The sequence below is a fragment of the Calidris pugnax genome, unplaced genomic scaffold, assembly GCF_001431845.1.
Source record: "Calidris pugnax isolate Ruff unplaced genomic scaffold, ASM143184v1 scaffold225, whole genome shotgun sequence".
NCBI lineage: Eukaryota > Metazoa > Chordata > Aves > Charadriiformes > Scolopacidae > Calidris > Calidris pugnax.
In genome coordinates this window covers 6445160-6585232 of record NW_015091072.1, presented here as the reverse complement: position 1 = coordinate 6585232, position 140073 = coordinate 6445160, and the positions used below count along the sequence as shown (strand labels likewise).

The 140073-nt window shown below is 45.2% G+C and overlaps 6 protein-coding genes across 15 annotated transcripts in view; 3 read left to right on the top strand and 3 right to left on the bottom strand.

Moving 5' to 3' along the window:
* GRAMD1C (GRAM domain containing 1C) overlaps positions 1–38338 on the top strand; it is a 64075-nt gene extending 25737 nt beyond the window's left edge. For 3 of the 7 annotated variants that reach the window (XM_014957136.1, XM_014957139.1, XM_014957138.1), the window contains 16 exons: positions 1740–1824; positions 5855–5958; positions 7727–7822; positions 8886–8966; positions 15711–15829; positions 16979–17099; positions 20954–21116; positions 27952–28098; positions 28893–29011; positions 30505–30647; positions 32332–32435; positions 33163–33342; positions 34884–34941; positions 35440–35550; positions 36389–36494; positions 38112–38338. In XM_014957136.1, coding sequence (XP_014812622.1) covers positions 1740–1824; positions 5855–5958; positions 7727–7822; positions 8886–8966; positions 15711–15829; positions 16979–17099; positions 20954–21116; positions 27952–28098; positions 28893–29011; positions 30505–30647; positions 32332–32435; positions 33163–33342; positions 34884–34941; positions 35440–35550; positions 36389–36494; positions 38112–38189 — 1815 coding nt within the window. In that variant the 3' untranslated portion in view covers positions 38190–38338. Of the gene's footprint in view, positions 1–1739; positions 1825–5854; positions 5959–7726; positions 7823–8885; positions 8967–15710; positions 15830–16978; positions 17100–20953; positions 21117–27951; positions 28099–28892; positions 29012–30504; positions 30648–32331; positions 32436–33162; positions 33343–34772; positions 34942–35439; positions 35551–36388; positions 36495–38111 lie in introns of those variants that run through there. The other 4 variants (XR_001413680.1, XM_014957137.1, XR_001413681.1 and 1 more) reach the window with 4 other exon arrangements.
* A 1084-nt stretch (positions 38339–39422) lies between these two features.
* Positions 39423–46924, top strand: ZDHHC23 (zinc finger, DHHC-type containing 23). Of its 3 annotated transcripts, XM_014957281.1 has the most exons (5): positions 39423–39558; positions 39822–40523; positions 41232–41399; positions 42250–42404; positions 42494–46924. In XM_014957281.1, exons 1-5 carry the CDS (start codon positions 39452–39454, stop codon positions 42502–42504), a joined length of 1143 nt encoding a protein of 380 aa, XP_014812767.1. In that variant the 5' UTR covers positions 39423–39451; the 3' UTR covers positions 42505–46924. The 3 variants fall into 3 exon arrangements, with proteins under 3 accessions (XP_014812767.1, XP_014812768.1, XP_014812766.1); XM_014957282.1 differs by lacking the exon at positions 42250–42404; XM_014957280.1 differs by having other exon boundaries at positions 42250–46924.
* A 2637-nt stretch (positions 46925–49561) lies between these two features.
* On the bottom strand, positions 49562–69677 carry LOC106896815 (coiled-coil domain-containing protein KIAA1407 homolog). Of its 2 annotated transcripts, none has more exons than XM_014957068.1 (15): positions 69536–69677; positions 66463–66594; positions 65756–65934; positions 65022–65245; positions 64077–64233; positions 62013–62203; positions 60981–61230; positions 59196–59665; positions 58594–58685; positions 56894–56976; positions 55509–55610; positions 54204–54347; positions 52811–52963; positions 52286–52440; positions 49562–50798 (listed from the first exon to the last, which is right to left on the bottom strand). In XM_014957068.1, the coding sequence occupies exons 1-15, from the start codon at positions 69573–69575 to the stop codon at positions 50666–50668; spliced, it is 2505 nt and encodes an 834-aa protein (XP_014812554.1). In that variant the 5' UTR covers positions 69576–69677; the 3' UTR covers positions 49562–50665. The 2 variants fall into 2 exon arrangements, with proteins under 2 accessions (XP_014812554.1, XP_014812553.1); XM_014957067.1 differs by having other exon boundaries at positions 59220–59665; positions 69536–69668.
* A 1042-nt stretch (positions 69678–70719) lies between these two features.
* LOC106896859 (coiled-coil domain-containing protein KIAA1407-like) lies at positions 70720–81387 on the bottom strand. The gene is made up of 8 exons (XM_014957128.1): positions 81233–81387; positions 79408–79549; positions 76335–76466; positions 75628–75806; positions 74894–75117; positions 73949–74105; positions 71885–72075; positions 70720–71102 (listed from the first exon to the last, which is right to left on the bottom strand). Exons 1-8 carry the CDS (start codon positions 81374–81376, stop codon positions 70790–70792), a joined length of 1482 nt encoding a protein of 493 aa, XP_014812614.1. The 5' UTR covers positions 81377–81387; the 3' UTR covers positions 70720–70789.
* A 119-nt stretch (positions 81388–81506) lies between these two features.
* On the top strand, positions 81507–97727 carry QTRTD1 (queuine tRNA-ribosyltransferase domain containing 1). Its single transcript, XM_014957283.1, has 8 exons — positions 81507–81728; positions 82460–82515; positions 84716–84792; positions 87514–87723; positions 88676–88875; positions 91489–91640; positions 93185–93302; positions 94292–97727. Exons 1-8 carry the CDS (start codon positions 81532–81534, stop codon positions 94551–94553), a joined length of 1272 nt encoding a protein of 423 aa, XP_014812769.1. The 5' UTR covers positions 81507–81531; the 3' UTR covers positions 94554–97727.
* A 9165-nt stretch (positions 97728–106892) lies between these two features.
* On the bottom strand, positions 106893–122157 carry DRD3 (dopamine receptor D3). Its single transcript, XM_014957113.1, has 7 exons — positions 122066–122157; positions 118878–119169; positions 112307–112419; positions 110976–111118; positions 109661–109857; positions 108430–108778; positions 106893–107569 (listed from the first exon to the last, which is right to left on the bottom strand). Exons 2-7 carry the CDS (start codon positions 119157–119159, stop codon positions 107373–107375), a joined length of 1281 nt encoding a protein of 426 aa, XP_014812599.1. The 5' UTR covers positions 119160–119169; positions 122066–122157; the 3' UTR covers positions 106893–107372.
* Positions 122158–140073: the final 17916 nt, after the last annotated feature.

The following is a 140073-nucleotide window of genomic DNA, read 5'->3' as shown; positions in this document are numbered from 1 at the left end:
CTTGATGAGATGGGGACACTATTGGCACTTGTTTATTAGAAGACCCTCAAGCTGAAGATTGTCTTTGTTCTGGGATTGTTTTGACAACAAGCACACATGTAATGAAAGGATAGTGACCAACTAACACACTGCAGGAGTGTGCTAAAACTGTGGGTTTTCTTAGTAACCATGCTGCAAGGTCATACAGTCAAAAGCGGTTCTTTGCCTCCTTTCTTCTTTCTTCCCCCACCCTAAACATAAATAGCCACTGATCTTATAGTAGAGATGGTTGTAGTGGTGAATGTCAAGTTTTGGAGTAATACAGGTACTCAAGGAGCAAACAGCAGCCACATACTTAAGATCTTTAGAAAGGTTAAAAGGAAAAGGTGTAAAATAAGCTTTTATAGTATATTTATACCTGGTTTTTGTAACGCTTGAAAGTGACTTCTTCCTGTCTTAACTATAGTCCAGATGAGTCACTGCCTTCTACAGTATTTACTTAGAATGGCCCTTAAAATAAGTGACCAAGATCTGTTAGGAAAAAAATATGACCTTGTTATTAACGAAAAATGAAAAACATAGCTTTTACAGGAGAATTGTTTCTGGAGAACATGCTGAAGCTCTTCATTTGAATGGGAGCAGGAGCATTTGTTTATAAGAACAAAGAGTTAAAGTCCATCAAGATTGATATTCTTTGCTGTGAGTTTACCACCTAATTTGAATCTTAATTGAACCTTAGACAGTGATCTTCTTAAATATGGGGTGAAATGTAGAACAGATCAGTAAATCAAGAGGTGATGGTGGTGCTGCTGTTTGTGTTTACGGAAAGAAATTTGGCCTTTATTCCTACATATCTAATTATAGCAACTGGCAAAAAATCCACTGCATTGTAGTATTCCCAAAGTGGTGTTCCAGCTTGTGTCCTTGTGTCCAGCTGTTGGCCTGCATGAGGACTTGATCTACTCTGTCACCTCCTGTGTAGTGGCCTTGCTGTCTCTTCGTTTACTCTGTGCTAGAATACTTAGCCCTGGAAGGGTTCTTAAGTCCTTATAAGCAGAACAGGTTGCCCATCACAGAATCATAGAATGGTTAGAGTTGGAAGGGACCCTAAAGATCATTGAGTTTCAGCCCCACTGCCATGGGCAGGGACACCTTCCACTAGAGCAGGTTGCTCAAAGCCCCATCCAGCCTGGCCTTGAACACTTCCAGGGATGGGGCATCCACAACTTCCCTGGGCAACCTGTTCCAGTGTCTCACCACCCTCACAGTAAAGAATTTCTTCCTAATATCTCACCTAAATCTACTCGCTTTTAGTTTAACACAGTTACCCCTCATCCTATGGCTTGGCTCTCTGATAAAGAGTCCCTCCCCATCTCTTTTGTAGGCCATGTTCAGGTACTGGAAGGCTGCTATGAGGTATCCCCAGAGCCTTCTTTTCTCCAGGCTGAACAACCCCAACTCAGCCTGTTTTGATAGGAGAGGTGCTCCAGCCCTCTGGTCATCATACAACTGTAATGGCTTTTAATTGGCACCTGGCCTCGTACAGGGAACAGTTTAGTCCATCATATCCTAAATGCTGGAAGAACACTCTTATATAAGCAAGCATAAAGTTACAGTGATGATTATATTTAGACACCACCTATTCTTTATTTCTCTTTTGATGTTCATTTGTTCAAGATAAAATTACACATCCAGTATGAAGGCAGTTGATGGATGAAAATAAATCTGTTTGTCTAACCTTTTGCCATTCTTTGTTGCAGCTCTCAAGTTCCACTTACAAATATAGGAGTGAGGAATTCAAGAGACAATTTTCGCATCTGCCAGACTCAGAGAGACTCATAGTAGGTAAGACATAATCGCACCAAAAGTGCTTGTCTTCTGACTGATAACTCCAGATTGCAGTAGTGCCCAGGTGTTGTTTTGGGGTTTTTTTATGGCAAATTTGAGCTACAGCTGATAAGTTTCCTATTCTCCTCTCTCTGAACTAGCATCAAATGCCTTCAGGGAAAGTCAGGTCCATACTCCTCTCCTATACTGCCTGCTTTGTGAAAAAAGACAGATTCCTTTTTGGGGTTGAGAAGTGAAGGAGAGGATACAGAATTATCCTGTTCATCTAGATATGGGATGGGAGCCTCAGTGTCTTTTCCTGCCACTACTTTTTTAGTGGGTTTTTAGACAAAACCCTTCCTGACAGCAGTGGAAATTTGACTGTCTGACAGCTGTTAGCTGACAAGCTGGAAAGAAAGGTCACAATGCAGGGTCAGTGTGAGCACTGAGCATATAAACTCAACAAATGTGCATTGATGGGCTTGTGCAATGCAAGTGTGCGAAGAACAGAGGTAGAGTTAAATCCTGAGAGCAGTGAATTTGTTTTATGTTTTTTCCAGTATGGACAACCTACTTGGTGCCTCTTGCAGTGGCATAACTTCTATTTCCTATATTGTGAGTGTCTGAGTCCTCTCTTTCACTTTCAAGAGGCAACTAGTTATGACTGAGTCAGTTGCCATAGGTATTGTGAGAGGAGGGAATGATTCCAGTGTTGTAATAGCTTAGTACTTGGATACAAAGGTAAAGGATGTTGCTTCAGTGACTCTGTTAAGTAGGTAGATTATCCTTAGCGGAAGCTTTTCCTTTGTGCCCTGGAACTAATCCTGCACCTAGCCCCTAGGCATCTTGATTAATGTGACTTCTGGGACTAATACAGTGGGTGCTTGTAATTGAAAAGGCTCTTTTCAGAGGCAAATATCAGCTATGTGGTATGAGGACACAAAATTCAGTATTTAAGTGTGTAATTCCCATCAGCCATCGTAGGAGATCATTGGAAAACACAAACCAACCTTCATTTTATCCTGACTTTCATCCAAGTGCACAGCATTCTATTTGTCAACATGGTATATTGAGGGCAGACAAAAATGTTTTATGCCCTGTGCTGGTCTGTGCAGTTGTAGTTACTGCTCAGTCTAGGGCTGAGCATGAAGTACACTATCTGGGCCTAACACTATCTGTTAGTTCTAGGTTGTCTCATGCCTTGAGCAGAGGTTTTTCACAGCCCAGTGTACTAGGTTAGCTTACCCATATGCTGATGACTTGGGTGCAAGTGTAGAAGTAACACTCAGCTGAAAGAGTAGAGGTGGTGAGACGTGCATGTGGTGAGAGGAGACAGAAGCAGGTGGTAGAGAATATCAGGCTATGGTGCATAAGGAAAACATAAAGAAAGACATCTTTACTTTGAGGGTGACAGAGCACTGGAACAGCTGCCCAAAGAGATTGTGGAGTCTCCTTCTCTGGAGATACTCAAAACCTACCCGGACATGATCCCGCACAACTTGCTTTAGGTGAACCTGCTTTAGCAGGGGGGCTGGACTGCAGATGATGTCTAGAGGTCCCTTCCAGCCTCTGCCATTCTATGACAGATTCTTGGCACTGAAATGTTCCTTTTGAGCTCTGACTCCCTGTTTTGCTCCACTGCAAAATCCGAAGAAGGCAAGCATATGACCCTACCTCCTTTGCATGTGGTGATGCACCTTATTCCCTCTTTATCACTTGCCTTGCAGCTGTGCAAACATTATATAACAAATACACTGTCCAAGAATTGGGTGTTGTTTTTATACAAAAGTGCCATCGTGACTATTTAAAGGTCATCTCATCTTATGCAACCTGTAAGGAAGTGTGTACTGAGAGGCTGTCAGTATATGCTTGCAGCATGCTGAGTTCCTTCCGGTTTAATGGAAGAGAAATTAGAGCTTTCACTTGCACAGAAACAGTTAAATCCCTGTGTCCTTTTCCAGGCTCAGAAGGAGGCAGTTATCCTTTGAAATGCCTTCTGGATTTTTAAAATACTTGAGTTCATTACAGAAGTAAAACAGAAGAAAAGGATGTTACTTCAAAGCGTTGTTTTGATGATTCTCCTCATCACAGGATTGATAAAGCTGTGGAGCAAACTCTGAAGCAGTTTCAATGAAGGGACTGCTTAGGACTTGGAGAAAGATGTAGCATTGGGTTAATCTCAACAGTGTAGCACCTGCTCCATCACAAGCAAAGTCATTGCTTTATACAGTTTTTATTTTAACCCCATAAAAAGCAGTGCTCCTTTGGAATGACATTTTGCATCCTCCAAGCAAAGAGCTCTTCCTTTGCTTGATGCAGAGAAATTTATCACAGGCTTTACAGTGCTCAAAGAAGCAATTACTTGCTGCTGATGATTAAAAGAACTGTAACTGCTGTTACAGTAACTGTTCTTCACTTGAAAGTGAAGAAAAGTTAAAAAAGAAGTGACTATTCCACTGTAATGAGCCCTGTATATAAAGATTATATGAAATATAATTCTTTTTTTATAATGAAACAGAAGTGACTTAGACTTTCAAAGTGGGAGTTTAAAGGAGTGCCGCTAACTTGTCTGAAAATGTTGTTTATAGGCAGCATCTTAAGTTACTGGGTCTGAAAACTTAGAAGGAGAAATGCTAATCTCTCCCCTTTGTTTTGATATTCTCTCTTGTGTAAGTAGCTCATGGTGGTATTACTCATCACTTGCCCAGTGCTCTGGTATTTATAGGTCTGAATCCTTCTCCTTCCCCCAAACATAGAATTTGGATGCAAATGTTTTCCTCAAGTTCTTAACACCACAATCCTGCTGCCTTCCCTCTCCCTGCTCTCCCAGCATTCTGGTATCTGGTTAGTCTTTAAATGTGCACTTTAAGTTTATTGGTTTGGATTTCTTTAAGCTTATGTAATTCTGTTTGCAGTTGTGTCTCCAAGGGCTTGTATACATGCCTCATGCTTGTTGCAAGAAGGTTTATTTCTACTTGATTATTTGAGGGAGAAACCTAAGAGACTTTAAAGAATCATAATAAAAGTCTCTGTAGATGTAGGCTTATCTTGAAGTTAGGATGGTAGGGGACTCCTGAACATCTTGGTACTTGAACAAAAACTGTTTTCATCATCTTGTTGTACACAAAATCAAAATTCTGGCTCAGACAATACCAGATACAATGCTTTTCAAAATAACAAAACTTGCTGATACCTCTAAAGTTAAAATCATCAACATCCTGCATGAATAGGTACATTTCAGGTATTTTCTATACATAAGGTAATCTTATTTAGATTGGACCTTCCAAAAAGGATCCATCTTAACTTTCCAGCAGTAGTACTTCTGAAAATACCTTTTGTTTGAATCTTCAGGCTCTGAAATTATGAAAGTTCTTTGAGAGGCTTTTTAAAAGTGCAACCAAATTCTTTGCTGTTGTTCTTAATTAGCAGGTATCTGATGATGGGTAATTGCCTTCTAGATGAAATCTGTTTCTCAATAGGGATGTTTCAGCCAGAGGCAGTATCATAATAAAAATGACAGTCAGCTTCTGAAAATATCCCCTGCCTGAAGAACTGGATAGCTTCAAGCTGCCTTTTAGTGTCTTGCTCTGCAGATAGCTTTAGCTAGTGATAGGATCTGCTTAGTGGGAAATTATCTTACTCCAAGGTATGAACTACTGTTATGTAGGAGTTGACAGTATAATCTGTTATACTGTAAAATGTTTCTCTATTTTCTTGTTCAGGTGCTATAAAGTTTGACTTAGGAATACTTATTTCATGTATTCCTGGTCTTGCCTGAAACCCCTTCCCTGAAAATACAGGTTAATACACAGGGGGTCGATACATGGAGCGCTGTAGTCACACAGTTACTTCCTTCAGCTCTGGCTCTGGAGTGTTCCCAGACACTCTGGATGCAGCCTAGTACAAGTCTGTCTTCAAAGGCTTTTGAAGAGTGAACAAATGGGTTTTTATTTGTGTTATAATACTCTTATCTCATTTTAAGTTAACAGGTTTGGGTCAACTGAGCCTGCAATAAGTGAGTAAACTTGCTCTTGCTCTCTACACATAGATTATGCCTGTGCACTCCAGAAGGATATCCTGCTGCAAGGACGCTTGTATCTCTCTGAAAACTGGCTCTGTTTCCACAGCAACATTTTCCGATGGGAGACCACAGTAAGCTCTCTTAGCTCGCGCGAATCCCACCTCTTTTTTCGTCTTGGGCTGTTGGAAAATTGTCCCTCAAATATTACCTTGTCAATCTCATGCTAGTTACTGTGCGCTGAAAAGAAAGAGCCTGCATCTCTGAGTGGAAATGCAGGTCCGTTGCTCTGTGAAATGAAAATAGCATTGGAGATATCTGATTGCTGAAGTAAGCCTGCTCAGTCAATCACTCAGCCTAGCAAGGAGTTCAGGAGTTATGCTGAAGCTGATCTTTTACATTTCTGGATGATGCCTTGCCTCTCCTTCCCAAGGAGAGTTGCTCTGTAAAGGGATGTAACACACAATGTTCTCCTGCAAGACCAGGAGCAGGATACAGTACATGGTGTTGCCCTGTTCAAAAACTCTCTAGCATTGAACATTGCTTAGTTTGGTCTCACATGTAAATGCCAGCATCCAAGAACAGCTGAAGAAATCTATAAATGATCTCTACAAGTTCTCATGTTGTGGTCTGTAGCTTTTGAACAGTATGAACAAAAGTATGTATTTGTGATATGTTATCCTTCTATTTCAATTAAGTTAATGAGTTAAAATTTTCAAGTAGTTTTTGCATCTGCTGTAGAAATAGCATGAGACAGTGAATGAGAAAGGGAAGGTAACCTAGTTAATAGGTGATAGAAATGTATCAAAATGTTCTGTGGTTGTGAGTCTGCTCATACCTTAAGTTAATCTCTTGAATTCTACTATATATGCTCTGAAATACACAGGACAGACAACAAAATAGCTTGTGTATTTGAGACAAAGAGGGTGCATAGAAATGCTTACTTGGAAACCAAGCTTAATTTCATCAGATGGTTTTGATGATTGCATGTTTCTTATTGTAGACTTGAGATTTTATTTTTTTAAAATATTTTTGAAATGACATCCTTGAATATATAAACTTACTCAATGACTGATTTTTCAGCCAAAACAGCATACATCCTGGTAACCTCTGCCTGCCTATGTGGCAGAGCAGTATCTTAAGTCAATCTGAGCTCATCAGCTGCGATGCTTAGAGCCAGGCTTTGGGATCTCCTTAGCAGGCTGTGTAGATGCAGAGGGAGTGGAGGACTTTCTACACACAGGAAAAAGCAAAAAAAAAACCACAACCCTGTATGTTCTTCCTTTCTCTAAGCTAAATGGCAGCACAGCCTTGTCTTCAAGGGAAGGCTGTAGGCTGAATAGAAGTGGCTTGTTGCAGCCAGTCAGACCATATTCTTCCAAACATTTCAAGTACTACTATGCAAGGCAAACACACCCAAGCAGGAAGATTTCTTTGCAGTGTCTGGATGGCAAATAAAACTCTGAAAATGGACTGGATCGCAAACTTCTGTAAGATAAAGACATAAACAAGATAGTATGTTATCTGATCTATGTTCTACCTTACGTATAGTGTACTGATTGGGATTGGATATCAGATCTGTGGTTTGTATGTGGTTGGGCTTGTGCCCCTAATCCTTAAGTGTCGTTAGAGGAGCAGAAGGAAAGAGAGAATTACTTGCTTCCTTAGTCCTACTATGAAAAGAAGAAGAAATTACTCTTCAGTCATCTTAACTTGCTTCTACTTTGGAATGCTTGCTGTTAAGGTTAGCAAGTGGGGACAGTAATTCCCTTTTATCTCAACTGGTTTGCATCCCAGGGTTTGGGGTTGGTTTGAGTTCCTCTTGCATGTTCTGTGGCTTTGTAAATTTCTTAGTCTTAACAATCATTTTAAATATGTCTTACTAACTCTGCTTCTGCTTAGATTTCTATAGCCTTGAAGGATATCACCTTCATGACAAAGGAGAAGACTGCTCGGCTCATTCCAAATGCCATACAAATAGCAACAAAAGGAGAGAAGGTGAAAACCTGTATTTAAATACAGTTGTTGGCTTTTTTTAAATGATCATGTCCAGGGCAGAGCACTTGTAGTTTTAAATTAGCATAAGTAACTTCTTTGTCAAATCTTTGAATGTAGTTAGGATTAGAAGACAGACTTGGTCTTTTGGTCCTTGGGCATATTGGCTTTAGAATTCAACTTTAGTTTGACTGCAGACTAATGCTGGTGCAGTTACCAGAAGGTAGGGATTGTCCCACTAATTCTCAAAGGAAAGCCATCTGAAAACTAAAAGTTCAGGGCCTGAATACACACTGTATGTCCTTGAGTTTGCCATCTCACTGGATTTAAAGTGCTGCTTGAAGAAAATTGCTGAAAACAAAAACTGACAAGCATGATGGGCAATGTTCTTATGTGCAGTGCACTTCATGATACTTCTCTGTCAGTGCCTTGAAAACAATAGTTCTTGGCTGCATACAGACAATAGTGTTTCAAGGTGAATCTGGAGCTGTTCTTTGTGAACAGACTGCGATTCTTCATATTTAGGTGTTCCTTCTCAATTTATTAAATACTAAGCCTCTTTCTCTACTAAACGAACTTTTGGATAGGAAAAACTTTAATACTGCAAATGATGCACCTAATGTGATCTCCTACTTCAATTATTTTTATTTCCCATCTTCTCATGTGAAAAGATTACTGAAAGTAATATGTGGTGGCAGGGCTGTGACCTGTAAGAAATAGGCATATGCATCCCTGATTTGTTCCACCTCTGATTTGGAAGTGGGAGAAAGATTTAACAGTGTGGTTAGCTGAGGGGGAGCTCTTCCTTTATACCAGAGGTACAAAGATTCCAATTGACTCTCCAGAAAAGCGAGTGTCTTTATATACTATGTGGAGATTGGGGAACTAACTCTCACTTACTAAGTGATAAAAAGCGTGGAGTGTGAGAAATATGAGCCTATGTTTGTTGGATGTGAGAGGAGTATGCCATTGATGAAAATCTTAAGATATTCAAGATACAAGGAGACATCCTGGGTTTCTTGAAACTACCTATAAGTGAGCTTTCTGTACGTTGTTTTTCTTGCAGTTTTTCTTTACGTCATTCAGTGCAAGAGACAGAAGCTACCTCAGTATCTTCCGCTTATGGCAGAATGTGTTGCTGGATAAGGTAAGCTTCTAAGTGTCACTACCTGTGGTTAAGTAACAAAGTTACTTTTTCTAACGTAAGCAGATGAGTGTTTGAAGGATAAGAGACTTTCCTTAATAAACTAGCTTTTCTTTCTGACACAGAAATCTAATCTGATTTCTTCAGCTGCGTGTACTTTAGATCCCAGATATACTTCCCATCCTTCTCATGCTGCCACCTACAACTTTGCTGTTGATGGAGCATTTTGCCTTTGAGGAGAAGTTGCCTGCTTCTCTTCACTACCAACTCAAGCAGATGTTAGTAAATTGGCATGCATTTGCTCGACGTTTTCTATGGCTAATTTGTGATCAAAAAGGCAAGAGGCTTTCTCAGTGAAAGCTTTTTTCATTTTAAGGAAAAAGCCAAAAGTCACCTTCTCAGATAAGTAAGCTGAACCTTTGCCAACCAACTCATTACAACTCCTCTGACCTTGAATAAATGCAACAAAGGCAGGCTGTATGATATGGAAGTGTGTTTTGGCAACTTCTGCTAGTTAGCTTGATTTATATTGCAATTTGTGAACACTTAAGCTAATTTTCTTTCTAAAAAAGTACTGACACTTTTGCAGAACATCACTGTAATGATGCAATTTTTGTAAACCAATTCCTTCCTGTTTATGGCTCTCGTTGTTTAAATATTTCAACACAGTTGCAATTGAACACTGAAATATCCATATATAACTCTGCAGTACAATGGTCCCCAAAGGCTTACAGCTGTTGTACTACTTATATGTAGTGCACACGGGTTTTTTGTTAGATAAATTTTAAGATGGACCAGAGGCGCTTTTGTCAAGCAAAGCTGAAAATAAAGGGAAGTGCCAATTAAAGCAAAAATAAAGTTTCCTGCAAATCTCTTATCACTCATATCAAATACCAGTTAACCATATCATCATACCCATCCTGCCTTAAATCCAGCAGTAGCACTGCAAAACCCACAATGTACTGTGTCATCTTTGGACTGGAATGTGCAACCGGAATTAACCTTGTTTTCTTTTGTTAGGCAAAGTTTGTCATGAATGGTAACTAATGTATTCAGTTAGTTTGTGGTTTTGGAGGGTGGATGTATGGGCATTCAGGTATACAAACCTGTCCATGGGGCTGGAACAGAAGCAACAAGCTTTGTGCTGTTCAGCATTAGTTTTTTCTGTGTGTTTCTATTCTTTGCCACTGAAATAAGTGTCACATCAGGAAAAGTTTTTCACTTCAGTAACTAAAGGATGGATAGATACAACAGTAGAATCCATGGACTGCATGTAAGATGGAATTAAGCCAGCAGGTTTCAGGGACCAGTGCATCAGAGTAGTGTGGGAACTCTCCTTATTCTTTCTGTCTGACCTTGCTATTAGCTTTCCTGTGTCCTCACTGAAGTGTGTTGAAAGATAAGTCTGTGTGTGAATTTCTGCTTGGAGCTCTCGGTTGTAGAAGGGAGCGTTACCATGAGGTGTATGTAGGTTTTCTTAATGCGTTACGTTTGTAGCTGCTTCTTGAAACGGGATTTCTTGATTGAGCACCTGCTTCTGCAATGTAGTAGTGAAATCTGATTCTCTGCTAGAATGTGTTTTGAGCCGCCTGTCGTCCTGCTTTATGAATCTCTACTGTTTAACCAAACTAGATCAAACTGTAGAAGGGCACTGAGGAGGTGAAAGTAGAAACTGCAGTTGCTAGAGCTGGGTCCACTGACTCTGCAACGAAGACAGCTGTCCACGGACCTGTTGGCTAAAAGAAAACCAGAGTGCATCCAAGCAGTCTTGCTGCTTTCTCCCCTCCCCTGCAACGTGGCAAGGGACAGCATACATTTGAAAGAGATTTTGTACATCTGAGGCTCTAGCATGATATCCAGTGCCATATGAGTATATGAAGCCTGGTGTTTCTGGGCTCCAGTGATCAAAGGGATCCTGTCAGAATTTTTTAGGCTTTAGGCTGACAAAAAACCCAAATCTCGCCCTGGAAGCAATTCCAAAAGGAGCTGATTTTAATTTTTGGTGTCTGCAAACAGCTAAATACTTTGAAGTCTGTGGGTAATTTAGTTATCTGGACTACATCTGCTGGACCTGGAGATTGCATCCAAATGTTAAATAAAGGCCTTCTTCTGGTGTCGTCAGAAGTATAACACTGAATGCAGCTGTCACAGGGCTGGTTTGCGCCACCTGATGGTGGATAACCCCCAATTTGCAGGATTTGGATCCAGAGAAGTAGAGTTGCAACTGCTTCAAGTCACATTTAGACAGAGGTTGTTTTCAGTCACTGGCTCTGCCCTCTTCAACACTTCCTGGGCATAGATTTCATGTTACAAGGTCTAACCTCTGAAGAGTGACCTGTCTGCTTTACTTGATATACCTTAAGCTTTCACCACCTGTGGAACTTCTCGGTAGGGTCAGCATGCCCTTTCCCAGATCTCCATCTTGTGGCCGTTCTGCCATGCACTTCTTAAATATTGCATGTCCTAGACAGTTGAATAAGTTGTCCTCTGTGAAGTCTGCCTTTCTATTAGAAATGACTTGCATTATGTAAGAAAAACAGTAAATGGCTATGTGCATTTCCATGCCTAGGCTTACTTTGGCCATCAAGGTGCTCTCCCCCAACTTTGTGTCACTGTTCTGACAAGACTCCTTGTCCCCTTAGCTGAGTTGTAATTCTCTAGCTCACAACTTCTCCTTCAAATCTTGCTCAGAGTACAATATTGTGCATTTGGTGCCCTTCAACTTTGGTTCCTCTGGGAATCAGCAAGTACCTTCCTCTTAAGATGGTCCAGTCTTAGGCTGTTTTTAAAAAATGTCTGTGTAAAGACTTTTTTTTTCTTTCAAGGAAAATTCCACCTTTTTTTTTTTTTCCCCATTCCTATTGCAAAATGTGTTTGGAGTAAGTCTCTTAGGCTTCTGCTTTGCCATTGTGTTTAAATGCTCCTCGTCAAAGGAGGAAGCATCATGGAAAATAAGGAATCATTAATGTAGGTCTGGAAGAGACATGACACCGGTCTTGATAAAACGGATAGCTGCGTCCACATCCACTGAGGCTTTCAATAATACATCAGTTTATAAAATCATCCAAAATTCCTGTTTTGCAACAGGCTTTGCAGATTGGTAAACCAAGTTTAAGTAATGACTGCTGTTGACAATAAGAGCAATGCCATGTATGCTTTTGCTTTATTTTCCTGAGGTTTATGGGTGTCAAATATCCTTCCAGTTTAAGGGAGAAGGAACAAATTAAAATCTAATTAGGCAGGTCATTCAAATCCCAAACAAACACAGTGCTCCTTATTTCTAATGGAACAAGATCTTAACTTAATCGGTCTCAATTCCCATGAGTCCTCTTCCTTAGAGTTGGATTTATTTTCCTATTGTTCTTCTTATGCTTTGCTGGGTAGAGATTTGCACCTGTCTCCGGAGTCATTGTAGCAGGTAAGTCTAGAGGTGTGAGAAGGGACCAGAATTTCTGATGAGCTGGGCTTCTTGTGGCAAATGTCTATCAGGACAGCAGTTTTGCCTTCCCTGGCAGCTTCTCAGGGAAGGTTGTAAAAAAGATGTTTATTTACACCTTTGTGTGCAGCAAGGGTGTTTAAAAGATCAAAGAGGGCTTGGTTTGATTCTGACCTTCATGTTTGGGTGGTTAGAGGGGAAGTTTGCTGTTTCCCTTGCAAACAATTGATCAGACAGAATTCAACATCAGAGTTGCTTGGTGGGAGCGCAGTGTGTGGTGGGGGGGTTGTCTCGGGGGTAAATCTGTACGGAGTGTCTTGTTCTTATTTCTGAATCTGTCCATAGGGGGCAAAAATCAGCAGCTTCACTTCATGTCAGCGGCATTCGGTAGTATTGTGCCATGCCACTGCTTTGTCTAGCCGTGAAACAAAGTATTGATGTTTTATGCTCCCAGTTAAAAAGACAAAGACATCTCCCAGCTGCTTCTTGTAGCCTTTGTTTCTGTACACAAAGAGAACCGAGGGGGGAAAAAAAAAAGGCAAAGAACGTCACCTTGAGTGGGCAAAGCAATTCATATTTAGGTTCAGCCTTTCAAGCTTCAGAGCTTCTCAAACCATCCCCTCAGAAGCAGAAGTCTGACCCAGAAAATTTGTGCCCTTCTTTGCCTTCACAACTAATCCTTTCTGATACAATCAAGCGAGTCTGGTTTGATCTTGGGCTGTGACCATTAACAACTTATTATATCTCGCTGAGCTAAGAATAATTGAGCAGAGCGCAGGAATCCTTTTTTAGAAGCAGAAGTTGGTAACATTGACTTCACAAAACCACAGGAAACTTCTTTATAGATTCCTAAAATGCGCAGCTGAAGGTTTCTCTGCTTTCCTCAAACCATTGAGCTCTCTGTACAGGGGCAGTCCCATTTTCCCACAGACTGGTGCAGAATGTGCTGGTGAATTTAATTACCTACATTAGCTGTTTCCCAGTTTGGGTTTTTTTTTTTAATGGCTGGAAATAAAGGCACTGGCAATATCAGGCAACAGAAGTGAAAGCGGTTTTGTTTGTCCTTTAATTTCTGGCTGAAAGGCGTATGAGGAGCGGCTGAGGGAGTTGGGACTGTTTAGTATGAGGAAGAGGAGGCTGAGGGGAGACCTTATCACTCTCTACAACTACTTGAAAGGACACTGTAGAGAGGTTGGTGCTGGTCTCTTCTTGCAGGTAATTAGTGACAGAACGAGAGGGAATGGCTTCAAGCTCCAACAGGGTAGGTTTAGATTGAACATTAGGAAAGAATTTTTCACCAAAAGAGTGATAGGGCATTGGAACAGGCTGCCCAGGGAGGTGGTGGAGTCACCATCCCTGGCTGTGTTTAAGGGCCATTTAGATGCAGTGCTAAGGGACATGGTGTAGGGGATGACTTTGTAGAGTAGGGGAGATGGTTGGACTCAATGATCCCAAGGGTCTCTTCCAACCTAGACGATTCTGTGATTCTATGAAAAGATACATCTTGGTTGTCTTTTGAAACCAGTGTTAATGCTTACTCCTGGTTTTTGCCATTTAATGAAGACATCTGCAGGTGGGGGTTCGTGGTGATGAGTTTACTTCTTCGAAGTACAGCCTGCCTGGGGAAAACAAGGCAGCTGTACGTTGATGCCTGTGGTTTTTTTTTAGCGCTGTGTTGCTTTGCCACTGGAACAGGCTGCTCAGGGAGGTCGTGGAGTCCTCTTCTCTGGAGATCTTCAAGACCTTCCTGGATGCAATGATGTGCTCTGGGCAATCGTGCTTTAGCAGGGGAGTTGGACTAGATGATCTCTAGAGGTCCCTTCCAACTCTGATTCCCTAGAACCAACCCTGGTGGCAGAGGGAGGTTGGGGATTAGCTCTGAGGACGTGGGTGGGTCGGGTTTTTTTTTAATGTGTCTTTTAAGGCTTGGGTTTGGATTTAATTTTGGATTAAACACCTTGAAACCGAGCGACCTCTGCTTGGTGTGGGGTAGGCCTCGGCGGCGGGGCCCGGTCGGGGCCGCCCCCCGCGGTAGGGCCGAGGCAGCGCCTTCCCCGCCCGGAGCGGCCGCTCCGGGCGGGGAAGGCGCTGCCTCGGCCCTACCGCGGGGGGCGGCCCCGACCGGGCCGGGGGCTGTATCGCCGAGGGGTGTATAAGTTGCGGGTATTTACATTCCCGCTTGTGGGTCAGCTGGTTTTTTTGGACGCGGGTGTAAAGTTGCGGGTGGTGTAAGGCGCCCCAGGTGGAGAGGGGATCATCTAAAAGCCCTTTTAAATAATGCACGGGTGTTTAACGTGATCGTTTCATGCAAATGGGAAGCGGTTACTCGCGTTACTGCTTCATTAGCACAGTTCTGATCAATATGGATTGTGGCTCAGGCACATTTTCCAGTGTGGCATCTCCCTTTTTAAGCTCTCTGAGGCTCTCTTAAATCCTAGAACTTTATTTCCTTTCTCTTTCTTTCCTTTTTGTTTGCTCTTTTTCTTTTCTCTTTTTTTTTTCTTTTGAACCCTTTACAGCTGAAGTGGACTTTGAAACTAGTTGCTTACATTGCTGATAGGAGTTTGTCGTACTGCTTTCGCTTCCTGACTTTCCTGATGATCTGAGGGAGTTTAAATACATCCCAGTAGCTGTGAGACTTCCTGGAGCAGGGCAAGAGAGATCATAAAGAAAGCAAAGAGTAGCCAGTGATGTTTCGAGGTAATGCTGTTACTGAGCAAAAAAGCAACTCTCTTGTATAAAGGGAGTTCTGATGTCGTTCCAAAGTGAGGACCTCCTGTCCCACCGTGGCAGAGCAGACAGTTGGCTGACCTAGACCCCGCTGTCTGTCGTGACCAAAACACTAGCCTCTCACCATTTGTAAAGCTCTCTGAGCATCCCGAGGAAACAGGCATGTATCTGTTAAACAGTTTGTCCAAGATCAAAGAGGGAGTCCCTGGCTCTCTACTAGTTACTGGTATTGTGCCGTGTCGAGTGAAATTCAAGAGGGAGCTAACTTCAAGATATCTGTGAAAACACTAGCGACACGTGAAGAAGCAAGTAGTGGCTGCAAGTGTGTGTTTTCTTGAAATAACAATTTTTCTCACGTCTGGTGTTACTGGTTGAACAATGATGGGTTGGGAATATATAATAGACAGGACTACAGTTCCCCAAAATGCTGAAATCTAATCTCGAAATGTGATACCTAAATGCTTTCAGTCCTTGTCAGAATTGAGGTTAGAGGCTGTGGCGTAACTCAAACTTCTTACTGTTTTACCTCCTGTGTCTTACTGTCCCATACTATAGTTCTTGACTAGCTCGCTTTCTTTCAGAGGCTGACCAAGCAGGAATTCTGGCAGCTGGTGCACCAGAGCTATGGCTCTGAGCTGGGCCTGAACAGCGAGGAGATGGAGAGCTTCCACTCATCGTCTGAGGACAACGGCCAGTCTCGGTAAGGACGGGTTATAAAACTTACTGAAATACGCAGGGAGAAGCACTTTTCCAAAGTGTTTCTGTAGCCTTAACAGAAGGGTTTAGCCTGTAGTGAAAGGATGCAAAGAACCAAACTGAGCATGCATAAAAACTTAATTGTGTTTATCGCCTAAAATAGTAGGAGCACAGCTGAGGCCCCTTAGAGGAGGGAGATAAGAAGACCTTGTTCTCCCTAGATCTGCTTGAGGGATATCAACAGGGTATCTTAAACAGCAGCCTTTTCTCATGACAGTATCTAGTCAGGATTTGTATATACCCTTCAACAGTATGGAAGGGCTGAATGGAATGGAACTATAGATGATGTTCAGGTATTTTTCCTCTCCTCTGTGGAGGCTGAACACTTGCTTTACTGTGTTCTCCTGATGTCTGAGGTCTTAACTTATTTTTGTGTTGTGCTCGGCTTGAATTAGGAACCTGGAATAATCTGTATGTGGATTTTTTTTAACACCATTGCCTTGATTTCATGGAACAAATGTGAACTAATATATGAACTACCAGTGTCAGTCTAATAGAAGGATTTTAATTTTGTAGCTGTACGTAAATAAGCATGGTTCTGCAAAACTGAACAATGTGATTTATGTCTGTTTTCAATCCTGTGTTATCTGAATATGCTTGCTAGAAAAGAAAACATCTTACATTCACTGTAACCTTCAAAAGATGTCCTATTAAACATTTCCTGTTTTTTCTTTTTTTTCTCCTGTTAAAAAAACCAAATGCACTACTTTACAACTCTAGAGTAAGGGATGCTGGAAACTTTTTGTCCCAAGCTTTCTTAAAACATTTTCTTTCCAAATTTGTTCTAACCTACCTCTCTTTCCTCTCTTCCTGCACCACTCACTTTCTTGCTGATTCACAGGTGCTTGGTTTTGGTAACCTTATGATCAGAAGCTGAAGCATTCTGAAAGGTGGCTAGGGTGAGGGAAAATGGCTTGAGAGATTAGTGAATGGGATGTGGGAAGAATGAGTTGGCAGTTCTTTAATATTAGCAGAACAGCTGATGAAACATATGAACAGCTATGGTTTGAATGCAAAAATCACACATGAGAAGCTTTCTCAGATTTTTCAGTACTTACATCTCCAAAGATATCTTCCTTTTTGCTTTGGACAGATCCAGCATTTGTGATGATTCTGGAGAAAGGGATGAAAAACTACCTAAAATGATTGGTTTAGTTCGGGAACCCACGCTTCAAACAGAAGGAGAGTCACTCAATAGACATGTGTTGCCAGGAGTAAGTGCTGACACAGACTTTTTTGTTATTTGTAACTGATAAGCATATATGCTTAACTTGTATATCTGTAAAAATCGGATGTGTGGGGATTGTAACTTCTATAAAAGCCTCTGAGAATTTGTAATAATCTGGGATGGTTTCATATCAGAAATTTCATATGTATGTCTTCAGGTTTCAAGACTATTTCTTGAATTTGGAAATGAACAAGCTTCTGTATAAGAGAATATTGTTGGTGTGAATTTCAACAGTGTCCTTGCACTAATTCACTGCATAGCCTGGTTAGAACACCGAGGATTATTCCCTGGTCCTTTTTTTAAAAAAAAACCAAAATTAACTCTGTTTTATCCACCTTCCTAGGGACCATGTGCATCTTTATGTAAGTGCTTTATGAAAGTCATGCCTTCCAGTGCTTTCGTGCCTGCTCTATTCATTGTGTAAAAGCATCTCTTCTTATACTGATGTTTCTCCTATACATGAGGTTTATTAGAGGGTAGTTATGCTGTGTTATCCTTGCTCTCAAAGGTCAGTTAGTCTGCTGTTGTGAATCTATGGAACTTTTTTTTATTTAAATTTGTGGAAATGTTTCAGAAGGGGGAATAAAATCCCCCACCCTTGATATAATAGTCGTGTTTTCCCTAAATGCTTTGGGTTAACACAGCTGAACAAGCATGGGTGCTTCACTCATGATGTTATATGAATTTCTGAATGTATTTGGCTGGTTGGGGGGGCAGGCACATTAGAAGCAGTATCTGAGTTGTGCACAGTGTCTCACACGGTTGCTGAGACTCTGGTGTATAGTTGTAGTCCTGAAAGGTTACAAGTGTTTTCTCTTGGTGAATAGATACCTCAAGGGAAAGATCTCAGAAAAGCAAATAAATCACTAAAGCGTTTCTTATAAACTTCACTAGGGTTGGGTACCCAATTGCTGTTTCTGCTTTGGGAAATGTGGGGAGAGAAGAAAGGAGTTGCTTATAGTAGTTTTTACTACCGTATTAAACTTCTGGCTTCTATTGCTTGCTAAAACTGATCAGAAGGTTAAGCAGGCTTTAGATAGTTTTGCTGAAATCCAAGTTAATGGCTAGGAACTTATGCCCAGCAAACAATACTGGTATTTGTTTGTCAGATGTTAAAAGCTTAGTTAATCAGATGATGGGTATCCCTCATGGAAATCCTAGCAGTATAAAACAAGATTTTTGGAGAGCTGTAAGAGAGGCTTGTGGATGCTGCTGGATTTTGGGCTCTTTAGGATAACTCAAAATCTACCCAGGTAGCCTTCGTTTGGACTTGTAAGTCTTGCACAAGAACAAGCTGTTTAAAAATAATTGCTCTGCCTAGAAAAGTGTTTTGTTTACCTACTGGGTGCCACTCCCAGAGATGTCTCTTGCAGGTGCTAAATATAATTGGGCATGTTGGTAAGCAGTAATGCCTGGGGATTTGGTCTATATGCAGGGAAAAACACTAGGATTCTCCCTTGAATAAACTGCTTTTTAAAAGTCCTTTAATTATAGCATAAAAGTGCAGTCTTGATAAATGCTTAGCTAAACTGTGTAGCTCACTGTTGCAGTGTAACTAAAATACATAATGATTGTGTTCAGCCTATATGTGTCACTTGGCACTTCTTGAGAATGTCAACATACTCTCCACGGCCCCAGGATTACAGCATATGTTGTAGAAACACAGGGGCAATAGGAGGAGACAGTAGTTCTTAGAGTGTATTTATCAAAAACCATGGCACTGATGACACAAAACACATTTAATCACCTTAGGAAGACTGGAGAGAAACAGACTTAACCCCTTCTTTCCTCCTCTGAGAAGAAAAGTCCTAAAGCTCTCTTCAGAGGGAGATCTGAATTGATAGAGGTGTTGGCTATAGTACTTGGGCTGTCTTGGAAAAAATATTGTCAATAGCTTAAAGAAAGTCTGTGTGTAACACCAGTCATGGCACGTGTCCTTCTGAGGTACAGTTCATCACTATGTGGGGACAACCTTATTGCCTGTCTGAATCAACCCTCTTTTTCCCTCTGCCCCTCACAGGGAGACCTCAGACCCTTCTAGTCCCAAAGCCTGCTGTTCACAGGTTAAAAAACTGAAGAGCCTTGGCACAAAGCCTTTGCAGTACTGGAGTAGCTTAGGAGATAAGTGTACATAAGGGTGAAATTGTATGTCTTTAATTCCAGCTGACAATCTTAAAATCATTACTCTTTAGGGGGAAAAAAAAATTTAAAAAATATAAACAAGAAAACTGTGTGTGAGTTAATCAGTTACTGCAAAAGCCCTATTGTGAATCTTGTCTTGCCTGACATCACTAAAGGCTTTTTTGTAGGAGCTGTTCTCTAGTCTTCTGACTTGAACTGGACATGGCATAGCGCATGGCAGAGCAGGGGCTGCTCTTTGGGTTCCTGGTGAGAGCTCCACCTGTTCACCAAATCCCTGATCTTCATCAAAATGCTACGAGAGTTCTTTAGATTTGTGCTGGATCTGTGTCAATTTTTGGACTGTTAGCCACAACTAGCTCCTTTCTGGCTTCCATCTGCCTTGATAGAGTATTTTGACATGGAAATGTTAGTTCTGTCCTGGTTCCTGTTGTGTGACTGAGCACAAGTTCAGTCATGGTAGCTCCTTTCGGTAGGAGCACTTGTTAACTGATTTGCTTTTCTGATGTAGTCGTCTTTTTTTTTTTTATGACCTTGGAAGAGTATTTTTGCCTGCTTATACTGCAGTCAAATTCATGCCTGTCTCTGTTTTCCTGCCACCCACCTTCTGCTAATGGCCCTCAGTTGCACAAAAAAAAGTAGATGGTCTTTATTTTCATAAAAGCGAAGAAGTATGGGAAGTACATGGTAATTATTCAAGTAGTGGATGCTCTTAGTTTTTTTGAGTCAATGCTGAATAATCTTTAGGGATGATGGTATTGGAGTTGAATCGGAACTGCTCAGTTCAGGAGGCTTAATCATACGTATTATGGTCAGTGTACTACTGCATATGGGGGGCTGTGCTGCTGTTGATCCCAGCTGTTCCACTGGAGGCAGTGGGAACTTTGAGGAGAGGTATAGACTGAAAGTTATGATTTGTATCTAGTAGGTAAGCTTTTTCAGTGGCATTTTGAGATGTAAAAACCTTGTGCATACAGTTTCAGTAGAAATTACTTCTTGAAGCGTGCAATGGCATGTAAGCTTAGCTGCCAGTTATTATAGTTTAGGGTTAAGAGCTGCATCGTTTCAGTGACTGATGTTTTGGGGGATATCCTGCTAATATATTGGACATGACAAATGCTACTCCATTGCTTTGTTTCTGAGAAGTAGTGTTTTGTAGGTAGGATGACTCTAGGCTCTGTTTTAAAACATTTTTTTTGTCAAAGAATAATGAAGCCCTATAAAATAAGAACACCTTTCAGTTGTATAACTGGGATATCTAAATCTTGCTGAAAAAGGGAGACCCTGCCTGTTTTGTTGTGCTTCCCCCTCACGATCCTTTGCTAAAATGAAACTTGATCAATAAAAAGTAAATAATCTGTGTCAGGTTAATGAATTTATAAACACTAGTATTGATGCAGGGGAGGGGATCAAACTGTGCAGGTGGGTGCGAGGGACCTGGATAGGGAGTAAACTGTTCCATTTAAGGCCACTCCAGGTATGAGAAGATGGATAAATAAATCTGCCCCTTGTTACTGGGGTTAAGTGGAATAGAGAGGAAGAGAAGTTGGCTGGGGTAGGGGAGCTAAGTGTCTATATGGTAATTGAGCAGATAGAACTTGTGGCTTCCTTTATATGGCTTTCCTCTTTGAAAGTAACTTTCTCTTTTTCAAATAGTCTGTAATTACTGATGCTTTTTTTTTTTTCTCTTGGTTGTTACAGGTGGAGGAGTCCCCAACTGAGAAGCAAATAAAGAAGAGCCCTCTTCCAACCTCAGAAAGAAAACCTGTTAAGCTAGTCAGGAGCAGGTCTTTAGAAAAGTCCTTGGACCTGAATGAGAATGAAAATTTTCCAGAGAAGAGCAGTGCCTCAGATAGTGAAGAAGGTAAATCTGTTAACGGTTGGGACCTGTAAGATGACCTGACTCCAGTGTGCCATCTCACTTGTGGAGCAAGTTAGAGAATTTTCTGATCTTACGAAACTTGTTTGTTCATTTGTTTCACAGAACAGCAGCAAGACCTTATTTGTATCTTACTTAGTTTCTAGGGAGTTAAAAAAAAGTTGTTGTTGGGGTTGTTTAAGACAACAGCAGATTGTGGTTTTGCTTTTTCCTTTGGGTGGGTAAATTGTTGCTAACAGCTTAAACTTAAAAAAAAAAAAAGGTTTTTTGACAATGTGGTGGTGTTTGTTCACTTTCCATGCTCTCGCAGGTATTTAAAATATTTTTCTTTGTTTTCACTTTTTGGGAGCTGAGGAGAAACATTTCAGACTGTTCTGCAGTTTCTGAAAGATTTCCCCACCCTCTCCACTGCCTCTTATTTATACTTCTACTTGAGGAAAATGGGTTTGAATGTTATTGATGGAGTAAACTGAAAAACTCGCTGAAAGTCCAGGCAAGACAACTTCCCAGCTTCCAGGACTGTTTTGTGCATATTCTGAGTCTGGTCCGAAGATGATAAACCTTAACGTGTATTTTGGTGCAGCTTAAACTTTGTGTGGCAACAGAGTTAGTATCTTAATAGATCCTAATATACCATCCTTATAACTCATACCTCATTACGCAGCTCAAGGTGAGAAGAAACCTGGATACCATGGTAGTGTAGAGATTGTTAACTCGGCTCTTATGTATTTCCTCTCCTCACTGTGGGAGAAAAGCATAGCTGTGTGTCTTACTGTGGTTTTGGTATGAGGTTTTTTGCTACGTCCTGGGGGAGAGAATAAGGCCAGAGTGTGTTTTCTGCCCAGGCTGGATGACAGTGAGGCTTGTGCTGAGGTCTGTGGGTGCTTGTTCTTGTGGTCCCACGGTAGCCCCTGGCTAGCTCTCAGTCTCTAAGGTGAGCATTTCACTTATCATGGGGAGCTTGTCTGTGCCCGAGGGCTGTAGTTCAAACAGCTCACTGAAGTTGTGGTGGTTGTTCCATTAAATATCCCAATCGTGGACTCTGTAAATGCTTTTAAAATTAGATGTGTACAACCTGTATTGGTTCTAAAGTAGTATGATAGTGCGAAGGACAGAAAAGTTCAGCAAGTAGCAGTGTGCTCAGTAGCAGCTGAATGTTTCTTTCATACACAAAGAGAGAACTTGCTTTCATCACCTGTTGGCAGGAATAAAACAGTTCAGTTAGAGGCCAGTTCTTAGTTCTTAATCTGTCTGAGAAACCTTGTGTCTCATCCTTTCAGAGTTGGCAACTGAAGTCGCTTGCAGGTGTCATTACATTGGGATCACTCAGGTGTCTAGGAAAGCTTCCAAAGTTATGGATTGAATTGGCTGCCCTGAAAGTTGTGATTGTTGCCTGAGGATATACTTCATATTCAAGTAACTTTTCTTTTGCTCACCTATGCTGCTGCTGTGTTTGCTGGAGTTCAGGTTCAACTTGATGCAAGTCAGGTTGTATCATTTTTGTGACTATACCTACTTGAACAGGCTGATGTTTCTGCCATACTGTACACACTTAACAAGCTTCACAAATTAATTGTTTATCCATCACAGGTGTATCCTTTAGAGCGGCAGAAAGTTTTGGCCTTAGGATGTTTTAGATATCTTGCAATTTTCCTGTACTCTTAGTGCCACATGTTCTGTCCCTGGATTTTTTCTTAAGGTAAAGGTCTTCAGTGAAACTGATTTAAAGTTGTCCTGTTGTCTTTCATGCTGCTGTTTGCCTAAGCAATAGCAGTAAATACTCCCTGTCATCCCTACATTGATTATGTTGAGTAAATAGAGCATATTAAACTGGAGGTGTCTCTAAGAGAGATCTGACTTCATGCTGCTTTTCTTATTTCTTCTCCCTTTCTTCTCCCTCCCCCAAGACTAGTCTTTTCTCTTTTTTTTTTTTTTTTTTTTTTTTTTTTATTCAGAGCAGGATTCTCTAGTCCCACAACATTAATCTTTTTTCTTCATGCTTAGAATTCTTTATTCTTCTGTTTCTTTGTCTGTTTTCTGTTGCAGTTGCCCCATACTCTTGCAAGGTGAATTCCTTCATGCAAATGAAACTAGCTTTCCCACGTGGCAAAGGTTTACCCATGCGATTAATCTCTCTTGTGTCCTCTGGCTCATACTCAGGCTGCCTATGGAGGTGTCCTGGCAAATAAGGTGAGGGGCAAACTCAAGACTGTTGTTCTCCCTACTCTGGGTCCACCTGACACCCAAAGCTGGAATGCCAAAGCCTTAGCAACACTAGTTCCCTTGCCCTAAGCAATTCTCACATTGTTTACTGGGCAATGGGGGGTATGAGTCTCACTGGGCACCACTGGCCTATTGACCTGCGTCTTGGTGCTTTTGTTCTGCTTCATATATTGGAGTATAAATGTCAAACCGTGACAAACTTCTGGCTAAACTTAAAATTAATACCTGTGATCTTGATTCTAAATTTCAGAAAACAAATCTTAATTCAAGCACAGAATACATATTTCCAAAATAGAGCCAGGAGGTTCTGTATTTCCTCAGGTGAATATTTTGCATGTAGGGTTTCTATATGCAATGACAATGTTCAGCAGCATAAAATACTTCAAAGAAGGAAGCAGGAAACTGGGAAACAGTCTTTTCTGTTAAAAAGCTTTACTGTATATGGAGACAGCGTAAATTCCTGATCTCCTTGCATAACTTGACAAACTTACTGTATTGTTTCCATTTTTATGGATAACCACCTTAAATGTGTGGTCTGCAGGAGAGCATACCGCTTGCACTGCAGTGCTGTGGGATAGGTACAGTGGTGCCTTGACTTTTCTCGCAGATAGGAATATATATGGCAGGAAGTGATTGAGATGCAGGGTGGCTGAAATTAGTTCAGCCCTGGTTTAGGGTATTTTTTTTCCCTAAGACAGGAAATCTTGGTTATACAATGTATCTAAGGAGGAGTAGCCCTGTTACCTTGTTCGCATTTTAGTCAAAATACCAAAAGCCTGTATTTTGTTGACTATAATTGCCAATTACTTGGTTTGGGATTTGGAGGATATATGTTTGAGTTGCTAAAGGCAAAAGGCATAATTTCTATTTTTTTTATCTTGTGAGCTGGAAAAAGCTAGTATTGTCATAGTATTTATTGGGTACCTCCCCAAGTTAATTTTGTACTTAGCCTTTTAAAGTGTAGGAGAGCTCTCTGATAATGGTTAATATTGCTGATACAGTCTTTAAATAGGTGGTGTCTGGAACATGTTCACTCTAGGAAATGGTTTTATTGACTCATTTCAGGTATATCTGGCTAAAGGCTCCTACCTGCATATTCTTCATGCAGTGTACAATTTTCCCCTATCCCCAGTGGCATAGAAATCCTGAACAGTGCCAAGATTTGCATAGATACTTGTTTTTTTTTCTCCTGATCCTCCCCTAACGCCATGGAGTGGATAAATCAGCCATCTTATTAATTTCGTTGATAACCTCTGCTCTTAACAGTTCAGCTTTCTTAATTTACTTGTGGTATGTGTTCAGCTCTGAGCTGTTGGTGGTTAACAGGAATTTTAAGAACTCTTTTTTTTTTTTTCTGCCTCCTTTCCACCCTTCCAGTTTTCTGTCTCTTTCTTTTCTTGCACTGCAGATGTTTTCAGACCTCTGCAGTCACTGGTGTATAATGGTATTACATTTAAACAGTATTTCACAGCTTGCCTTGCAGTGATGAAAATGACCTTATGGAAGTGCAAGGCAATAGGGAACAGATTTGCCATCTTCATGGCAAACCAGGACACTCTGGGTAATACATTTGCTTCTGGAATTTTTTGGGGTCCCTAGGGATCCTGACCTAAAGTCAGAATAATCTCACATTCTCTTACCAGACAGTAGCTCCAATTCATCTGTAAATGTATTCAGGCTGAGAGAGTTGGTGGTTGATAACTGCATACTGCTGAGGAGTTAGAACAGCATTAAAAGTTAAGGAGTTAAAGTGATATCTAGATACTTGCACAAAACATTTTGTTCATAAACAGTATTTCTAAGCCAGTCCTAGGTAAAATGCTTGATGTTGTTCTAGTATTGAGATAAATAAAAGGCAGGTAGGTTTATCTGTGTGAGTTAAACAGAAGAAAACAGTAGACAAACATGCATATTCATTTGTAGCAGAGATGGGTTGTTAAAGCTTTCTGTTTTGTTCAAATTGCAAGTGTGTATACTGTACACATATACTTTGCTGTGTTACTGTTTCTGCTCGCTGCTTCCTCTAGGATTTGTAAAGATAAAATGGGAAGCCCAGATGGAAGTGACTTGAAGCTTGTCAAGTTCTCGGTGTATGCAATGACTTACTTCCACAGATGTGGAACTGGCAGCAGCATTCATACATGCAGCTTCCAGACCTATAATATGAAAGGTTTCTAGGCTTTCCGGAAAACAGCTTTTTGAATCCTAGTGGCTGATGGGCCTGATGTATCAATGCCACTTCAGCTTGGATTTTCTGAAAATGCTACATTATATGATAATGTCACTTTAAAAAAAAAAAAAAGAACAAATGTTTGTTTGAAGAGCTGAGAGGATTGTAAATAAAAGCACATTTCTCAATAGATGCTCTTATGTGCTTGGGACTTCATTGACTGTTCCTTATTAGAGACATGACTAGATAAAAATAGTGAAGGCAAATCAAGTAACAGGAAATTTTGTATAGACCCACAGATGCTCTTGCTTAAGACTCAGTACAAGGAGGACAGACTTCACACTTGAAGAGTAAAATGTTTCAGTAGCAAGGTCTGTACCTGAAGGTAATAATGCATGAGCTTTGTGCATATCATAAGTTGCTGTGGCTTACTAAATTACCTCACGTCAGCAGAAACGTAGTAGCTGTCCTCACCCATTTTGGGTGAACATAAAATGTTTAGCTAAGCCTCACTGGGGCAAAGGTAACTTTTATTATCTTGTATTTACTAAGACATATAAAAATAGGTTTTGGTTTTGTGTGGTGTTTTTTTTTTTTTTTTAAGTAGTAGCAGATTCCTTGGGCATGTCAAGGTCCAACTGAGTAAGACTCATCGAGAGTAACTAGGTTTGAATTGCCAGGTGTCTGACTCCGTGCCCATTAGCTGATGTGCAGTAGGCAAAGGGGATGTCAACACCAATATCTGAAGCTTCCTGTCTCTTAGTGAAAGAGGAAGTGGGGAGTGTGCTCTGAAGGGAGAGGTCTGTGATGTTGAGGCCTTGGTAGCTGAGGTCAAACTGACGGTTCACTCAGACTGTATTTGATGGAATTGGGTTCAGCTCTGAGAGAAAATACTGTGAACATTAGCTGTGAATACCCAGGCTGAATTTCTGGCTTCCTGCAGCATGTTTCAGCACAGCAGAATCAGTATTCTAGCAAGTAATGACTGCATATTGGCTGGTTAAATAGGTCTCTTAAAATGCGTGCTTGTTTTCTGTCCCACCTCGCAATTGTACAGACTTAAAATTGCATAAGCAGAACGTGACACGGGAAAGAAAGTCCACCTCTTGCACAAGCACAAAAATACGGCACTCAGGCACTCATGCTTCACTTCTGGGGTCCTACGTTGAAGCCTGATTAGGACGAAGAACTTTTTTGGAGGCAGATGTGTAATGGGGACTTCTAGCAGGCCAGAAGCAGCGCTGGAGCGGGAGTCTGCTTAGTCAGAACTGGATTTCAGTGGGGACTGTTGTGGTGTTTAGTTGCTGCATTTGCATTTATCAATACTGACTGCTACCAAGCAGTAATGTTTTAAGTGCTGTAACCTTAGCCTATAGGCAGGTTGTGAACTATAGCTTGATATTCAAGCTACCTTTGCGTTGGTGGCTGGTGCTGACCTATGCTAGCTCTGAGCATTGATTTGTATCAGTTGAAAGGTTAGACGTCCTGACTTCTGTCTTGCTTCCACAGGGTTTGCTTTCAGGCTTTTTGTTTTGTTTTAGCGATGTGTGTGTGTGGGGGGGTTGTTTGGTTTTTTGGTAATTATAATTTAGGATGGACTTGTTTCTAAAGTGTACACGGATTGATTTGGGATTGACACGGGAAACTGCTTGCCCTCCAGGATTATAATTCTGTCGCTTATCTCTTGCAAGAGTGGCTGAGACAGCCACAAAGCTGAGTCATGCCAGCAACCAACAGGAAATAGAAATAGCAAAGATCAGTGCTGCAGCCACAGAACGCTGCCGAGGCACTTGGTGGTGGTTTTTAAATAGGGGATGGCAATTAAGCATGTTGGTGCGCTCTTCAAGACTGCAAAACAGAGCAGGGTACCTCTTGCATTTCTCTTATAAATGGGAATGGAGGGAGGAACAGTTTGAGGAACTGCTTGGTAGTCTGTACATGCTGTCTTAAACTGTGGATGCTACTAGCTTTACAGATGTTAAAAGCAGAATTCTGAAATTAGCCACAAGTAAGAAGAAAGCTAGTATGGTTTCACTGTCCTGCTTGCTTTGCGTGTGTCCCTTGCACAATAGGCACACTTATTAATGAAGACTATGCTAACTTTTTGTTTCCCCCAACGTTTTCTGTAGTATTAGTAGAATACTGATGACAAAACTAAAGGAATGGGACCTTGTGATGTTGATTTGTCCATTTATGTTTGCACAGGGAAATTGGGGGAGGTCACTGGAAAATCAGCTCTGGACTTTGCTTCTGAAGACAACCTGCCTCCCAAATCATGTGCTGCTATCATTATTGGGTTTCTGAGAATGAGAAACAAATGCTGATGCAAGCTTGGGAAGGATTTGAGCTGTAATAAAGCTTAGAATGTTACAAAGTTTCTTCATAATACTGCCCTTTTCTTAACCTAATCTCTCTGCCTTTTCTTAGCAGTGAAGGAGACTGTCTCTGAGAATGATCTCTATGGGAGACTTTTTATAAATAGAGTTTTCCATATCACTGCAGACAAGATGTTTGAAATCCTTTTCACCAATTCTCACTTCATGCAGAGGTTTCTGAATTCCAGGAGTATAGTAGGTAATATACTCTTCTTGCTTCTGTTCGTGTTGCAAACTATCCTGAAAATTTCAGCCTCTGAGAAGTGTTAAATAGGGCTAAGTTACATTTTAGGTTTCTTCTTGTTTTAAAAGAATTTTGAAGCTTTAAAGTTCCACTATGAGAGAGGATATTTAAAGCTAGCCTGTTGTCTCTAGATCAGTCACATCTTGGAGTAAAAGCCTCATTTCAGTGCACCACAAAAACTGCACCTTAATGTCTGAATTTTGGGGAGGTTATTAAGTTCATGCATTCTGTGGGGTATTTCTGATTACATTGTGTCCCAGAAACAGTGAAATGTGTATGGCTGGCACACAGGCAAAATCACTGCATCCTGCTAAACGATACTCACAGGCTTTAATTTTCTGGATGAGTAAATTTTATTCACTGAGATCGTAAGAACAGAAAATTAAGTAAAAAAGGATAATATTTATTCAGCGTCAGCTTGGGAGGGAAAGTGGCAAAAGCTTTTGATAACACTAAGTGAATCTATTAAACTTTAAGTAGATGGGAAATGACATATTTTCATTTAATTGCTTATTCTTCTCCCCACCCTCAAGTCTCTTTCAGTAGGCTCAGGTTCAGCTACTTAGTGCCTCACCCTTGTTCATCAGTGAACTACAGTTTCCCTTCTTCCTGCAAAACCCACAACCATTTGGAATCAGCTTTCTGTCTCTCTCCCCACCACTGTTCTTAAACTGTTAAGATATGAGAGGGCAGAGATAATGCCTTTTAGGTATTCTGCGTGCTCTGATTTTGCATAATTTCTCGTCTAGATGCTGTATCGACCCCTTGGAATAGAGATTCCAATGGCAATCAGTTGAGGACTTTGACGTACACTGTAACGATTAACAATCCACTTTGTGGGAAGTTCACTACTGCAACTGAAAAGCAGGTACTGTGTGCATGTGTGTGTTTGGTGCCCTTTATTCAGTGCACCACATCAACTCTGGTCTGTCAGGGATCTGACAGTGGATTAGAGTTCAGTGAGCTGAATGTGGATCTGCAGTTTAAACGTAGCGTCTGTAAGGGTGTAGGCATCTGCTGTGCTCCTCTCCCATTAGAGAGCAAATGCTGATGAGATCAGAGAGGCTTTCTACCTTTACAGATGACTAAACTTGTCCTACAGTCTGTGGGGAAAAGTGTTAACATCTCTTATGAATTGGGGGTGAAAAAATGCAATGAAATGCTTTCAGCGTCCACTTCTGGGGTCCCCAGCGAGAGAGAGGTAGAAAGAGTCTAGCAAAGGGCCACTGAGATGAGTAAGGGACTGGAGCATCTCATACAAAAAACAGCTAAAGCAAGGGAGAGGTCAACTCTGGTCTGTCAGGGATCTGACAGTGGATTAGAGTTCAGTGAGCTGAATGTGGATCTGCAGTTTAAACGTAGCGTCTGTAAGGGTGTAGGCATCTGCTGTGCTCCTCTCACATTAGAGAGCAAATGCTGATGAGATCAGAGAGGCTTTCTACCTTTACAGATGACTAAACTTGTCCTACAGTCTGTGGGGAAAAGTGTTAACATCTCTTATGAATTGGGGGTGAAAAAATGCAATGAAATGCTTTCAGCGTCCACTTCTGGGGTCCCCAGCGAGAGAGAGGTAGAAAGAGTCTAGCAAAGGGCCACTGAGATGAGTAAGGGACTGGAGCATCTCATACAAAAAACAGCTGAGAGCTGGGACTGATCAGCCTGGAGAAGAGAAAGCTCAGGGGGGATCTTGCAATGTATGTAGATATCTGAAGAGAGGGTTTAAAGAAGACCAAGCCAGGCCTCTGCACCAAAGGCCGCACCTTTCAGTCATGCCTGGTGACAGGACCAGAGGCAGTAGCGCAAACTGAAACGCAGGTGGTTCCCTCTGAACATCAGGAAAACACTTTCTTACTGTTAGGGTGATGGAGCACCGAACAGGTTGTCCATAGAGGTTGTGGTGTCTCCTTCCTTGGAGATACTGGAAAGCCATCTGGATACGGTCCCAGGCAACCAATTCTAGATGGCCCTCCTTCAGCTGGGTTCTTGGATAAGATGACCACCAGAGGTGCCTTCCAATCTCAGCTATTATGTAATTCTGCTTTGGGAAAGTTCTCATATCAGTCTCAAAGAGGAGCTGTGGTCAAGAGTCAGTGGCCAGCCTTGCATCTGGTACTTGAAATGGCAGTGGGGAAGTACTGCTGTTGCCTATGTTGGCTCTAGCAGGAGGCATCTTCTCTTTCCCCACCTCATCTATACTTGCCATTCTTATCTGGTTTTTGTTGTGATTGTTCAGGCTTTTTCCATACTCTAGTTCACTTGGAGTTGGTGGATCTAGTCTAGGGAATTCAGGCTGAAAGGAGGCAGGGGGCGAAATTTGATACCATGAATGTACCTTCTTATTTTTATTTTCTTTTATGGTAGATCCTGCATAAGCAGAGTCAGAAAGGTCAGTCCTATCAGGTGGATGCTGAGGTACTCACCCATGATGTCCCCTACCATGATTATTTCTACACTGTGAACAGATATTACATCAGCCGCACATCCAGTCACAAGTGTCGATTACGGTGAGCCTGGGTGGTGCACAGTGGGAGGGGAAGCACGTATGTGACAGGTTGATAAAGTGTGTTTATCAAAAGATCTGCCAACAGCATAGAGAAGATCAGTTTCTCTTGAAGCTGGGTTTTTTTTTTTCTGAAAAATAAACTTGGTTTATCTCGTTGCACGAATGCTGTATTTGAATCTCATTGATTCCGTAAGAAACAAACTCTTGTGTTAAGTCTACAAGGTACAGAACTCCTCTCCAAGACTGAACTGGGTTCTGACCAGCCCTGTGTTTTTCAGTGCAGGTGTGTGAGTGGGATAAATTGAAACTATCAGAGATATTTTATTACAGAGTTTCCCAGATATGCTCTACAGAGGAGGATGGTTCACAGGAAGGTGCAGGGAAGATGCAACATACTTTTGCAGGGAGGGTACTCCAGTTAATCAGGCCTCATTATTAAACTCTACCTTGATAGGGAAGTCTTAAAAGGTACTTCCCTTTTCTCTCTTGTTTGTTGAAAACACCTGAAGTGACCAAGTTCCATATTCAGTGCATTTGTATCGCTTTCTGATTATGTACTCCTTGGTAGTTTTTCTGCTGTCTTCAGTAAAGCCTTTTATCTCAAACTTCACCATTACCGAGGAAAGGTAAGCAGGCCTGGATTTTATTCTGCCTTATCTCAGGCTATCAAAGTGCTGAAGGCTCCCTCTCTACTGGGAGGAGAAGGGAAGAAAGGTCCTTGAATGACTGTTCTGGATGAATTTTGAGTGAGTCATTCTTCCTCTTTGAGGGCTATATTTGTTTTATCTGAGACACATGGCAACCCTAGGGTAAGAGCAGAAAACCTAGGTTTCAATATGGTGCACAGAGCATGCATGTATAGAACAGAAGGTGAATGGTGGTGTTACAGTTGGCTTTATTATATTGCATTTAAAATGGCTCAAAAACTCTCTGAAAGATGCTGGCTTTTTAGACTAGGAACACAATGGGCTTACATTGATAATTTGAAAATGTTGAAAAAAGGGTATTCTAGGACAGTCAGTGTGCTTGACTTAAACAAATCAAAATCATAGGCTATCCTTTTGTCCTTTATGAAGAGCTTTGGGATTCATGCAGTAATTAGAAGCAGGCCTCTGAAGGATTCTGCTCCAATTCATTTATATTCTGGAAGCATTATTGATTAGCTTGACCTGGGGAATGTAAGGCAGGAACACCACTTCCCCTCTGTCATGTTCACAAAGACAGATTTTAATTTCTATCTGCTCAGGGTAGGATCTGAGCACTTGGTGCATGAGTGGTGATACTCCGTTTCACCTGCTGCCATTGCAGTGCCCGTGTAGCACATCATGTGTACACATACAGAGTAAAAAGAAGGACTTCATGATCTGAAAGCCTGAAGCATATTTTAAGTGTGTGTTAAAATGACAACACTTCAGAGGACAGAAATTCTCTGGTAGTTTGAGTGTGAAGGGAAACACTTTAAAATGTTTCCCCTAATTTGGACACCCAGATCTCCTGAGGCTTTAACTAGATACGTTGTTTTTGCTACTGTCTGTCTCTTGTCTTACTGCCCAGGTAGAAACCCAAGGCAGTTCCAGTATTTCAGATTATGGACATAAACTAGAGGCCTGCTTCTGCTAAGAGACTTCTGCTATCACCGTGCTACCTAGAAGAGTACTCTTTTACTATTGCATTCTCTTTATTAGGGTTTCTGCAGAAGTGAAGTACAAAAAACAGCCTTGGGGCCTTGTCAAGTCTGTAATCGAGAAGAATACCTGGGGAGGAATACAGGAAAACTTCAAACAACTTGGTGAGGCATTTTCTTCTTTGTGCTGGAGTAAGGAGGCTGCCTTTCCTATGTGTGTGTTCATGTCTGTCAAACTTGATTCCTTGAAGGATGGTTTGAAAAGGAGGAGGTTCCTTGGTGTTGACAATTCAGAAGTTCTTGTCATCAATGTATCTGCCAATTCCAGGGTGTAAAAAAAAAAAAAAAAAAAAAAAAAAATCTGGTAGCTTAATGCTAACAAGGAGCTCTTGTACACCTCCTCAGTAATTTCCTTTGAAGGAAATGTGAGGAGCAGCAGGAAAGCTGTTACTCTCAACTGCATGTACCTACCTTTAAGTATTTCCTTGATTGTGGGTATGAGAAAAGCAGCAGTAGCACCTGGCAGGTTCTCCTGGCTGTGTCTGTCAACAGCCTGGCCAGCCACGGCTGTGGACTCAATTTAACACAGTTCCTAGTCTCAGTCTAACAGTCTTCAAGTGCTCCTTCAGCTGCTGCCTAACGCCATTAGACAATCCTGCCTAGGCTGAATGTACATGGTATCTGCAAAGTGTACTAAATGGTACCTAGCAAACAGGGCAGGTGGTATAGGTTAAGGTGTAGTTCGTGTTGATTACCTGTTCTAAGTTCATTTACTAGAAAGTGCACTTAACTCTTTCACTGCCACCCTCCATATCTCACAACTTCATTCTTCAGTGCTAGGCTTCTCGGCTTTCCTTTTGAAAGTTCAGTAATGTTATTTTTTCCACCGCAGAATCGGATCTCCTAATGGAGGAATATGCAATTAATCAGTCTATAGAAGACTCTGGAAAATTAGTTGCTCTTAGACGAAGACGACGCACTTTACACCGGAGTCTAGCAGAATCGCTTCCCAAACGTTCTTCCCAACACTCCTCTGGTGACATGGGAGTAGAGTCCCAGGGCAGTATAATAGGTAGGAATTTTTATATAAATTGTTTTCCAAAAAGATCTGTTGAAGAAAACTTAACTTTGAAAACAGTGCAAGAATAACCCTTGTGTGTATATTGCTCTCATTGTCTTTAATTGGTGTGATAGCAAATGCTTTGTGTTCAGGTTTGCATAAAATACACTTGGAGCGTGCATAGTCACATTTTATGATGAGTATCTCATGAAATTAAACCTAATCTCACCCTCTCTTAAACAGAAAAGACAAAAAACAACTCATACCTAAAATGCTGCACTGTACCTGCATAGGATTGAAAATAAGATAGGATAAGAAAGAAATTTAACCTGACTTTTGTGAAGTTGCTGAAAAACTGGTTTGTTTCTTCCAATAACTGCACACACAACTCATGAGTTGATTTATCTTTAGCTGTCACTTGGCTCTTGGCCCTGTGATCTCTTATTTGATATTTTTTTTAATATTTAAGAGTCCATTTCCTGTCTGCTTCTGTAATTTCTATGTCACTGAAGCATTTCTTGCAGTTCCACTGCCACTAGGCATGGCAGGCTTGGACACTAGCATATACAATATTAGCTACACCTACAGGGATGAGGAGCATCTGTGCACTAATGTGTGCCAGAGAATGGTGGATCTCATGACACAAGTTGAATTGTAAACCCTGAAGTAGGAGCAAGTGCCCTTTCCTAAAGGGGGAGACAACACTTGAGTATAGTGCTGAGAGTGCACTTGGATCAACAGCATGTGTAATGGACTCTTTACCCAGCTGAGATTACTTCCTGATTACTTAATTTTGCTACTGCTGCTCCACCTTTTCAGGTGAGTGTGTCTGTCTGAGTATACACTACAGCTTTTTTGTACGCCCCTTGTCCAGGGCAGGAAACATGAACGTAAGGAACTGATTTAGGAGAAGAGGTAATTTTATTTAAAAATCAGCCTGCCCACAGCGGTAGGTGATTGCTGCTCAGTTTGGAGAGGACATGCACAATTCCTCTCCATCTTTAGTGTCTGATCCCTGTTGCCTGATGACTAGCAGATGCCCTTTGGAAAGGCTATTTTCAGGCCAGGACATAAACCAAGCCAGTAAAGATGGGACAAGTAACAGAACTTGATTTGACACTAATTGTCAGAAAGATAGGTCAGGAGAACAAGCAGAAGAGAGCCACTTTGCAGGCTGTCTCTGCTCGTGTGTGACTAGCAGTGAATGTGTTGAATGAGTGTCAGTGATGGATGGACTGTAGCCTTCTGAGGCTATCTAGATTTCACATGAATGTAGCCCAGTGCTGTGTTCTCCACAGCATACTGGTATAGAGGGAATCCTGCTCCCTATGGAAGAGCCTGAGTGCCTGGCTGACTTGTCTGAGGTGATGGCGAGAACGCCTTGGTGAATGTTGGAGATGATCTTGTGTGCAGCCATGTGATCTGTTATTTTTTTCCATCAGAAGCTGTTGAGCTATTCTGTGTGAAGTGCTGAGCACTGGCATGTATCTGCAGGCATCCTTTAGGAATGTTCTTCAGTACTTTTTAACCTCCTTCTCTTCCATGCCCTATAGGAAGGAAAAGAGACGCTGTAAGTAGGACCACCACCATCATTGTAGTAATGAGTGTCTTGTAAGTACTCACTTGCATTAAAATGTGGCTTGACTCAAGCTCATCTTGGTCTTTATCTGTATTTGTCTGTACCTCACCTGCATGTTAACATTGCATGTAGCACGATAGGTCCTAACCCAGTTTGAATGGAGCACTCAGGTATAGGAGGGGAGTGGATTGACTTAAGTGACACATGGAATGAAAACACTGATTTGCCAAGCTAGTCTACCTTGCAGGTTTACTTAGGTCTGATTACAAAAAAAAAGTCTAGAATTTACTCATTCCTAGTTTTAAAAGCTCCAAGAGGAGACATTGTTGTCATTCCTATTGGTTGCTATTACACAGCTTAACGCCAATGGCTAAGAATTGGATAGATCTTTATTTTCAGTGTAGCGCACCCCACACTTTTCTTTTTTTTTCCCAGAAGGATTCTCTTAAGTTTTTAGCTCAGGTCTTGTTTCTGTAGCTTTGCAACCAAAATTGTTACAGGACTTGATTTTTGTTCTCTTCTCTCAACAGTTTGCTGCTCTTGGTCTTGCTGAATATAACACTGTTTCTCAAACTGTCAAAGATTGAGCATGCAGCTCAGTCCCTCTATCATGTCCAGCTTCAGGAAGAAAGCTCTTTGAAGTAAGTTGAATTCACAGTCTTTGCTTTCTTTCTTCCTCAGCTTATTTGAGAGTCTGATCTAAAGAAATAAATTTTGAACAATGAAACTCGGTGGTAAGTCTTCAAAAGCTGCTGGGGCTTGCTGCTTTTCTGTGGTCTATGCTGATATCCAGTGGCATGTCTTGACTGCATCTTGCAGTAATAAATTTCTCCTTTGACAAGCTGTTTTTTGGGGGAGTGTTAACCTTAGCTTGCATTTATCACCGTGCTGTGACTCATCTTCTGTGAATATCATAGTGCTGATCACGGAACCAAAGTGCTCGCTTCATCTGGGTGAAGCAGCACGGTCTCAAATGTAATGGTAAAGATTCACTTAACTTTTTAGCCTCTTTTCTGAGAGTCTCCTGCTAAATCTCTTTTCCACCTCAAACTTCCACGTTAGGTACCTTTTGTATTCAGATACATGGAAGAGGCTCAGATATGTTTTTAACTATATTCAAGAGAGGAAGCAATAACCTGATCTTGAGCGTGAAGGTGGTGTGGTGACCTCTGTTGATCATCTCGGAACTGATTAGAGTAACTTTCTTCATAAGAAGGATCTTGCCCCCTGAAGCGTGAAAACTTAAATTGTAGACATAATGTGAGCTCATTTGTCTGTGGCAGCCATTGTCTATAAAGGTCCAAGGCAGTATTTTCATGGCAACAGGGATTGAAATTCAATTGCAGGCAGCTTTTTATGTAGCTTTTGGGAAAGCATGCTTTTGGCAGTGGCGAAACAATGGTGGCAGAGAGAAGTTGCTTTTAGAAAGGCATGGAGATGCTTGTTTCGTGTTTCTGATGTAGTCTCAATCTCTTTCAGCATATCCCCAGAAATGGTATCAAAAGAGGAGATCCCTCAGTACGATAAGGAACAGGTTAAACACGTGAAGGGAGTTTTGAGAGACTCAATTGAAATGCTTGAGCAGGTAGGTCTGCCGGTCTTTCCTGGTGATATTCTTGTTTCTCAACAACTCAAGTTCTTCTGCCTTACACCATCACAGCTCTTGTTTGACATTTAGTGCTAAAAAAAGGTTTCTATGACTCCCTGACCTGTTTTGTCCTAGGCTTGAATTTAGTACATAGGCAGTGCTCATGTTTCTGATGTTTTGGGCTTTGGTTTTTTTCTTGTTGATTAAGATGAAATATTCATGTCAACTTTCTTAAATCTGTCAAGTACTTTAATTGATGAGATGTGTTGATGCAATTCTGAATCATGACAAAGCAAAGACTTGAGTATCTCAGAACAGATCCTCTTTTCTAAGACTCCTCAAAATGTAATGTTAAGTATTTGCCCACCTCGTTATGGGATTTCTTCATTCAGGTTTATCCTGGCTTTTGCTCCCCACTACTTTTCTAGATATGGGTGAGAGCTTCACTTACCCTTGGTATCAATGGGTCTCCAATAAAAAATAAATTCTACAGGCTGTATGTCTCTGAGTGGCTCCATAACTATGGAGCCAATCTTCCTTCTTCCCAGTACTTTACACTTCTGGGCTCTTACATACTACAAACACTATATAAAAAAAATGAGGTGGTTGAATGCTGTTGTGTTTCTCTGATCCTGAAGTCCAGGACTGGTAAACCCCTAGACTGAAATTTCAACTCAGTAAGTGAAGGCCAGTAAATGCATACTTTGGGGTTTTTTTTACTTATAACCTATAAATGTTCTGGTTTTAAGTTCTTTTATTAAATCTTAAAATGTGACAGAAGAAATTATTAGATTAGGAAAGCTGTGGGGGAGTTCACATGTACCTCTATCCATCACCAGTTTGCTCTATGTTCTCCCACGCACTAAAGGAGGGTAGAAAAAGGAGCCATTTTTGATATTCCTTGTTCAGAGGTGTCTCTGCACACAAAATTGCTATTAATCTATTAACCATTTTGATCACAGCTTGAAAAAGGTTGAGTGCTGGAAATCTTGCTGTAGGAATGAATTTCTAGGTTTCCACACCCTTTTCAGTTTCTCTTACTACCCAAAAAATTCCTAATTCTGAAGTGTTAATCTGCCTTTTGAACAAATACAGTGGGGAAAAAAAAAAGTGAGAATTCAACCACCTTTTTCATCCCAAGTAACACTTTTGTCTGGAAGTCATGACACATCTTAGTGCTTGTTACCTTGTGTTTTCTGAGAGTTGTCAATAATCTAAACACATTTTGTGCACCAAAATGCATTGGGAGAGCCAGGCATTGAAAGAAAATTCATGCTTTGCTGTCATGTTCCTTAGAGTATTTGCTATGAATGTTAACCGTGACTAAAAATGACTGGGGTGGCTTATCTACTGGGGTGGCTTATCTTCCGCACTGTTGTCTGGTGAGGTGTTAAGACTTTATAATTACTAACAGTCCAGTATGACAAACTGTACAGGGTATAGCTGTTAGGAGAGCACGGGAAGGCAACTGTTTATAGAAACAGGGAGGAGGAAATAGCATGAAGTCTTTAAAAGTAAAGGGAGGAGGGAGACATTATTTTCCTGATATCACTCACCCATGCAGGAGACTAACTTAAGTAATTGGGGGTGGGTATGATGGTTGTGTCTTCGCAGCTAAAGATCTCCCTTTCCATGCTCCAAAGAAGCTTTGACCACTTGAACAGGACACAGAGCGGCAAGACGGAGAGTTAATAACCCACATCGGCCTTTTTCCATTCAAGACATCGGAAGAAGAGATGTGTGTGTTGAGGACTTGTTGGGTGTAGCGATTGTAACTGTCACCTTTGGACTCTTTACTGTTTGGTTCAAAAACTGCACGGAATAAAGGTTTCTGGACAGAAGTTGAGTTGGGTTCTGCGTTCCTGTAGCCCGGTGCTCTGTCTGCCCAGGACGTGGGGCTGGCAGCAGGGTCTGGCGTAGGAACGGTGTGGAGCTCCCAAACCCCATGGTGAGTAAGCGAGGGCAGTGGTACTTGCTGGTTAATGGATCTGCACCTTTTGGAGGTGGGGAGGACACCTTCAGCAAAGGGCTTGTCTTCAACAAAATTGTAGCCTTTTACGTCAACTTGAAAAATGACCATCAAGGAAGAGTGTTTTTGCAGAAAAAGAACAGGTAGTGGTTTCACAGCCACAAGATATTTGTGTGCTTTTTTTAGCCACGGGGACTTGGAAAACAAGTCACCATCTTTAAGGATGAATATTTTTAAGATTAATTAACTAAACAGGAAAACGCTTGGTACCTCTTCGCTACATCTCTCCTGCGTGCTGCTTGCTAGCTTTGGCAGGCTGCCTCCTGCCATATGTTTTGAGCTCTCCCAGAGAAATCTCAGCCCTCGGTCTCTTCCCCACCCTCAACGGCTGCTCTTCGGTTCTTGATGGCTGATGCCGAAGCACCTTTTCTTCTGGCTCTGAGCTTTTTCTCACCAGGTTGGGAGAAGGAAGATGAAAATAAAAACAATAAAGCAGGGGGAAAGGCACCATCCCCCAGGGTGGGCAAGCGCTTGGTGGTGGCTTGGTGGTGGCTTGGGTTCTTCTGGCTGCCTCCTATGGCAGGTGCGGGGAGGGGTTCCTGCCTGTGGGTGCTTCAGCCCCCAAAATGCCAGGTTTAAACACCCATGGTGTGTGTGGGGGGGTGTGTTGCGTGGGAAGCTTTGCCCACCCCGGGGAGGGGCCATGATTCATCTACCATTTAGTTAAAAGCCGGGGGGGGGGGGGGGGGGGGGGGGTAGCGAAGCCCTCCCGCCGGGCCCCTGCCTCCACCTGTTGCGCTGTCCCCTTTAAGGCAGGTGCCACCGCGTCACGGGCAGCCCCGCCCCTCCCCGCCAGGCATTGGGCCGGGCTGCCGCGCGCGCCGCGTCCCGGGCCCGGCGGCGGTTGAGGCTGAGGGAAGAAGGGCGGTGGCGGTTGAGGCTGAGGGGAGGGCTGGCGGCGGCGGCGGCGGCGGCGGCGGCGGCGATGGAGGAGCCCCTCTGCTGCTGCGAGTACGTGGACCGGAGGGGGGAGAGGAACCACCTGGCGGCGTGCTGCTGCGACTGCGAGGACCTGGACGAGGGCTGCGAGAGGTAACGGCTCCGCCGGGCCCCCTGCGGGACACCTTTCCCCCGGCGGGGGCTCTCAGGGTGTCCCCTCGCCTGCCGCCCTGAGGGGAAGGGGAGCTGCCCGCCGCTTCTGAGGGAAACTCGACGGGAGAGAAGGGAAAAGGGGCGGCGGGCGGGCCGTGCCCACCGTAGGGCAGGCTGCGGGAGCGGGAGGAGAGCGGGGAAGGGCCTCGGGGTGCGCGGCTGCCCGCCTGCCAGCCGGTGTGTGTGCTTCCCGCCCCGAACAGGTGGCTGACCTGCAAATCCCTGCCTCCGGGAGCTTTGGAAAGAATCGCCGAGACCGTGGCTGACCGTGTGCGGGTCCCCTGGTTCGCGGGGGCCGTGAAGGTCAACCTCAGCCTTGTGCCACCCCTCGTCCTGCTCCCCGTCCTCCTCCACGTTGCCGCTCTGCACTTCCTGCTGGGGCTCGTCGTCTTGACGTCTCTGCCCGTGGTGGTGCTCTGGTATTACTACCTCACCCACAGGAGGAAGGAACGGACTCTCTTCTTCTTGAGCCTAGGGCTCTTCTCCTTGGGCTACATGTACTATGTGTTTCTCCAGGAGGTGGTTCCCCGCGGCCACGTGGGGTATTCCCAAGTGGTCGCTCTCACGTGCGGGTTAATTCTAATGCTTGCAGCCTTGTCTCGAGCCAAGAAAGACCCTGGCTACCTTCCCATCCCAGCAAGCGATGTGAAGTCATCGCACCAGGGTTTGCCCAACAAGAGCGTTAGAGGAAGCTCCAACGGGCTCCATGGCATCACCGCCTCAGGAGCTGCCAGTGGCCGTGCTGTGAATGGGGAGGCCAAAGGCTATTCCAGGATGTCAGCTGAGGAGCCAGAAGGTGTGAAAAAGGACTGGTGCACTAAATGCCAGCTGGTCAGACCAGCCCGAGCAGGGCACTGCCGGCTTTGTGGCAGGTGTGTAAGGAGACTGGATCATCACTGTGTCTGGTAGGTTTTGTACTGCTGAGGCTAGACGTGTTCTCTCTCTCTCTTTCCCCCTTTTTTAAGTTAGCTTCTTTTTTTGTTTCTGTCAAACAGGTTTGCTTTTGTTATGTGCAAGACCTGGTGACGTTTTTTAAAACAGTAAATTTTTATGTACCATTTTAAAGAACAACTTAGACTATTTTAGTGTAAGGAGGTTGACCTGATAGCTGGTAACTTCTACAGCATACTCCAGAATTTACTTTAGTTCTCTACTGGTTTTCATTTGGGTTTTTTTGGAGGGGTGGAGGGGTTTTTTGTTTTTTGGAGGAGGAGGGGTGTTTGATTTTTTAAATTTATTTTATTTTTAAAGATTTGGTCTGTGGAGCACTAGCAATCCTGCAGTTAATTTGCCTTAGTGCTGTCCTGGATCAAGGGAACCTAAAGCTGTACCAAGAAGCAGTAGGGTATAGATGTGTCTCAGCAAAGGATGCTACATTTGCTATGTTTGAGGCAAATGGCCTACTACAGTTACCTTACTGGCCTGTTGACTTGTGCCTATAACCTTTCTATAAAAAGCTATAAAGCTTCTTTGAATGTGTTTTAAAGTTCTTAGCCTATATTGTATAGAAGCACCTTGGAAATCAGGTTTTCTGATGGCTGGGGGTGGGAGGAGGAAAGAGAAGCCAGCTGCTTTTCTTTTTAAGCAAAGTAATCTCTCTTTTCCTTTTGGAGGATTAACAGCTGTGTAGGGGAGCAGAACCACCAAGCATTCATCCTTGCACTCTCCTTCTTCATGCTCACCTCTGTGTATGGGATTACGTTGACCCTGCACACCGTCTGTAGGGACCGAACTCCATTTGTGGCATTGTTCTACTGCCCGGGGGCCTATTCTGACTACAGGTGAGATGTCTGCCTGGGAGAGAGCTGGGGTGGGAACTTGGTCCTGACTAGGCAGCTTAGCTCCTGTTCCTCATTCTGTGCTCTAGATGAATGCTGTTGGCTGTTAAACCTGACCAAAAAGTGCTCCCTAAAAATCTCTGGAAAGCAGGGATGCATCGCTGCTTTTGCCAGGGTGGGGGGCCTGAGACTCAGAAATCTCCATTTGTTTGGAAAAAGTTATTGGAGGAGCTGGGGTTTGAAGTCTTTATTTATTGTGTCCTGTATAGAAGATACACTCTTAAGTATGTTTGCCCCCAGATCCAGGTAATGGTCCGATAGTCTGGAATCCACGTGCTGTCTTTCCCTCTCATCCCTCACTGTTTATCTGGTGACTGTCCCTCCGAGTTATCTGCTTAGAGCAGACAGTGTTAATATGCCTTGTCTGGCAGGGAGGGTGATGAGAAGCATTTGACACGACTTCAGAGTCTGGTGCTGCCATTGATGGGCAGAGTGCACTAGCACGAGGGACTACCTTCTTCTGCACTCCATTTCATGATCTATTGAGTGTGAACATCGTTGCGACCTTAAATAAGGACCAGGTACCTTTACAACAGTGAGAGTAAAGTGCTAGGTACTGTGATAGCAATGTGCAAGAGTAGCTCTGGTAGTGCTAAAAGCTCTCATTAAGTAAGCCCTGAAGCTTTAATTTGGAGAAAGCCTTTAAGGATTATCTGATGAAAGCAGTGAAGTGAGATCACTGTGGCAGATGTAGACAGGGATTTGAAAGGATAGTGATTACCAGGGAAAGTCACTCTAAAGCAGCTGCTCCAAAACTAAATGGCTTCCTTCCCATCTTTTTCCCTGCTGCCAGCTCTGCTCTGTCGTTCACCTGTGTGTGGTACTGTGCGATTGTAACAGCTGGCATGGGATACATCCTCCTTATCCAGCTGTTGAACATCAGCTACAACGTGACCGAGAGGGAAGCTCGGCTGGCTCTGCGGGACAACACTGGGCGCAGGCTCCTGGGTGGGTTAGTGATAGACACTGGCCAGTATAACAGGGGTTTCCTATGCAACTGGGGCCATTTCTTGAGCCTGGGGTCTTCTCCTCCACAGCACTCTGCTGAAGACATCGTGTGACACCCCTCTTTCTGCAGATGATGTTGACTGACTTTCTTTAGCAGGGGAATGGCCCCCTTCCACTAGAACTCCTTCCTCCCACACCCTTCCTTCATGGTTGGTGTATGGGCTGCCTATCCCATCACTGACGACATCGGAGGCTTTCCCAGGCAGAATGGTTCTTCGTGTGCTGTCAGCCAGCAATAGGATGCAGAAAGCAGTAAGCCATACGCACAAACCTGGAGAGAAGGAGCCTGCTGCCTTTTTTGGGAAACTTTGTGCAGCTCAGCTCGGCAGGAAGAAGAGCACAAGGTTTTGAGAACTTGAGTTTTCGTTAGGTGTAAACCCTGGCACCAAGAGGAACCCACTGCTGGACTTCAGAGGTGCACTGGTTCCTGCAAAGGCTAAGGAATCCCTGGCTCGTGCCTATGTGCAACACTTCAGAGAATTCAGGAGGGTGAACAGATGGACCACTGCAGAAGCCAGGCTCTTAGGCTAAAAGAGACTGTGTCCAGGCAGCCACTGAGCAGTTCTCTCCTCTCTGGTGCATATATTTTTTTTCTATCTGCTGTTCCATCCAGCTGTATACATGCTTGTATTAAGTGCCTTTGTGAGCAACGTTCCTGTAGGGCTTTAAGATCACTTCACCTCTTCACCCCTGCAGTTGTTATTCCATCCCCATTTGTCTGACTGGGTGAGAAGACACTGTCGTCTTCGATCTCGTTCTTTCTGCAAGCTGGGTCTGTGTTTGTTTGAAGGCTTGGCTCATCTCCCTCAAAGCGTTTCTGCTCTGATTATGGATTGTGACGTGAGACAGCAGGTAAATATACCAAGTAAGAAGGAGCTGTTTTGCAGCTACACGTAACGGTGGGCTCTGAAGGGAAAACAGAGTGCTGTCCCAATGTTACTGTTGCTTTATGGAAACTACCCTTCTCCCTCTGTGGGAGAAGGGAGTCTGTGGGAGAGTAGACAATTCTGCTAACAGCATTTTTGGTAGGTGGTATCTTGGTTGGTTTTCTTGCTAGTAACACAGCGATTCAGTCTCTTCTCAACCCAGTGACTGTGGAGCTGCCTGACTAGATCTGTTTTCTGAAGCCAGGAAGCCAAGAACAGTTCTGTGCATGTAGGGAGGTGGAGAGGGTTTGCTGGGAGCTGGCAGCTGCTGGGGTAAATTACCTGCACTGGCAGGTGAATCGATGTGTTGAGTGTGTTCTGGAAGAATGCTACCTGATCCTCAGCAGCCCTGCGTCTCTAGTATTGCCCAGCCTTGAGCTTCAGCTGAAATCACAAGGTTTTGGTGGTGATGGTTTCTGGGTTTTGTGGGTGGGTGGTGGGGTTTTTTTTGTTGCTTTTTGTTTTAATCCCTTTGTGTATGTTGTTGGCCCTGCACTAATAATATGAAAGGTCTGGTCGGAAAATCCTGGGACTGTGGCACAAGAGTTACAGATCGGGCCTAAGATGCAGAAGCAGAGGGAAGAGCCTCCTCCTAGATACTGATGTTTTCAGATGTGCACAGATCATACTCCCTGACTCCTGGTGTGTGGCAGGCAGCTGGGGGATGTTGGCTGAGTGATGCAAATTCGCTGTACATTATCTCTGATGAATAGATGGATGGTGGCAGGGTTGGGGTGTCCCTTGAGATCCCTGCCGTATTTGGTGTTGTGTGCTCCTGATTCTATGTCCCAGTTTAAGGTGACGACCATGTCCCTCTTTGTGCTGTTTGGTTTCCCCAAGTGGCCCTCTATAGCCAGCGGATAATAGAGGAGTAGCTGCACTTGGAACATGGCTGTGCAGAAACTGGTGACTGACTTACTGAGTGTCCCTTATTTCCTCTTACCCCTTTTCATCCAGTGAGCAATCCTTCATAAGGAGGTGAAGGGGACACCTCTATTGCTTCCTGACTCTAACCGAACACACTACGAGGTTTCTGACCACTTCCCTGGCCCTATTGTGAAGGAAAAGACACTCAGTGGGACTGTGCTAACTGTTTTTTCTAGCAGTCAAGTATGACCTTCTGACTGTTTGGAGCTGGAGCCTGACCCTAGGAGTTTAAATTCACACAAAGGTCTCTCCTCCACATGAGTTGTCTGTAAACGTTTTCATGGCACATACGCATTTTGTGGTGCCTGCTGAGATGAACTGGAGCTTGGCAAGCCCAGAGAGAGGGATGCTGTGGGCTGGCAGGTTTGTGATCTTCTCAGACCTCATCCTGCTGGCACTTAGGAAGATTAAGGCAGAATGACCTCCCAGGCTTAATGAACCCCTGCAGTGAAGGTAGCCAACCGCTCTGTCTCTGTGAGTTACACGCGCAGAATTCAATCATGAGCCAAAAGAGCTCTCGGAGTGTTGACAGGTTTGAGATAAGTGGTTTTGTGGAGTCCTGCTACTCCTGGCTGGGAGAAAGCAGAGCAGATCGCAGATCATTTCCCTGTTGTGATCACTTCCTCCCACAAGCAGAGATTGGTTACTGCTTTGCAGCCTGTCTGTCGGTGTAGCCTTGTTCCTCCTCTCTTCATGAGCTCTGGCATGGGAGATATGCTTTGAACTGCTTACACCGAGACACTCTTAGTGGTGTTCTCCCAGGCAGCATGGACTCTGGAGGGCAGGTAGGAACAAAGGGCCTTGGACTACTGTAACCATTCCATACCTTGGTCGAGCCCACGCCAATATAGTTGGGGTAAAGTGCTAAAGTAAGTTTCTTTTTGCACTCACTCCAGAGGGAACTGGAACCATTCAGGACCCTAAAACGGTTGGTTGCAAGGCTGGGTTTTTTTCAGAAGGAGAATGCAGTGATGATTCTCTAGTGTATAAGAAGTTCATGTGGTTGTACTCTGCATAGCAATTGTGACATTTTCTTTAAAGACAAATCTTTGTTTACAGTCCAGGCTTCTTCCTGAAAGGATTTACGTTGTGAATTCCTTGGGAGATGGGAAGGATAAAGTAACAGGACATGTGAAAGGGTGGAAGAGTTGCAAGCTTCAGATGCATACTTGGAGCTCTCCTTTTAATAGCCATGAGAATTAGCTAGAAGCCCTTGAAGGGTAATGCTCCCTTTTGCACTTACAGCAAGGGCAGACTGTTGTGATGTCTTGTGCACTAAAAAACAGTTTCTTTTCTGAGTATTTTCTTGCTGAGCTTGTTATTGGCCACACTGGTAGAAAAATGTTAAAACCTAGACGTAAAGAGTCAGTCCTTGGACTCACCGAGTTGGTAGCTGCCTAGATCCATGCTGCCTGGGTGCTGGAGCAGGGGGAGCAGGCTGAATTTGACGGGTTACTTGTGGGTTGTGTGTGTGTCTATCCTCAAGGCCCGGACCAGTATCTTGCAGTAAAACTGCATGCACATACCTGGCAGTACAGAAAACAGTAGCCTGCTGGCCCTTGAAAAGCTTTTCCTGTGTAAGAAGAGAAGACCCAGAGCTGGTGAGAAGCAGGGAAGAATTTTGGTAATATCTAGCCTTGATGTTTCTCTGCCCGGACTTGGGCAGAGTTTATTCTGCTTTAACCATGACCATGGCATTTGCTGTTTCACACACAGATCGTGTAGACTTCTGCAGACCAGGGCAAGTCTTAAGGGACCAGAGTTCTGATGTTGCTGCTGTTGTAGTATTAACCCCCCTGTGTCCAAATGTCAGCACCCCACCATTTGGTGACTGTACTAAGAACTGCGCGCCGTTAGATACACCCTGTAAAAGGTGGCTTGGCACTCTTTAACTGTGTCGTCTTAAATTGTGCTCTTTTGTAGGCAAGTCACAGGTCCCTACATTGACTGTTTCTCCGTTTAACTTGTCCTTAAATGACAAAAGTCACTGGTGAGCCTGAGTTGGTGCTGCTTGCGACTCCTAATCACATTTCAGCCTTCATGCTATGATGGTGCTTTTTTTCTTTTTAAGTAGTTTGCTTTCAAGTGTCTTAATGAAACCATTTGCTGTAAAATTTCTTCTGAAGATAAAATGGATACTGCCTCACTGCCCAATGTCTTAATAATGTGCTTGGTTTTTTCCTTCTATATGAATGTATATTGCCTCATTAGGGCAGGAAGTGTTTGTGATTATGGATGTGTTTTCCTGTATTGTTTTCAGTGAAGAACTCTACAGTTTCCTAGATTTTCTTCCCCTATCAGAATGTTTGTACAGCAAAAATCTTTCTGCAGACAGGTGAGGCTCACTCTGAAATGCAGTAATTCAGCCTCCCAAGATCTTGTCTTTATGGAACTCTTCCGCTGATAATCTGAAGAATGATGGGCTCTGGAAGAACTGTGAGTGTGGGGTTTGGGGTTTTGGTTTTATTTTTTTAACTTAACCTTTAGGAAGAAACTTTGTGAAACACATTTGTGAGCTTTGTTGAAAGGATTGGCGCGCGCGTGTGTGTGTGTGTGTGTGTCCATTTTGCATCATATGCAGTGTTTCCAAGTGGATGCAATTGTGAATCAAAATAAATTATTAGAAATCACCTGTGGAGTGGCCTGTTGATTTATGACCATGTACTCAGCCAGTCACATGACCAAAAGTGGCCATCATCTCGTGGCTGTTTAACTGTGAACAGGATTTGGGAATAAGGGAGCAACAGGCTAAGAAGAAGCTAGGAAACAAGTATTCTTCTAGTTCTGCAAAAATTGGTATTTGGGTTTTTTGGGGCTGGGATGAAAGCGGGACCTGCTGGCAGTTCTCACCACCCTGGACACCCTGGAAATGAAGGATATTCCCCTGCAGTGGTGCTCTGAACTGGGGTCTTGTGTCTCAAGAGCAGACCGTTATCAGATACTGAGTGTTTGTACCTGATCAGGTTCCTAGCCTTTTTTGTCCAGCGTCATGCTTTCCTTCCTACACCTGCCCACACAATACATTGTGAACCCCAAAACGGGGGCTCAAACAATCTCTTCCTTTAAACCCTCTTCTAAGCCATATTTGGAAATGATGTGGATATTCTCTGTGCAGACAGTGGGAAGAGATGTAGCCTTTGATTCTGTCGGTACCTTGGGACATCTGCTGAAAGGCAAGATGACTTTTAATGAGTAGAATCACAGGTGCCTTTGATTGTTCCCAGAGTTCTGCTTTGATTTGCCTGGGTGGCATGTCTGTCTGCTGTTCAGCTATTTCTCTTTGAAGATTACTTTGCACTTGCTGACAACAAGGACCTTGCACTAGCAGTGAGCCAGGTGTGTAGGTAGTGTGGAGAAGGGTGTCAGACTTCTAATGGCCTAGCAGCCACCAACTCTGGTGCCAATGATGGGGACACCTGAGACTATCTCTCCCCAGCTTTTGTTTTGTTTTGTTTTTCCTTGTGGCTTGCCATGGTGTCCCCAGTTTGAGCTGGGCCTGAGAGGTGCTGAAGAGACTGGTATGCAGATTTTACCGAGAAGAAGATATTTTTGTGGTCAAAGTAAAGCATGTAAAAACTCTGGAGCGGAGATGTCAGCTGGGGATGGGTTTGGGCAGAAGGGGAGTTTGTGATCATTTCAGGGTTCTGTGTTTGCTGTTGTACCAAGACGAAAGCCCTCCCACCGCTGCCTGCGCAGGAGAAGGAAAGTCTGGCTGTGCAGCCACCTCCATCTCTTGCTAAGAAAAGCAAGGACCTGACAGGCAGGAATGTGCCTGAGCTGTGGGATTTGGGCTGATGGCCAGCATTAAGGCATCGACATCTGCATTAAACCAAGTGCTGGAGCAGGAAGGATACTCTGGCCCAGCTAAAAGCTGAAGCTGTTTCCTTGGTCTGACAAGCTCTTGTGTGTCACTCTCCTGCTGGGAACTGTTTGATGGAGCTTTAATTTGCAAAACACTTACATCATACCAGGGATTTTAGGGGTGTCCTGTGCAGTCTCTCAACAGCATCATCAGGCACAGCTTTACTTCTGCCAAGGAGGTATAAGTTGTTTCAGCCAGGTGTGGATTGAATGGGGAAGTCAAGGGACTTCTCCATTTCCCTTTGGTTTTGACTGGGCTCAGTATGAATATGCTTGATCCCTGAACATCATCCCTTTCCCTCAGCTGGATCCAGCTGAGTCTTCAGCTCCACGCTAGCATGGAATTAGCAGTAGGCAAGGGCAAAGGGGTGTCAAAGTACAGCTCCTCCTGGATCATCATTTTGGCTTCTTACTGCTTGAACTGTCCAGCAGAAGAGCATCTTAACAGGAGAATCTTTGTCAAAGCTGTTAAGAATAGAAGAAAACTCTAGAAGGTAAGAGTATTGGAGACAAAGGCCAGTTTTCAAAACTAAGTGTTGACTGTTTCAGGCTCTGGGTGGGGGAAGTTGTGTTCCACATAAGCAGCATTATTTTCATGGATGTTGAGTGGGCACTGAGGTGAGTGGGAGCTGTGGACCTTGAGGACAAAATGTGCAAGTGTGGCATTGCTAGGGCTAGAATCTGCAGTTTGGTAAACTGGAAGCACCCTTGAGTTGCCAGTGGTTTGGGACACCAAGTGTGGCTGCTGGCCGCACTGGGGCATTGGTTTGGTAGCTCAGTCCCCAGCTCTGCTCCTGCCTGCCTCTTTGGCTCAGTCCTCTGCAAAAGATGCTCCCCTTCTGCAGTGCCCGTTCTTCCCCGCAGGATGAGTTACTCAGCCCTCTCTCAGCTTGTCGCTTCCTCTTGCAATCTGCCTTTAATGCAGCCAGATGGTCTGTACTCGCCCACACTCCACGCAGGCACCTTCAGCTCCCTGCGCTTGGATAACGCACTCATCTGACCTGCTGGTGGTCAGGTCTGTCATCAGCCTTTGGGAGATGGCAAACCTTCACCTGTTGTAGAGGATAGCTGTGGGAGGTCAGCTGGGAGTGACAGTTGTCTTCAGACCTGCACTGAGAGTCTGCTCGACAGCCTAGCCTGTGTGGGCAGGAAGGCTCTCTGACCATATCCCTGTGAGCTCTCCACATGGATAAATTCCTGCTGCTAAAGGCTCTGGAGCCTGCTGCTGGGCCTGGGTACCTGACCTGTCCTGTACCACTTCATCGGCAGTGCTCAGTGCTGGTCCAAGTCCCTGACCCTGGATTTCTCCGTATCAGAAGCATTTAGTCAGCTTCCGATACAATTTGCACCCAAAACTCAGTTGTGTTCATTTCAGATTTGGATTTATTGGAAACTTTCAAGGCGTATACAGGTTTTTAAAATTATCTGCTATAATGGATAACAGTAAACTGTCTTCTTCCTGGCGTTACCCAAGTGCTCCCTGTACTGCCAAACGCTTTTGGAGAGAACTTTGCCTATCTTGTTGTGAGGGGGAAGCAATTCCAGATTCCTGCCTTATGCTGTTGCTAAGACAAGGCGTACTGTACCTTAATGGCATTACCCTGTCTGCACTGTGCTGCAGGTTACAGTTAAACAGTGAGAAGAAACTTTCGTTTTAATCATGTCAGCTTTAGCTTATGTAAAAATACAGTCTGCCTTTTTCTTGGATTTCTGGTTTTTTTTGAAGTCTTGGATCAAGTGAAAAGGCCCAAACAGATTTGCACAATACGTCCTTACAGTTAACCGGCTTTGGGAAATCTTTAAATGCCAAAAAGATAGAGGCTCAGAAACTTGGAATCCCCACGTCTCACCACAGTCAAAACACTGTGCTTGTGAGCTGGCCAGTGCTGTGAACTAGGCAGTCCCTTGAAAAAGAATCCAAGTTTTAGATTGCCTGTATGCGATGCTGTGATCTGGACCGTTAGCAAATATGACATGCATAAATAGCTCTTCCCTCTCCTCCTCCCATCCAAACTTCCCTGGCACAGTCAGCTAGAAACTGTTCTCAGGATGGCCAAGTTTGCAGTAGTGGGTAGGGGTCAGCTGACTGTCAGGTCTGTTCCCTCTCTGATCAAGCTGTGTCCCCCTACAGAGTACTGGCAACAGAAAAGCACCAGGGCACTGCTTAAGGAAAAATAGGTGCAGCTCAGTTCTGTGCTTCCTGTGATGGAGGAGGATTTGTGTCAGTGCTGCAGCTCTGCTTGTAGAAACGGTCTGGCCCCACAGGGACTTCACACAAGGAGCACCTTGTGGGGAATAATCTCTTGAAGTGCAAAGTGAAACTGTCAGGTAAGTTTCTGTATAGGCTTGGTTTACCACAGCAGGGGCCTCAGGGAGCTTCCTGTGGCTGTAAGGCCCTTTGCACTGGGCAGGACTTCCCCTCGGATTTGTTTCAGTCAGTAGGAAGGTAACACAGAAGAGAACCGTGTCCCCTTTGGCTTTCTTCTGTCATGTTAGGAAGTCGGGGAGAATTTCAGCTACTCTCCTGCGTAGTTGGTTTCTCCTTTCCTCTCTCTCTCTTTCCTTTTCCATCAGTAATGGGTACTGCCTCCACGCCTTGAATGCATTCAGCAGGAGTCTCCTTGAAGAAATCAGGGACACAAAGAACAAAGTGATGACATGCAGATGTGTGTGTAACATAACAGGTAATTAAAAGATGACTTCTATGTGAAGGGGCAACTCTCCTAAAACACTTGGAGGATTTGTCCTTTCTGCTGCTACTCAGGGCTGTGACATGTTAAAAATCTGCATGCTGACCATTCCATTCATGTGTCTGTCATCCCAGGAAAAAACAATACATTGCCCTTCTGTTCCTCTCCCCAAAGAATTTTGCCCCTTCCTCTGACAGGATTTACTAGCTGGTGTTTGCTTAAGCACTCTGAAGATAAAAGATGTTTCTTGTAGAATAAAGGGTCTCTGAAAACAGTTTCTTCAGGAAAAATGTAGGCTTATTTGGTCCAGATCAACCACTTAGGAGCACAGGTAGCTGGGCTCCAATTCTTAGCAGATTTTAATCACCTCATCAAAGGTGCCTTGCCCTGGGTTCCCATAGGGACAATAGGGAGCAACAGGCCTGTCTAAAGAATAGTTTGCTATGTCAAGGTCTGAACTGCCTTTTGTGGGGCAAGAGGTAATGTGGAATGACACTCTTAACATGAGGTCATGCATAGAATGAATGCAGTCTCTTCCTGGGTCTAAATTTTCCCTGGTTCCTCCAGTTTGCTGGCTTGTTGGGTTAAATCATGCACTGTTCTGATCTTACTGACACAGCAAGCTTGAACAGGTTTACTCTACCACATAAGAGGTGAATTTAATTTAATCCCTCCTCCAAGGTGCTGCAGATCCTGTTTGGGCTATGCACAGGAGCAGCCTATTCGTGACTGCATGCAGCTGGCATGATTTTATGGGAAGGGAGATAAATATACTTCTGTTTTCTGCTGAACTTTGACAATAGTTTTTTCTTCCTGTTAAAATGCACAGCTAATGCAGATATGGGACAATGAGTGAACTGGGTGTGTCTGTGTCCAGCTCATTATGATTGGTAGAACTGTCTGCTGTAGCTCTCACTGCCAAGTCAGGCTGACGATGGCATAAACGAACAGATTCCTTAAGTAGGGTTTCTAGTTCATCAACTTTGGATTTGTGAACTAAATCATCTGCTGTGGACAAAACAATACGGTGTAATTCCTGCACAATCATTTGGCTTGCTATAATTGTACTTAAAGATTTTCCTAAGGCAGCTTTAGCAGAAGCTGCATGGCCAGATCTGCTAATCAGCTTAGAAAGTTTCAGCTACTTATCCGCTTTCACTGTATTCTCTTTCAGCAGATTTAAAAGTCTTGTGAAGGGTACCACTAAATTTCCTTTTCCAGGCTCCATGGAAAATTCTTACCATAAACCTCTGCTGATGTCTGTGCATATCACAGAAGCAAAATACCCGCTGTAAAGAACCTGTTTCACATGTTCTTGGGGAGCAGAAAATTGACCTGTCAAAAGTAGTCTCTAAAATAATCTATAGAGTATATTAAACCTAAGTTAAAAGAACTGCTGGCAAGGGAATGCACGTACTTGTTACTATGTTCGGTAGTGATCTTCAGCTTCTCCCATAAGGTGCTTTTTTCCTCCATGACCAGATCAAACCATGCCCAGAAGTACTTCTTCATGAGGCAGGCTGCATGGAAGGTACTCGCTCTGTCCTCCAGAGTGGAGAGATAATCCTGATACTAGGGAACGAGGACAAAGAAAGAAGTGAGAATGACTTCTTTCTCCCAACCCCCAGCTCAATAAGCAGAAACAGAGCAGTGCTGAGACTGTGGCACTGAAGGATAATGGGGACGTGAGTGGAGGAAAATCAGCAGGGAGTAGGGGGAGAGAGTGCAAAGGTGGAAGAGCAGTATGTAGGAGAATATCCTGAGTGGAGAATGATGGAGAGCAGAGAGCTGAAAGGTCTCTGAAGAAGGGAATGACGTTGGCTGGAATGGGGACAGTGTAACTCAGTGAAAGTTGGGCCGCAGGTGTGTGAAGCAGCACTGTGGTGAGGGGAAAGCATGGCAGCTTGCTTGGTATTGTTTTTCCACTGTGGTGCAGGCGAACCTTTAGCCAGTTCCTGAAGCCCTGTCTCAGCAACATACGGCAATAGAAGTCCTCAGCCCGAGACACCTTCTCCATGAGGGTCTCCTGGGTGTGCTGGAGCCAAGTCACCAGGCATTTCCTCTGCAGGCTTAAGCAGTGGTGCCTTTGTGCCACCTGAGTAAAGACAGCAGGCATGGCAGCTAGTTACTTCAACTATTGATTACATAAACATAAAGCTACAGAAAACTGGGTACACTAGAAAATCACCTCAGCTTTTGGGGGCCCCCAAAATGCAGATGTCTGACAAATGGAATAATTTACAGGATAGGTTCCCACCAAGAGGGGTCAGCTTAAGCAATAAGACGGGTCTCTGTATCAGGCTACTGATGCATCACTTCTGGAGAATACTCTTTTGAATTAGATGCTTGATTTAACCTGTTGCGAACAGATGCTTGATTTAACCTGTTGCGAACAGAGCAGAGGCATGGCCTCTAACAGTTCAGTCCAGCCCCGTCCATAACACTAACCAGCAGGGTGGACTTACGGAGCAGCTGCTGTCCCTCTGCTGCTTCCCAGCTGGAGGCCTATGGGCATTTGGTGGAGTACTGTAAGTAGCTGCAGTTCCAGTGAGTTAAATGGAAGCTTGCCAACTTAGCCCTGGGCTCTGGCTAAATCCTCAGGATATGGTTGAATGTTATTAGTCCACCCCTGATAAGGCATGCCAATTCAGTCATCTACGGAAATTTTTCATTAGCAGTATTTATGTGTTAAGGTCTCAGAAGCTACCATTTTCTATTCTTGCACTGAAGGTATGGCCAGACTAGAACAGATCACTGGATTATCACCTGTGGTGTCCTACCTCTAAAAGTAGCCAGCACTGCACCAGCAGTGACTCCAGAGAGAGGGCAAGCCCTCACGATGGGCTGGGGTTAACTGTACTATAACGATAGTGGCTTGGCAGTATCTTACTGATTAGCTTTGCTGTGGAGCAAGAGAACTAACTGGCTCATGTCATATAACTTCAATTTATTTTTTTGGCTGTATCATACCAAACTAACTCCCACTGTAGTTATTGGCATCAAATCACGTGGCAGTTAGTACTGCAGATAAGTGGAGGTTAACAAAAGATGACTTCTCATTAGATGGAAATTCATTCCTTTCTCTGTACTTTTGGTTCCCGTTTAATCAGCTATAAATGAGGATGCCACCCTTGTGGGTTTTTGATGACCTTTCAGAATTACTGTCAGATGGGCTGATTTAAAGAACTAATATAGGGCAGGATGTGAGGCAGAATTTTTTCTTTTTCCATCTCTACCTGGCATAAGAGCCTATTAAGGTTTTTGCTAAGTGCTGCATCCATTCTTTTTCCCTTCCTCCTATGGCACCAGTCCTTTACTTTATCCTCAGCACTTACCATTAGGTTTTCCTTGGCTTGCTCCCTCAGCCTTTTCCATGGAACCATTCCCAGCTTTCTTAGCAGGACCTTCTCATAGTGATCTCTGGCCTTTCTCTGGAGCTGCTGCTCTTTCTCCAGCCTCTTCTGCTTCTCCAACTCTTTCTACAATACAAAGACCACTAGTTTTAATTCACTCTGGATGAAGAGGATGTTAAGCAATGACAATAGATTGTCACATTGGAGCTGGAGGTCCTGACCTGACAGAAAATAGGGATCTGCATCATCTTTAGCAGTGCAGACCAGACATGACCCCATGTAGTAGAACCTGTGGTAGAAAGCAGAGCAAGCTGCCTTGCAAATTCTTATAGAAGATGATGGCATTTCTGGACATTTCCTTGGGCCATGTATCAGAACACGGCCTTCCCTCAACACTGCAGTTTGTGTTACCGTAGCAGACGTGTAATATGTGGCTACCAGCAATGACTGACGTAGCAGGAACCTCCTTTTGGTGGGCCTTCATCAGTGTGGGGAGGGGTGGTGAGCTTGAGGAGGGCAGCTTTCTATATTTATAAAACTAGACTGAAAACATGTCCAAAAATGATTCTGAGTTTACATATGGACCCTACCACTTAATCTAACCTAAATAGTAGGGGAGGGATGTGGGTATTATATAACTGTACAATATTACTTTAGACTGAGACTCTGGGATGAAGGTCAAACATCCTAAAGCACTCAATCCAAGTAGAACAGTAGTTGTAGGTCAAATTCCTGTAGGATTTCAAATGTGTTATTTGGGTTATTAGGACAGCTCATTTCCAAATAACAATAACGAAGTGGGGCTATTCCTAGACTAGCTCCAAGGAGATAATGCTTCTCTTCTTCAGGTGAAAAGTTGCCCTTGATATACATCAGGCTTGTTTACTTTTAAATTGTGTGCTTGTGACTTGTATCCCCCTCCAGCATACACGATGATACAAGTGGAAGGAGCAGCCTGAAAGCAGGCTGAATGTGCTGCCAGTGTGGGGGTTTATGTGACTATACCTCAGCAGTGAACATCCACCAGCTGGGACCTCTAGTCCTGCTGATGAGACAGAGCCAGTATATACTTCATAGGGTATTTGGTCCACAGCCCTTCCCCCTAATATTGCCAAAAAGAGGAAGGTGGTGAGTCTATACAGTAGCTGCTGTGCTGTAAAACTCTGCTCTACTAATGAAGACCTTTTAGTTTGTATTACTCTGGCTGCTGACTGAGTGCTAGTGCATAATGGCTCTTCTTCCCTAATCCCTGCTAAAGGGGGAGAAACAGGGGAAGTGTTTGGTCACCAGCTTCTGCTGCCTTCTCTCCTCCCGTCGTTTTTCCTTCTGAGCTTCCTTTTCTTCCGCCTCCTTTCTCTGTCTTTCTTCCTCTTTAGCCTTCAGCTGGGCCTTGAAATGGAGAAAATGGAGGGAGGTAAAATTAAATTTGGCACGTGACCTTTTCAGAGAACACTGACCTCTAAGATTTCCCAGTATTCCTCTTGTATTGACCAGCTCCTGAAACTTCAGAAGGAAGCAGACTGTCACATACTAGACATGATCTCTGCTGGACAATGAACCGTGGAAGGGAGAGGAAGGAGGGACTGTTCTTTCTGCTACCTATATATATCTTTCTACTACCTATATATCTTTCTTTGCCCTAAGTTACAGTATTTTCCCACTTTTCCTTTAAAAAATTTAAACCATGCACCAAGTTATTTGATAACCTGATTGCTGAAGTCAGTTCTGACTCCCTGGGCTCTGCTCTGAAGTTTCACTTATGTGAGCAAAGCAACATTACAGGTGCTCAAACATTTCTTTCTCCAAACACCGAAGATCAAACTAGTTGTTTTACTGCAATACAGGTCATACTTGGCACAATATCCTTCTCTAAAAGTTTATCTACCCCCCTTGCAAATCCAAATCCACTTTCATTTCACAAAGCTTTAGCTCTTGATGTATGTATGCATCAAAGGCCAAAAATCCACACCAACCATAATACACGATTGCTATGACTTTGCTTCCTGATCGTGGCAACTGCAGATGTTGCAACTGCTAGTTGTTTTAGGACTCCAGTTCTGAACTTTCTAATCCTAATGTAACTTACTATCAATGTTTTCAGTAACAGCTTAATGCCCTGAAGCGAAGAAGGCTCCTCTGTTGGATGTGTATCACAGAATTTGGGTATTAAGTATGCAAATGTTGCCAGTATCTTCCCTCTTCAGCAGAGACTTGCTAGAAGGATGCAGGATTTTTACGAGGTGAGACTGCACATCCTCAAACTGCATGAGACCAGACAGGAAAGGCAGGGGAGGGGAAACCCACCATCACCAGGTTTAATCAAGTGGATCTCTGCATGCCCTTCCACTCTTCCCATCCTTGGCAAGGACAAGTTACAGTCATGGGGTAAGTGTGAAATAAATGTTGGGGTGGTGCTAAGGGAGGCTGCTTCCGGAATTGCAAATGCATTGACATGAAGTGTCTGTGATAAGGCAGGGCTAGTGCTGTCACCATATGTAAATGCAGCAATAACTATTTTTAATATGTGCTGGACATCTGCTTTCTCACAAGCTATAAAACTCCTGTTTTGGATAAAGGGCCTTCTCTTGGTCCCTGACGCTGGGGTTCAACCAGGATTTCTTGTAGCTGGAATGGTGTGAAAGAGACTTTATTTCACTTTCCACTTTCCTTACCAATTTTTCCTCTTCTCTTCGTTGTTTGGCTTCTTCTAGTTTCCTCCTCCGTTCTGCCCGTTGAGTTGCTCTCTCCTCCATAGCTACAGAAACAGAGCACGTGAGGCTTAGTGGAAATGAGCTATAGGATAATGGCAGAAGTTTGGTCAATAAGGATGACCACTCTACTGCCAGGTGCCTGCCCCATTGACCTGGCAATGCCAGCACAAAGGGACTTGCTTTCTGCTGCTTCTTATGGCTGGTAGTGTCATGAACCAAGGAACCCGTAAACGTTTATGAGATGGCTCAGGACTACCCCCATGAGATTCACTCCACACTCTTTGGTTGACAGTCACAGCCGTGAGGCTCAGTTATAAAAGGAGCTGTGTTTCAGGGTTTTATCCCTGTCTTCCCTGATTGAATGCTGAGGCTCAGGGCACCTGATTTAGCAGCAATTGCTATGAGGTCTCCAATAAGCTCCAATTGCTTATTTAAAGAGAAACTTCCTAATGGAAAGCATCCCTGATGCTATGACACACAAGTACGTGGTCCCACGAGTGAGAAACTACTGCTTAATGCTGCTTCTGAGAGATAAATTGCAATGTGGTGATCTTGCTGGGTGTCATGAAAGTGTAACAGTGCTGATGTGACCACACAGAACTTGCAGTGGAGTTGAGAACCTGTGCTTGCTTCTTCTGAAGTCACAAATGAAGCACAGGCAGGAGCAATCAATAACTGGGGGGCATTTAAGTGTTTTGACCACAATAAATTTCCTTAGATTCCTTTCTCCTCTCAGCTGTGCCAGGATTCTTTGTCAAGGGAATATCATCCAGTGATAACTTACTGAATTTTTTTGGATCTTCACACAAAAGCACCTGAGTGCTCTGAAAATACGCTTACAGTCTCTAAGGTGTACAGAGTTCAGGCCAATTGCAGCGAGTGATGGCTTGGACTAGGTAGCATTGAAGCTGAACACAGTTAATGAAAGGCAACTATTAATGCTCAACTGTAATGGCCAAAAAGCTCTGGTGATCCCAAAACTGTTAAAATATCACAATGATCATATTCCAGATAGAGGTTCATGCAGACTGCGATGACCACCTAACTGATATGGAGGAACATGGCCTAGGGGATATAACAGAACCTGATCTTCATTTACTGCATAAAAAGGCTGTGCTGCATGTTTAACATGTATATGCTGTTCCAGTGTGGTCAGAAGAAGGGGAGATACCTCAGAGAAGGCAGAGACCCAGAGTTCCTTCCCCAGCCTAGCTACTATTGTCTCACAAAACCTTGGGGTAGGCACTTAATTCCCTTTGAAATCTCAATACCTCTGTCAAAGTTAGATGAAAATGACTAGTCAGTTTGTTACTTGGATGCACAATGAGGGAGATAAGACCAACAGCAGAAAAATCCTGTAGAGCTCCTCTTTCTGGGTCTTGTCACACCAGAAACAATCACAAATGCTGGAAGTAACCGCTACCACAGTGTACTAAGCGTGGACTTGAGGGGCTTCCAGTGGCCCAGGCTTTACACATGCCTGACTTGGCCATGAAAACACCTCGCCCTCTCACAGCACTGATCAGGCTGGGAAAGAGAGTGCTGATTTTTACCTGCATGCTGTCATCAACCAACAAGGCTAAGGCAAAGAAAGAGAGAATTTTCCAGGCAAGCTGTTGAGAAAAGTGGTCTGGAACAGTCTTTGCCGTCTAGAACAATACCTTTCAGTATGGGATGAGCTGTCAGCTGGCTGGAGGGCCTCCTGCCTTGCATCGCTGCCCTTGTGTTTTCTGGCCCATGAGAAACAGATGAACTATGAAAGGAAAGAGTAAAGAAATTCATCAATGAATGTGGTCAAATGATGTCTCACACCTACCATGTATGGTTGAGAAACAGGCCTTGTAGTTTCTATACTCCATTGTGCTGCATTTTCATTCTGAATCCCTGGTACACCTCTCTTCTGCTTGGAATGGGATTAATGATGTATCCTTGCGTAGGAGTTGAGTACCCAGGGCTGCTGCCTGGGAGAGATGTGATAACACTCTCTTTTTTCCCTAACTAAATAAATCCTTGCTGCTACTATATGTGACATTGGTGTTGCTGTTTCTAAGTGGATCCTGTATGGATCACATAATGTCAAGCCACTGCAAAAAGGGAGAAGGGCAGAGAACTGTGGCCAGCCTGATACCATCCTTGAGGCCAAGTCACAGGTGAGGGAAAAGCAGATAGCGCTACCATGAGTGAAGTGTGCTTGGCAAATTCTGGCTCAACTTGAGTAGGAATGAGACATGCTAATTGAGCCTGCTTTATCATGGGCATGTACCTCAAATGGGTTATATTCTTGCACCTGGATTGGTTTTCTGTCTTTGGTTTTTCCTTCCCAGTTTGTGAAGCAGAGTTGTTAAGCTGCTGGGTTACAGCCGTAGCTTGTGCTGCCTCTTCTTTCACTCTGCTCAGCCTCTGATTTTCCTGTAGTTCAAGGATCAGCTCTTGCTGTTTCTGAAGCTGTTGCTTCTGCTCCTCAATCAGCCGTTGTTGGAAGGCATGACGGTGCTCAAAACAGCTACCATAAGCAGGAGCTGTCTTTGGACCAGGTGTGTGAAACTTCTGGGGGAGAGCAGCTATTCGATTCCTGCACACAGCCTGGTCCTGGGCAGTTAGGGCTGCATGTTTTAGAGTAATCTCCCAGGCAAATTTGGGTTTTCTGTAGGAATGAGGTGTGTGAGCAGCATTCCGACAAGAGTGGTCTCTGGTCTGGTCAGGTTCTTTCTGTATGAGGCAAGTTTCAGTTGGCTGGGGGGAGAAAGAAATGAGGAAAATTTGGCATTGATTAAAACCAAGCACTCTCTTCTGCCCTTCCTACGTAGTGTTTCTTTAATGCAAATCGAGCAGGATGTCTGAGAAGTAGGGTAATATCAGCTATGCAATCATTATCCAGCTCTAGCCAGGGCAGAGGGGCCCTGTTATGCACAAAATGGGAGGCTCTGTGAAAAAAAATCCATTAAGGAGCTATGTGCTATTTCACTGGGAGGAAGAAATCCTGATCAGGGATGAGCTCTGTCAGGAATATATCCTGACTGCTTTCTTAGGAAGCACAGCTCAGGACAGTTCATTTCTCAGGGATTAGCACACTCCCTTTTGGACTCTGGTGTCCCCAGCCAGCACTCAGATGGAAAATAAAGGGAACAGTTGTTGAAGTGATCTACACGGCTGATCTACTGGACAGTCCCTTTTCAGATGGAAGAGAAGTCTACAAGGTGCTGCATCCTCATGCCTATTCTGCAGCTTTGATAAATATTACTATGAAGCTGGTGCACAGTGGGGAATGAGGCTGCACCTTTTCTGACACATGGTCTTTCTCTGAAGAGGCATCAGATGAAAGTTTTGCTTTCTGATTCCTAGGTCAAATCCCAGATTCAGTCCCATCCTTCCAGCCCTAATTTTACCAGTGCATCAGAAGAAAAATATGGGCCTACTAGGATGATATAAGCACTGTAGGAAATCAGCTTTTGCTGACACTTAAGCAAACAAAAAGCTTGACCTGGAATATGTGTGTGTGAGCTCGCATGCTGGGATTGGGACACTGCTCTGGTATGGGTTTTATAGACAGAAAGGAAGGTCAGGCTCTGACCTGACAAATGACAATTTAAGGAAGCAAACACTGATTCTCCTCTCCTACCTCCTTGTGATGTGCATTATGCTGAAACAGCAGTGACAACTTTTTTCTCCCATGCTTAAAAGCCAGAGCTGCACTGGCATGACAAAATCTCTTGTCATGCAGTCAAGCATTATTGTTTTTCAGTCTAAGCAGGCATCAAAGATGTAACTAATCTCTCAGCAAAAGTGATCTGGGGGTGGGATGCTCATTGCAACTCAGTACATGAAGGGTTGTTCTCTGGCAGCATTAGAGATGACTTTAAAACCTCATCTGTTGTCCTTCACATTTGCCTCTGATTTTTAAAGACTTCTCTTCTGAACAGTTGCCGACATATATTTGAGGGTCACCCTGGGAAAGAAGCCTTCGTCTGGGACAATGTACTCTATTTCAGCTTGCACAAAAGAAGTACTTTGTAAAGTTCTGAGACAAAACTACATGGGAATGATTTACCTTGTCTTTCTGTAACTCTTGATGATGGTTTACTTCTGCTGTCCCAGGCTTGTTAACCTCCAGTGGCCCGTGCAGACTGCCTTTCCCCTGTGACACTGCCTCCAGCAGCTGTGCCATCTTTCTCTTCGTCTCCTCCCTCTCGATCTGCCGCTCTCGCTTTTCTGTCTCTGCCTGGCTCCAGCGCTGCCAGGCCAGAAAGCAGCAGCGCAAAAGCCGTCGCTGGTTATGCTCCACAGACAATTGTGTTTTCCTGGGTGAGAAAGCACTTGTGTTATGATAGGATTGAGGCTTCTGCCCAGGCCTGCCTGAAACAATTACATCCAGTACCGCAGTTCAGGCCACGGCATGAGGCCCCATAACTTCCCATGTCTTTTTGTCGCTTAACTCTGAAGGCCCTCCAAAGCTGTACAGAGTTTCTCCAAGGAGGAGTGGGAGGGGAGAAATGATGCCCATTATTTTGAATTACGTTTCTCTAATTCACATTTTGCAATTTCCTGTGTCACTCCTGGGCTGTAGGATGGGTGCAACAAGAGGCATCCTGTTCCCTTGCCAGCTGCACAGGGGGAAGCAGCAGTGCCTCACCATACAGCCTGCCAGACACCTGCAAGAGCAAAATTTTCAATGGCTGATAGGGAATTCAGCCAACAGCCTCCTTAATGAAAGGCACTGGCCAAAATGATCTCTGATATACTACTACTGAAATAGGAAATAACTATATTAATCAGGAATAAATATGGCACCTCATAATCTCTGTGGTACGGAGCAAGCCAGGGTGAGATTTCCAGGAAAGATACCTACAGAGGGAGTGAGACAAAGGCTTGCTGGAAAGTGCTAAAGCTTCTGTTTATCTCTGTCCTCTTGTTCATCTGTGCCACAACACCTCGGGCAGACTGCAGGCAAAGTAGCAATTTTGTCAAAAAGCTACTATTTTCTTCCTGCTGGCTAACTGGCAAGCCCCTTTGACAGTCTACGATCACTGCACAGCCAAAGTACTGCTGCAGAAGGAGGAATTCCACAGTGCAGGATCCCTACCTGTTTTGATCTTGAAGATGAACTTCCAATTGCTGTGTCTCCTGCTCTAATTTCTCGGCCCAGGCATAGTTTCTCCATGCTCGCAGGGCCTTCAGTTGGCATTTCCAGTCATCAAGGGCTCTGGCTTTTCTCATTTTAATTCTCTGCTCCAGAATGACTTTTAGCCAAGCAGAGAAATGTCGTTGCATGCACTGCAAGGGAGAGTTTCCGAAAACCAATGAGCAAGATACAGCGTGCCACACAAATGCTGATCCTCTCCACCCTTCCCCTTACCTGACTTTCATTTTTGAGATTCTTCAGAATCCCCATTTTCAATAATTACCTTGAGGGTAAAAAAAACAATGCAGAGCATGCGCAGGTCTCTTACAAAAGGCAGAAAGATAACATCATGGGGGTCTATGCTTTTGAGTGAAACATATATAGTTCACCAAGTGTAAAGGAATAAAATGGGTGAGGAAGAATGAATTTCTAGAGAGAGGAAAGATATTTCAAAATCTAAAATATGTCTTAAGATACTCCAGGTAAGAACACTTCTGTGGAGAACAGTTCACCAATATCTCCATAGACCACTTTTTTTTTTTTTTAACTTAGACAAAAATCAAGACACTTCCTATTGTGAATTTATGACATGACCAAAGCTCATCCTCGTTCCAGCAGGAAGCCAAACCTTTCCCCTTTTCTGTAATTAGACTTGCTGCCTCTGGGAGTGATTTACATTGCACTGGATGGCAATTTGCTATCTAATCTACCCCATAATTCTAGCCCTGTCACTGCAGACACCGTTCATTTTGATCCTCCAAGTGGGTCAACTCACAGGACTCAGCCGTTCCCCTTTTGTCATAATGCCTTGTTTTAATTGCTTTCCTCTCACTCACTGAAATCTCCAAATGGAGACTTATGAAAAGGACAAAATGTCAATGCATTAACTCTTTCTTTCTTCTGTAGGAAAATAATCAAATGTCACTATTGCTTAGCTCAGCTAAGTCGTGGCTTCTCACATTATGCCAGCCCTAAATTGTATTGTGGTTTCATTCAGGCTTACCTTCCTAGCTTAGATTGTGCTGGAGAGAGGCTGTGCACTGCTGAACAGCAGCCAAGCTCAAATCTAGCATATGGGCAGAAGAAGTGAGCCATCAGGAGAATCACCACAAAAGCTATGGGATTCCTCTATAAAAAAATAAATTCTAGATGTAGATAAGTAGACATTAATGATGATTGCTCTATTAATTTAAAACATTATGTGATGGATGGCATTCTTACCTGCACTCAGTGACATTTATTCCCTTTGCTGGGACTTCCCATATAAAATTACTCAGTACAAAAAGATTGCTCTTTAATTGCAAGTATTTGATACAATTAGATGTTTAACCCAGAACTGGCCATGGTATTAGAATAATGAGGATAAAAGAAATAGGTTCCTACTAGGAGTTATTAAAGTCTGCATGTTTGTCTCAAAAGAGCTGTTGCAATATCACAGAATATCCTACTGCACCCAGTGGGAGTGGATCCTTGAGGAACCCATTATGGATGTGCTGGCATACTTCAGCTCTTGGAGATGCAGCTCAAAATTTATCCCAGACCTCAGCACTTCTATTGTCTCTACTGTCCTTACTCCTACACCAGGGTCTGCAAGGTAATCTTTAAAATACCACCCCATAAGCACAGTAAAAGCTTCTCAGGTCCTTTTCGTGCCACTCCCCCCTCCCCTTTTACTTCCTTCCACAGGGGAAAACAAATCTTGCTCCGCTGCCTCCTCTGTACATCTGCCTGTTTCTCAATTGCAGAAGCCTTTATGTTTGCAACTGTCCCGAGCACCGTGTTTTTTACAATTCTAAGTGAAACCTCCCACTTAAGACACAGACACACTAGGGATGGAAGGTCTGGATTTCTTGCTCCTAAGTCTTACAAAATACTTCTTGCCCTGCTCTTCTACTTTCCTGGTATCAGGAGAAGGCCTTGGAAGAAGTAAAAAATTCTGATAACCAGGACTTTTTACTTCAGTTTTGCAAATGGTAGCTGAGGGCAGGGAGCTCAGAGTCTCAGATAAAGAAGGGTGATGCTCACTCTCTGTTTATTGATGTGAATCCTGCGCAGCAGCTCCTGAACCCTTCTCTGTTTCTCCTCTTCTTGCTCTTCCTTCTTCTGGACCAGGGGTAGTGGTGCAGTAACAGATACCTCCTGCATTGACAGCTTCTGACTCTTTTCTTGTGTCTTCCCCTCCCTGGAGAGTGAACAAACATACAGATCTAATGCAATGAGGAAAGTATTGTAGATTTCACTCTCTTTTTGGCCAATCCTAAGAGAATTGCCTCTACAGCTTAGAAAATTGCTGATTATTTAACTTGGCCTTCTTAGAAAACAGTTTCTATCATGGTTTGGAGTCCCAGAAATTAAACAGTCTGAGCATTTTCAAAATATAGCAGGCAGAAGAAAATAGTAAGATTTCAGTAAAGCACTTGCATGAGAAAATTTAGGATCTTGGGGCTGCCTAAGTAAATAAATGGCATCCCTACAAGTCACATCTCTATGACAATCCAAGCTGAGCAGAAGCAGAAATTATGCCTCTGCAAAATTCTCAGCCAAGAACGTTCTTTATTCTCTCATAGCAGAGGAAGTATTTTAAGTGCTAGACTTTCAACACAGACTATCTTTTGTGTGTGTGTGTGTGTACTGCCTTTCATGCTGTATTAGATGCTAACAGGGCTGGATGTGGCCACAGAGCTGACAGAATGCATGGTGGTGCAAATACACTCCTACTTTGTGATTCAGTGTACATACTGGTAATGGCTATGGGGAGGGTAACACTATCTTTAGCCCATCTGCCCGGTAACGATAAACTCACCCACTGACATTGGTAACAAAGGAATAAAAGGTTTTGGGAGAGTTCGGAGCCAGAGGAATAGCAGATCTTTCCTTTGGGACCACCACTCCTTTTACATTTACTAAAAGGAGCTGATAAGAAAAGTGTCCTTCATACGGTTATTTCCACGCGCTCCCTCTCCCTCTTACATTCTCCGTGCTTCTGCCATGGTGTGCCTCTTCTCAGCCATTTCCTTTCGCAGCTTCACCATTTCCCTCTGTATCTCCTCCTCCTCCTTCTTGGCCTTCAGGGCTTTCCTTCTGTCTTCCTCCTGTGCTTGCAGCTTGGCCTCAGCCAGAATTGATTTCTTCAGGAATTTTTCTTGTCTCTGAAGCTCTAATGCCTTTTGACGCCTCATTCGGTTTTCTTTTACCTGGGGAGGAGGAAATCAGCAAAAGTCAAAGCAGATGTCAAAGGCTGAAGAATCTGAGGTTTATCATACACTACTAGCAGGGTGGGTCATAATCCACCTTTCACATGAAGCAAGCAACTCTATCCATAGTTGGCACTGGCTGGACTGGTTCTGCTCTCAGACCAGCAAAAAATTCCATTCCAGAGAGTGAAGTTAAACCAGTACTACTTGATGGGACCAAACTCAAAACTGACTGCCATGGTGGCTTTTCCTGTCAGTCTTCACAAAGGGAGAAAACCTGAAGAGATGTAGAGAAAGTTGCCTGTGCAAGCTACTGTGAATGGCTAATGTGCACGTGGAAACACAGTAAAGTTTCAGCCAAACTGTGGAAGAGTAACCTCGGGTATTTGCCTCCAAGTCAGAGATTATTGCAGGTTGGGAGAGAACACTGGGAAAGTATCACTGAGCATTTACTGTAATCCTATAATCCTCCATTTTATTTGTTTTAACTGTGCTGCCTTGCCTGCTCACCTGCTTGTGTCTGAGCTCCATGATTATTCGTGGATCTTCAAGTTTTTGTTTTTCCTTGATGTCTTCAAGCCTAAGGTTTTTCGCTATCCCACAGTTCACAGCTTCACTCTGCAAAAGATGCTGTAGGTATTCTTGGACAGTAGAACTTTCCAATTCACGTTCCAGATTGCTGCACAAGTCTGAAATGAGAAATTCAGATTATCTCAGGCTAGTCTGAAATGAATAAACTCCTCTGTCTCAGATCACAAAGCCTAATGTAATTAAACGGATCACTTTCCCAGACTGTGAATGCATTTCTGATGAAAGCCGACACACTGACTGCACTCCATTTATCCCCAAAGAGCCTTAATCAGTCTCCCATTGAACATGCTAGAGCAGTAACAACATTTTGTCCGTTTTTTACTGCCTTGCCTCTGAGCACCTCAAATGGCTGTATGAATTTGACAGGCCTTACAAATATCCATACAGAAAATAAAATTTCTCTTTTGCAAAGAGAAACATCAAATGTTTATGAGGTGCACTTGTGTAGCACTATGGTGTAAGAGCTGGGGGAGAAAAATCACCACCTCTAATCTTGTTTCTACTGAGCCCACTATCGTGGCCTCAAAGCAACTTTTACCTCTCGGTCTGACAAGCTATGAGGCCTGGCTCCCTTACCCAGCACATCCTCAGAAAGGAAGCCAGGAACTGCTTTGTTGTGCTCTCACCATCAAACCGCTCATACTTCAGAGGGGCTGCAGAAGGCTTTTCCAGGAGGACAGAGTCAACTTCCTCTTCTCCATCGTTCGTCAGCTCCACTTGCAGTTTGGACTTCATCCAGTTACTGAGCAGCTCTCGGGCTATCATGAGGAAACAGACTGATGACTTCACTTGCTTAAAAAATATACGGGTAAGTGCAAAATAGCAAGACTCTGTCTCTGGGATAGTTATATCACATGCTGGGAAGGCTGTCTACAATGACTGAAAGCTGATCTGCAACAGAAAAAGGAATAAGGCTAATAGTTCTGTTCTCATCTTCCTGATCTATAAAAGAACAGGAAGAGAAGGTGGCAAACTTTTTCCTGTCACGTACGCCACAAACGAATTCTTCTCCACCTAATTCTTCCTACAATATTCTGTGGACATTTAGATCACTCGTATGATGATTGCAGCATTTATCAAGGAGATAGAATTCACATGAGGTAATTAATAACTCGGATAGCTTTCATATGTTTTATGACTCCACTTGCTAACACTTAGGTATTTTCCACATGTACAGCCAAGGTTGTCATATGTTAAATACAAAAAGAACCACTGTTTTACAAATCTTTGCTTCATGTGTACAGGTTAACCTTTGCATGTACCAGGGAACTTTACAGCTCCAGGAACAATTGGTGAGTCTAGATGACAAATCTGTCCAGTGGCAACTTCACCAGGGACCACCTGTACTCAGAATTAAGACTGCAACTACAGGAATGCACCTATGATGGATTTGGTACTCTTCAGTGAGCTCAAATGCTTAAAGAACAACTGGATATAAAGTCCTATGGACTTTATTTGCATGTCCACTCTTCTGTGGAAAACCACAGAAAGTCCTTTTTCAGAGTCCTACTCAAAAGCAAGGACAGCTAATGTGGCTGCCACCTCAGCAAACCACCTGGCCTCACTGCATGGGTGGCCAAGTGCCCTGGGCTGAGTGACACAGGACTAACTTCTCTTCTAATGCTAGGGAAAAATGCACATGTGGAAGACTCCAGTGTCTCAATTCATTAAAATATTTACTTTGTAGCCAGCTAGGCTGTGTGAGATTCAAGGTGTCAGTGGTTTTGAGCCTTGCCAGGTGAAGGGATGAGGAGGAGCGAAGCCTGGGCATTCAACCCAGGCTGGCCAACAGGATTATTTCATGCCATCAACGTCACATTCAATATAAATTAGCAAGTTTGCTGCATAGCTCTCTCTCCCTTGGTGGCAGTGGTCCAGAGAACTTCTTGCCCCCGTGCTGGACCTCTGAGCCCTTCCCTTCCTGCCAAAGCCATTGCGCTCGCAGCATCTGACACTTGTTGTCTACTGCTGGGAGTGCACAGCTTCCTGCTGATAGAATTGGCTGAATATAATTCCTGTATATCTTATATTACTATCAGGATTAATACTGGTTCTTTGCTATTACTGTTAATTATTTAGTCTTATCCTACTAAATCTATTTATAATTCAACCCTCATGTTTTCTTGTGTTCCCCAGTTTGCCTTCCTGGGTGGGGAGGGGTCATCGGGTGATAAAATACTTGTCTAAACAACAATAGATTGTTGTAGTTTTTTTCAAACCATAACACCAAGCTGTTCCTGAAGCAGGATGCAGGGCTGTAAACTGCAAGGCATCAGGAGCAGCCCCAAGAGAAGCTGAGCCATCCTCAGCCCCTGTGCAGTAAGGATGGGCAAAGAGGAGGTATCTCTGCAGCCACTGCAGTGCATGTCATTCCTGGTAAAGGCACACAGCTGCTCCAAATCTCTAGTTCTAACACAAAATGAATATGCTCCCATTGAGTCCTGGTATTTCTAAGGCAATAAAGCCTTTTAAAAACTTCCTTAAAAAGGGGTGGGTTTTTTTTGAAGAAAACATAAATCTAACTTTTATTGTCCCTCATATCACTTTTGTTCTTTTATAATCTCTCAGGCCAGCTCAGGAACAAGGAAATATATCTGATAATAGAAAGAAGAGAGAAAAGCAGCTTATCACTTGGGGAAGGGTTACTTTTTTGACTGGGAAACGTGAGCTCCTTGTAATTGGAGTAAAAGAGTTCTGGCAATTCTCTTATCGATACCTTTCTTTGCAAAGTGGACTAAGTGTAGTTAATACCATTGAGTATTCTAATAATGGATTCCAGATAAAAGGCTTTCAGTTGAACTAGAAACAATCCTGAGGGATTGGCAGCTATAAAAAGGAAAACCCTAGCAGAGAAGGACAAACAAAAATAAAGAAACATGAGGAAAGCAAGCAGCTTTTCCACCAATTGCAAAGACAGCTCCTTTGGAGCCACTACACTGTATAATGCATTCAGACAGTGCACCATAAGCAGATAGGTGTATTCCGTGCTATTAGTTGAACCCGTCATGATTACAAGCAAAAAAGCTAACTTCCTGTATTGAAGTGGAAGAGACATGTCTTCATTCCATTCTGTAAGGCTCACTTCTGAGTCTTAAAAGATTGGTTAATTCAGTTTTTAAAATCCTGTCTCCTACCAGCTTTTTACACTACAGAGGAACTTCTAGCACTGATTGGAGATAACTTCCCTCTCTTTTGTTTTTTTCAAATGCACTGCAGTTTTATTTTCAAATTTCAGTAAGTACTGGTGGCTGCAGGAATTACAAAGGGAATATTTAGTTGAGAAAATTTTGCATGGGAGTCAAAACCAAATCACACAATTATTTGTAAACTGAACAACTCCATTTTCACATCTGGCCTACTATCAAAAATAATTCAGGGAATTTCATCCGGTTTCCTATAGCTTGCCAACTTGTATTTGACCATACAGTGTGTATTTAAGGGCAGTATCTCATCCTGGTCTTGACCTGAAATCTTCAGGAGACAGAGTTTATCCTTCTCTTACATATGCTAATCAAGATCTACCTCGAACTTCAGCAATTGATTCCTCTTATGCCTTTCTCCATTAGATAAAAGGCATCTTACAATAATCTATTTCTTTTGGTCTCAAGCTTTGTAAAAGCCTGTTCAGACCAGAACCATGATATTGGATCAAGAAGAATTAATTTTAGGTAGCTTATAGCAAGCAGTATTTCCGCTCACCTTCCTCACAGGCCTCATCATGATCTTGCAGCTGTTCCATGGTTTCCAAACTTGTCACAGGACCACAAGACCCCTGTCGATACCTTGACTTTCGAAGGGTAAAAGCTTCAGAGACGGCATACTCAGAGGCTTGTTCCACTCTCTTTAAATTAAAGAAAGGAAAACATATCTAAGGATTGCTAGATTAATTTTTAAATGGTCTGTATCCAGGTTTCTCCTCCAGAGAGTGCAAACATTGGTGGGAATGTAACACACGACAGCATGGCTGTTATAAGAAATAGATTTCCTTTGAAACACATTTCTCTCACTGCTCTTGATTGACTGGAGAAATTGGACCTAGAAATGATTAAGTAATAAGCACTCATTTGGCAATTAGTGCCAATCACAGTGATTGGAGAACACGTTAGGAGAATGCAAACACCCAGCCCCTGGGGGCTGAATGGAGACTTGCCAGCTTAGTCCCCAGCAACCACCAATTATGAAAGTTGGTATCAGCATTTTGTCATAACCAGGTTGGCCACTGTGTAAATAGGCTGAGTGATTCTCTGTCCCATAGTCATCTCTCTGAGGTGTAAACAGTACTGACGTGTCATTTGCTTTCTGATTCCTAGGTCAAATCCCAGATTCAGTCCCATCCTTCCAGCCCTAATTTTACCAGTGCATCAGAAGAAAAATATGGGCCTACTAGGATGATATAAGCACTGTAGGAAATCAGCTTTTGCTGACACTTAAGCAAACAAAAAGCTTGACCTGGAATATGTGTGTGTGAGCTCGCATGCTGGGATTGGGACACTGCTCTGGTATGGGTTTTATAGACAGAAAGGAAGGTCAGGCTCTGACCTGACAAATGACAATTTAAGGAAGCAAACACTGATTCTCCTCTCCTACCTCCTTGTGATGTGCATTATGCTGAAACAGCAGTGACAACTTTTTTCTCCCATGCTTAAAAGCCAGAGCTGCACTGGCATGACAAAATCTCTTGTCATGCAGTCAAGCATTATTGTTTTTCAGTCTAAGCAGGCATCAAAGATGTAACTAATCTCTCAGCAAAAGTGATCTGGGGGTGGGATGCTCATTGCAACTCAGTACATGAAGGGTTGTTCTCTGGCAGCATTAGAGATGACTTTAAAACCTCATCTGTTGTCCTTCACATTTGCCTCTGATTTTTAAAGACTTCTCTTCTGAACAGTTGCCGACATATATTTGAGGGTCACCCTGGGAAAGAAGCCTTCGTCTGGGACAATGTACTCTATTTCAGCTTGCACAAAAGAAGTACTTTGTAAAGTTCTGAGACAAAACTACATGGGAATGATTTACCTTGTCTTTCTGTAACTCTTGATGATGGTTTACTTCTGCTGTCCCAGGCTTGTTAACCTCCAGTGGCCCGTGCAGACTGCCTTTCCCCTGTGACACTGCCTCCAGCAGCTGTGCCATCTTTCTCTTCGTCTCCTCCCTCTCGATCTGCCGCTCTCGCTTTTCTGTCTCTGCCTGGCTCCAGCGCTGCCAGGCCAGAAAGCAGCAGCGCAAAAGCCGTCGCTGGTTATGCTCCACAGACAATTGTGTTTTCCTGGGTGAGAAAGCACTTGTGTTATGATAGGATTGAGGCTTCTGCCCAGGCCTGCCTGAAACAATTACATCCAGTACCGCAGTTCAGGCCACGGCATGAGGCCCCATAACTTCCCATGTCTTTTTGTCGCTTAACTCTGAAGGCCCTCCAAAGCTGTACAGAGTTTCTCCAAGGAGGAGTGGGAGGGGAGAAATGATGCCCATTATTTTGAATTACGTTTCTCTAATTCACATTTTGCAATTTCCTGTGTCACTCCTGGGCTGTAGGATGGGTGCAACAAGAGGCATCCTGTTCCCTTGCCAGCTGCACAGGGGGAAGCAGCAGTGCCTCACCATACAGCCTGCCAGACACCTGCAAGAGCAAAATTTTCAATGGCTGATAGGGAATTCAGCCAACAGCCTCCTTAATGAAAGGCACTGGCCAAAATGATCTCTGATATACTACTACTGAAATAGGAAATAACTATATTAATCAGGAATAAATATGGCACCTCATAATCTCTGTGGTACGGAGCAAGCCAGGGTGAGATTTCCAGGAAAGATACCTACAGAGGGAGTGAGACAAAGGCTTGCTGGAAAGTGCTAAAGCTTCTGTTTATCTCTGTCCTCTTGTTCATCTGTGCCACAACACCTCGGGCAGACTGCAGGCAAAGTAGCAATTTTGTCAAAAAGCTACTATTTTCTTCCTGCTGGCTAACTGGCAAGCCCCTTTGACAGTCTACGATCACTGCACAGCCAAAGTACTGCTGCAGAAGGAGGAATTCCACAGTGCAGGATCCCTACCTGTTTTGATCTTGAAGATGAACTTCCAATTGCTGTGTCTCCTGCTCTAATTTCTCGGCCCAGGCATAGTTTCTCCATGCTCGCAGGGCCTTCAGTTGGCATTTCCAGTCATCAAGGGCTCTGGCTTTTCTCATTTTAATTCTCTGCTCCAGAATGACTTTTAGCCAAGCAGAGAAATGTCGTTGCATGCACTGCAAGGGAGAGTTTCCGAAAACCAATGAGCAAGATACAGCGTGCCACACAAATGCTGATCCTCTCCACCCTTCCCCTTACCTGACTTTCATTTTTGAGATTCTTCAGAATCCCCATTTTCAATAATTACCTTGAGGGTAAAAAAAACAATGCAGAGCATGCGCAGGTCTCTTACAAAAGGCAGAAAGATAACATCATGGGGGTCTATGCTTTTGAGTGAAACATATATAGTTCACCAAGTGTAAAGGAATAAAATGGGTGAGGAAGAATGAATTTCTAGAGAGAGGAAAGATATTTCAAAATCTAAAATATGTCTTAAGATACTCCAGGTAAGAACACTTCTGTGGAGAACAGTTCACAAATATCTCCATAGACCACTTTTTTTTTTTTTTAACTTAGACAAAAATCAAGACACTTCCTATTGTGAATTTATGACATGACCAAAGCTCATCCTCGTTCCAGCAGGAAGCCAAACCTTTCCCCTTTTCTGTAATTAGACTTGCTGCCTCTGGGAGTGATTTACATTGCACTGGATGGCAATTTGCTATCTAATCTACCCCATAATTCTAGCCCTGTCACTGCAGACACCGTTCATTTTGATCCTCCAAGTGGGTCAACTCACAGGACTCAGCCGTTCCCCTTTTGTCATAATGCCTTGTTTTAATTGCTTTCCTCTCACTCACTGAAATCTCCAAATGGAGACTTATGAAAAGGACAAAATGTCAATGCATTAACTCTTTCTTTCTTCTGTAGGAAAATAATCAAATGTCACTATTGCTTAGCTCAGCTAAGTCGTGGCTTCTCACATTATGCCAGCCCTAAATTGTATTGTGGTTTCATTCAGGCTTACCTTCCTAGCTTAGATTGTGCTGGAGAGAGGCTGTGCACTGCTGAACAGCAGCCAAGCTCAAATCTAGCATATGGGCAGAAGAAGTGAGCCATCAGGAGAATCACCACAAAAGCTATGGGATTCCTCTATAAAAAAATAAATTCTAGATGTAGATAAGTAGACATTAATGATGATTGCTCTATTAATTTAAAACATTATGTGATGGATGGCATTCTTACCTGCACTCAGTGACATTTATTCCCTTTGCTGGGACTTCCCATATAAAATTACTCAGTACAAAAAGATTGCTCTTTAATTGCAAGTATTTGATACAATTAGATGTTTAACCCAGAACTGGCCATGGTATTAGAATAATGAGGATAAAAGAAATAGGTTCCTACTAGGAGTTATTAAAGTCTGCATGTTTGTCTCAAAAGAGCTGTTGCAATATCACAGAATATCCTACTGCACCCAGTGGGAGTGGATCCTTGAGGAACCCATTATGGATGTGCTGGCATACTTCAGCTCTTGGAGATGCAGCTCAAAATTTATCCCAGACCTCAGCACTTCTATTGTCTCTACTGTCCTTACTCCTACACCAGGGTCTGCAAGGTAATCTTTAAAATACCACCCCATAAGCACAGTAAAAGCTTCTCAGGTCCTTTTCGTGCCACTCCCCCCTCCCCTTTTACTTCCTTCCACAGGGGAAAACAAATCTTGCTCCGCTGCCTCCTCTGTACATCTGCCTGTTTCTCAATTGCAGAAGCCTTTATGTTTGCAACTGTCCCGAGCACCGTGTTTTTTACAATTCTAAGTGAAACCTCCCACTTAAGACACAGACACACTAGGGATGGAAGGTCTGGATTTCTTGCTCCTAAGTCTTACAAAATACTTCTTGCCCTGCTCTTCTACTTTCCTGGTATCAGGAGAAGGCCTTGGAAGAAGTAAAAAATTCTGATAACCAGGACTTTTTACTTCAGTTTTGCAAATGGTAGCTGAGGGCAGGGAGCTCAGAGTCTCAGATAAAGAAGGGTGATGCTCACTCTCTGTTTATTGATGTGAATCCTGCGCAGCAGCTCCTGAACCCTTCTCTGTTTCTCCTCTTCTTGCTCTTCCTTCTTCTGGACCAGGGGTAGTGGTGCAGTAACAGATACCTCCTGCATTGACAGCTTCTGACTCTTTTCTTGTGTCTTCCCCTCCCTGGAGAGTGAACAAACATACAGATCTAATGCAATGAGGAAAGTATTGTAGATTTCACTCTCTTTTTGGCCAATCCTAAGAGAATTGCCTCTACAGCTTAGAAAATTGCTGATTATTTAACTTGGCCTTCTTAGAAAACAGTTTCTATCATGGTTTGGAGTCCCAGAAATTAAACAGTCTGAGCATTTTCAAAATATAGCAGGCAGAAGAAAATAGTAAGATTTCAGTAAAGCACTTGCATGAGAAAATTTAGGATCTTGGGGCTGCCTAAGTAAATAAATGGCATCCCTACAAGTCACATCTCTATGACAATCCAAGCTGAGCAGAAGCAGAAATTATGCCTCTGCAAAATTCTCAGCCAAGAACGTTCTTTATTCTCTCATAGCAGAGGAAGTATTTTAAGTGCTAGACTTTCAACACAGACTATCTTTTGTGTGTGTGTGTGTGTACTGCCTTTCATGCTGTATTAGATGCTAACAGGGCTGGATGTGGCCACAGAGCTGACAGAATGCATGGTGGTGCAAATACACTCCTACTTTGTGATTCAGTGTACATACTGGTAATGGCTATGGGGAGGGTAACACTATCTTTAGCCCATCTGCCCGGTAACGATAAACTCACCCACTGACATTGGTAACAAAGGAATAAAAGGTTTTGGGAGAGTTCGGAGCCAGAGGAATAGCAGATCTTTCCTTTGGGACCACCACTCCTTTTACATTTACTAAAAGGAGCTGATAAGAAAAGTGTCCTTCATACGGTTATTTCCACGCGCTCCCTCTCCCTCTTACATTCTCCGTGCTTCTGCCATGGTGTGCCTCTTCTCAGCCATTTCCTTTCGCAGCTTCACCATTTCCCTCTGTATCTCCTCCTCCTCCTTCTTGGCCTTCAGGGCTTTCCTTCTGTCTTCCTCCTGTGCTTGCAGCTTGGCCTCAGCCAGAATTGATTTCTTCAGGAATTTTTCTTGTCTCTGAAGCTCTAATGCCTTTTGACGCCTCATTCGGTTTTCTTTTACCTGGGGAGGAGGAAATCAGCAAAAGTCAAAGCAGATGTCAAAGGCTGAAGAATCTGAGGTTTATCATACACTACTAGCAGGGTGGGTCATAATCCACCTTTCACATGAAGCAAGCAACTCTATCCATAGTTGGCACTGGCTGGACTGGTTCTGCTCTCAGACCAGCAAAAAATTCCATTCCAGAGAGTGAAGTTAAACCAGTACTACTTGATGGGACCAAACTCAAAACTGACTGCCATGGTGGCTTTTCCTGTCAGTCTTCACAAAGGGAGAAAACCTGAAGAGATGTAGAGAAAGTTGCCTGTGCAAGCTACTGTGAATGGCTAATGTGCACGTGGAAACACAGTAAAGTTTCAGCCAAACTGTGGAAGAGTAACCTCGGGTATTTGCCTCCAAGTCAGAGATTATTGCAGGTTGGGAGAGAACACTGGGAAAGTATCACTGAGCATTTACTGTAATCCTATAATCCTCCATTTTATTTGTTTTAACTGTGCTGCCTTGCCTGCTCACCTGCTTGTGTCTGAGCTCCATGATTATTCGTGGATCTTCAAGTTTTTGTTTTTCCTTGATGTCTTCAAGCCTAAGGTTTTTCGCTATCCCACAGTTCACAGCTTCACTCTGCAAAAGATGCTGTAGGTATTCTTGGACAGTAGAACTTTCCAATTCACGTTCCAGATTGCTGCACAAGTCTGAAATGAGAAATTCAGATTATCTCAGGCTAGTCTGAAATGAATAAACTCCTCTGTCTCAGATCACAAAGCCTAATGTAATTAAACGGATCACTTTCCCAGACTGTGAATGCATTTCTGATGAAAGCCGACACACTGACTGCACTCCATTTATCCCCAAAGAGCCTTAATCAGTCTCCCATTGAACATGCTAGAGCAGTAACAACATTTTGTCCGTTTTTTACTGCCTTGCCTCTGAGCACCTCAAATGGCTGTATGAATTTGACAGGCCTTACAAATATCCATACAGAAAATAAAATTTCTCTTTTGCAAAGAGAAACATCAAATGTTTATGAGGTGCACTTGTGTAGCACTATGGTGTAAGAGCTGGGGGAGAAAAATCACCACCTCTAATCTTGTTTCTACTGAGCCCACTATCGTGGCCTCAAAGCAACTTTTACCTCTCGGTCTGACAAGCTATGAGGCCTGGCTCCCTTACCCAGCACATCCTCAGAAAGGAAGCCAGGAACTGCTTTGTTGTGCTCTCACCATCAAACCGCTCATACTTCAGAGGGGCTGCAGAAGGCTTTTCCAGGAGGACAGAGTCAACTTCCTCTTCTCCATCGTTCGTCAGCTCCACTTGCAGTTTGGACTTCATCCAGTTACTGAGCAGCTCTCGGGCTATCATGAGGAAACAGACTGATGACTTCACTTGCTTAAAAAATATACGGGTAAGTGCAAAATAGCAAGACTCTGTCTCTGGGATAGTTATATCACATGCTGGGAAGGCTGTCTACAATGACTGAAAGCTGATCTGCAACAGAAAAAGGAATAAGGCTAATAGTTCTGTTCTCATCTTCCTGATCTATAAAAGAACAGGAAGAGAAGGTGGCAAACTTTTTCCTGTCACGTACGCCACAAACGAATTCTTCTCCACCTAATTCTTCCTACAATATTCTGTGGACATTTAGATCACTCGTATGATGATTGCAGCATTTATCAAGGAGATAGAATTCACATGAGGTAATTAATAACTCGGATAGCTTTCATATGTTTTATGACTCCACTTGCTAACACTTAGGTATTTTCCACATGTACAGCCAAGGTTGTCATATGTTAAATACAAAAAGAACCACTGTTTTACAAATCTTTGCTTCATGTGTACAGGTTAACCTTTGCATGTACCAGGGAACTTTACAGCTCCAGGAACAATTGGTGAGTCTAGATGACAAATCTGTCCAGTGGCAACTTCACCAGGGACCACCTGTACTCAGAATTAAGACTGCAACTACAGGAATGCACCTATGATGGATTTGGTACTCTTCAGTGAGCTCAAATGCTTAAAGAACAACTGGATATAAAGTCCTATGGACTTTATTTGCATGTCCACTCTTCTGTGGAAAACCACAGAAAGTCCTTTTTCAGAGTCCTACTCAAAAGCAAGGACAGCTAATGTGGCTGCCACCTCAGCAAACCACCTGGCCTCACTGCATGGGTGGCCAAGTGCCCTGGGCTGAGTGACACAGGACTAACTTCTCTTCTAATGCTAGGGAAAAATGCACATGTGGAAGACTCCAGTGTCTCAATTCATTAAAATATTTACTTTGTAGCCAGCTAGGCTGTGTGAGATTCAAGGTGTCAGTGGTTTTGAGCCTTGCCAGGTGAAGGGATGAGGAGGAGCGAAGCCTGGGCATTCAACCCAGGCTGGCCAACAGGATTATTTCATGCCATCAACGTCACATTCAATATAAATTAGCAAGTTTGCTGCATAGCTCTCTCTCCCTTGGTGGCAGTGGTCCAGAGAACTTCTTGCCCCCGTGCTGGACCTCTGAGCCCTTCCCTTCCTGCCAAAGCCATTGCGCTCGCAGCATCTGACACTTGTTGTCTACTGCTGGGAGTGCACAGCTTCCTGCTGATAGAATTGGCTGAATATAATTCCTGTATATCTTATATTACTATCAGGATTAATACTGGTTCTTTGCTATTACTGTTAATTATTTAGTCTTATCCTACTAAATCTATTTATAATTCAACCCTCATGTTTTCTTGTGTTCCCCAGTTTGCCTTCCTGGGTGGGGAGGGGTCATCGGGTGATAAAATACTTGTCTAAACAACAATAGATTGTTGTAGTTTTTTTCAAACCATAACACCAAGCTGTTCCTGAAGCAGGATGCAGGGCTGTAAACTGCAAGGCATCAGGAGCAGCCCCAAGAGAAGCTGAGCCATCCTCAGCCCCTGTGCAGTAAGGATGGGCAAAGAGGAGGTATCTCTGCAGCCACTGCAGTGCATGTCATTCCTGGTAAAGGCACACAGCTGCTCCAAATCTCTAGTTCTAACACAAAATGAATATGCTCCCATTGAGTCCTGGTATTTCTAAGGCAATAAAGCCTTTTAAAAACTTCCTTAAAAAGGGGTGGGTTTTTTTTGAAGAAAACATAAATCTAACTTTTATTGTCCCTCATATCACTTTTGTTCTTTTATAATCTCTCAGGCCAGCTCAGGAACAAGGAAATATATCTGATAATAGAAAGAAGAGAGAAAAGCAGCTTATCACTTGGGGAAGGGTTACTTTTTTGACTGGGAAACGTGAGCTCCTTGTAATTGGAGTAAAAGAGTTCTGGCAATTCTCTTATCGATACCTTTCTTTGCAAAGTGGACTAAGTGTAGTTAATACCATTGAGTATTCTAATAATGGATTCCAGATAAAAGGCTTTCAGTTGAACTAGAAACAATCCTGAGGGATTGGCAGCTATAAAAAGGAAAACCCTAGCAGAGAAGGACAAACAAAAATAAAGAAACATGAGGAAAGCAAGCAGCTTTTCCACCAATTGCAAAGACAGCTCCTTTGGAGCCACTACACTGTATAATGCATTCAGACAGTGCACCATAAGCAGATAGGTGTATTCCGTGCTATTAGTTGAACCCGTCATGATTACAAGCAAAAAAGCTAACTTCCTGTATTGAAGTGGAAGAGACATGTCTTCATTCCATTCTGTAAGGCTCACTTCTGAGTCTTAAAAGATTGGTTAATTCAGTTTTTAAAATCCTGTCTCCTACCAGCTTTTTACACTACAGAGGAACTTCTAGCACTGATTGGAGATAACTTCCCTCTCTTTTGTTTTTTTCAAATGCACTGCAGTTTTATTTTCAAATTTCAGTAAGTACTGGTGGCTGCAGGAATTACAAAGGGAATATTTAGTTGAGAAAATTTTGCATGGGAGTCAAAACCAAATCACACAATTATTTGTAAACTGAACAACTCCATTTTCACATCTGGCCTACTATCAAAAATAATTCAGGGAATTTCATCCAGTTTCCTATAGCTTGCCAACTTGTATTTGACCATACAGTGTGTATTTAAGGGCAGTATCTCATCCTGGTCTTGACCTGAAATCTTCAGGAGACAGAGTTTATCCTTCTCTTACATATGCTAATCAAGATCTACCTCGAACTTCAGCAATTGATTCCTCTTATGCCTTTCTCCATTAGATAAAAGGCATCTTACAATAATCTATTTCTTTTGGTCTCAAGCTTTGTAAAAGCCTGTTCAGACCAGAACCATGATATTGGATCAAGAAGAATTAATTTTAGGTAGCTTATAGCAAGCAGTATTTCCGCTCACCTTCCTCACAGGCCTCATCATGATCTTGCAGCTGTTCCATGGTTTCCAAACTTGTCACAGGACCACAAGACCCCTGTCGATACCTTGACTTTCGAAGGGTAAAAGCTTCAGAGACGGCATACTCAGAGGCTTGTTCCACTCTCTTTAAATTAAAGAAAGGAAAACATATCTAAGGATTGCTAGATTAATTTTTAAATGGTCTGTATCCAGGTTTCTCCTCCAGAGAGTGCAAACATTGGTGGGAATGTAACACACGACAGCATGGCTGTTATAAGAAATAGATTTCCTTTGAAACACATTTCTCTCACTGCTCTTGATTGACTGGAGAAATTGGACCTAGAAATGATTAAGTAATAAGCACTCATTTGGCAATTAGTGCCAATCACAGTGATTGGAGAACACGTTAGGAGAATGCAAACACCCAGCCCCTGGGGGCTGAATGGAGACTTGCCAGCTTAGTCCCCAGCAACCACCAACTATGAAAGTTGGTATCAGCATTTTGTCATAACCAGGTTGGCCACTGTGTAAATAGGCTGAGTGATTCTCTGTCCCATAGTCATCTCTCTGAGGTGTAAACAGTACTGACGTGTCACTGTGTTTTCACATGTAACACCCGTACCCCAGACAGCCCACGTTTCTGGAAAACTTATTCCCTTTGCAGAGAGGTCTAGGAGGCTGCATGAGGAAGCAGGCACACACTCCTGACTGCCCTAAGAAGCAGGATGAAGGCGGGAGCGACACAATACCCAAGGCAGTAATACAGAAGGAACTCATTTTCCTTGATCTTAGGTGTTTGTAGATGCAGATGGTGCTTTGAGGTAAGTCTCTTCTATTACTTGCTCACACATACACCCTGCAGTACTGCTCAGCAGTGTGTTTTGTGCGTGACCCCTGAGTTTTATGCGTAACAGCCGGGTATCTTACTCTTGAGGGAGTTACTGTGTAAATTACTTCACCCCAATCCAGTGTTCCAAGTTACAGTAGTCAAACCTTGGCAGGAAAGAAGATTAAAATAAATAAATAAAAGTGTTTCAATCACCTGTCTCTCTTTTTTGAACTAGAGTTTTAACACAGCTGAGGCCAACACCATTCCCTCAAGCGCAGTGTTGGTTTCCCATCCGCTGGCAAATCATTGAATGGTTTGGGTTGGAAGGGACCTCAAAGATCATCGAGTTCCAACCCCCTGCCATGGGCAGGGACACCTCCCACCAGAGCAGGTCGCTCAAAGCCCCATCCAGCCTGGTCTTGAACACTTCCAGGGATGGGGCATCCTCAGCTCGTCTGGGCAACCTGTTCCAGTGTCTCACCACCCTCAGAGTGAAAAATTTCCTCCTGGTATCTAATCTAAATCTACCCTCTTCCAGTTTGAAGCCATTACCCCTCGTCCTATCACTACGTGCCCTTGTAAAAAGCCCCTCTCCAGCTTTCTTTTAGGAAAGACACTGGAAGGCGGCTATAATGTCTCCCCAGAGCCCTCTCTCCTCCAGGCTGAAGGACCCCAGCTCTCTCAGCCCGTTTCCAGAGGAGAGCTGCTCCAGCCCTCTGCTCATCCTCCTGGCCCTCCTCCGGCCCCGCTCCAACAGCTAAAGCGGCGGTTGCCACAGCCCCCCCAGAGCCGGGAGACCCCTTCTCCCAGCCTCACCCCGCTCTTGTGAAGCAGCCGGGACCCCCCCCCCCCAACCGCGGCCGTTGAAGCTGTTGGAGGAGCGGCGGCGCATGGTCCCTCGCCTCCAGAGGGCGCGCCCCGATTGGACAGTTGCCCCGCAGCGCGCCCCCTAGCGCTCTCCCCCCCGCCCTCCTCCCCCTACCCGCCGGGTCCCGTTACCTTCGGCCCGGCCCCGGCGGTGAGGCGCCGCCAGCGGTACAACCAAGGCCTTTGCTCCGGGAAAGCCGCGGCCACGCCGGGCGAGCGGCCGCTCCTCTCCGCGGGACGCATGGCGCAGCGCGCCGGCAGTGGCGCCTTCGCCATGGCAACACCGCCTCCCCTCGGGCGGGACGGACGGACGGACGGACGGACGGAAGGGAGGTGTCTCCCCCGGCGGCGCGCGCTGATGACGCGTCAGGAGTTGATTGGGGCGGGTCGGGGCAGCGGCGAGGCGCGCGCCCGTGCCGTTGGCCGCGAGGATGAAGCTGAAGCTGTGCGGGGCCGGCGGCGGGCGGCTGGGGACGCTGGCGGGGCTGGGCAGGAGCGGGGCCGCCGCCCTGGCGCTGCCGGGCTGCCTGCTCTACACGCGGACCGGCTCAGCCCCGCACCTCACCCGCGACACCCTGCAGGCCGTCCGCGGCGTCCCCGCCGTGGCCCAGCTCACCCTGCCCGCCCTGTGAGTACCGCGGCTGAGGGTAGGGGGGTGGTGTCTGCGGGGCGCAGCGAGGCCCCGCGACGCTACTGGGGGCGGGGGGGCTTCTCGCTTCCCCCGGGTGAGAGGCAAAACGTCCAAGTCGGTTGTCCCTTCGTTGCTTCCCCGTCGAAAGGAGGCGCAATGGCTTGGCAGGAAGCAGGTGGAGATAAGGGACCTAGGGGGCTAATTTTTGAGCATCTTTTGGCCAAACCCTTCTTAGCTGCTTCACAGGCATCTTCCCAGCAAAATAGCCAGCTTTAGAAGCAGCCAGCTCTCAAAGCTAGTTAGGTAAGTGGCACCTGAAAGGAAAAACTAACGTTATAAAGTTTGCTCGAAGCTCTTCTCTCCCTAGCTTTTGTAGTTGTTGAGTGATGCACATTAATAATGCAACCTAGAAAGTCACAGTGTGACTTCATGCTCTCCAGCATGTCGGTGGTCACTGGTCAGGGCAGGTAAAAGCTCTGCCTTTTTGCCACAGAATTGTGAGTGCCTCCATTGGTAAGCTGTGATTCTTAAGCTCTGTGTCTCTGGCGTTTGGTTCTGTCTCTCCCTGTTTTGCTGCCCGATAGCTAGATGGCATCTAGCAGTGCCTAAACCAATCCAAGTTCAGACAACACATAGGTATGGAAACAGGAGCCTTAGTTATGAAAACACTGATCTTCCTTGATAGTTGTTTGCTTTGTTAACAAAAGTGTTTCTGTGTCGGGATGCAGGGCAGAACTTCATGAGGTCCTGGAAGAATATAAAGAAGGAGCTGCAAAATTTATAGGTAAGTGTGTGTGTTTGCTTGTGCATCTGGAGGGACAACACAGGTAGATACCACTGGTACATTTTTAGGCAGTACAGTAGGCAGAAAGATGTAGAAATAGGGAGTCCACATTTAGACATTTTCTCCTTCAAATGGCATTAAGACTCAGAATAGTATCTTGTCAATAGTATGGCCAAAAATCCTTTAAACGCTACAAAAATATGTAGTTTTGCTTTTTTTCTCTTTTTCTGCACTCAGCCTTCTCTTTGGGGGCTTTGGCATTGACTGGGATGTGCTTAGCCTGAAAGTTGAGACTAGAACTGAGCCCCCAGTCACTGCTGCAAATGCATCTTGCCAAGTGGAATTTCTGACTCTCTTTGATGAGAAGCAGAAATTGTCCAAAAATGGCCTCCCCCATACAGCTGTCCAAATACATTTCCTGAGAGTATCTTTCTGCTCAAGCTAGCTTTTTTGATTTTCATAAAGCAGTTGGTTTCATCTGAAGATTTTCAACCAGAAGTCTTTATCCTGTGTGACGGATAAACAGGCAAAGCACCCTATATCAAGTCAGTCTCAGCTGGTGGACAATTCTGCCTCTGAGCTGTTGTTCTGAGAGGATGTTAGGGGAGGAACCCATGTTTGATTTGCAGGAGCTTTGAGGAACTATAGAAACAGGTGAAGGAGCTTGTTTTTATCCTGTTCTTCATTCCTTTCAGTTTAGCAGTTGAACTGTACTTGCTCCCTGTATTCTTGTTCAATTTTCCCACGTTAAAGAGTCAGTTTTAGGAATATACTCAATTTTAATTATGAATAGTCGAATGCCAAACAGTCAAAGTTACCGTAGCTGTCAGCTGCTGCACCAAGCCTTTGTGATCTTCATCAGTCCCTGTACTCCATTTGTGGAGCAGTTCACGAACAAAATGTTTATGAAACGTAACACCTTGGTGATCAGAACGAGTAAAGTAGCATTTCCTGTGTTTGTTACTCCTGGGTTTTTCCTCTGGTTGTCGTAACAGATCAGTAAAGGCCTAACCGTGTGCATTATGCAGCCAAGATCACTGCTGGGCTTCTGTGGTGAAGGAACCTGAGAGCATAGTGAATGCAGTGTTAGACTCTTGTGTGAATATCTCTATCACAGCCTGTATTTATATCTGGGGAGGTAGCTCAGGGAATTGAAGGACAATCAGCCAAGTCAGTGAGCTTCTCTGGGATGCTTTGTTTGTGTATCTCAGGCAGTACTGGGTATAGGGTAAATCCTGTCAAAGTGGTGGGATGTCCTTAGATAGTTCTTTGTATATGGAACCTAACGGGCTTTTCAAGCAAAAGACTCGAGTTGCTAATGCTTGTATCAAAGCTGAGGTATTTTTATGAATATTTTGTATGTGTCAGTTACATATTTTATACATTCATAATGTATGTGTAAATTATTATAATTTTAAAAAATAAGCTTTTCTGTCCTATATACAGATACCAAGCTTTTTAAAAAAATATATATCAGAATTTTGGACATGCATTTCATTACATAAGCAAATTTATGGCTTTGATTTCCAAAGGAAGTTTGCACCCAACTTTCAGTAAACTTCAGCTGCCGTGGGACAGCTTATTCCTTCAAGAAAAATTGAAAATCTTTTGTCTGAAACCTTTTGGAGGCTTTACCAATTTTGGTGACTATCTGTGAAGGGAAAAAATGTATGTCATTGAGACATACTGTCTAGCTTTCTGTATGAAATGTGAAACCTCCAGTCTGGCAGGGATGATAAATTTCTCATTTCTGTAGCTGATGTTCTCTCACTGTGTGTTGGCCTTCCTTAAAATTTCTAGGCTTGAGGCTGTTGCTCAGTTTAGATTGTGTCAGTTGTCTCCAGTGTATCAGTTGAGTGGTCAGGTGAGTCAGCTGTTGTGTCTGGCAAATTTTAGTAGCAGGAGTATTAATCAAGAAGAAACATAAATAAATCTTGAAGGTGCTGTGTAGGTTGCTGAACCAAAGGGTATTATTTGATGGTTTATCCTGATGCTGCACTCTCCTCCCTGCAGCCAGTAAAGCTGGGGGTAAAGCGTGCTGCCTTTGGTGCTGAGAGATCAAATGAACAATATTTTCTTTGTTAGAATGGATTTACTTGTGTAGGGGATAATACTGTTTTGCAAATGGACAAACCCGCATCTTTGTAGGAACTTTGTTTTGGTTCCTGAAACTCTACTCTGTCTGTTGCTTTGTTTTCAGGTATGCCCGATGTGGTGCTGTACTGCTCCCTTCATGACCCTGTTTCTCCCTGTCCATCTGGCTACAACACGAACAAGGTATAGTATCTCTAAAGACTTGAAAGAATCCACCTAAAGCTCCAGGAAGAAAGCTGCCAGTCTTTCTCTTGCCCGTGTGGGTGTGCTTAGACAGCCACAAGATGTTTTTTACGCTTTGGAGAAAAATAAATCTTTGCACAAAGAGGAATGTAACGTACATGCTCATACCTCCAATTAAATAAAGCTGGACATTTTCTTACTTGGCACTGTGTTCCTTGAACAGTTCCTGAACAGTTAAGTGGCAATTCAGATAGGAAGGAGAACCTGGACTCCTATGCTGTTGTGATTAATATGGTAGTAAAAGAAAATATGTGTGTTAGCTTAGATGCTGTATAGACTTACGGTGACGCCTCTGTTAAGCAATAAACCTGAACCTCTTCATCTGTATTTACAGTCTGCTACAGGCCCACAAAGGGAAGGAGCTTAGTATTTCTGCAGGAATGTGGTTCAGTGATCCAGGAGCGCGTGGTCTTGTGGATGTTTGCCCATTCCATCCCACAAGCACACATGCTCCCTGCGCAGTCCACACACTACCTGCTGCCTGCCACAGCTTTGACCTGCACTCCTGGCACCTGCTCAGATATGGTCAGTCCCAAGGCCTGTTTGGGCACGGTCACATTTGGTGAAAGCTCACTGAATAACAAACAGAGGATAACTACTGTCAGGATGTTTTTTTGGAGTGTCTATTCTTTGCTGCTGGGAACCAGGTTGAGTCCTGTCTCTCTGCAGGGAAGGATTTCTGTGAAGCTTGTCTCGCCGTTGTGCAGCTATGAGGTGATAGCAGTGATCTAAGCCTGGATGTGTCAGGTTTTGTTTGGCTTTTTTTTTTTCCTTTTTTGAAGCTGGGGAAGATTTTTGTCACCTTGTTGCAAGGCCTTCTGCAGCTGGATCTGTGCTGACAAATATCTATGAAAGCTTTTTGATAGCAGTGGGACAGAATGCCTGGCACAGGCTGGATTTAAATAATCATGGGGTAGCACTCAGTTCTTTAAAGGAGCTTTTTTTTTTTTTTTATCTGGAGAACAGAATGAAGGTAACTAGACTTGACTATACTCTGTGCCCATTGACTCAAACAGTTCTGACTTTCATCTGCCTGCCTTCACCAGCTGTTCCTTAGTATTTTCACATAAGAGGCAACAGGTACTAACTGGCCAAAATGCTGCTGCAGAGCAATGCACAGCTGCTGTGTACCAATTATTCTGCAAGTACTAATTTGGGATCTTCCTCCTTTGGCGTTACTTTTGTTTTTTTAATGGGAAATTTACAAAAACGTTATTACTTTGGTGACTCTGTCTGTTTCTTTGTTACTCCAATTTAGTGAAATTGGCTGATGAGGCCAAAACTGATCAGGAGAGATGGATGAACGGATTGACGGACAACAGATGTGATATATTTTGGTTTTTTGTAGAGACCAGACAAAAATAATAATTGTTCTGCTCATATTTTTGCATCAGCAGATCAAATTCAATTTGTAAATTATTATGCGTGAGAACTGCACTCCTTAATCTGGCTGGCTGGCATAGGCTAGGAGAACACCTTTAAACCCTCAAGCCCCACAAAGTCCTCGTAACTCTTCAAGTTATAAGCTATTTGTGATAGCTGAAAACCATTCCTCAATTTAAAAAAGCACTAATGGCGTTGCAGATGAAAAGAACTAGCTTCTAAAGGGCTTGAGCCCAATACTTAACCTACTTGAATATACCTTTAAAATTTTGGAGCGGTGATGTCACAAGTCTAACAATAATACAACAAAACCAACTGCCAAGCTGCACTCACAGGTTAATTACAGATTTCACAGAATAAGATGAAACGTGGTAGCATGCCTAGTTGCAGTGGCTGCAGTAACTTTTGTGAATCTGAATGTTTAGTGACTTGTATAGTAGCATTGGCGAGCCCGGAAGCGTTCAGGTGACATAACCTCTCAGTGCAAGTGCTTTTGCCTTGCTTTAGAATGTTTTATGAGGGTGGCACAGAGTAATGATGGAGGATGGGTGCCCATGTGTGCACACAGAATGGAAAGCATGTGAACAGATTGAGGAGACTTGTGGTACAATCCTAATGAGTACCTGCCGTTTCTTATGTTGCTCGGTTTGAAAGCTGTGAATTTCTTCTGCCCTTGGCATTCCAGCCCCTTCTTAAGTGACTTGACGTGGGACCTGAAATAACATTGGGTTTCCTAACGACCTCTGTCTTCTTCCCTTGTGTCCGTGTGATTTGTATATACACATACATTTACTGGGATGGTATGAATTCACTTCTCAGAAGAGGAAGTAGTTTCTTGGTTTTGTATGGTGTACAGAAAATTAACGAGCTGTATTTCCACTTGCAGCCTTTGCTGCTTTCCAGGAGATGACAACATAACTTTGATGGGAATTAAATATTTTCTTCTCTTCATTTTTTTCCCCAATTCTATCACTAATTTGTGTGTTGACAGGCCAGCTGCTTTATCTCAGAGACTTTGAAACATGTTGAGGAGTCACTGTGTTGAGTGTGTGTGGTGATTTCACCAAAGATTATCCCAGAAATACCAATTTAGTTATTTATCTCTTTTCACTCATTGTGTCAAGGGCAGATGATTATCTGAGCCAGGCTCCTAGAAAGCTTATCTATAAAGTATCATTCTAGCATCTGGTGTTTCACCAGACCCATCCCTTCTCTCCTTTCACATTTAAGGTCTGTTAACCTTTGCAACTCACCTTCATCCCTGTTCTTCCTTGACAGACAGTATCCCTATGGGGGAACTCGGGACGCATGGAAATGACAGCTTCCAAGTTCATGGACATACAGCGAGCCATCCAGCCAGACTGGTTCCAGTGCATCTCTGATGGAGACACGATTTCTGGGGAAGTTGGTAGAAAAAGGGCCAAGAAGTCTGTGGATAGGTCGCTTTCCTTCCTGGATGTATGTCTTCAGCTGCTGGAGAAATCACCGGTAAGGTCCTCAAAATATTGGGGCTGTAGCACTGCGGCTGCCTTCTGGTCTGTGCTGCGTCCTGGGCCAGTCTCAGGATGTCATTCAGTAGGAAATTGTGCCACACGTGTCTGTCAGAGAAAGCCCAGATTGCACAGTCCTGGGTGAGGTGTAACCAGCAGAACCATGGGTTTTCCTTCTGCCACTCTTCTTTTAATAACTTACCTCTCAGCTCCAGGGTACCGATCTCTACTAGTTGGGCTTGTTGATTTGGGTTTTTGTTTTCTGTTTTTGAACTGGAGTGCATTTTTTTTCATTTACCTTCATGCTGTCTATGTGAGCAAAGTAGGATCTTCTCACGCAGATTGAGACAACCCATTATTTTGCTCTGAAGTCCCCTCAGTTCCAAGTGAGGGAGAACTTGCTAGAATTTGCCAGTGTTATTCTTGATTTCTTCCAGCAAGTTTGAAATTTCCTTCCCTTGTGGTGAAAGTCGGCATATTGTCTGAATCTGTACTGCAAAGGAAAAATGGGTGACAAGAACTGATATTGGTATCTCCTCAAAGGCAATTCATTGTGAGATCTGGTGTCTGACAGCCGGGATAGTGGCACCTGCTTTGTATTCTGAACTGACACATGAAGTGCTGAGGTGACATCTATAAAAAGATGTACAAAGATGATCTGTGGTTATGGCTTTCTATAGGGAGGTGGGAAGAATGGCACCAAAATTCTCAGTGAGTTAGTGTCAAGGTAGGGAGCAGAATCTTGTCTCTCCCAGTCCTGTTTCTACCTTACACTTGGACTTCACAGTGTTGTGTGGGGAATAGTCTTACATGAGGTGAAACACTGTGGCTCTGGCAAGTTCCTGGGAATGTGGGGCTTAAGGAGCAGGTATCTGGAGTCTGGGCTGTGAGATGTCTTGCGTGTCTTTGGCAGAGCATTCTCTAACATTTGTAGCTTTCTCCTGGGCCAGGAATTACAAGGAAGTGTAATGTTTGGGGCAATTGAAGGTGGAGATATCTTGGAAGAGAGGCTCAGATCAGCCAGGGAGACTGCCAAGCGACCTGTGGGTGGCTTTCTGCTAGATGGCTTCCAGGGATGTGCCATGGCCAAGGAGACCAAGTTGAAACTGATAGCTTCTGTCACAGCAGAGCTGCCAGAGGATAAACCAAGGTAAGTTGTGTGGGCAACTTCCCAAGAAGTCCATCTGTCCTGTTACGAAGAGCGTCTACAGGCTGCTGTGCAGTGTCACTGTAGGAAATAATCACTGGTTTGCACAGCTCCATGGGTATGCCAGGCTGCATAAATTCTGCCACTGTCGGGCTGCAATCTTCAACACTTACTTCAATTTTTAGCTGCAACTTGCACCAAACTGTGCTCACACTGTGGGTTTGAGTATTCTTCATGTTTGGAGAATAATCAAGATTTTAATTCAAGTTGTCTTTACCTTTTTGGGGAAGAATTACAGGTAGGATATGCAAGCTATAGGTAGCTTGCATTTGGCCTTTGAGGCCACGGTTTACTTGAAGTTCAGCTGGAACAAGAATATTATCATCAACCTATTTTACAGGGATTTCTTCTCAGAAAAACTGTCATATTACCAGTTCTCTCTGTTCTGAACTGGAGGAGAGCTGAGGAGGCTGCTGACAGAACCAGACAGTGTTTACACAATCTTATGGCAGCCAGTTCTGACCTAGTACCTGAGGCACTGAGCCTGTGAACTACCAGGGGTGGTACAGCCTGGCCCAAAACAATTGTATGCTCTGCTTGGATTGTCACAGTGTGGGAACTGATGTATTTTCTGAGGTGTTGGTTATGCCCATCTGATCCATGGACAGGAGTGGCAGCATTCTTGCCTCATAAATGACTAAGAATAAGTAAAGACTTCCAGAAAATGGGTGCTAACATTTGCTAGAGGCTTTATTAGCATTGGGTTGAGCTTGTTGGCTTTTGCATGGGCTGCTTTTGCAAGAGCAGCTGCAACAGAAGTAGTATGGGTGCTTTTTTCAACATTTCCTGAAGAGAGTGGCTCAGGCCACTCTTTTGGGTGGCTGTCCTTGGGTAGTTGTGCTGCCCTCTGCTAGCTGAGCATTGCTCTGACCTGATGGTGTTCAAAAAGAAATCAAATGTGAAAGCATGTGCCTGGTGCTACAGCTTGTTCATGCTTAGCGGTGCCTGGGGTTTGAATTTTCTTTACAATTAGAAGGCTTGCTGGGTTGTTGCCATCCTGTCTAGTTGAGCTACTTAAAAAGATCCCCTGGGAGCATTAGAGTCCAATCTGCTCAGCTAACCTTAGTGGCCACTGCTGTATCTGCCTCATCTATCAAATACTTTGCTTGTCTGGTTAAGACAGGTGTTTCTGACCTCTTTGTAGGAAGAAAGCTGGTTAGCCCTAGGGGGTCTTGTAAGTACCTCAAGTGAATTTCAGACAGTCCTGCTTTCCTGAATCACCCTTGCTGTTCTGGCTGGAAAAGTTGTTTTGCAACTGTTTTCTACCCCAATATGCAATTCTCTAGAAGGCAGTTGCTGTGCTTCACCCAAGAAGCGACTGCTTTTTGTGTACGGTGAAACAATCTTACAAATGTACTTTAATGTACTGAAAGAGGCTGAAGTCCCTTGGTAAAATTTGTTTTCCTTTTCAATTGTATCAGAACCCTTGCAAGAACAAGTGTTTGTCCTTACCTGTGCAAAGATAAGTTTTAGCAAGGGTTTTGATCATATACGCAGAGCTACTGTTTTAACGATTGAGTATAATTTTCTCCCTGCCATGAGAGCCTGAAACATAAGACACTCATGCTGTAAACTTCTCCCATCCTTATTCTGTGCTCATCAATTTAATTGGAGTACTTAGAAAAGTGACTAAAAATGGTACCTTGTGACTTCATTTATCAGCCTCTGTGTATTTTCCTAATTATCTGGTTAGATCATTGCCCTACATTAGCTGCTGTCAGCCCAGCCATGCACCTGCAGGAGAGCAGGCACTTCTCTGTTCTCTTCTGCTTCACCCACCCTCAGGGAAGCTGCCAGATAAATTTGGCTAACAGCAGGATCTCTATTACCATTGATGGCAATCCAGCTGGGCTCTTCCTGGCTCTTAATGCCATGTCCCAGGAGATGTTACAGCCCAGGTTTTTGGGTAATTCATTTGAGCAGGTAGAGTGTAGAGAGGAGGGAAGAATAAAGCAAGGATCTTTTCGCTTTCCAATGACACTTCTCATTAGCGTATTCTCTTCCAGGCAGTTCTCCAAGTGCTATATGATGTGTCTGTCACCTGAAGGACTTGTATCTTTGACTAGCCATCCACTGCTGTCTCTGCTGCTCTTGATCAAGGCTTTTTAGACTGTCTCATAAACAGTTACAAAGCAAAAGGGCCCATCTGTCTGGAAACTGGTAGTTCCCTGGGGCATAAATATGACTAAGGAAAATATCTGTTCTAAGGCATAGATGTTAGGTGAATTTTGAATGTACGTGTATTTATGTGTCTGCGAAAGAAACTAAATCACTTCAAATGTAACGGGCAGAATGAGATTTTTTTTCCTTGATAAAGGAGGTATTATTGCTGTCTTTCAAATGGCAGATAAAGAGAAGCCTGCCACGTACTGGATGGGTTGGAGGTGGGGAGATGGAAGCATACAGGATTCTGAGTGATGACTGTTGTACTCACTTGCCTTCCGGTTAGCAGTTGCAGGGATAAGCTACACATGCTGCATATGTGCCTTTTCCTTCAGGTACCTGCTTCCTTCTACTCAGAATGTTCTAGATATGTCGTCTTGTGGTCTCTTACAGAATTATCCATGGTGTAGGCAAACCAGATGAGGTGCTCGAGTGCATTGAAAGAGGAGTGGACATTTTTGAGAGCTTCTTTCCCTTCCAAGTGACAGAGAGAGGCTGTGCCTTGGTTTTCAGTTATGACTGCCATCAAGATCCTGAAGCAGCAGGTAGGCTTCTTGGTGGTCATTATAATTCTTACTGTATCAACTAGTACTGCGGCAAGCATAATTCATGCTTTGGAGGAGTCTACATCTGAGGTTTTTGTTCCTGAAGTAAGTGCAGTAACCACTGGGAAAACTGGAATTCCACTGCCAAGTAGAGCTCTTGAAGGTGGGGTATTTTGTTGTGAAACCTGTTGAAGGCAACTTGAGGCCTCAGCCTGGGATCTGAATGTCTGATTAGACAAAATATGCTCAAATCTTTCTTAAACACTTACAAACAAACAAAGTGGGGTTTTGTTTCTTGGTTTTGTTTTTTTTGTTCTATGCCATTGGCACATTTTCTGTTTACCATTAGCAGTAAAGCTGGACTTAAATAAGTGGAGACCTAAGATACTTGATATCTCAAATTAATTGAATAATAGGATATTTTTGTTTTAAGAGATTTTTGAAGTTTCTTCTCCTTTCTAGCTGACAAAAGTTAGGGATCCCATTTCTTTGGGCAGCTTTCCTCTCTGTCCATGCATTCATTAGTTCATATCAGAACAAAATGGCAAAATGGACATGTTCATAACTCATTACCTTATTAGCTGTGAGATGGGAGCATGTGTATCACCCGTTAAAGCATCTATCAAATGTGTTTCAAGCAGCTTTGGCCTATTAGTTTTTAATACAGAAAAACATTTTACATTTTTCTTCCTGGGTAGAACCTAGCGGCTTTTCTTGCCTGGATATTTAAAACCAGCTGAATAGAACAGAACATCTTGTTTCTTTGTGCTTGCTGTTGGTTTTGTTTGTTTGCTTTTTAAACCCTTCTCTTTGTTTGTTGTTCTTTACCTTGTCTCACCTTATTCTTAAATCTCTTTGTTCTGTCTCTGTTTAACACACAGTAGACATGGACTGGGCAAACAGTAATATTGATGTTTCCAGACACACATCCTACTTAAGAACGAGCCTAAAAATGCAAACCTACAAAATTATAGGGTCATTTTTTATTTTTCAGATAGACTGCTGAGAAGGCAGATGTGGAATCTACATCTTCCGCATCAGTGCTGCCAGCCTCTTTTTATTCCATTTGTTTAAAAAGAAATAAAAAATCTAAATCTCTGAGCCTGATGACAGCATGGAAAGTAGAGTGATTGAATGCAGATGAGTTGCCTGTCTACTCTAACAAAATCTCAATAAAATCAATTTGTTCAGGTGACTGCATTCTATTCAGCATGCAGTTCAGACTGTAAATATTTTTGACGTATTATTAAGAATTCAGCTCAGTAGAGCAGCAAAAAGTTCTACTGTTGTTTCAGCTCTAACTCCTCATTAGGTTTAGTAGATTAGTTTTCACTTGTCTCTTGCTGTTTTAATCATCTAGAATTGTGTTTGTGTTAACTAACCTATGACAATTAAAGAAAAATAGTTACTTGCTATAGGAACTTGGGGCAGGAGTTTTCATCTGGCAAGAGGGCAGCACAAATACTTCCTGTAAGGTTGCTGCCCTTCCTCTGCCCTTGCTGTCTGTTCATAAAAGGCTGTTGCCTTTTTTTTATTTAAAACAGTTTCAAAACAAAATGGTGCCCAGGACCTGGAGGAGAATGGTGCTGAAGAAGACCAGGATGAAATTTCCAAAACTGACCCAGAAATGACAGCATTTGAGATATTCCTGAAGGACAAAAGGTACGTGTGTTTGTAAGGAGCTTACCTGCAGCTGTATCAGTAAATATGATGCTTTTGTCCTCTGTACTTGATTGCATGTTGTCAGTAGCTGGATGAGAGACTTCATAAAACATGAAGGTGTTGAAAAAGTACTTCTAGACATTGAATGGAGAGTGTTGGACAAGTGTTCTAGCTTATCAGGCAACAGTATATGGCTGAAAGCACCATCTTTTGCCTGACCTAAAGCCAGGGATTTTCTGACCGTTTGTCCAGCAGGCCTACTGTAGTCATAACTATGTTCCAGCTGAAAGACAGTAGCTTGACAAAGGTTGTCAAGTGACCGATTGTTTTGGTCTTCCACATCTAACTTTGGTCTTCTTGAGATGATGGATTTTATTTAAACTATGGAGATCTTCCACTTTCTGACTCAGTTTGGGCAGGTGCAGAGCAATTCTGCAATTTCTGAATACTTCACAAGGTCTTTGGCCAGTGTACCGCCTGTCCGTCCTTCCTCTTTTCTACAGCCACCACTAGGCTGAGTAGACAACTGTGTTGCTCTGCTCCAGCATCTCTCCACTTTGTGAGAATGGTGCATCTCACACTAGAGGGGAAATACTGGTCTATGAATAGTGGAATCAGTAAAGCCTTGTTTCTGATAGCTTCCTTCTCATAGACTGTGATTGCTAGCAAGGTGTATCTTGTGCTGCAGCTTTTCTGTCAGGGAAGACAGAGATAAGGCCTCTCTGTGGTTAGCTGTGGATGCAGTCAAAGTTCTCATTTGACCTAGATACATGGCCTTTTGGCTCTGTAGTGAGTTCTTGTGTGATATTTGAAGTCCTTCATGCCAGTGGTGCTGGTCATAGATGTCAACATATCTTATAGCAGTTGGATTCAGGCCCTCAGGACTTCAAGGATCAGGTCCTTGCAATAGGGTGTAGTAACTGGAAACTTGTTATTGCTTGATTGTGTCTTCTTATCATTGATGTTATCCAACTTTACTTCCTCCTTAGGTACCAAGATGATTTTGGTCCTTTGCTGGAAGGATGCACCTGTTACTGTTGTCAGAGGCATACTCGTGCCTACGTCCATCACCTCCTCGTGACCAACGAGCTGTTGGCTGGTGTCCTGCTCATGATGCACAACTTCCAGCACTACTTTGGTTTCTTCAGTGCTGTACGGGATGCCTTAAGAGACAATAAACTGGATCAGCTGAAAAATCTTGTCTTCAGGCAGGCGCTTCAAGGCCCAGCAAATGCGAAGCCAGGCCAGTGAGTTCAGAGAAGGTTGCAGGCTACATCCTCATCCAGTCGGACTATGTAAGGTGGACTGCCAACAGTGTCACCCAGCCCGGTCAGTAGTAAAATGTCTGCCTTCCTGGAGGGAATTGAAGGGGATATTTGAAGAAGATCTCACTTCCTGGTGGGGAAGGAAGACCTTATTCAAATGTCCTTTTCAGGTAATTGGCTTGGTACATTCTCAGGGTATGGAGGAGCCTGAACAGCTCACAATCTCAGTAGGGATGGCTTTGTGTTCAGTTACTCACTTGGTTTTCCATGTGGAAGGACATAATTACTGAATTTGGGATTGACGACAATGCAGGGCATATATTTTAAATTAACCCAGCTGCTGGTAGGAGGCTCAGCAGCTGTTTGGGACTCTCAGTCCATACCCAACACATATTATAGGTAATTATTTTTCTAGAAAATCCCAGTGGTATAGTTGTCCCATTGTGCAGCTCCTTGATGAGAGATCCTGCCTCAGTCTAATACACTGTTTCTTATGGCCACTGCCAGCATTTGTGTCCCTGACAAGAACTGACTGGGAGTGCTGCTGTGTTCAGTGGCACAAGGGACTACTCCTGCCTTGGGCTGCCTGCCATGCAGAATGTCCTCTGGGCCAGGAGGAGGCCCTCAACCTTTACCTGGCCTTGAAAACATTTGCCTCAGGAGTCCTACTCTGTGACATTGCAGCCAGAAAGAAGAGAAAGTGTTTAATCCATGTCCTGCTAAAGAGGGTTTTTTTGACTCTGTACTCTTTCAACTGTATGGACTGATTTCAGTCCTGCACTAGCATGTGGTTGATAATGAATGTATGGTTCTATGGTTCTTTCCAACTGTCCTAGCACTGGCCAAATAGCAGGCTACACAAATGTCAGTGTGAGATGGAGCTCTGGAAGAGATGTATTGCAGGAGTAGGTGTTTAGAAAATATTTTTATGGCTCCTTGTTTTAAAATATGACTTAATTATGTCACATTCCTCTTACTCTGTTTTTTTTTTTTTTTATGCCCCTTACTTTGGAATACTGGATTTATTCATTTTATGTTACAAAGTAACAATAAAAAATTTTTACTATTCATTACATTGGCTCCTCAACATGTGACAAAGGTGATGTACCAGAGAGCTTGAGTGCAGTGCTCAAGAAGATGTCTCATTGACCTAGCAGCCTGATGGAGGAAAGTGACTCATCTAGAAGTAGCATCCCGTCATGGAGCAGGGGTTCAAATAATTTGTTTCAAAAGAAGCCATAATTGACCTGGAAGTGTTAAAGCTCACGCCCATCCCTCTCCCCATAAGAACTCTACTACCTGAATTAAGCTTAAAAGAATACTACAGTTGAAGTTGCTTGCCTTAAAGCAATTAAGGCTTAATCTGCAGTTTGCTTTTCTTCACCTTTTCTTTAATCAGAATAGCTTTACCATAGACTATAAGGAGTCTTTACCTTCCCTGTCAGCATTGCCTGTGTGTCCCCGTTTCCTTGGACAGATACGCAATGATGGAGTCAGAGTCCTTTCTACCATTCCAGCCTTATCCATTGTGTTCCAGAAACTGCATTTGTGTTCCACAGGATCCTAAGGAAATGGTGCAAAGACTGCTTTGCTGTTGTCTTTAAACAGAGATTATGTGGAATAGTTTAGCCACAGAAACTACATAAAATACAGGACTAATGTCCTCGCTCCAAGAAGTATGTTATGATTGTTAATGTTGATGCAGCACTGAGCAACGTGGGGTTGGTGTCCTGCATAATACAGCGTGAGGTAGAAGATCTGAAATTTTTAGGATCCGCCTATCTTAAAAGGAGAGGGAATACTAATGAAACAAAACTGTTTTGTGCTTCTTTCAAGAGGCATGCAGGATATGATGGTAGTGTTGGGACCTTGCAATGCTTGTTTTTTGCAGTGTCTTTTTCTACAATGTTGTGTCAGTGCAAAACCTTATGGGTGGGGACAGTGACAATTTTGAAACTTCTCATTTACTTAACACTTTTCACACCCACATAGACTCACCAAAATACTTGAGTCAGGCCAGCATTCAGTCACCAACCTGTTTGTGTCTGGAGTTCTGTCAGGGGTGCTCTGTGAAGACGTGGAGGATAAGGAATGCTAGCCATTGTGTCCTCCTCAAGTTGCCAGCATGCTTATTAGTTTAGTAGCCCTATTGCTAGTTTTGGAAGTGCCATTTTGTGCCCTTTGGGATCTAGCTGTGAACAGTCTCCTCTTCCTGCCCCGCCTCTGTTATCCTAATAAATTATTAGGATTTATTCTTTGCCTCCCAACCTGGGTGTTCTGAAAAGTTGCACGTAGCTGTACTGGGATCCTAGTGACCTGCTAAGTGAAATGCCAGTAATGTGCCATTCCCAGTATCCCTCCTGCTCTTCCTTCTGGCCTTCTAGTCCTTTCCATACTGCTGTGGCCCCTGTTCATTCTACAGTCACACCGACCAGGTTTTCCTGTTACCTTTCTCTGCTTAGTCTGTGTGTGTGCATGGGTACACCAGAGCTGCACAAAGTGAACAATTTCCTATTGGGCAAAATGTGATCAGGTACATATGCTCATTATCTAATAAACACAGTCATGAACTGCATTAACCCTGAAAAAACACAAGTTTCCAATCTTTCTGTCAGTCCTTCTAGTTCACATTTTAAATTTTAAGCAACGTTTTTCATGCTAACTTAGAAAGTATTTTATTTTATTTCCAAGCGGAGATCTAATTTCTTTCAAAAACAGAATTCTTGCCCTAATATGGAGAAGAAAAGTACATGAAGCAAACTAAAGTATTCATGGAGAAGTGAAAACTGAAACGACTAAGGAGTGGAAAATTTTGTGCTAAATTAACTTCACTTAGCACAGAAGACTGCAAAAACATCCTTGACTGCCATCCGTCCCCAAATGGCAGAATGCTAAAGAGCAGAGCAGAATACAAAAGAGGTGGTGTGTTACGAAAGCATTAGACCCTTGAACATCTTTCCCTCAGCAACTTTTAGTGTAACCTGCCCCTCGCTAAAGAAAAATCTTCCATGCTCTTCTGTTTCTGATGAGAATAACTGGCAGGGCCGTGTGTTAAATGTTAAGTCTTGTACCTTTCTGACCTCTTCATCGGTATTCTGCTCAGCAACCTACTCCTCTCAGAGCTATTTTAATATTGGAAACTCTTTAGCAGTTTCAAAGGTATGCTTTAAAAAGTGTTAAGGAAAAAAAAATAATAAATCAAATTGGTTTATCACAAAAATGTTTTCTCCTTTCCTTCCGGTATGTCATTTCTTCCCCCATACATTCACCCACCCCATCCATCCTCTGAATTTCTAGGACATGGTGTTCATGAGAGGTCATATTAAGCCTTGCCTGACAATTTCTAGGTCTGCATTTCTTTGGCTCTGCAGGGTTGCAGGAGCTGCCTAAGACTGGAAGTATTCCATCAGAGTGTTCAATTTATTTCTACATCTCTTAGGTCCAGAGGGCTTTCAGATCATGGGGTTTTTATGCATAGAAAAATCGGCTCCAGGTGTGTTTCAGAGGTGCTTTTAAGCATTGGGTAGCTTTTTTTTTTTCTTCCTGAACCCTGTTGATTTTTGATTCATAACCTGAGTTGGCAGGCAAAAGGCTGTTTAAAAAAAGTAGCCCCAATAAAATGTTTAAACCTTCCTCTCAGTAATTTCAGAGAGGTTTCCTCTGTGATATGGGAGGCATATACAAAACATGATGGCGCAGGCCAGTTTAATGGTCTTGTTTGTGGTACTCTGAGGTGATCTACATAATTCACTAGGAACTTCATCTCTTTTCTGGTAATGCAGCACTCGCTTCTCCAGACTACTCAAGATGTTCAAGCATGTGTTACCATCCTGAAGCACATTCTGTAGGCGTTATAGGACTTTTTTAAAGAAAAAGAGAATGAAGTTAAATCCCTTTGAGAAGTTAGATCTAGATTGGCAAAGCTGGTGCTGGCACAAAAGCGGTTAACATCTTCCTGCAGCAAAATGTTCTTGCTTCCCTGTTGATGTTGCCAGTGTGAATGGCGTCTGTCAGAGTGCACAGTCTCCTCCGGTCTCCTCCCTGGTGGCATATTGGCTGGAAAAGGCCATACTTTCCCTGCCTCACCATGAGGTGATGATGAATTGCCTGGCTACTTCTACATCTGTCATCTGTATGATTAAATTAGACTGGTCAGGTGAAGGTGCAACACAGTGGGATGCTCTGTCATGCTTCTTATGGACCTTCTCCAGCCCTGGCCTTGCTCACTCCCCATCAGTTCAAAAACAGGAGAAAGCTCGCTCTCTTCAGCAGCTGTTTGTCTGAACATAGAATCATAGAATGGTTAGAGTTGGAAGGGACCTTAAAGATCACCTAGTTCCAACCCCCCTGCCATGGGCAGGGACACCTCCCACTAGAACAGGTTGCTCAAAGCTCCATCCAGCCTGGCCTTGAACACTTCCAGGGATTGGGCATCCACAACTTCCCTGGGCAACATCTTGCAGAGCTCTTTGGGGAGCAGGTTTGGAAGAGAAGGTGTTAACCAGGGTTATTTCAAACTTCAGCCTGAAAATTTAAGAAGCTATATGGGTAGGGACAGGGCCATATGTAAAGAAATGGTAACTGGAGGCCTCTGGATCTGCTAGAGAGCTCAGCATTAGCCAGCTTCCTGTCTTCCTACCCCCCTGCTACCGTGTAAAGCATTTTCCAGTCAAGGGGATGGCCAATGTGCTGGGAAAGGCAATGTCTATGGTTCGTGCCTGTGGCTCTACAGGACAAGGTGCATCTCACCCGTCCATACTTGCAGAGCAGGTTGATTTGCAGACGGTGGTGAAGAAGGTGATTTGCAGGTGGTGAAGAAAAAGACCTAAAAAACTACAACCCTAAGATGTAATGGTCCAGCACAGATTTTCTCTAAAGAAATTAGTGGTTTCAAGGTCCTTGGCCAGAGTCCCTGGACCCATTCCAGTGCTGTGTGATACCTTCTCCTCTGGAGTTGACTGCCTTTCCAAGGTACTGGACATGTATTGCAAAGCATGACACAAAAGTGGCTTTGTAGCAATGCTTTGTGCCTGTTCCTCCCTCCTTCCACAAGAAGAATGGCTGGTTTGCCTTTTGACAGGGTGATCAAGGGAGGTATTGAAGTTATGTAGCGAGCATCTTGCAGGAAGTCAGCAGACCTGAGGCTACAGATCTGTCCTGAGCTTTTCATATTGCCCTTCCCAGACCAGAATGGAACCACCTACAATGTAATGTTAAATTTAATATGTGCTAAAAAACACTGAGGAAACCAATCCTTAGGAAAGCCAGATGCTTTCCTCAGAACGAAGCTGAACAAACTGGGATGGGGGAGAACACAGAGACTGGCAGGCAGCCGAAACCTTCAAAGAGATGCAGCATCTTCAAGAAAAGGAGCAGGAGATGGAGCATCTGGGAGGAAGGAGCACAGGCAAACAGGATGATTAGGATTTGGCAAGGCCAGCAAAGAAAGGAGTGGGAGCTGCGCAGTATGTCCATGTGTACCATTGCCAACACTGAGCTGCAGAAGACACTGGCATGTGGCTTTCTCCATCCCTTGTTTCGCGCATGTCTTGAGGAGGAAGAAGCATTTTGTTGTTGTTCAGGAAGTTTAGCAATGGCTGCTGTACTCCTGCTCACAAAGGCAAAAGGCTACAGGGTGATGCTGGTGGCCTTCAGGCCTGAGACTAAGGGGTGATTGACTGGTTGACTCACCCCTGATGCCTGGCTGCCTTGCTCCCCACAGCCAGCGCCGTCACAAACATTCAGGGGAGCCCTACAACATTAATGATCTCCCTCTGCACATCCCTCTCCATCTCCCTCTGCACATCCCTCACAGACAGGCAGCAGAAGTGCTGCTGCCTCTCAGCTGGGGCATCGCAGCTGAGCACTCCACCTGCATCACAACCCTTCAGCCGTGGCACAGGGTTGCAGAAAGAGACGTGAGGTCCCATGGAAAGCGTGCCTCTGCCCAGTGAAAAGTAGCCTTTATTTGTGCTGTTCAATTTGCCATGCAGGGTAAAACTTATTAAAACTGACAGGAGTCCCCAGGGCAGGGAACCAGAAAGGTCTTCCCCACGTGGCCAAACATACAGCAGCCTGGTGCTTGTCTCACTGAAATCCTTAAATCATTATGCTGAAATTAATTTTTAATTATGCTCATTTTCTTCTTTGGCTCTAGGGGCTTTCTTTGCCTCACATTTCCAGAGGCATTCAGAGAAGAGATGAGACCAGTGTCTGGCAGGAAGAAATTCACTCATGTGTGGCCAGAATCATGAGGGATGCTCAAGAGAATTCCTTGCCTGGGTGAAAGAGCCTCCCTGTTGGAGAAAGGTGTGGTTGGCATCAGAGCTGACAGACTCCCGTTCTGGTGCTTGAGGTGGTAGGAAGCCAAGAAAGGGTGGTAGGAGTGATGCCAGGAAAGCAGAACAAGAAAGGTCACCCCTCTGCCTTGAGTTGAGGTTGACTGTTTGGGGAGTAACAGAGCGCAGCTGGATCAGTGGCATTTGAGAGCGAAAGGCAGGATTGGCCTGGGATATATCTTTTCCCTCCTGTTCAATGTCATTCAGCAAGATGTATGTAGCAGCTGATGCTGACTTTGAAGAAGTACTGTTTTGAATCCCTCACACCTTGAATTGCCTGCAGCCTTGTGAGCCTTCCTTTGCTCCTAAGGCAGCAGGTCAGGTGGTAAGGTACCATCAGGAGTTGACAACTATGTTAATTCATTATTACTGGTAGACAAGGAAAAGTTCAATTCAATCATTCAGTCAAAGGCTAATTGAGATTTGGGGTACTCACATTGGTCTGAGGCAGAACTGACATGCCCATTCTCTGTGGGAGATGAGACACCTCACAGCAGGAGCGTTTGCAGGCTGAAGCCCGCCAGACTCTGTCATCACTTTGTGAGCAAACCATCACACACTCGGCTGAAACTAATCAGATTGGTACCACCATCCTCTGGGTGCCCACAGTTCCTATTTGTAGTTGTCTGAGCATCACCGTATCAGCAGCCTGCAGCCTGTTGATCCTTCCTCAAAGCGCTGGCATTGATTAGACATTCTTCAAAAACTGCCACGTCACTAACAGCAACTGAGACAGGGTCGTGCTCTGTTACAAGCTTAAGCTGAGCTCCACCTTGCATAAAGCTGCTCCTTCCAGAGGAGCTGCTAGCCTGAGCAGGTTGTGCTGACCCCAGCTGTGGACAAAGGACCTGCCTGGGGAAGCAAGTCCCCAGGTCACCTCGGTTGCCCTCAAAGGTGCTGCCACACAGCAGGTTCCAGGTGCACTTTCTTTGGCTGCTGGAGCTTAGTCCCACAAGTGTGGTCCAGCTGAGCTCAGCTGCATTAGCTGGCATGCCCATCCCCTAAGGAGTCTGGGGAGGGTTACCTGAGGAAGTGAGGTTTTCTGCAAGATTTTGTTTTGTCCTTGTTGTAGTCTGACAAATGTGGGGTTTTTTAACGTCTGGCTGCCACCAGGATTGCTAAGGCAACATGTCCCACAGCTGCTGCAAGGTGCACTGGAGCATGTCAGCTGAGCAGCCTCACCTGCAGAGCCAGCGGGTGAAACCCGCCTCCTCCATCACTTCCTTGTGTTCCCAGCAGGCAGCTTTCCCTCCTGGAACGTTGTTTTACCTTCTTCCCTGTGGGCCTTTGTGCTTTCCTGCTTAAAGACTTCAGCGTGACCTGGTGCTTGTTGTGCCTGTTGCTGCCTCTGATGGGGGAGAGTATTTTATGGCGTCTCCGTCTACATTTTATGATGGAAAACTCAACACAGGAGCCACTGATTTTAGCTCTGGATGGCTTCAGTTTTGGTGCCCAACACTATTTAAGGTTTTAGTAACTTGAGTAACCTGTGGTTTTGCTGCTAGATGTGAAGTTTGAATCGTAGCCCATGAGAACACAACTGAGAACCATGGGGTATCTGATGGACATCTCCTGTTGCACCTGCCTCCAGGTAAGCCACAGAAGTAGTTACAATAAGCATAGTACAGCAATCTAAATAGAAAATTTTGGTGGTCTGTGAAGGGGTGGCAGTGAGCTATGGAGATGCTCTCTGCTTGCTTCTGCCCACCATCCTTGTAGGAGTGGCTGAGAGCTGCTTGGGATGGGTTGTCTTGCCTTGCCTTGTTTTCACAGGGCTGTACCCACCTTAAATACCCTATGCCATCATGGCTATCGTACAGCAGCCTGAGGAGAGATTGCACTTTTGGAGGCACCATGGAGAATAGGCTTCTGCCTGATCAGCTGTCCTTTAAAGCCAGTACAGAGTTGGGGAGGGGGAGGAGAGGTGAGCATCTCTGACTGTTTGTTTTGAAAAACCTCTTATTGTGAACAAAGGAGTCATAATTCATTTTATTTGCAGTTTATGCTGAAAAAAAATAAAGGACTTCAGAGCTGCAGCATTGACCCTGCATTGTCAGGGTCCTCTGTGTCCCTCCTGGGAGGTGCACACACATACACACCTGGGTGGGTTGTGCTGTTTAGAAGCTCCCACTGAGCAGCACTACACGCAGGGAGGGGGAAACTTGATGCATGTGATATGTGGCACCCCTTGGATGTGGCAGGTCTGGGGAGCCCCAGGCTGTGCGGAGGGGATGAGGGGCTCCATGGCTTTGTCTGAGTCAGAGCACAATGCTGTGAGAGAGCTGCATCTGCCTGCTAACCCCAGTGAGGACAAGCCTGGTGAGCAAGCCCTTGGGGCTACGTGGGCCCTGTGGCTCGTCTGGGCTCCCACAGCTCAGTCAGAGCTACAGCTCTGGGACCTGGGAGAGATGTCCGCCTGGAGAAACAGCGGAGGCAGGGGATAAACAGTGTTTTTTCAGTCCATTTCTCAAGCATGCTATAATTGTGTCTAGACAGGCAGTACTTGGATGGCTGCCTTGTACCTTGTTGGGGTGGGGGGGCTGCTGTTTCCAGTGGGTTTTGCCAGCTCTCCTTCGTCTCCAAAGGGTCTTAAATCTCTTCAGCTACAGTAGGGATGCTTCCTGGCTATTTGGTCTGCTGGCTCATTTACAAATGGCATCCGGCACAGGGGATGGGATGCTGGTACAAATGGCATCGGGCACAGTAGGTACCCTGTTCCTGCTGCCTGGTGGAGCAGGGTGAAGGTGAGCACAGGCTGCACGTCTGCCCAGTGCTCTGTCAGAGCAGGTCTCCTGACACAGGGAATTATTTACAGCCCACGGCAGTCTCTGAGCTCCCTCTTCCTCTCTGTGGGAAAGGAGCTTTCTGCATTCTCCAAAGTCTCCTCTTAATGTGACTATCAGCATGTAAATGAAACCCTGCACAATGCCTGTGGTCCTTCAGCAGAGCACAGCGTCATGGCTCACCTCTCCTCATCCAGCCAGTCGTGGAGCCAGGGAAAAAAAACTCCAGTAAAGATGAAAACGTTGTAGGAAATGAAGGTTAGAAGGGGGCATTTCAGGTAAAAAATGAGAACGTGCAGATTACTCTATTGCAAATAATGAGGGGGGGGGATTGTGAAGCACAGGTCTTGGGGGGGTCCTCAGCTGCCCCTCTGGTTTGATAGGGAGGGTGGGGGCATGTCATAGAATCATAGAATGGTTAGGGTTGGAAGGGACCTTAAAGATCATTGAGTTCCAACCCCCCTGCCATGGGCAGGGACACCTCCCACTAGAGCAGGTTGCTCAAAGCCCCATTCAGCCTGGCCTTGAACACCTCCAGGGATGGGGCATCCACAACTTCCCTGGACAACTTGTTCTAGTGCTTCACCACCCTCACAGTAAAGAATTTCTTCCTAATAACTAATCTAAATCTCCCCTCTTCCAATTTAAAACCATTACCCCTTGCCCTGTCGCTACACCTGCTGACAAAGAGTCCCTCTCTGGCTCTTGTCAACTGCTTGCACCTTTGATAGCTTCTGTTCCTTGGCCTTTCCTGTGAAGACACCTTTGTTCATATTGCCAAGTAAAACTGGGCACAGAGCTCAAGCAGTACTTGAGGGAGGGGGAGAGAGAAATTGTTTTCTTTTGGAGTTGAGCTTTTGTAATTGGGGGTGGGTTTTGTGGTGCTTTTTTTTTTTCTTTTTGTGCATAGCAGGTTATAGTTCAAGAGAATGCTGTTAGTTCTGTGATCTGATAGTTCAAACCTCATTATTAAATAAAGGACAATATTTTTAGATGTAGAACTTTCCTCATCTCTCATAGCTGTGTGGGTACCAAAAAACTGTTTAGTCTTCTGCCACACCTCCTGTTCCTCACCTCTCTCCTGAACGGCCTTGGGGCTCACTGCTTCAAGAACAGGCTTGAATTCAAGCAAGATCAGACTGGACATGACACCTGAGAGACGCTAGGTCAGGGCATGAAATGGACCCAGTCACCCTTTAAAAGATCTTTTTCCTTGTTTCTACCTTTCTGGCAACTGTCTATATAAAGCAACTGAAACTGGTCTCTGGTGATCTGTGTTATGAAGCATCTTAATGAGAATTACTTGAGCAGCAATCTGTCCGTAGGTTGATTCACTTGATTGATGCCCCCAAAATCCTGTGTGCTGAGTACCTCCCATGCTGTCCAGTGCCTTTGAGCAGATGGAGTAACACTACTGCACGCCTGCCTGGTGTAGCTGGGAAACTAATTGACCATATTTTCAGAATTCATCTGCTGGAAGTGCTTACAGCAGCTGTTGATTTCTTTCCCAGTTGCAAGTAAAATGCAAGTAATAATAAAGACCTCTTGTGGGTGTCTAGGCCGGTGATCATTTTGTACAGGGAAAGCACTAAGACAGCTACAGATGAGAGAAGGCTGATGGAAGGGTTACGTTCACCACAAAGGTACCAAAACCTCCAGTTACATCTGTGTTTTATTGGATTAATGCAGTTACAATGCAGTATGGAGGGCACTTCCCCGGGGCAAACAATACATGCTGTCCACGAGCATCTCCTCCCAAAGCCTAGGCAAACAAAAGAAGAAGCTAGAGCTCTGCTACGTGCTCCAGAGGCAGAGGAACAATGGTTTTGGCTTTATATTCAGAGAGGAAGCTCTTCCCAAGTGGAGGAGCTGTGGCGTGGGCGAGAGCAGGGACAGCACACGCAGTTACACCCAAAGCTGTCAAATGAGCACAGTTAGCAGCACAGCTAGGCACAGGCTGGGGGGTGATCCTGTACAGCGCGGAGGGGGGAAAATGAAAGAAACTCTCCCACCTCGGGTTTGTCTGTACAAGGAGAAGAGCGTTAAACTGCCCGGACACGAGACCTGCTTCCATGGTACAGCAGGGCTTGTCTGGTGTTTGCATCCAGGAGTTACTGGAATGTAATCCAGGAGTTACTGGAAATGGCTTTGTAAAATACTGCTGGGAAAGGAGACGGTGGGAGGGCTGTATTTGGCCAGCCCCCTGGAAGCTGGGATGTACGGACGCCCTGTGTGCTGGCAGGTCTATCAGCGAGGGCAGCCAGGGAGAGTCCCAGGTCTGATCCTGAGGAACATGTCCTTTCTTACTGCTATTGAAACAGCTCTCCCCGGGTGTGGGTCTGAACAGGAGCCACTGCAGCAATCAGAGGGGACAAACCCTTGTTCTAGCAGTGCTTCTGACAAGGAGAGGAGCACAAACAGAGATTGGTTCCCAAGAAACCATGAACAAGTTTTGAAAAAGGGTGCATGCAACCTGCCCTAGCTGAAAAAAACAGGCTTGAACTTATTGCAGGCATGGCAGGAGTTATCCTGGACTTTGTTCATTATTTAACCACCCCAGTAGATGACAGGTTATGTGGTAGTTAAGTAGGGGACAATCTATCATTCTGAGACTGACCCACTTTTATGGGCAAACCTTTTCATGGAGACCACGGGGATGTTGTTGCTTCTCCATCAGCGTTTCCTTTTCAAGTTTCCTTGTCGTTTTCTCACTTGTGGCTCCAGGTTGAAGGGATCAGGATCCTTATGCAAGAGGTCGTTCTATCCTCTTATTAGGATTGCTGCGTGTGACCCTGGTGTCTTCTGCAGGCAGAGGCTCCAGCAGTGCAAATGCATTCCCAGCACATAGGTGGGGGAGATGAGAGATGCTGTCCACTTGGGTCTGGTGTGCTCTGCAAGCCTGGCAGCTCCCAGGGGTGGTGGCTTATCTTCCACTTCATGCCTCTCCTCGGGGTCTGCCTCTCAGCGCCGCTGTGCCCACTGCTGAGGGACTCACTGGTTCGCCTCTGTGTCTTCTTCCCCTCCCTCCCCAGAAACAGGAACCACAGAATGGTAGGAGTTGGAAGGGACCTTTGGAGATCATCTAGTTCAACCATCCGGCCAAAGCAGGTTCACCTAGGGCAGGATGGACAGGAACACATCCAGGCAGGTTTTGAGTATCTCCAGAGAAGGAGACTCCACAACCTCTCTGGGCAGCCTGGTCCAGTGCTCTGTCACCCTCAAGGAAAAGTTTTTCCTCATGTTGAGATGGAATTTCCTGTGTTCCAGTTTGTGCCCATTGCCCCTTGTCCTGTTGCTGGGCACCACCGAAAAAAGTCTGGGCACATCCTCTTGGCACCCGCCCTTTAGATATTTATAAGCATTGATGAGATCCTCTCTCAGCCTTCTCTTCTCCAGGCTAAACAGACCCAGATCTTTCAGCCTTTCCTTGTAGGAGCACTTGTACTCTCTTAAGCAGGAACACTGAGGTGTGGGAAGCCAGACGTGCAGGTGGGGTGGGTTCTTGCTCTTCCCTCTGGTGCAGAGGGTGCCTGGCTGTTGGCAATGACCACATCTTGCTTACCACCACCACCGCTCACCCCCTGCAGCATGTGAAGCAGAGGGAGATGAGGGCCTCACTCCTTGTCCCCAGCCCAGAAGGCTGCTGCAAACCACAGCCCGTGCAGCCCCGTGCCAGCCCCGCAGTCAGCAGCAGAGGATCTTGAGGAAGGCTTTGCGGAAGTCGGTGTTGAAGGTTGTGTAGATGATGGGGTTGAGGGCGCTGTTGACGTAGCCGAGCCAGGTGCTGGCACTATAAAGCCCAGGGGGTACGTGGCAGGATGGGCAGTGGGTGTTGAGGATGTGAATCAAGAAGAAAGGCAGCCAGCAGACTATGAATGCCCCTGGGTTTAGAGAGATGGAGAAAACAATCCATGACTTTAGAGAAGCAACTATGTGGAGAGGGGCCTGCTCCTGTGCTCTCTCCCTCCCGCACCTCCCTAGTTCCATGCACGTGTCTGCATTTGGTAAACGCCGAAGGTGACGTTCATTCCTAATACAGAGGGACTTGGCAAGAGCTCAGGCACCTTGGGACCAGTAGTGATGTGAATGGGTGGATGGGGCTTCAGAAGTAGCTCACTGACAGACAAAAGCAAGTGGCCACAACTTAGAGGGAAAGACTGCTGCCTTGGCAGCTTTATCAGTTACAATGAGGGCTGTTTTATTTCCCTGCTACTAATAAGGGAAAGCAGTGCATCTGATGACCGGGGCACTGGTCTCCTGGCTTCTCTATCCAGCTCTATGAGCTGGTTCCTCTGCTGCTCCTTGCCTCAGTTTCCCCTTCTGTAATTTGACCTAAGAGCTGCTGCCTGTATGGAAACTTAGGATGGTTCCAGCTTTATACTACTACTACTACTAATAATAATGATAATAATAATAAAATACAGGGAAAGAAAAAGCAAACATGTTGGCTGTTGCTCCCTCTAGCAAGGCTTGTTGGCCACTGATTTAAAACAAAAGGGTAACAAAACATAGCGAATAAAACACTAACATACCTGGCTCTGAACATTTGAGAGCATTATCCAAGATCAGCATCCCTAAATGTCCCACAATTGTCTCTCCTGAGTTTGTGGAGCACTGACAGCTGAAATCTGGGCCTAGCTACCATTTTTTTAATCTCAATACTGTATTAGGAGATTCTTGCTCTTGCAAGTACCAAACCATCACCCCTCGCACCCCACTAGACAGAGTGGCTCTTACTCACCCAGGACAATAGCCAGCATCTGTGTAGCCTTCCTCTCCCGAAGCTGGATCAGCCGGGGCTGCTGGTGTGCTAGCTTCAAAGAGCTGATGGTTTTTCCATCACTGAGCCTCCGTACCTCCAGTCCTGGCTTCGTACTCTTTCTCCTCTCTTCCAGCCTGCTGTGTTGTGTAGTCCCTGGTGTCTTGGTGAGGGATGCCTCATGGCAGAAGCTGCGGTACCGCTGCAGGCCGAAGACAGTCAGCAACTTCCTTTTGGTAGACATCTCCTGGCCTGAGCATTTGAGTGGGAGACAGGGGGAAAAGGTTCCTTGGCATCTGTTTGGCAAAGATCTGTTTCTCTCCGTGTGTTCCTGCAAAATAGGATGTCACAGAGGAACTGGGGACCATCCAAACCATTCATTGGGTCAAAGGATGATAAGGAAAGTTGTAGGAGTCATCCTTAGCCCCACTTACTTCTTAGGTCAGCGCCACATCCTCTGAAGCAGCTTTAGCTTATCAGAGGGGTGAAACAGCACCAGACAACTCTGTGCCTCCAGCCCACCAAGGAGAAGCATGAGAACAAGAGCTGAAGCACCTCCTCTGCTAACCTTCCACTTGCATTTTTGTGTTGGCCCTGCTCCCCTCAACATCCCCACCCTTTTTAAATGTAGCTTCACTGTGAGAAAATGGGTAAAACAAGCAGATATGCATGATCAGGCGATCCCTTTCAAACCATTGTGCTTGTTCCCATGGTTGCAGATATTTCATCTAGAAAGGTCAGTGGAACAAATGCTCTGTGCACCATGAGCGTTATGACCTCTTAGGTCTGGCAGATGAAGAGGTGTTTGTTTTTGTTTTTAAATAATCTGGATCTGTGGAGCCTTGAGAATGAAGCCTCATAGAGGAAAAATCAATAAATGAAGACATTAAAATCAATAAATGAAGAAATTAGCCAGACTTCCACATGGTTGAGAAAGCCCTGTTCTAAAGAAATATTGAAGTAGGCTGTGCTCTTTTCTAGTTGCCTGGTTCTAGAGGGCAGAGATACACAAGGGGTATCTTCTTTCTAGAGGGCTGAAAAGGGTTTAACTGATGCTTCTGCATCTCAAATATAATGGTGTATGAGTGAGGGATGGGATGAAAACATGCTATGTCCCTTCTTTATGCTTTTTGTTCTATGCTTTGACTCCTTGAGGAGATGATGCATGCCCTGTCCTTTCTGAGAGCTCCTACTGTGTGCATGTGGATCTTACTTTGTGTGTATAACACGGTTTGGTGCTGGTGCTGTGGCTGCCCTGCCGGGTGAGGGTTCGCTTCTTTTGCCTTTGTCTTAGCACGAGGTAAATCCGGACATAGAGCAGCAGGGTCACCATGAAGGGGAGGTAGAAGGACACCAAAGAGGAGTAGATGATGAAACTAGGGTTGGATATGGAACAGACACTGGGATCCCCTGGGGAGGAGAAGAGAGAGAGAGAGAGAGGAAAGGCTGAACTGCTTCGGATTAGTACAAGGAGGCTGTGGTGCATTGGCAAAGCAAGTCAAGGTGGCCAGGGGACAAAGGCAGTCTAAGGAGTGCAAGTATCTCCTACCTCTGTTGTTGCAAATGATATTGTGGCTTACCCACTCACCTAACATGCTTAAAATGGACTCTACTGAGGGCCATCTAGCACGACCCAGCATGCATCTTCCTGCTTTTGTGGCCAACAGCTCTGCCCTCTTCTCTCATGTCTACGCCCATCCTTTCTCAGAGGCTCCTTTCTCCTTTCATCCTTTCTCCTATTTCTCTGACAGCCTCTGAGCTGTCTAGATGCAGGGTTGTGCCCTCACCCCACCTGTCTGGACCAGGCAGTGGGGGACAACAGCACCTTCCCAAACCCTGTTCCCTTCTTGCCTCAAGCACTGCACAGGGCATCAATGGGGAGCAGAGCACTTCTGCCTGTGGCCCAGGGGGAAGGACGTGCCCCTACCCCTCTGCCTCCAGGGAGAATGGGCTGCCCTAGGTGAGGGGAAGGAGAAAGACCAACCTGCTTCCAAGGAGGACACTAAATCATCCGCTCTCCTCAAGGGATTAGGTGAGGAAGCAGACAGCCAGTTGGAAAGGAAGGATGTTTCTCACAAGCAGCGCCAACATGCAATCCTTGCTGTTTAGAAATGTGTCCTGATTCAGATTTAAAACTGTGTGTCTGGATGGCAAGATGCAGTAAATCTGGTGTGTGTGTTGGACGTGCTGCATGTCTGGAGATTTGCTCTGTGTGCACAAGAGTGATTTTTTTGGGGGGCATCTGTAGACCTGGACACTTTGATGGGCATTGATTTGGCAGTAAAGCAGGCAGGTCTGTCCTCAGAGCAACACTCAGTGTCTGCCTGAGCAAATGGTAAGTTTATAGACAAGAGCACACTTGCTCTCCAGCACCGGAGATTTTTCTAACCCTTCACAGTGTGCTTTCCAGTTCCCTAAGATTTCCTGTAACTTGGGAAGTCTGCAGGACCAATGTTAAGTGACCTGGCCATACACAGAGCAGCTCCATTTCCAACCCTTCCCAGCATGTCACCTGGGACGTCACATACCTGTAGTATTGAAGCCGAAGAGGAGAGGGCATGACACAGCGAACGCCAGCATCCAGACTATCACGATCATGAGAGAGACCCTCCTGCAGGAGCTCTGCCCAGTGCTGTACTGGTACTGAACTGGTTTCACCACTGCGGTGTATCTGAGGACCAAACCAGCTCAAGAAAGAGGAGAGGTAAGAATGGAGGGAGGAAAAGGAACAGGTTTTAAAAGGAGAAATGAAAGCCACATAGGGAACATGATGGTGAACATGGTGAAGAAATGGAAGAGGAAAGGAGAGAAGATCAGATGATGGCATCAGCAATTTGTAGAAATGGTAAGTGGGGCATTAGGGGGAGGAACAGAGGAAATCAGAGTTAGTTGGCAGCACTGCAGAGAAATGCCCTGCAGAACTGCCAAGGCTTGGGATACCAGATGGACCTAGAAACCTCAGGGAACCCCCATCCCTCAAGCCCCTAGGGTTATATGTGGACTACTGGGAAAGAGCAGTCTCTGGAGCAACCACAGCCTGCTATGCTCTGGCCATCAGCTGCTGCTCTGGTGTCAGTCTTGCTGGCAACCAGAGGATTGTCCACAGGTGGATGTCCAGGGGCTTCAGCTGCTGGGGTGCCTTAGGAGATGCAGCTCAGCAAGGCTAAGATTTGGAAGGCACAGTAGTCTCATCTTTAGGATACCCCAGGGGCTGCTCCTTGCAGACAGGGACAAAATGAAACGGGGACAAAGGTTCCTATGGAAGAACACTGGACCAGCCCAGCATTGAGAGCTGCCTCATCCAATTGCCCTTCAACCACGTATTACAAAGGTACCATGCAGTGTTTTTTCCTTTCCATGTGGGCCAAGGTCTTGGTGCCCAGCCCTCAGCGTTGCTTAAAATAGGCTCAGTTTTAAGATACAGAAAAACAAGGCAATGCTGAAGATTACACAGCAATAATCTTCACTCCTCCCTACGTACATGGCAGGATTTAATTTATTAAAACTTCATGAGTGAGGTCTCCAGAAGGAGAAACCCTCTTGGAGACCCAATGGGAACTGGATGACCCATTTTGGTTCCTGCCTTAAAAAATCATGATGATGCGGTTGACTGCCACGCATCGACATGTGGTGATGTCTTATTTCTTGTGCCCCTCTGCCCCTAAGTGCAGACATCTAGCACATGGTGGGCAGAGCCATGCTAGCAGCAGTAGTGGCAGTGGGAGACTTGCAAGGAGGTTTGTGTTCCTGCAGACACTGCTGCTGCCTGTGCAAACCCCACGTCTTTGCCACCCCGGGGTCCGGGGTCCAGGGTCCACCCCATCTCCAGGCTATCCCCCCAGATGCTGTTTGCTCTCACCTGTCAATGCTGATAGCACAGAGGTTTAAAATGCTGGCTGTGCACATCATGACATCCATGGTGACGAAGATATCACAACAGATGCGGCTTAAAGTCCAGACTCCTCCAGTCACCTGCACCAGCAACCACAAAACCGTCAGTCTTGTTCTGCACCAAGTCCTGGTAAGTTATGTGTAAGGAGGTGCTCTCCTCTAAGTGTCTCAGCACCTAGATGTGTTCACCTCCACTGTGACGTGCAGAGGGAAACTGAAGTACCTATGTCATGTGCAGGATAACACAGTGGTAGGTCATGGAGAACAAGCCACATCTTGATTTCAATCTTTTAGTTACTCTTACAGGCAGGGTGAAGGAATAGATAGCAGCTACCCCTTCCCTTACGGCTTAGCATGATACATTGATTTAAATTTGATATCACTGTGTATATCCTTTGATTAAGGATTATCTGAGAGTATCTAAGGGCTGAAAGTGTTTCTCAGCTTAGCTGCTGGAGTTCTCTTGCAGGCAGTGAGCTGGAAAAGTGCTGTAAATTTTATGCATTTATGCATAAAAAAGAGACCTTGAGACATGAGGGTTCTCTAAAACGTTATCTGGATTCTTATCTCAGTTACAGACTTGATTATTAGATCTGAGTGAGAAATCACAAGCTATTCAGATAAAGGGTTTTGGTTTGCTACCATGTCGAGCTTTTGTTCTGGTTGTTTTGAATTTTTAATCTGAAGTGTGTAATCGTGAAAGCTTAGCTGTGGGCAATCATTGTGATAGAGAAATGCGGGTTTTTTTGGCCCAGCCACCAAGTTCTTGACAATGACCTTTTCGGTTGACAACAATATGCTCCAAGCACAGCGTGGCACTGCCCTCACCGGGGCTGGGATGACAGCCTGATTCCTGGTGAGGTGGTCTGCCTCAGCACCCAGGGAGGGGGTAGGAGAGAAAGAGGGAGGAAAGTCCTTGCTTGGAGAGAGCCTGCACGTTAGCCTTCGGCCCCATAGATCCTGCTGGTTCAGCTGGATCCTGGGAAGCTACCAGGAACAGGCACCAATTCCTGATCTCTCTGCTTGCTTTTAGACTGTATCTGCACCTGGTTTTGGGGCCCCAGTACAGGAAAAACATTGATAAACAAGAGCAAGTCCAGCAGAGGACCACCAAAACAGTTCCTGGGGGCTGGAGCACTTATCCTGTGAGAAGCAGCTAAGGGAAGAGGGCTTCTTCAGCCTGGAGAAGAGGTGGCTTTTGGTGAGTGGAAGGGCCAACAGCAATCCCCTAGCACCTAGTGGGAGATTATTAAGAAAGTTGGAGCAACAGGCATGAGTTGAAAGAAGAAAGGTTACAAACTGTTTATGAAGGTAGGCTCTCTGACTGAGAGGACAGTGAGGCAGTAGAACCAGTTGCTTGGTGAGTATGTGCAGGCTCCATCCTTGGAGGTTTTCAAGACCCACTCAAAAATACTTATCCCAGCTCAGGCTAGAGAGGGTGCCACAAGCAAGCTTGGCTTCTAAGGCAGTGGGTCAAACCTGCAGCAAGTGTTGATGCCTAGGAAGGATGCAGCTCCCTGCAGTGAGAAGCACGTGTATTAATACAGAATCCATTCCAGGTGACTTGTTTTCAGAGCTGTTTGAGAAATAATCCTGAGAAATTGAAATGGTTTTGATTGTGCCAACATTCCTGCACATGGGCACAGAAACTCACTGAGGTGAGCTGTGGCTTTAGGGTGTTCTCTGCTGGACCCAGCTGCTACGTGTCAGAAGTCAGGTGCTGAACGAGGCAGTCTTCCATTAGACCCCCTGAATGCAGAGGAGAAATGGGAACTGGCTTGCAAAATGCAGTAGGGAACTGTGCTTTCATCCTCGGTTCTCTGACACTTGTGAGGCTCCTTTGTTTTCTTTTAAAAATAGCAGTGAAGGAAAAAAAAACCCCAAACCAAACCCTTAGAGCTTTTCTGCACAATGAGGTGGGCTAAAAGACACGCAAACTGCAGGCTGTCCCTCTGAAATTAGAGACCTTAATAGGTAGGTTCAGTTTTCAAAGAAACCCCACACCTTTTTTACCTTAGTTGCAGATTTTGAGATCTGCTTGACCATCTCAAAATATATTAAAAAACCCCAAAAAACTCTGGAAGCTTTTGCAGTGGGATCCAGTAGGGGTTGTTTCTGTAGTCTGAGGCAAAATCCAAAGCAGTGTCTGTGTGATCTGTGGAGCCTGAACACTATTTCACCAGGAGCTAGTGCCAGGTGTTCGCATGAAAGCCAGCTGCCACTAGCCCAGCAGATGTGCAAGCACTTAACTGAGGGAGTTTCCAAGGTCCTGAGCACATTCAAATGCTAAGCCCAAGAATACAAACATTTGAAACTGAGGAAGGTGGTGGTGGGAATGGCTCTGAAGTGAATCCTCTCAGGGTGATGCATTCAGATCACACCACCTGCATTATACACTGTAGCTTGTATTAAGAGGATGCTTGACAGAGCAAAACATTTGGACTTAAAACCCATCCTCACTTCCACTAGCCACAACTTCTAAAATAGGGAGTGACTGAAGTCGGTGAAGTAGTTAATATTTACCTCTGGGGTATGTGAACCCCAAATTTATTCCAGAATCTAACAATGAAGAAGGACCTTTTTACTATAGGCCTCGTCCATAATTTTCAAAATTCTATTTCTGCTCTTCCTTTTATTGCTCTGTTCCGCTCATCTTTGCTACAGCAGCTAGAACTTGCCAGTGTGCATTTCTGGTTTTCATGTGCTGGCAGGGTACATGTTCTTTATCCCTCTGGTGCCTTTTGTCCAGGAATTTCAAAGCACATCACAGGTATTAATTGAATGAAGCCTCACAACTGCCTGGGTGAGGTGGATGGTCAAATATTATTCTTTTACAGCTGATGAGAGCAAACCATGGAGAGAGGAGCTGATACAATCTCTCATTACCACTCAGTGCGTGTGCAGCAGAAGTGGGAATAGAGTCCAGGATGAAATCCTGGCTCTGTCAAAGACAATGCTAAAGCTCCCTATAAAATATTCAGGTCAGGTTCTCACCTCATCTTTCTTGATGACCAGTCTGCTTTACCCACAAAATTGAGGTATTATTATTTTTCATTTTCCAACCCTATAGGAAGTCTTCCAGTTTAAAAAAAAAATAATCATTGTGTGTTCATAAACTTACGCAAATCCATCACACTCCTGATCCTTAAAAATACACAAAAGAATCTCAGTAATTCAGATATGCATGATGATGCTGTATTGAGGAGTAGCTGGATGGGAAAGTATGAACACAAAGTTGGATCAGGGGGCAACAGGCATACAAGTGGCAGTGCATCTAGGCATGCTCGCTTAAGCCTTTTGTGTTTAAGAGAATGTTCTTCTTGGGGGTGCTGTTAGCTCCCTGCAGCTGTGAAATGGCTGCTAATGTTTTTGCACGGCGGGAATAACTACAAGCCTGCACGCAGTCAGGCCTGCTGAGGAGTGGTAAGCTGCTGAGCTGCAGTAACTCAGTTGTCTGTCCTCTCTTTGATGGTGATCTGGTGAGTAGTTGTAGATCTTGATCCTCCAATGTGAGAGCCACAGAAAGGAGACAGCGTTACTCTCACAACATGGTCTGAACAGAGCTGCAGACTGGACCTCAGTGACAATCTTCTTCTGAAGCTTTTTTTCCCTTTGGAGGTAGAACTGGGTGTTGTGAGAAGACTGAGAAGGAAGGTCCAGGCCACACTGCTACATGTCATCCTCCATTCATAGAATCACTATAAGGCATGATGGTATTTAATGCCATCAAACTCTAGTGGGCATGGGCAGGATACCCTAATGCCACTGGCTTCAGTAGTTGTGCCAACCACAGCATCAGAGGCCAGTAAAGAACTGGGGTAGCAGTATTCATATATTAGACCTACCCATTGACCCCAGAAAATTGCTCACGCAGTGCTGAATAGCATTTTTTGGGCAAGAAACATCATTAAGTGGAGACCAGGATTTTGAGATTATAAAATCTTCCTATTGTTGCTCTGTCACAGCCTTCCCAAAAGACCTCTCAGAAAGAGACAGTTCTGGTATGCATGATTGATAAAATACATTTCCTGGAGAAGGTTCAGGCCACAGATGGCTCTAAAAATTGAGTGTAAAGCACCAAGTTCACAGCTGATATTTAAATCTAAGGTATTCATCCACCTTTAGCTTCTCTGTAAATAATGGCCAGGTCTCAGATGTCTGCTTTGGCAAACATTCAGTAGATTAATAGGTATTGTACATGGTTTTGGGGACTGAATGATTTCTTGGCAATTTCCAGGCCCATCGTGTACTGAAGCATGATGCCATTTGCGCTTCATTGGTAGCATCGTTGATCCACAAACAGCAGAAAATATCTAAATGGCTTTGGAGCTTTTTGGACCATTTTAAAAATCTTAATCTTGCTGGAGTCCTATAGCCTAGTTCTCTAGGAGATACTGTGCAACGTTGGGAGTGGTAGGTTGGGTTTGAGATGCGTGTGTGTTCTTGTCACTGTTGTTTGGGTGACTCTTGGCTCAGATACTGTGATTCTGCAAGCTCTAGAATTGATCTTGAATTGGTCTACAAACACAACTAAGGAATGGGTCTACTGTGGTCCTCACAAATTGTGACCACAGTACTGCATGGGGGCAGAGGCTGCTTCACAGATGTCTCTTGGTTCCATCATCTCCACAGTGATAGCAAGTCTTTTCTAATGCAAAGTGTATTGTGGTTTCATTAAAGACTGGAACATGCTTGAGGTGATGGAATATTCCTGTATAAGCAGTCTGAAATAAGATTTTACTTTCAATAATATTTTTTAGTTGCAATCAAATTGCAGAGTCTAATTCTATCTCGCCAGGATGGTTCCCCCTCCTCCTGCCCCTTATTCTTTGCTTTTAAACCATTCAGTGTAACACAACTGAGCTGTAGACGTCCTGCAGGCCAGCTCCAGGACCGCTCCATGCAGATTAGTCTAAATGTTGCTACCGACTTCATTAAGAACATGATCACACATGCAGTATCATGGTGCTCTCCTTGTTCTTTCACTCCACAGCGATGCTATACATAAATAATTAGCCAGTAATGCCCTTATTAATAATGCTTATATACAGAGCAAACCCTTAATTTTTCTTAATTGTAGCCTTGCTGAGACTGCAGTTTGTGGGCGCAGTTTGGGAGAAAGAATGGCTTGGATTAACACAAGGGAAATGCCTAGGCTGGGTGCCAAAGCTGAGAGCTGTGTTGCTTATTGAATGTACCCTGGTGGCAGCCACTGCCTGTCCCCTGCTACTTGACCAAATCTCCTTCTACCTGCATAGCAGGTCTGGCATTTGCTGGTGGTGTCCTGTCTTGTCCTACTTTTTGGTTCGCGCGCTGCGCCGTCCATATGGGCAAGTCAAAATCCCTATCTGCTTCTGCTTTGTTTTGCAGGAAAGAGGTCAGCCAAAAGGTGGGCAGCTGCCAACAGAATATCTACCCTCCCCTTCAGCCTGATCCCAGCTTGCCCCTTGCAGAAAGAGCAGGAGGCTCCAGCGAGATCGTGGCTCAGAGGCTTATTCTGTCTCTCTTAGCATAAGAACCGGGTACCAGGGCTCAGCTGAAAGCTTACGGCTGATAGATGTTCACTCTAATTTTTCTAGACCTACCAATTCTTGTGAATTAGTGTAAAAATGTTGACGAGAGCAGATAAAAATGTCAGCTGTAGCATACCTTCCTGTATTTAGTTTAGTAAAAATCTTTCCCCCAGGAGTGGCTTCAGTGATTCAGGATTTTGCCGCAGTGTGGGGGAATTTGGTTTCCATCTTTGCTGCCCTGCATCAGATGGTGTTGTCCATACTGTGCACAGTTATGCCAGTACCTTTTTATACTGGCCAACGTGCAAAGATCAGGGAAATGGAGAATCAGACCCTGAGGGCCTGATGAGTGCTTTGAAGTTATAGCAAAAAGGCTCACATGACTTAAAGAGATTTTGGAGTGTGTTCGTCAGCTTCATCTCTTTTTCAGCCTGCTTGGGAAATGCCGCTTGGAATTGACCTAACATGATGGAGATTAAGGCTCTTAAACTCTGCAGGAGATGAGGATTTGACTGTCCTCGCTTGTTTTCTGGCTAGCAGGAACAGGAATTGATCTGGGCTCTAAGATGAGTTCCTATAAGGGACATCCACCCTATTGCCTCCCCCACCATTCCTGAATCATCACGCTGCTCACTGGCAACCTTTCTGGTAGTTGGAGTCAGCTTCAAGGATTCTCAGATGAAAGTGGTGTTAGCACATCAGGACCCACAATCTACATTACGGGCTGTATCCCAGCTGCCATTCAAGTTCAAAGAGGCTGTGTTGTGCCAGGAAGAGCAAGGCTCAGAGTATCGACTGACAGGTACAGGGCCTGTGGTGCATTTGTGCAGCATATGTCCAGCATACGAGGACCACCTGTGTGACACTGTGAGCTGCCACCCACCCCACAAGTGCCCCAGAGCTAGACGGGCAGTTAAAATGTGAATGGACTTTTATCTGTACCTGGCCTATCCTGAGAACGTGCACTAATGCTGGAGAACTCATCGTGTGCTTAAGTTCTGCTAATCTTTCCTACGACGTACTCACCTCCAGGTACACCACCCATGGCATCACCAAAGTGGCCAACAGCAAGTCCGCCACCGCCAGGCTCACCACAAGGTAGTTCGTTGTGGTTTGCAAGGTGCGTTCCCTCAGCACTGCTAAGCAGACCAGCACGTTCCCAAAGATGATGGCCAAAATCAAGATGCAGTAGCAGAGGGCATAGTAGGCATGTGAGTGTGGCAGATCCGGCTCTGTAGTGTTGTCTGCCCCACAGGGAATGGGGTCGGTGGTATTAGGATGGCTGCTGGTTCTTGTGAAGAGCGCCATGGGCACACCACTGCAAAGAGAAAGAGGCGACTCAAAATCAGGGCTATACAATAATTCTGGAGAACGGTGCATTTTGTTGATGATGTATGACTTTCATACTTCCAAGCCAGTTATAGAGGTCTTTTTTCTGCTCATATTTAGGCAGAGCTTTGCTTGAAGTCTTGCTTGTTTTTTCATTGGATCTAAGTCAAGAGAAGAATGCAAGATTTCAAAGATTTCACCTCCTGTGTGCGTCTGAAAGGTGCATCTTACCAACCAGTGCAGCTCTATGGAAAGCACCAATGGCTTTAAGATGCACCAAAGTCACACCACGGAACAAGTCAGCTGGGCAAGAGCAAAATCTGAAAGGCAACAATTTGTAGCACTGAGGAAGACACAATGCAGTTACCCAAACTAGGGCTTGGCCAGAAGCTTAGAAGAGAATCATAGAGTCATTTAGATTGGAAAAGAGCTTTAGGATTACCTAGCTTGGACCTAGTATCTTTTCTTCTGGGACTTACCCTCCCTTTCCCCTCATCAAAAAATGTCTTCAATAACTTCACGCAGTCAAGTGCTCGGCAGCCTGGCAGAGAAACCGCACCTGCAATGCTCAAGGAGCCTCTTGAACCCTGGTGCCTGGCAGTAAGCACCACCTACTGAACTACTCTCTTTTCCTGCAACGTCTTTTTGTCCCAGGCCTTTTGTTCAAATAATGCTCTGCTTCAGCCCTGCCTGCCTTGCCAAAGTTTGACTGTCAGTGCTGCCCCCATTTCGTCCATTATTGTGCTCTGTGTTTTCCACGCCTGGCCAGAAGATCTGCTTCCTGTGCTGAAGAGCAAATCACCTTGTCATTTGGGATGAAATAATGGAAGGATGCTTGCAGCGTACTCTGCATTTCTTTCTCTTACAATGGATTCGTGATTGTGCTCAGGAACCTACCCTTTCTTGATTTAGGAGGAGGACAATTTTTTCCAGGTACATGAAGACTGCTGTCCTGGGGTTGTTCTGTGACATTTAATCGCTCGTATCCCAGTTTTTTCTTTCTTTGCTAGTGCTCCCATCGCTGAACTTATCATCAGTGTGACAGGTACGAAAGGCAAGGGCAAAACGTTGCAATGCCATTGGTACAGGTACTACTCCTTGTTCCACCTCACCCCTTGAACAGCAGCATCTGCCATGCATACACCCCTGGAAGAACATGGAAGAGCAGCTGTGCAAGAGGTACAAATTTCTCCAGCCCCCTGGCATATATTCCTCGTTAGAACTGTTGTCACTTCCTCCTGTTGGTTTGTAGTTGGGAGAGGACAAAGGCTGAACGAGATAGAAACTGAATTCCCCTCTGTCCTGTGAACACAGATCCCCCAGGACAGAGGGGAAACAATCAATTATGGGCATGTGTTTTGTTTGAAAGTGCCTGTCCTTGTCTGTCTCTCTTTCTTCTGCTTGCCCCTGACAAAGAAGTTAACCCTTCCATGGATCTGAAGGATTTCCTGCAGCATGAGCCCTGCTGTGAGTCCGGGACTATTTGTTCATAAACCAGTTCAGCTGCAGCCATCCAAAGACAGGATTGCACCCACACAGCTCCCGCTCTGGGCAACCTGTATTGGCTGGGGCCAAAAAAGGCTAGTTCCGTACCGTTGGGAAAAAACTACATTAAGCAGCTGCCTCGCTGATAAGCAAAGCCAGGACAGGGAATGAACAAAACAGCACCCACAATGCAACCAAAAGGCTTAAGGCACTGCGTTTGCCTGTGGGTTTCCTGCCCTGTCTCCTGCCCCTTACATCCTAAAGCACTATTTTCGACTCTCAGCCGGAGACCGGTCCTCCCTCCCACCATCCCTCCAAGCTCCCCATCCCTGCCAGCCCCCGAGCCCTGGACTGTCCCCCCCCCCAACACACACACCCCCCCGGCCCTGCTTGCTCTGCCCGTAGCCAGGGTGCAGCCAAACCAGGTGGGTACCGGGGTACCGATGTGCCAGGGTAGTGGGATGGGGATGTGCCAGGGGCACTGGGACACCCACAGACAGGGTTGGGGGCACAGGGCTACAGGCACACGGGGCACCAGGGGTACCCACCACCCGGGACAGCCGGGCAGTGACAAGGGTCACCGCCGTTGGGGACGGGCGGAGGGAAAGGAAAGGAGAGGGGAGGATGCTCCTCCTGTAGGTCTCAGTCTCAGAAGGGTCTGGGAGCGGGTCTGGGTCCGGATGGCGGGGTCCGAGGGCAGGGTCCAGCCGTGGGGTGCAGGATGGGGAGGCGGGGTCCGAGGGCAGGGTCCAGCCGTGGGGTGCAGGATGGAGAGGAGGGGTCCGGGGTCCGAGGGCAGGGTCCAGCCGTGGGGTGCAGGATGGAGAGGAGGGGTCCGGGGTCCGAGGGCAGGGTCCAGCCGTGGGGTGCAGGATGGAGAGGCGGGGTCCGAGGGCAGGGTCCAGCCGTGGGGTGCAGGATGGAGAGGAGGGGTCCGGGGTCCGAGGGCAGGGTCCAGCCGTGGGGTGCAGGATGGAGAGGAGGGGTCCGAGGGCAGGGTCCAGCCGTGGGGTGCAGGATGGAGAGGAGGGGTCCGGGGTCCGAGGGCAGGGTCCAGCCGTGGGGTGCAGGATGGAGAGGAGGGGTCCGAGGGCAGGGTCCAGCCGTGGGGTGCAGGATGGAGAGGAGGGGTCCGGGGTCCGAGGGCAGGGTCCAGCCGTGGCGGCGGTTTTGGGTACGTCTCCGGCTGCGGGTGCCGCTCCCGCACCCGAGGGGCAGCGGCAGCTCCCGGGGGGGGCGTCCCGCCCCCCCCGGCCATGCCGCGGCGGGGAGAGGGGCGAGGGAGGCTGGGGAAACCCGGGGAGTTGGGGGCGAGGAAGGGAAGGGGGTGGCTGCGAGGAAGGGGACCGCGGCCACCGGGCGGGAGGGGAGTTGGAGGGGGAGCATCAATCGGGACTTACCTCCCGGCCCGCCGGGCCGTGGCACCGCTAACGTGGAAGGCTCGGTCTCGGTCCCGGAGCCCACCGGCCCGACCCGCTCCCTCCTGCCGCCCTCCCGGTGCGGAGCCGTGGGGCGGAGCCGGGCTGGCCACCTCCTCTCCGCCCGCCCCCCAACCCCTCGCCCCGCCGGGGACCCCGCCGTGCCCGGGGAGGGGGCGGTCGGGCCGGGGGCTGCGCTTCCCATCCCGTCCCCCAGCACCCGAGAGGTTGCCCCGCTCCCCAAGGGACATGGCGGAGGTTTGGGGGGGGGGGTCTTGGCTAATTTCGGAGCCAGGGGATGCAGCGAGGCAGGGGAGTGCTTTGCCGAGGACCCGTTTTCTGCCCGGGAGGCGAATTAGAGAGATGGAACCCCAAAATCTGGGCCCTGCGCTCGGCCCCGAAGCGCCCGTGTTGCGGGGGAGCCGGGGGGTGGATGCCCGGGAGGGAGCAAACCCCTTCGGGAGGAGCGTGGGGCTTGGGAGAGAAAGTTTGCACTTTCTTAATCTGAAAATAATGACCGAATTAGAGATTATTTTAAAAAGGGAGAAAATTTTTTAAAAATCTTTAAACAAACTACCTTAAACCTGAGATGAAAAAGTGCCGGGTAACCGGGGAGGAAGCCGTGAAGGAGAGTGATGTTGGGGAAGTGTCCTTCTCCTGGGACCACTCCCAGCACACCATGTCTACCCTGGCCAGAGCGTGACTACAACCCCTGTCTCTGAGATGTGGCTTCCCTTAAGGTCTGAGATCAGGTCTCTGAGGCCCATTCTCCTTGGACTGTAGGTCCCTGGGAGGTCTCTGGGGGGTAAGAAAGATCCCGGTGGGCCTTCTCTCTCTGGGATTTGGGCTGTGCCCACCATCCACTCTGGCACAGCAAGTGGGGCTGGCTGTGGGTTGTCACGAGGGTGGAGGAAGCTCAGCTGCAGGGCTGAAATTTCCTTTCCCAGGTGTGCAAGAGCTGCAGGAGTGGCCCTGTGGCCCCAGCAGGGAGGAAGGAAAGTGATTTTTCTCCTTTATGCACCTGCTGGGCAGGATGGGCAGGGGCTGACTTGTAGGTGGGCGAGAAGAGAGGAGATCCTAAGGAGAGCAGAGTTTATTTATTTATTTATTTTTAAGAAATTAGTTACTTTAACAAGCGTGCCTCGGGACTCTGGCTGCCTGGATCATCTTTCCTGTTTGCAGCCACTCAAGCTGATCTCTTTGTGAGTAAGGGTAGTAGTGGGGAGAAGTGCTGTGGGGAGCGCTTGTACCCCTGAGGAGCGAGGGGTGTGAGAGTACCAGCATTAGCCTGGCTGGGGATGGTGGAGGTGCCCATACAGGATTTCATGGAGACTAATCAGCGCCAATGCCTTGAACCAAGGCCATGACTACCCCAAGGCAGGTCAGTGGATGATATGGGGATGAGTCACTGGATAGTCACTACAGGTGACACATTCCCAGGTGTCCTTGGTGGAGGATATAGCTGCCAGGCTCTAGACCAAACGACCCATGAAGGCCTCTACGGCCCCCTTGTTCCCTTGGGAGCTCCAAAATGGCGTGACCCAGACTACATTTATCGTGGTCTATTATATGTGTACAGTTGAACTTTTGCTATTGTCCATCCTATACTGCTCACCTTCGGGGAAATGCATTTGCTAACTGCATCTGGATCAGCCAAGGCAGGGGGCAAGCCCTCCCACCCATCCCCAGCAGAGGCTTTTTAGCTGCGAGCTTGGAAGGAGTCCAACACACCCCCACGCGTGTGATTAAAACGGGGAGGGAAAAGCACACTTGTTCGTGCTTGTTCTGTCTCGCAGGGGCTGTGGGAGTTGTGGACTGGGTGTGAATGGCCGGTGAGCACGGCTCCTCGCAGTGGGGCTACAGGGCTGCAAAGAGTTGGAGGCATTTTAGCTTCATTTTAACAACCGTGTTTTTTTTTTAAAATGCAGTTTGCTTGTAGGTGATTCCCAGAGGATTGCGGCCAGCAAGGTGTTTGTATCCGCTCTAGGACGCTGGGACCACAAGGCACTACTGCAATACACTTTACTTATGTCATCTGTTCAATGTAATGGCTAGCCAGGGGTGGGTAAAGGGACATTACCTTCCACCTGTCCCCAGCCTCTGAGCTAGGGGGATTCAGCAGGGGGAATCCAGTGCTTTTCCCAAAAAACCACTGTTGTTCTGATTCATATCTTCATCTTCCAGTATTAAAACCTTCCCTATTGCTTTGCCTTCTGTGTCGGTGGAGCCCCTGGTGCTGCCACTCGCAGGAACCTCCTCACCCCTTAATCCATGTTACCCGCCACAAACCCCGAAGGACCTGTTGCAAATGCCCCAGCCCTTTACCCTGCTCTGGTCCTGAGAGGTCTGTGGCAACCTGCCCTCACCAACCTGCTCAGATTAATGAGACAGATGGGAAGTAGAAGCTTGTGAAATTGTTTCTACCTTTAATTATTTTTATCTCTTTTCTTATGTTACTCTGACTTGAGAAAAGAAAAAAATCTAATTGTGAATGTTGCTGCACTGTTTAACTCATGTTCACTGGTGCTCCCTCCCCACCCCCTTCCCAGGGCAGGTACCTTCACGCCCTCTTGTCTGGTTTTTCTGAGACTGGAAGCTCTTTGGGGTAGGGACTTAATGACTTCCTTGTATTTGCTCTGCAGCAGAGGTCTTATGGAGCAAGATAATAATCCTTGTGATCATTTAATTTAGATTAGATTGTACCACATGCAGAAGCGGGGCTGAATTAAAATTGCATAGGCAATCTCAATTGTAATATTTGAAGTGATTTTTTTTTTTTTTATCATTACAACTTCTTTAATATAGTGCTTAGGCAATGCCTCTCTCGTAAACTCTTCTCCTTCTTCCTGCCCCAAAATCAAATATGTGGCAACACTGGACAAGTTGCAGCCCTTGGCTGTGACAAGGTGGTGTCACTGGAGCATGGCAGAGAAACAGGTCAGCAATGAGTTGTGGAAACCTCCAAATGAGAGGATGTGCCAGCAGGTTTCCCAGGTGTACATTAACAGCAAAGGACTACTCAGACTCCTGGATCTCTGGTTCATTACAGGCTTTCTGCCCCCATGTACAGAAAGCTGGGAGAGACCATTGTTCCCAAGCCTGGTCCATTCCCTCTGGATTCCACTACCACCATCTCTCCCAACCCTTCTTTTCAGTTCTATGGGTCTCCAAAGCTCTTTGATGAAGATTTCAAATAACTGGGATAAGTCTCGGTGTTCCCCCTTAATTTTCGCCCATCTCCTTGCACATCTCCTTTCTCTGTGCTGAGTTTGTTCAGTGAGTGTTTGTGCACTCCTGGTCCCTTGTGTCTCTTTCTCCAGCCTGTGCTCGTGTTTCTTCCTTCGGTTTCTAGCCACAGTCTCAGCATCCTATCCAGCTCCCAAACCTCCAGCAGCTTCACCCAGCCTATTTGTCCTTCCTTGCTGCTGCTCCTTCCCAAGCTCCTCACTCTCCACCTTGACATCTCTGGCTGGGTTGCTAGTCCCCTGCAGCCCTGAGGCTTAAAGGATTGTTTGCAAACGTTATTTGCTGTGCTCTCACACCACAGTTGCTGTCACTACAGCCAGTGTTTGAGGTGTGGTGTTTAATACGTGCCATTCAGGTAGAATAAACCTTCCATCCCTCATCCTGAAAGCCAGTATTGTTAAAATACTCTACATCCGCAGTGGTTTTCAAAACCTGGCTGGGTAAAGCCCTAATCTGACCTCGTGGATGACCCTGTTTGGAGCAGGATGTTAGGCTAGACACCTCCAGGAGCCCCTTCCCAACCTGAATTATCCTATGCTGCCGTGAAAATAACCTTGCTCTCTGGATGGAAAGCAAACAAAGATTTCCTTGCTGGCACAACCTGCAAACTTCTGATGAGACTTAAATTCATACCCATAACATCTAAGCAGGATATGCCTATTCAGCCTTGGTTGCTTTAAATTTTTTACAAAACTTACTAGTTTTTGCAGCAGCGACCAAAAGGGATCTCAAACAGCTTCAGGATAATGTATGCACAGCAGCTTGCAAACCAGTACAGACTCCTTGGAGAAATGGGAGGAAGCTACCACAGCTCACATCAAACAAGATTCAGATCCTGCCGATATTGATTCCCTTCTGCTCAGCCTTTACCTTCCCTGTTCCCTCTTCCAGCAGCCTGGAAAGCAGTGGCGCATCCCCAACCCGCACAGCAGACAGCGATGTGAGCTTAGCCCGCAGGGAATGTTTGTCATGTAAATCGCATCTGAAGCAGATTTTAAACAGCAAAATAATATTACTACAAGGGTAGGTGGTAGCATAACAGCTTTCTCATCCGGTGCTTAGGTATTAGGCTGGGACTTTCAGGTCCAAGTCCTTCTTCTGCGTCACCTAAGGCGTAATCTGAGGTAGAGGAGCTCTCTGTTAGACAGAACTGGGGCTTCAGGCTCTGCACCCCATATAGCAGGCTGATCGGATAAAGCCAGCATCCTGCCAAACCCCTCTCTAAAAGTACTGTTTTGATCCTATTTTCCTTTCATAAAATGCTGGTCATGTTAGACCGTGTGTTTTGCATGGATCCTGCTACAGTTAGTTTTCTTCTCCATCTAGTCTTGGGCAATCGGTGCTGCTCATGAGGAGAGGAGATGGTGCTTTTAAAAATGAGAAGGGTGACTTCTGCAGGGACACCTGACCAAGGAAGGGCTGTGGAGGGGGCCAGGGGACCACACTACCTTACTTCACCTTGAGGTGCCTCCCCACGGGCTGCATGCTACACCCAGCAGGCTCACATGGGAGGAGACAGGAGGAAAAATGCTGGAGGCCCAATGCATATGGGAGAAAAAGGTTGTCAGCGTTCAAAAGTACAGTTCTGTTCTTCAGGGAAACTCGTTCACATTTTCATGCGAAGAAACCATGGAGCTGCAGGGCTGTTTTTACCTCTGTCCCTCCTTCCCGCCTTGGAAAATGAACCTGCCTGGTCCATGATGGACTGTGCTGCTGGGGCTCTCACCATGCCTTCTCGTGAGGCACAGCCTTTCAGTAGCTGGGGCTGCCAAGTCGTTTATCAAAGCAGCCTTAAATCTCGGAAAGGCTGGTTATTGCTAAGTGCCTGTCACAGCTGCATCTGGGGACAGGGAAAGGTGTGTGGGTTTTCCTTGGGTAGCGTGGTGGCCCCTTCTGCACAGGACGGCTCTCTGTCACTGCAAGGGACTGGTAATGGGAACAGTTGCTCAGTGCAAGCTGGAGGAGGAGTCCTATGAGCCAAACCCATATGCCAAAGCTACATCTATGCCTCAAGTCAGCATCCTTCCCTTCTTCCCATTCCTCCCCTCTGCCTCAGCCTGAGGATCTTCACCAAACGGGCTCCCTCGGCAGCAAAGGGCTGCTGCAGCATCAACTCTCACTGTGGTGCCTGTGCCCCTCTTCTTCCCTCGCACCTCCTCCCTCCTCAAGGGCTTTTGGGGTCTTGGAGCAACAGTTCTGGTGCTTTCTCTCCTACACCTGGGATTCCTGCTCAAGCCCGTCTGTCTGGCACCCACGGCTCTGGGGAGTTTGTGCTGGTTCTCTGACCTCTCGGTTTCACTTACCGCTGGTCACAGCGATGCACTCACCCAGCAGCTAGAAGGAATTTTTAATCCCCTTTTCCTGTTCGAGATCAGAGGCTGTGGGCACACACACGTGCATGCAGGCAAGTTGAAAAGGGTGTTTGTGGCTCTTTCTTGTCACTGATGGGTCTCTGCCATGGCCCCACTGTCCACCTGGAGATACCTGCTGCCACCCCACAGGGTGTTTTCACTGGGAAGCAGCTCTGGCCATGTCTCCTTTCCAGACTGCAGTGTGACTGACCGGCAGACATCCCTGTTGCTGGGGAAGGATGCAGGGGGATACCATGCCTCCTACATGGACTTGGAGTGTCCAAATCAACACCAGCCAAGATGCCTGAGTGTCCCACAACACCCCTCAAATGCTCATGCCTCCTTCAAGAAGTGTTGCCTCTGCCAAATTTTAATTTTCTAGCCCTGAGCCAGAGTGACCCATGAACAGAGCAAGAATGCTCCAGGAGATCTAGTTTTTAAGACAGACAACAGAAGATCCCATTGCTACTGATCCAGGAGCGGTGGGATAAGTAGCATCTACCCTCATGTGGGGTTTGAGAACTCTCCCACCACCCTAACCCCAGCTGCTCCTCTTATGGCCTGGCTGAGGGGGAGAGTTGTCCCAAGCAAGCACAGCAGCGAATCATAGAATCATAGAATGGTTTGGGTTGGAAGGGACCTCAAAGATCATTGAGTTCCAACCCCCCTGCCATGGGCAGGGACACCTCCCACTAGAGAAGGTTGCTCAAGGCCACATCCAGCCTGGCCTTGAACACTTCCAGGGATGGGGCATCCACAACTTTCCTGGGCAACCTGTTCCGGCGTCTCACCACCGGAGACACCATCAGGGAGAGCAGATAGTAGCAGAGCCTGGTCTGCCACCCTTCTCCTCCCTGTGCTGCTAGTCTGTGAGGGGCCTGGAGTCATGTCACCCTCGTTAGGTTTGCTGCTAGTCCCTCTTGTCAGGCTTGGGTCACTGGGCTCAAAATATTTGCTCAGGGCCAGAGAAACGGTATGATTGCATGAGCCATATTTCCTTTAAGGAGCAATGAAGCTAAAAACATCTGAACCATTTTGACTTAAAAGCACCAAGGACACGAAGCCAAGGCAAGACTGACAAAATTATAGCCCGAACAGTGAGACAAGAAATTAGACTGTGTTCTGGTACTCTTCATTATAGCTTTCAGAGGTACTTCAGCTGCTATATACAGACACACCATGAAATGATCTCGAGTGAAAATTGCTGGGATGGATGTAGCATTTACGCGTTTCCCTGGCTGTGAACTGAAATCTCTCTCTGCTACCCAGCTGCCTCCAAGTCAAGCCTCCTTGCCCACCTCCCCTTTATCTCCTGCACTCCTTCAAACACCTTGCCCTGAGTCCTGCTCATGTGCCTGCCTCGGTGAACCATAGTTTATCTTTGGTTTCCTGCAAACTTTTCTATGTAAATCTCTATTCTGGGCTGTCTGCTGGGACAGAAAATGGTGAGATCTGCTGCTTGCTGCCCTTTGGGTTTTCTGCTCTGCATCCCTGAAGTGTTCTAGAAGACAAGAGTTTAAGGTGTCATTGGAAACTGCATCTTCCTGTCTTACTGCCATTTGCATGCTACTCAGGTTTTATAACTTTGCACTAAGTGCTTTTTCCTGAAGGAGCAAACAGCAGCTTCATCAGAGTCATCTGCAGGGCACTTGCATTCGCACAAGCATTATAGACCTGGGTGCTAATTTGTTTATTTCTATTAAACCAGGCCTTTGAGAGCCAGAAATCAGGAGCTTCAGCGTGCACTTGTGTTCAGCTTCAGGGATGTTTTCTCCTGGGACTCAGTTGTGGAGGGACTGCCATGGGCCTGGGGTTGAGTGTGGTGGGATCAGGGTCACCACAGCTCCAGGAAGCCATGGGGTAGATGTGCTCAAAATAATTGTGACTGGTAGCTGGTGACAAGAACCAAAGTGTTTTTTTGGGGGAACATCTCATTATGGAAAATCCTCACTTCCATGAACTTTCTATGCATTGAAGGATAGAGCAGGAGCTCTGGGGACCTAATGCCATGGGAGCTGGAAGCCGTAGCTTGATTCCATAGGCCCTTTTGTCTTCAACTTTAGCTCTCCCAACCCTAGCTCAAGGACTGTTGTGTGTTTTGCACAGACACTGGTCTGCTGGGATGGAGAGGTCCCACATCACTCAGCTGAGTGGTATAAAACACATTACTTCAGTGATGCACACCACAGAAAGGGAGGAACATGCACCCTGACTTCTTGAGCAACCTCTCTTCTTGAAAGGAATCTGTCCTGAACGTAGGACAGGGCAGTTACATTTGAGGGAGGTTCACTGGGAGGCTGGGTGGCAGGCAGAGGGTCAGTAGCTGATTTGTTACAGATGGGTGTGAGGCCTGTGGAACTCATTGTGCATCTTCTGAGGACCTGGTTCTGCGATTAAAGACCTGTGCAGCTCCGTGTTTGATGCCCTGCAGCCAGGAGAGTAGCATTTGGCTTGCTAGATACCACAAACAGCAGATACTCTGTTTAACATCTGAAAGCCTTTCAAAAAAGTTGCACACTTTCACTGAACTCCTGCAGCAATGCTGACTGATCACTCGCCCAAGGCTACCTGCATTACATGGCCTTCTTTGCTTCTTTTGACTACGCTAGACATGAACAGCTTTCCGTGCCATGGATTGGTTCATGCTGAATATTTTCAAAAGTGCTAAGCTAGAACCAGAACACGGGGGGAAAAGAACCTGCTGGTTTGTCTCTGCTGACCTCCTACCTCCTAAAATCTTGTGGCTTAGAGCCCAGACTCAAAATTTGACAGGGAATTGCTGCAGGGCTATGGAGGGGCCCTCTCCTGCTCATGTAGGGGTTTTTGTGATGTGCCCCAACACAGAGTTGAGGTTGCACATACAGGTGACATCTCACAAACAGGTTTGGGGGCTGAATGCTCTGACCTGTGTATCTGCTCTGAGGGCATGTGGGCTCTGCTGAGCTCTGGTGCAGCAGCAGGGCTGATTAATTATTGCTACCACCTGTGGGAGGCTCCAGATGAGATAAAGACCATCCTGAGCTAGGGAACTGGGCACACCTGCAGTGAGATGAAGCCATTTCCTTGCACACAGGCAGGACCTACAGCACAGGATGGTTGCAACTGGAGCTGCTGAGGTTGAGTCCAGCTGGTGGAAGGGCTGTCGAAGGAGGTAGGGGTCTGGGAGGAAGAGGTGGGAGGCCCGGGTGGCTGTTACAGGGCATATGGGGTGACAGCGGGAATGTGTCTGAGAGCAGTGCTGGCAGCCTGTGGGCTTGTCTGTGTAACACAAGGGGACAAAGAAGAAGAGATGTACACTATGGAAATGTATTTAAACAGCGACTTTCCATACAGTAGGTGCTCTGTGGTGTTTGATGCATCTCCCTGTTGCCATCTCCCCTGCTAATGATGAGGCTGGACTTGTCCCACAGCAGCTGGTGGCACTGGAGCAAGGTCCCCCCTGCTTCTCTCCGCTTCCTGGAGCGGCACCTTTGCTGGTCCCACCAGGACACCCAGTGGTGGTGAGGGAAACCATGACACCCAGCTGTAAGAGGGGACCCCGCTGGGGATTGAGCACCCCCGGCCCCAGCAGGGGCAGCTCCAACCTCCCCAGGGCCAGGGGCTGTGCTCCTGGGAACAGCCTCTGCTGAAGGCACCAAAGCATCTTGGCAGCAGCTGTTAGCCAAAAAAACCAGCCCTTTGAGTGGCAAGCACCCTGCACAGGGTCACTCCAGTGGCTCAGCTAATGAGGGACAAACACAAAGCCCTGTATCTGTGGAAGCCAGCACCCCACCAGAGCTGAACACTGAGGTGCACAAGGGGACCTGCAGCCGACAGCGGTTGTGTCACAGCATAATGATGCTCTGAGATTTCATGCGTTGGTTTTGCTAACACAGCTGCATGCAGTTTCCTGACTCATATAAACACCACCTTGCTTTTTTTAAAAAAATATCTATCTAACCTCCTGGTAGCAATGATACGGTGTGGCAGTGAGTCACACAGGATAATTATGGTGCTTAAAAAACAATCTTTGTTGATGCTGAGTGTTTTCTCTTTTAATTTCACCGACTATCTTCTTATGAGGGAAGATTAATGACAACTAATATCCTTGGGCAGAGGCTTTCTCAGGAATGGGCTCTGTATGCACATCCCTTAAGAGATCATCACTGGGTTACAGAATGAGGGGTCTTTCTTCACTGCCATGATGCACATTCCTGCATTGGTTTGGATACTTACAAACTTTCACTGTGTGTAGGCCCTACTATATGTTACTTCAGCTTTTTTGGTGCCAGCAGAACCAGCCTATACCATGCCATGAGGTGCCTGGAAATCACCTTGTGTGCAGATCATCTCACAGGCTTCTGTGAGATCCCACCTTCCCCAATAGTCTGCAGACCAGTCAGCCCTCTGTGGCCATGAGCTTTTTGAAGGGAAGCATCGAGTTGTCCTTCAGCTTTTAGCTTAGCTCAGGCAGTTTACCTGAATCCTGCACTTTGCTTTGCAGGGAGACTGTTCCTTCAGTCCCACGTCCCATGCAAGAAGGTGGCCTCTGCTACCCCACCCACAAAGCCACTGGGGCACGTTTTGGCCTGTATGACAGGGAGCAGTGGAAGCAGGGGACTTGTCCTTGTGCTAGCATCTTCCCTGAGGGGCCTCCAGGGAGCTCACAGCTGGGAGAAGGTGTTCTGCCCTCTTGGAGTAGCTCCAGATGCAGTCCCAAGTCTGATTTCAATTCCTCCTTTGGAGTGGGGTGATTATGGTCTCACTCCAAAAGGCAGAAATAAGGAAATAAAAGTGTTCGTTCAGTGTGTTTTCACTTGCAGTGCAGAAGAAACACAAAATGCTATTATGTCAAGTGCTGTTAAACTAATCAGTAAAAAGCCATTGTTGTCTTCTAGCTCTGAACAACATAAGAGAGCAGCAGTGAAATTATTCATGCTTTTATCACTGACCTGGGTCTGCTCTTGTCCCTGATTATTCTGGGTCGTGGGATGACACTGCCCAAAGCAAAGACCTGCTGTTGTGAGGCCCATTTTCCAACTGTGCCCAGAAAGTTTCAAAAAGAATACTCAAGGGAGATTGCTGATCTTCTCTCTTAGATCCTAGAAAAGAGGTCTACAAATAAACAGCATTTTGCTAGCTGTTATGAAGTCCATGGTTACTGTTTCACTGAAATTTTAGCCTTGGGTTCCCTTCATGAAAGGTTTTGGTTGTACAGAGATGCCCAGGAGAACAGGCAAGGTCTCCACACTAGAACTCTGGGCAATCTCCAGTCTGGATCCAGACTCCTCCTGAGCTGCACCCCCTGAGCCCCAACGTGCTCTCCCAGCTCATCAGCTCTCTGTAATGCAACGCGGGCTGTCACCTTGCAGGCAGCACCGTCCCAGGAGATCCTCTTTCTCCAGAGGCTACCTCTGATCAGCTGAGCCAGCTAATGCAAAAAGTGTGGGGTTTTTTTTTTTGCTTTGGAAAGCTAATCTTCACATTAATTGCCATTGGCCTGTAAGCACAGAGAAATCTGAGAACTCATTATTTCCCCAGTTTAATAGCTGGATGTAACAGTGCTGATATCAGAAGACAGAAAACAATCATGTTGCTGCTGTTAACGTTTCTGAGGCAAACTCTGGGCCATCAGCAACTCAGTTCACCAAGTTCCTCCTGCTGCTCATGAGGGATCAGCACCTGCTCCCTTGCCTAGTGCGTGTCACTATTCCAAGTAAGATGTGGACTAGCTATAGTGTATTTGCATTGAGCAGCTTCACCGTGTTAGTCAAAGGAGGGAAACTTTCAAGTAAGCAGGAATAAGCTTTAGTGCTGATCAGTTATAAATATCTCCAAAAAAGCAAGACACCAAATGCAGTGAGAGAACTAGTTGTTATTTCTAACCTTTTCTCTTTCCATGCAGAGCATTAATCTTCTCGCTCCCTCATTAGAGATGTCCATGTGTGAGTTTGTTCCAACATACCTCCTGGGAAGGGGGGTCAGAGCTACTTCACGGTGAGTCGTGCGTGCTGTCACGCGGTGCACGGCTTTTGCACCAGTGCTCTGCCTCTGTCCTGGGGTGCAGCTGGACTGAGAGGCCAGCCTGCAGCCCGGGATGGGGTTGGCTCACCAGAGATGAAGCAAGGGTCCCTACACTGCGCCAGAGGAGAAGGTTGGATGTATTACTTGGTGCTGTTGGATGTATTACTTGGTGTAAAGCAAGGGTGCTGTACTACTGCTCCAGAGGAGAAGGTTAGATGTATTACTTGGTGCTGTATTTCCTGGGTGGGTTTTATTTTTCTTTTTTTTTTTTTTTTTCCCCACAATAGAAACTCCATGCGAGCTGTTCCTTCAGTAAAACAAAAGCTATGAAACTTGTAAGTGCCCAGAGTTTATTGCAGCTCTGTGCAGGACTTACCCTTGCTCTGGGAGGGACCGGAGAGAACTAAACCGCTGTTACTCGCCTTGCTCGATGGCTGCTGTTGCCTCAGTGGGTCAGCACTCGTCGGTGTGGGCCAACCCTAGCACGATATTTGGGGAATTAATTCTTTGCCTCAGCCTTCCTGGGGGTACTAAACATTTCTATAGAAGTTCTTGCTGTCTGGTTTTTTTTCCCTCTGAATTCTGAAAGTGTTTCAATGTATTAGAGGGAAAGTTCAATTATTTCAACCGCTTGCAACAGTGAGGACATTTGCAATGAAGGAAATACGTGCTTTGGTGCACAGGATGGAGGGACGGTCCCAAGTCACTTGCTGACATGGATTTGTAATCACAGGAGCTGTTTTTGATAAAGGTATCAAATATAAGAACGGTAGGTACTATCTTATCCTTATCCATTGATAAGAAGGCAGGTACTAATGTTTTAATTATTTTCTTCTCTTTTTAAAAACCAGTACCAAATAAGGTGTGTTAGCAGTTTATTCTTTCTAGTTAAGGCTTGTGGATTTGTATTTTCTTTTCAATTATGAGCTTCAAAACTGTGACATATTTGAGTAGATTGTAGCAAGAGCATTTTAATCTCTCCCAACATTACACAAACTGCCAGTACTGAATTAGGGAACATAAATGACAAAAAAAACCTTTCATTTGAGTCTTCAAGTAGAATCTTTTCTATGCCTGTGGATATTTGATTAGTTTAAACAGTATATTTCCTATCTGTAGGATTTTACTTGTAGCAAACAAGCAAATATTAATGAACCTTTGAGTTTTAGGGGCTTCGTAACAAATTCAAAGGATAATAAGAATGTAGGAAAAAAATATAACAAAACTCAGTGGGGATTTATGGAAAGGGAAAATGATTTTTAAACCAAATCTTTAGCAGGCTGATGTTACACACTCATTTACTGACAAGCACCAAGATATATGGGTTCAAGTGACCTGGCCAGGACTACTTGTGTGTTACATAGAGAAGAAGGGGCTGTGGCTACCAGGACAGCGGCTATTAAGTCCTCACCATGTCTCTTGGGTTCCTCTTGACTGTCAATAACAAAATAAATTTTGGATGGATGCTGATGGAGGGCTCCCTTAGCAGCCAGTAGCTGCTAGGGGCTGGTTCTGCATCTGAGGATCTGGCTGGCTGCAGCTTCCCCAGCCCATGGGCTGGGCTGCTGCCCAAAGTCTGATCTTCCTTGTTTGGACCATATATTTGCATTATAAGACCAGACTCTTTTTCTGTCAGGCCAACAGGAAAAGGAACTGTATATGCGACACAGAGCAGCCTTTTTGCCATCCTGCTGGTGTTTGGACGCTAGGTCTTCTGCTGATAAGTTGTCTGTGCTGCAGTTGTAGTGGCCTTTTGGCCATGGTGTGACCAACGTACTCCTCAGTGTGACCATGGAGAACAATGTCTTTCATTCCTAGCTCAGGCCTCTCTTGACACTCTCCTCCAGTGCTTACAGACATTTTTATTCATGCTGTGTTTGCACCAAATTTCTGTTACAGTGCTGACTCTCCTTGTTATGTAGAAGGCAAGACAGAAAAGGCTCGTGTGGAGTCCTTCCACAGGCTTCAATGGTGTCACCAGATGAGGGGACATATTACTTAATGCTGGCTGCCTTTCCTTGCCAAGATTTCCTTTTCCTTGTGAATGGTGAGGTTGGGATGATGCTGGTTTCAGTCCCAAGCTATTAATGCATTTGAGGAAAAATGTAAAAGTTCCAGGATCTCCTTTGGGATCACATACATACTCAAATGGGTGCAGGGGTGTTTTTCTGGAATAGGACCTTGCTTACTTGCTCCTTCAGCCTGAGTGGCCATGGGCTTTGGCCATGATCTGCTGAGGCCCATGTGGATCTTCCCACTTGCACAAACACACCTGGGATTTTGAAATCCCCTCACTGTTGTATTCCTATTCTGAAATGAAGGCAGGGTGAAGGGCCAGGGAATGATGAAGGTCTAGGGGGCCATGGAGGAGGGGAGAGCAGAGAGGAAAGATAAATGAAAAAATGTGGTTTGGATGGTGAGATAGAGGAGAAGGTGAAGAAGGATGTAGGTTGTGAGTTTGCCCCCTTGAAGGCATCAATCGAGCATGACAAGTGGAAAAGGAGCAAACAGGCAGGTAGATGAGGGGAGACGCATTCTGAGTTGCTTGTGGTGATGCTCCTCAGCGTGACCCAGAGGGGTATAGCAAGGGCTGGGGGCTCACGGCCAGAAAAGAGAGCTGGGGAGGACTACGAGGAGACAGGGGACCTCCAGCAGGGAAGACAAAAATGCATGGGGGTAGTAAGGACTTGACTGTTGAAAGGAGGGAGAATTTGGGGAAAAAAAGACAGGAGTTGGCACAAGAGGCAAGTAGGGGATGAAAAGGGCTGTGGATAGATTCATCTGAACTGTTGATCAAATTGCTTATTCAAAGGTAGGTCATACCCACTTTTGCTGGAAGAGCTTGCTAGGACACCTGATACACCTGGTATGGCAAAACACAGTCACTGAACCTCCTCCTGAACAACACCAGGCTAGCTGGACTGTGTCAGGGTCTGGCTGCAGGGAGGGAAAGGGGGACTTCTGTATGTTCAGGTCAGGAGAGGCTCCTCCAAAGGAGGAAGATGGGATTAATCTGCCATGCAGCAGCTGCTGAGCTGTTCCTGTTGCAGTCAGGAAGATGTGCTGGCACTTTGGTCCTGTCTGGGATGGACTGGTATATGGGGTTGGGCTTTGCCACACCAGTAGACTCAAAGTGGTGGTTGGAGCTCATGGTGCTTTGCTGCTGCCCTGTTGGTCTTTTGCTGGAGGACAAAGGTGCTGGCTCTCACCAGACTTCCTGCCAGCACATACATCATGTGGGCAACTGGGGAATTAAAGCTCTGGGTTCAATGTGCACATCAAACAAAAATCACTGCTAAAGTTTGGACATATAGGTCTATAACAGTTTTGGCTAGAGGACACTTGAAATATTTACTCAAAAAGAGAGGTGTTTCCTGGTGGCCTTTCCCAAAAAGTGTACTCAAGAGCACGTTGAGATAGTCATATTTTTTTGACCAATGCTTTCAGGATCAGGCCGTAGTGGGTCCATGGCTTATGAACCACATGTATAGGGGACATATTTATGCTTGCCAGCCTCAGGTCCCTGCAGACATCCTAACTGCTGGACACTTGAGAGAGAGAAGGTGCAGAGGGCACCGAGGAGCGCAGCTGCTCTGCAGTACCAGCATCGCTGTGGGAACTTAGAAAGATGCCAGCACCTAAATTTCTTTGGCATTTTTTCAAACGTCACCCGAGGCTGGTGCAGGATGGTCTGGTAACAGTTTTATGTCTCACATATAATTGCAGGCTAGAGGCCTTGTTAAAATACTTGGGTTTATGATCTGTTTTTCTCCTAAGCAGCTGTTTATACACTTTATTAATGGTGACTAATTAAGTCCCTTGGATAAAGTCCTTTGGAGGCTGTCCAAAGACATAAACCCAAATAAGCCTGGGCATCGCAATGAAACACAGTCACTAAAATATCTTCCCCAAAACCATGTAAGCAGATTGGAAATGGACCAAAGAAGGGTCTGATGAAAAGAGGTGGGAGGGATAATATATAGATTCAGGTAGGCGTCATCTGAAAACTAGGGGAAGAGAGGGAAGGAAACAGGATTAAATTGCCTTGAAGTTCCTTTTGCACTTGAGAACTTAAACTCAGCAGCTTGTATTTATGGTCAGCTCAGGTCACTAATGCAGTTCTGAGGCAAGGGGCAGTTAGGAGACCTGCAGCCCTGAGACGTCACATCACCCTGCTTGCAAAGGCCACAAAGCATCCCAAAAGCCACGAGCAGCTGCGAAGTCGAGCTATTGACCTCATTGTGCTGGATGGTAAATCCCCTTGGAGGCAGCCTGCTTGGCCTTAAAAGGCAGTAAGAGGAAAAAATTAAGAGCAGGTGAAGTTTTGGCATGCTCTTAAGCTGGAGGAAGGAGGCAGTGAGTGGCGTGAGTGTCACAGGCTGCCTGTGGTGGCAGGGTTAAATGACAACCTCCCATCATGGTTGTGCCTGGGTGCCCCACACCAACCCCTGCTCTGCCCTGCCTGTCCTACAGCTTGTAGGGCAGGATTCAGGGGTGAATGCATCAGAGGTGACATAGGTTAAGAGGTAGAGTGAGGAAGATGAAGTGGCGGCAGCACCGGCAGCTGCAGTGCCACAAGGATGATCAGGGGGATGGAGCACCTCTGCTACGAGGACAGGCTGAGGGAGCTGGGGTTGTTCAGCCTGAAGAAGAGGAGGCTCCAGGGAGACCTAATAGCAGCCTTCCAGTACCTGAAGGGAGCCTACAGGAAGGCTGGGGAGAACCTGTTTAGAAAGGCCTGCAGTGACAGGACGAGGGGAAATGGCTTCAAGCTGGAGGGGAACAGATTTAGACTGGAGATCAGGAGAGGGTTCTTCACTGTGAGGGTGGTGGAGCACTGGAACAGTTTGCCCACGGAGGTGGTTGAGGCCCCTTCCCTGGAGATATTCAAGGTGAGGCTCGACGAGGCCCTGGGCAACCTGGTCTAGTTGGGGGTGTCCCTGCTGACTGCGGGGGGGTCGGACTAGATGACCTTTGGAGGTCCCTTCTGGCCTGGGCAATTCTATGATTCTATGACATATAATTTGACCGGAGCTGGAGAGCTGGCAGCTGACAAACCCTTTCTCCAAGGCAGTGTTGGCTTTCTGAAAGTTTGGGCAAAGCTGCTTTTCTTTGAGCTGGGGTGGGTGCGGGCTGAGCAAGGCTCTCCAGGCAGGGCTCAAAGGCAGCTATTGGGCACGTGCTGCCAGAAGTTTTCAGGGGTCAGCTGTACGACTGAATTAGCAGAGGCGTGGAGAGAGCTTTCTCTTCTGGGAGGTTTTGAGGGAGTTTCAAAGACCCAAGAAAGTTGTGCCAGCTGGCTCTGTATCTTAAGGTTGGGACTTAGGTAAAGGCAAAGCAACCCCTGCCCAAATCCCTGGGGCAGGCTTGTCTCCCCTGGGCACTGGTGAGCTGGTGGAGCAGCCAGGCAGGGTGGGCGCAGAGGTGTGACACCGCAAAGCCCAGCGCTTCGTGACACGGGGTGGGCAGCTCTCAAATTTTGGAGAATGAGGACATATTGGGCTGAGGAACTTTCCTTCTTCTCCCATCACTAAAGACATGAGCTTGCAGATGCTTCCTCTCCTTCCTCCCTCTGAAACAGTGGAGTGATCTCCTTGGGGCTTATCTCCACGGTGGGGGATGCAGGAGGAGGTGTCTCCCACCCTGCAACATTTATGCTGGGAACTACAAACGAATTTGCAGATACACACAGCTGACTGCAGGTCAGTGGCAGGCACGTTTATGCTTCTTTCCAAGGACAGGCGAAATGGCTGCTGCTTCCAACCAGCTCTTAAAATAAACTCTTTAATTCTCTCCATCAAGGCAATGCCTGTTGGAGCGGGAATTGCGGGAGCTATCGCTTGATAGCTTTAATGGTTTGGTGGTCTCATGGCCTGCTTGCTTCTGCCAAGGGGGCTGTGTGTTCAGCATCCTCCTGCTCTCTGGTCCAGGTATGGTCCTAGGAGGCTGCTGGGTTGTGGTGGCTTTCCTGGCGTTCAGGCAGGGAATGAGAAATCTTGGGGTTTGTCTGAAATGCTGTCATCCATCTGCAGTGGGGGCAAGTTGCTTTTTCACTCAGTGCTGCAGGCCTCCAAAATCATGCAAGAAAAAAAAAACAAAGAGGAGGGTTGTGCTGTTTTCTGGGGAAGTTGGACTCCGGTTGCTTGCTTGTTTGTTTGTTTTCTTTTTTTCCCTTTGATTGCTTTGTTTTCAGTCTCTTCCAGACAGCTGGCTCTGTCTCATTCATCAGGCTAATTGATGATGGGCAGTGTGGCTATATGGAAAATAAAACTTGTCTGAATAGCTGGATTCTTCTTCGCTTGCTTATTTTAATGAGATAGATGGGATTGCGGTCAGTAATAGTGCCAGTGCTGTTATCACGCACTGCTTCTCGCTTGGGCAGAAAAGCCT

Excerpts from the sequence above, each read along its gene's own strand:
- ZDHHC23 (XM_014957280.1), top strand. The coding sequence starts at position 39,452 with ATGGAGGAGCCCCTCTGCTGCTGCGAGTACGTGGACCGGAGGGGGGAG. Across the intron at positions 39,559-39,821 it reads CTGGACGAGGGCTGCGAGAG|GTGGCTGACCTGCAAATCCC; the intron begins GTAACGGCTCCG and ends CGCCCCGAACAG. Across the intron at positions 41,400-42,249 it reads GGGGCCTATTCTGACTACAG|CTCTGCTCTGTCGTTCACCT; the intron begins GTGAGATGTCTG and ends CCCTGCTGCCAG.
- LOC106896815 (XM_014957068.1), bottom strand. The coding sequence starts at position 69,575 with ATGGAACAGCTGCAAGATCATGATGAGGCCTGTGAGGAAG. Across the intron at positions 65,246-65,755 it reads TGGAGCTCAGACACAAGCAG|GTAAAAGAAAACCGAATGAG; the intron begins GTGAGCAGGCAA and ends CCTCCTCCCCAG. Across the intron at positions 58,686-59,195 it reads AAGAATATAACCCATTTGAG|TTCATCTGTTTCTCATGGGC; the intron begins GTACATGCCCAT and ends TTCCTTTCATAG.
- LOC106896859 (XM_014957128.1), bottom strand. The coding sequence starts at position 81,376 with ATGGCGAAGGCGCCACTGCCGGCGCGCTGCGCCATGCGTCCCGCGGAG. Across the intron at positions 75,807-76,334 it reads GAAGTATGAGCGGTTTGATG|ACTTGTGCAGCAATCTGGAA; the intron begins GTGAGAGCACAA and ends TTCTCATTTCAG. Across the intron at positions 75,118-75,627 it reads TGGAGCTCAGACACAAGCAG|GTAAAAGAAAACCGAATGAG; the intron begins GTGAGCAGGCAA and ends CCTCCTCCCCAG.
- QTRTD1 (XM_014957283.1), top strand. The coding sequence starts at position 81,532 with ATGAAGCTGAAGCTGTGCGGGGCCGGCGGCGGGCGGCTGGGGACGCTG. Across the intron at positions 87,724-88,675 it reads AGCTGCTGGAGAAATCACCG|GAATTACAAGGAAGTGTAAT; the intron begins GTAAGGTCCTCA and ends CTCCTGGGCCAG. Across the intron at positions 91,641-93,184 it reads TCAAGATCCTGAAGCAGCAG|TTTCAAAACAAAATGGTGCC; the intron begins GTAGGCTTCTTG and ends TATTTAAAACAG.
- DRD3 (XM_014957113.1), bottom strand. The coding sequence starts at position 119,159 with ATGGCGCTCTTCACAAGAACCAGCAGCCATCCTAATACCACCGACCCC. Across the intron at positions 112,420-118,877 it reads CATGGGTGGTGTACCTGGAG|GTGACTGGAGGAGTCTGGAC; the intron begins GTGAGTACGTCG and ends TTGCTGGTGCAG. Across the intron at positions 108,779-109,660 it reads AACCGTGTTATACACACAAA|GAACACACGGAGAGAAACAG; the intron begins GTAAGATCCACA and ends CCTATTTTGCAG.